Genomic DNA, 128130 nt, shown 5'->3' on the forward strand with positions numbered 1-128130 from the left:
TATAAAAAAAATAAAAAAATGTTTTTTTTATTAAAAAATGTTTTATTAAAGTTTCGAAACTTTAGTTTCAAAACCTAACTGAAATATCGGCGTTTATGCTGGAGCTGAATTCCTATATAAAAAAAATAAAAAAAAAACATTTTTTTATTATTAAAGAAGTTTCGAAACATTTAGTTTTGAAACTTAACTGGAATATCGGCGTCCACGTTGAAGCCGATTTCCTATACAAAAATAAAAAAAAATGGTTTATTAAAATGTTTTATTAAAGAAAGTTTTGAAAATTTTTTTTGAAACTTTACCTAGGGAAACGGTATCCACACCAGAACCGATTTCCTGCAAAAAATATAAAAAAGAAACGTTTTTAGCTAAAAACGTTTTTTTTTAAAAGAAAGTTTTGAAATTTTTCAAAACTTTACCTGTAATATCGGTATCCACGCTGGAACCGATTTTCTTCACTAAAAGTATAAAAAAGAAATGTTTTTTAATGTAAAAAATGTTTTTTTAAAGAAAGTTTCAAAACTTTTTTGATTTAATAAAAAGTTACTGAATTCAATGTGTACATTTACGGATGAAAAAGAAAGGCGAAAAGTTTAAAAAGTTTAAAAAGTTTAAAAAAGTTTATTTTAAAAAGACCTGTAAAATGTCGATCTGGATCATCTGATTTTTTCAGTTATTTACTAACTGATTTGCCGAATTATTGCCAATTAGTTATTGATTTTTACCGTTTGGCAAATTTGGCAAAATTGTGTTGATTTATATGACCAATCAGTATAATTTTACTGAATGATCTTAAAAGAGCAATTTTTCATATAACAATCGGTATAAGTTGATTTTTCACCAAAAGACTGAATGAGTTTTTGTTTAACAATCAGTATTAGTTGATTTGTGATTGATTTTACCGATTTTTGCTATTGGTCAAAAAATGTGATGAATCACATGACCAATCAGCAAAAATTATGCCGAAAGCTCTTAACGGTCGAAAGTTTTGATTTCGACCAGTGTACACTATAATCTGAATACCATAATATACAGTCAGATCTTGATGTACCAATATTCTATGTACCGATAATGCCTGTACCAATAAATTTTTGTTGTCCTATTTAAGGTTGCTTGCCGAAACCTAGGGGTTTAGGCAAAATGGTGTTTCACCGAAAAGTGAAATTCTGCCAAAACTATATTAAAGTTATATTAAAAAACTGGCGAAACTTTAGAGAAAGGTGAAACTGCTGAAACTTATTATAAATGCTGAAACTGTCGAAACTCTGCCGAAACTATAATAAATCTATAGTAAAATTTTGACGAAACTAATCGTAGGATTTTGAAGAGGTTTAGATAAGCAACCTTAGTCCCATTTCACAATTAATAAAAAAATCTCATTGTACCAATATCATATATAATTTTACGATGTAACAATTGTACAGTACAATGATCATTAATGAGAACTATCTACAGTCAGAATTCGATATAACAAACCCTCCAGTTTGAATAGTTTTGGTTTAATTTGAAAAAATGAGTTTTTCTTAATATACTGATTTAAATATTAGTAAATAATGTAAAAATTCACTATACAGAAAAATTATTAAAAAAAATTTCATAATGTGATAGTTCAAGTATAATAGTGAGTATGATGAATTTTTATGTTATATAAAGATAATCATTTTCCAAAGCAATATAAAAAGCTCAATAATATAATAAAAGACCATTATTCAAATCTTGTAATTGCAAAGAATCTAATAGTTGTAATTTTATTTCAATACAAGCTTTGGTTGATGAGAAAATAAAGGTTAAACTTTTTATTTCAAACTTTCATACCAAATTCAATTTTAATGTAAAAATTATCAGTAATATTTCTCTGTGATAATGTAATATAACAAAATGCAATTATAATATTTGGCAGTTAAAAGTAAGTAGTTTTTATTTAAAAAAAATTGGAATTTATTATTATGTATGATTTTGAGCATTTTAAAAAAATTCATAGCAAATTATTATTTTCCGATTTCTATTAAATTTATAATTTCTTAATTTTTTAGAAGGTAAAATTGGTGTAAAACTATTACATTTTATGATTTAAAATGAAAGTTACATATACATTGTAGCTTGCAATAATAAAAATTTATTTATTCTTCATCTAGTGCGATAATGCGGTATAGTCCTATACATTCAGATGGTTAAAGTTGTAAAAGTTTTTTTAGTCTCCTTTCTTCCTTGCCCAATTTTGGTGATTCATTATCTACGATCACACTTAGACCAAAATCAATAAAAAAATAATTGCGACTTTTTGGTTCATATAGTATATTTCTTGTAGCAATATCATTGTGCAAGACGCCAAATTTATGTATTTCCCTGAGTTGATTGACTATGAAACTTTTTTCTTCTTTTGTGAGTCTTGTAGGATCAATATGACGGGAGTCCTCAATTAATTGCATCGCTAATGCAAAAAGATATCCGTCATAGATGTAACCTTTGTAGAACAAACATGGAACAACACGACCTAATATCAATATTGCGATAGATGAGTTAATAATGTTTAAAAATATTATGAATGAAAAAAATTGTACCTTGACATTCTTTCAAAATAGAATATATTTGAGCTTCATGTATTAGCGTTTTCATCTCCTCTTTCTGCTTACATGCGTCACATGTCTTCCATGCCACAGCTTGATTATCATAATATCCAGAAAAAATTTTTCCGAAAGACCCGCCACCTATATATTCGTCTACAGTAGCAATTACCTTGGATGAACTGGCAATTGTTTTTCTACTTTTTTTACTACTAGTCTTTGCTGATGGAATCTGTTTTCTCTTCCTCTTCCCCGAAGAAGAATCATTGTCATCATAATCAGGGTCATTAGGATCATCAGCGTCATCATCATCATCATCAGAGTCGTCCTCATCATCATCATTATCAGATGAAAAATTGTCAAGCACTACACGTCCCAATCTATTGCCAACATTATCATTATTGACAAGTTGGCTGATATAGTAAAAGCATTGGCGTAAAGTTGGATTAACATCAGCGGGTTGAACAACACGAGAAACATACAGGGTGTTTGGATCTGTTTCTTCCCGTTTAAGAAAGTACGTATCGCTATAATTTGATAAAATGCCATAATGGATGCCATTACAGGCCATTTGACCAAATATCTGCGATAGGATACGTTTCTTGAATTTAAAATTTGGATTGTATCTTTGATTCTGGTTACTAAAATCTGGATTTATTATACCACGCCGGTCTTTATATCGATAAATTTGCCAGAGATGATAATCGCACAAATTAAGATTGTGACGCGTTTTCAATTCCACCGGCATCTTGGCCACTGAGAAATTATTAGTGCATAAAACATAGTCAGAAGCACCTAAAAATCCGACAGGTGTTGCAAGAAATGCTGCTCCTTGTGGTATTAATAACGCTTCGAGAGGTACTATAACATTAGAATATAAACGAGCTTTTGCCTCTTCTTTGACTCTGATAAGCACTCCACTTGTGAATCCAACCTGGTATTGTCCTGCTGGAAGGGGATTTTGCATTCTGACATTTTGCGCGAAACCGATCCATTCCCTCACGTTGACTGGAAACCGTGGATAAGCAGCTGTTGTTGTTTGATTAGCGCTATTTTGCAGGTTCCATTGGCAAACTGGAACGGCGTGACCTAGTAATTGAGCTGCTGTTTCAGTCATAATAGAAGACTAATAGAGGAGCAAGAAGAAAACTATGGTTCTTTTATGAAAAATAATCATTACATATATAAATCTAACTTTTTGATTCAAATTCTGAATCAGTGATTTTGAATAAATCATAAAATCACATCAGTTGGCGTCATACAATAGACCCTGTGCGACAGAAAAGTTTCACAACTAAGCCATCTTAATTTGCAGACGATTATCCATATGGTTGTAGACTTCGCTCATAATAATTTGTTATGCGTGATGGTAAAGAATTTTCGTGTAATTCCATATGAATAAAATTATATTCGAAAAAAATAATAACGAATTGCAAAGTATTTAAAGTTTTGAGTTTACTCAATAAGACCCAATTCTCGAAAATGCTCAGGAATAACTACATATGAGTCTTCGTAATACAATATTCAGATAGTAAAGATGAATACAAATATGAATCTACCGATAATGACTATTCGATGCAAAGTGCGATGTATGAGGACAAGAGATTTTATTTGCGAAAAAATACTGATTAGGAATAATTAAGTTCCGGATAGGGTGTCCAGGATGGGTTGTCGTGATGGTCTAAAAATCGCGTGTGATTTTCACGATTTTATCGCGAAAATCGCGATTATAATTTTGGCCGAAATTAACATAATTTCGACCAGAATTAACATTAAAAAACTTACAATTTTTATTTTTATTATTTTATTTACAATTTTTCGTCTTTACAAAAATTTCATCTATAAACTATTCCCTAACTAGCAAATTAATATCAATATTACCATTCAGATTAAAATAAAGAAAATTAAGCATTTTAATGCTTTCTTCTTTAAGTGCCACTCTTCTATCCGATAATATACTTTTGTAACTAGAAAAACTACGTTCAATATCTACACCAGATACTGGTAACCATATATATCTCAAAGCTAATGAACTAAGTTCTGGTAATAAATGTGATTTACCTCGCCAATATACATCTAAATTTTCAAATTCTTCAACAGATTCATTTAATCCACAGTAAATACCCCATTCTTGTATTAAAATATCCATAGGAAATTGAAATTCTTCAATAATTCTATAGTCTCCCATATTATGATGTGCCGTATTGGACTGAATAAATCTTGGATCAAAGCATTGTATCGCTCTAAATAATGGTAAAGCTGGATGATTAGATATATGTTTTTCACACTTTTCATAAGCCCACACAAAAGCCTTAGAAAATAATGAGATAAATGGTTCTCTATCATAATTTCTTTCATTAAAAATTTGTTCTATTTCATTTGAAACTGGAGGATTCCTTCTTCCTGATGAAAGAAAAGCTTGAAGGTTTATTATTCGTGAATAAACAAAGGGAGCTATAGCTTTGTTTCGTATTTTAAAGAATTCCAAATCATTAAACAATCTGAATAAAATTCAATAAATGATAAGTATAATAAAATTAATGAAGTTATAGCTAATAATTTATTTTCTTACCTGCCACAATTGTATGTAATAAAAAATATAAAAATTTCAACATATGAAACATGATCATGATGTTCACAAAAAGTCTGAAGATACCGGATAGCTTTTGAATAATGATTGATAGAATATTCTGTATTAATAAATGTAATTACATGAGGATATATAGGTTTGATCCAATATAAAAATGAAAACCAGGAGTTCCACCGCGTTTTCACAGGTAATGGAGCTAAAGTAGGAGATTCAACATTATTTCGCAGTAAATGCTCCTTCCAACGAATTTTTCTTTGTGAATTATAAACAAAAATTGCTTTGAAATTAGAAACCAATCTGTCAACTAATTCAAATTTTTGAAAATCAATCCAAGTTTCACCAATTAGATTAAGGATGTGTGCCAGGCAACAATTGTGTTTCATTTTTGGTAAAAAAGGAGATAAATGGGAATATGCCAATTTCATATATGAAGCATTGTCAGATATAAAAAAAATAACGTTTTGATAGGGAATATTATATAGATGAATTGTATCTATAACAAATTGAGAAATCATTGAAGCATTAACATTAGGTATAAAATTTGTTCTAGCTAATTTAGTTTGGTTATCAAAACTAAATAAAATATTAACAGCGTGACGACCACAACGGTCAGTAGTCTCATCAATTGTTAAGCAAATACTTTTGTTAACTATAACTGTCTTCAATTTTTGAAATTCTATTTCATACGATAATGGAAGATATTTTTCACGAAGCTGATTTGCTCCAGTAATTAAGCCTCCTATAAAAATAAAAATGCAAATGGAAATAATTATATAAGTAAATTATTGTAATAAAGTAAAGTTAGTTTAATTTAAAATATAAAATTCATACCGTTTTTACAATATTTTAGTAAAAATGGTTTTAATTTTTCAATCTTCTCTAAAGGAATATCTGCAGATGTGAAAGCAGCCACTACATCAGTATTAACTCTTTCTCTTTCACTTATTGTATTTTCAAATGATGGTATAGTTAACTTTTCGAATTGGCGAATTAATATCGGTAGTTTTATTCTTAAGGTGTTTTACTGTACGAAGATGTTTATTACAGTATCTTTTCTTTTATGTTCAACTCCTGTATTGCAAAATCGACACCACAGCACATTGCCTTGTACAATATAATTCTCTCGATACTCTGCACCTTTGTGACAAATGTACATGTGGAGCAACCATTTTTATAGAAAAAAAAAATTAGAACAAAAATGGTTAGGATTAGAAATTTTTTCGGCTAAAAAAAAAGATTTTATTGATCGTCCAATTGAAATCAATAAAGATTATCCAATCAAATTAAAAAGTCGTGAAAATCGCAAATTTTTGTTAAAAATCGTGACCGTGATAAAATCGCAAAAAAATTGCCAAAATCGTGATAAAATCGTGATCAACCCATCCTGAACACCCTAGTTCCGGATCGGGAATATAGTATGCAAACTCAATCTCATCACAACCATACGAAATTAAAACAAATTTATTGCAGCTTAACATGTGTTATCACTTTTTTTTCTTGTTATTGATAAAAAATAAATTGCAAAAGCAGATGCTGATTGTAATACATACTATCCTTTCTTGATATTATAAAATAGCAAATTACTTAACATATTACGGAATTCTAAATACTGTTGTAAAAATCAATTACTATACTATTCAATTTAAGTTTCTCTTCATTAAATAACCTCCAACTTTTCTTAACGTCATAATAAGAACTTGACATCCCAAAGTCAATTAAGTAAACGTCATTATTACGATTATCGAGCAATATATTTTCCCCACGAATGTCATTGTGGAGAATGCCTCTATCGTGAATTGCCTTTAGCACAAGAATACCCTTAACCTTTTGCCATTCTGTAATATGTTTATAATAACTTTAGGAGTTGTACGATAACATACACATACCATTTTCAAAGTAGCCGTAACACTCTAAATTTGGAAGATCTTGAAGGTCACTAAGAAGTTGATATATCCTAACCTCGTTCTGCATTTCTTTCAAGATATATGATGGGGATTTCCACAGATTGGCATACTTCAGCGAATTGTATTGTTGCGAAATTCACATGTAAGCGTCTTTCAACTTTGTCCCCTCGCTTAACATATCCTTAAATTTGAAGTCTGTAAAGTAAAGATTCTGATTATTTGTGCTTGTTGATGCGTCAGAAGATGAATCAGATGACTCCTTTTTTTGAGCTGATTTCCTTATATTTCTTGTTACGCGTTTACCATTATTTTCATCAGAATTATATTAGTATGGGAAAATGCATAATTCTTTAGTAACATATGCATACACCTTAAGAACAGGTGGCGAATGCGACTGTAACGGAAGAGCTTCTGATATCCAAAGCTTGTCTCTGTTTTCTTTATTATCGCCTGGTCGGTGCAAAAACCAGTGGTTGTCGTAAGTTGATAGTATACTGTACTTAACTTGATTCACCACCATATAACTATAAATCTGTCTAATTCCACTTTCATGCCTTTTTATTGCGTTTATGAAATTCTATAAATGATTCCCCAATATATTCTAAAATATGTTTTCTTTTAACCTCGATTGGTATGAGCGGTTGAAACGTAGCAAAGTGGTGGCAAATAAAATCTGGATCGCACGGGGTTATTGGTCGATTCTTTTGAAAAATCATAATCTTCCAAAAGCTAATACTTCACAAATATTTGTTTCAAAAGCGGTTTGAAAGCTCATTTCATTATGCATCTGTAAATAATTGATAAATATTGGCCTATTATGTTCAGATTTGCCTCTGAATTTAAAATTATCACATAAAAAAGCCTTGAGGAAGGAACTCCTCCACTAGGTTGATAATCACCTGAATTCGTAGTCTTTCTTTCCCTTAACAGCGTTTGGATGAAATGTAAGAAGTGGCGAAATACTCTATAACTCTTCAGATTGAGAAGCTGGAAATGAAAAAGTATTAATATTACGAAGGGAAAATGGCAAAAGAATTACAAGTATACAGACAGCTTCCAGTATGAATAGATATTTTTTAGGAGGCGAAGTGGGCCAGTAGTCTTTTATATCATTTATTGCTGACAACTTGTCACTGTCGTTGAGTTTGAGATTCTTCAACTGAACGTCCTAATCGCCATGAATTTTCACTTTCACAGCTTTTGTTTTTCCTCCTTAATAATCTTCTTGAGCTTGCTAACAGATTTATTACTACTTATTGTAACAGAAAATGCTGTATCTCCTTTGACGAGGAAGAATAATATGATAAACATAATGACTTTTATAGTAATTTTTGCAAAATGTTATTGGTTCAAAGTGCAGATAAGAGTAAAAAAAGAGAAAAATACAGCATGATGGAAGTTTGTTTTAATTTATTAACATTTGTGATCAACATTGAAATGTTACACTATGTTGAACCAATAAAAATTACAATTTTTCACGTAACTTTAAATTATTTGAGTACGGCATATATAAGATAACCTTATATTTTATGTCTTCACATAGCAATAGGCCATTTTTTTTATTATTCTTCAGAAATTTTGCAGATCATTTATTATTGTAGATCTTTAAAAATTTAATAATATAACGATAGTTAACCACTGGTTATTATAACCATCTGTCTAATAAAATTTAAATTTTAATTTTCAAAATTAAATTTTATAAATTTTTTAAAATTTACATAATTTGTCATATGATATGATTATATGACATATATTTATACTACTATGGTGGCTGTCATCTATAAACAACAATAGTCCAAAATTTTGAAATTTATTTATTTATATTGTGTAACTTATGTTTTAAAGTACTTTGTCAAAATATTAATTGCCGCGTAAGCGGCAAAATTTTTTTTTTGCCATATTACATGGAATTCTTGTGGATTTCCATGGAATTTTTGTAAAATCCATAAAAATTACATGAAAACTAGTCCGAAATTTTATATTTTTATTATTGCTACTTATTAAAATTATCCAACTTTAACCCATAATATTAATTAAAATTCTTATTAAATTTTATAAAATAATCCAATAGAAATGTTCAGTACATGTTGCTATATCATTTTATTGGTTTACTAGTTTTTTCTTTTTACTATTCAATTTACAATTTATAAAAATATGAAGTCACTTAATATTAGTGTGGTTTATAGGTGACAGCCACCATACTCTTTCTCTTTCATTTACCTCTATTTACCACATTTATTCCATTTACTTGTTTATTTCATTTATTCATTTATTTCATTTGCCCTTATAAAATTTAGAGTTCCGAATGGATCAGGTCAAGTCAGGTTAATTGACCACCTAACTTGAAAAAAAATTTCAGGTCAGGTTATATCAAATTATCTGTTTGACCTGACCTGAACTGAAACCTGAAAATTTTCAGGATTTTTATTAAAATATCAAAAAAAAAAATGGTGCAAAACATTTTTTTTGAAATATTGCGATTCACTTTTTTATATTAAAATCAATATAAAAAAGTGAATTCCGATACCGCAATTCACTTTTTACATATAAAATTGATATAAAAAAGTGAATTCTGATACCGCAATTCACTTTTTACATATAAAATTGATATAAAAAAGTGAATTCTGATACCGCAATTCACTTTTTACATATAAAATCGATATAAAAAAGTGAATTCTGATACCGCAATCCACTTTTTATATATAGAATTAATATAAAAAAGTGAGTACTGATATCGCAACTCACTTTTATTATATAAAATCAATATAAAAAAATGAATTATAATACCATAACTCACTTATTATATAAAATCATAGTTTCAGGTCAACAGGTCATTCAGGTTATATTGAATTGCAATTGCTAAACCTGACCTGATAAATTCAGATCAACCTGTTCAGAACTCTAATAAAATTGCATGAAAAGAACATATGATACACTTTTTTTCTCTCATTTTATTCATTTTTTTTTAAATATAGCTGAATTTGATCAATAAAATATACATTCATTCTAAAATTAGCTTCTTTTCTTTTTAACAAACAATTCATTAAATAATCTATCAGCCTCTTCTACTCCATAATTTAAGCTATTATCTTCATTAATATTCTCCATTCTTTTTCTTTTTCTTTTTCTTTCTTCATGTAAATCTGATGTAGTTAAAGATATATTTTTGGTGTTTTCAAAAGCTAATTGGAGTTTTGCTTGTTTTGTCTCATTTGTCATATTTGGATAACATTTTAAATCATATTTGTTGAATAATCCTTCAATTTGTTATTGATGTATAACAATATAGTAAATACGAGATTTAATAAATTCATATAATAATGGAAATTCATATATTGGTAAATTAGGTGAATATGCAAAGTTTATAAATTCTTCTTTAAATAATAGATTATTCAATGCCATATGCAAGCCAAAAATTTTTTTTTGAAATTTTATTTTAATTATATATTACTTTATTTAACTTTTTAGAAAAAAAAAATTTTGTTTATAATATATTAATAAAAAAATTTTTTATTTAAGAATTTACAAATTTTGTATTTTTCTATTATTGCATTTAACAAATAACATAGATACTCTAGAAAAAAACTAATGCTTTTAATGAATTCCTTGCAAAATTTTACCCTAGTTTGCAAAAAATTGATTTTAAAAATCTTTAAAAATGATGGAACAAATTATAATTTATTAAAATTAACCAATAATATTAAAGTTCGATTTTTTCAAAATCACGTGATTGTCCGAGCCCCACCTTTTGCTATAAGTCCGCCCATATACAGTACAAGCAATTCTGAATTCCAAGTATATTGGAATTACACTTTATAAATGCATTTATATAACTATTATACAATATCAACCAATCATTGATATTACTGTTGTTTAAAATAAATTCTTATTTCAAATTAAATAAATTTGTATTAGCTATTAATAAGTTTATTGTATTTCATAAAATATATTGATTCTTTTGATTTAAAATGCATTTTAAGTTTAAATAAATAAAAGGAAACTTCGAATTTAAAAATTTTGTTGGATTCTTAATTGTCTATTTTTCTATTGGCTGTTCTTTAAATGCACACCCGGTCCCAAGATGTGTGCACTTAAGGCTGTATAATTTCTAAAAGATTTTAGATTAACAGAGAAATTGAATTACAAACCAATATTAAAATCATTGACGTGTCGTAATAAATGTATTTAACTTAAATTTTTATTTACATTTTATTATATGTTTTTTTACTTTTTACTAAAATAATGTGAATATCAATTCCGATCATTTTAGCAATAATTTTTCATTTATTACAATTTTCAGGAGCTTAATTTCGGGCGATATTTAACCATCTGGTAGCTAGTCTTTCGCAGAATGAAAATTCACCACAAAATAAAAACGTATCATATTATTTATTTTTATAGATATTATAATAGAAATATGATTTTATTTAAAAAAAATATTAATGATTAATAATTAAAAATATAATTGAGTAAGAAATAATTAATTAAAACTAAAAAGAAACCAAGTAAAAAATATGTTAAAATGAATAAAATAAAATATAAACATTGAAATAAAAGTGATATAAACATATGAAAATGGATAAAAAAAAAATATGTTAAATGCAACAAAAAATTATTTACAATTCAAATAAAATTCAGAAATTTACAAGAAAAATTGGATACTGCGGAATGCGGATGTACAAAAAAAAAATAGCTAGTGTTTATCGATAATAGTAGCACTACCAGCATTCATATTCACAAGACTGAAATCATTTGCTTCTTCAACGATAGGATCCAAAAAAATAGAATTTCTGTTGGACCTAATAGAAGCTTTACTTCCTTTCCTTTTAACAGCACGTTGATTATTATTACTTACAACAGGAACTGAGAAAACCATTTCTCTTTGTTGTTGAACCAAGTTGTTATTGTTGGTTCCACTTCCGTCTAATGTGAAATTGTCATTATCATTATTAAATGAGGAAATTCTTTTTGGTAATAACATCGGACTTTCCATTGGACTTGAATCGGATGAAGAAGGAAGAAATGATGGAGGATAAATCTCAGTGGTGTAAACGTGTCCTGAAGATGGTGGCGATTGTGGAGAAGTCGAAAAAACTTGAGAGGCATGAGGAGGATTATTGAAAAATGCTGCGTTCATTTTGAAATAAAAAAAAAATGACGGTTGAAAAAGGGAAAAAAGGGTCAGGGGAATTTTTTTTTTTTTTTTGCAAGTGATCGTAAAAAAGAGATTTTAAGGTTCTTTTATAAAGATTGATGGTGGCAAGGTAAATGTTTATTATTGAACAAGGATTACAACTTGTATTAGCAGAACGTGGCTATTACACAGCCTTAAATCTCTTTAATAAATCAAAGCGTAAGTTTAGAAAAAAAGAATTTTTTTTTTTTTTTGTGGAAAAAAAGTTCTTTATATAGCAAATTTACAAGTCAAAAAAAACGTGGGATTTTGTAATATAAATAATAATATATAAGCTACTTTATAGAGTGATTAATTAAGGAGCGGATTTTTTTTTAACAAACAAATTTTCTGCATAAACAGTATACTTTAAAAATAAAGTATAATCGGAAAATCGATAACAAATCTCATTTCACTCTAAAAAAGTATAAAATCAGCGTAATATATCGTAATATAATAAAAATAATATCAATGATGAAAATGATTCATCATTTATCTAAAATTAGAATAATGTGATAATAATACCATAATTTTTGTGATTTTATTTGAGAAAAGAAGGCTTGGTTAAAATTTCATGAGTAATTGAAAATCAAATAAGTTTAATAGTAAAGTTAATTAATGTTTACAAACGTGATTTATTATTTATTACATGTGTGGTTAAGATAATCAAACGTAAAGATAAGCTTATATGATATTCTTAATCTTATTGGTTTCGTATTTTAATTCCACTTTGTATTCCCCTAATGTATAACAATCAATACATTCAATTAATAATATTGTTTTATTATGTGATATAAAATTGTAATATGCACGTGATTTATAATTATGTCCCGGTACTTTGCGAATTGATGGACATATCCGTCATATCCGAATTCCGGAATTATCATTCATCTAATAATATTGCAAAGGCAGTACGGATTTACCAAAGTTGCCGCGGATCTTTAAAAATATCTCTTATAATTTAAAAATATCACACTATATAAACATCACATCGTAATTTTAGTAAATCATAAGATTGTCATTTCTTTCACCAAAACAATTGCTTACTTTTCCCATTGAAGTACATTACTTTGTAAACACCATGTACCGCATGGTATTAATAATAATACTCAATAAATCGTGGCTTGAGAATTAAAGAATTAAAGAATTCTAAAGATATTCAAAGAAATTTTAATTAAAAAAAAAACTTGTTATAAATTTAGAAAAAATTCCTTGTTCAAATCTAATTGGTTCCGAGTTTATAAACAAATAAAATCATCGTTTATCAACAAATACGGGTTTTATCAAAGTAAATACTAAGTGAATTTTAAAAGTAATCTTGTTATCTAAACAAAAAAAGAAATATTCTCATGTTCCTACCATTTTATAGAAGATATAGTATTATAAACTCCGACCGTTCCGATCCTTATTAGAATAAAAAATTTTTTTATTTTAACTTTTTTTCCTTTTATTATATGATATAATCACGTTTTCTTCATGATTTATTTGTTTGTTCTTGTCATAAATATGCTGCCTTTTCTTTTTATAAATCACAAAAAAATAAGGAGATTTGTTTCTAATTTAAATTATTTAAATTCAAATCAAATAAAAATAAAAGGAAAAAAAAATCTCATAGATGCGAAAATTTTTGCTTACTAAGAGATTCATTTTATCAACATTACAAAAGATAAATCACAATAATAATAATAATACTAATTCTAATTAATTAATTTGATCAACAAAAAAAAATCCGAAAATTTCCGTAATTTTAATAACAAATATCCGATATAATTGTTCTTTCCGATTACTACCCACATGTACACACCATGCAGACAAATAATTGTTTTGATGCACTGGCCATTAAGTTTGATTCTGATATACGAACTCGATAACCCTATAACAAACTTTTTCCTAAAAAAAAACCACTTGTACAGTCAAACCTCTAAGCTGTTTTTGAAATTAGCAACTATAATGCGGGCCAAAATCTGTCATTATGATTAACTTTTGGGCTAAACATAAACCTCATATAATCATTAATTCGGCCAAATTTATGGTACTAGGCAAAATTGAATATCAGTGTAACCTAAAATGTTGGTAATTACTATAAAGGGGCAAAGAAGTTGAATAGATTTATTGGTATATACCAATTATAATCCCACCTTTTGGCTTATTCCCTTTCTTTAAATACATTTCAAATTTTTCATATAATAAATACTTCTTTTATAATCACTTTAAAATAAGTATAATTACACAAATTTTTGGTTTTAATAAATATAAGTAAAATACTCTTTATACAATTATGTGTAATAGCCAAATTTATAGTATTGATTAGAATTACAATTTTAACAAAATTTTCTTTTTTTTTAATGGTATTTAAATAAATTGAATTTTAAAATAAGTGATTTACTTAATAGTATAATACTTTAATAGAAAATTATATGAATAATATTAAAATCACAAAGTTCTTAATTACTTAAAAATATGAAGTTGCATAATCATTAAAGATGCTTAGCAAAACTATTTTTTCAAAATTTTAGTTTAGTCAAAATTTAATCTAAAACTATTTTTATATAATAAAATTAATTGTCTAAACTGTTTTTATACTTTTCTAAAACTAATTATAATTTAGAAAAGTTTTGGATTTTACCAATTTTTTTATTAAAAATAAAGTTTTTAAGTTTCAGATTTTTGAATTTTATTGTTAAATGAATGTTGAGCAGCAACACTAGTAATCATGATGATCATAATTAAATTTAAGATACAATAAAAATATGTTACTATTACAGTATTGATTGACTTTAACAGATTCTGAAATAACAAAAGAAATAGGAAAATTCTAAGTAGTCTTGATAGAAATTTCTACTTTTATTATTACTGATATATTATATTTGGCTAGCCTAATTCACTCTACCCTTGCACTTTTAAGATGCAAAGCATTTAAACTTATTTAAAATAAAAATACTTGTAAGCTGATTATATATTATAAATTGTAAGCTGATTTGAATAAAATTATTAGTATAATATTATATAAATTTATGGAAAATTAGTACAAATACTTTACTTTTAACTTAAAAATAAGAAGGAACTATCATTAAAAGGTAAAGCAAGATGATAATTCTAAGGTTGTACTAAGATTATTAGCATAATACAGTTAAATAAAAAGCAAAAGATAGCTAAACAAATTAAAAAAATTGACAAATTTTCAGATAGTATTGATAAACTTATAGTTTTAACTAAAATTCATTTGATATTAAGAAAACTTGAAGTATTTTGATAGATTTGAAAGAATATTCAGATTATCTAAGTTTTAAAAGTATAATTATTAGTAAGCTTTTTACTTTTCATTTTAATTTTATGTTTTTTTTTCTTTAATTTATTTAATATACTTTTATACTAATATATTTAAATATTTCTATTATACAGTAAAAGTAAAGGATTTTTTTTATATATAGATTATAGTTATACTTATTATATAACTAATTTTTAATAAAAATTCTGCTTATATGATTATACTTAAAAATCTAAAAAAGAAAAAAATTTTTTTTTATTTTTAATTTTATTTTTATTTAAAAAAGTAGTTTTCTTTTAATTTTGTTATTTTTTTTTTAAAAAAAAAAACTTTTTATTTTTTATTTCTTTTTAATATAAAATTTTTAAAATTTTTTAATATTAAAATTCCAAATTTTATAATTATTAATTATTATTTATATTTACAAATCTTTATATTTTCATATTATTTTTTTTTTAATTTAAAATTTTATTTTTTCATATATTTTTCTTTATATTTTTATAATTTAATACTCTTATTTTTATTTTCTTATTATAATTTTTATATATTTTTCAAATTTTCCAATTTATATTAACATTAAATTACTTTTATATTTTCCTATATATTATAATATATTTGGCTAGATAATAATAAACACTAGTATGTTTGATTATTATCAGTTTAGAGTATATAGAATAAATGCTAACTTAAGTTCAATAAAAAAATTATTTGATGTGACAGCCTTTATTTACTGATTTTCTATACACAAGTTAGTGCGACAGATAATTAATGAATATTTTATGCAAGCCACAGTTCTCAATCCAAAAAGAGTGATTCTCAAGGGTTAAAAATTTATTTTAGAATTGCGCAAAATTTCTAAAAATTAGGAAATTTTTTTAGAAAAAATATATAATTATGAATTTTGGGCAGTAACACTAATTAATATTATGCAGAATTATATATTATTATATGAATAATGTAGTAATAAATAAAGTGTGAAGAATAAGATTTTATCTACTAAAAAAAAAACTAAATTTCTTAAATAAATATAAATAATAAAAATATTGAGGGGTGTAAAAGATGTGATAATTATTTATATAGTTATATGTTTAGTGCTTTTTTTTATAATAATACTAAAAATAATCTAAAGAAATAATTTTAGCATTATTTGATTAATTTTAAAAAAATGAATTTAATGAGCTTTTTTTCATCTTTTTATAATCACTACATGATGAATTATTCCAATTTTTTTAAATTTTAAAAAAAAAATTCTGATATATGATATAACTTATCATTTATTAATTGTATAAAAATAAATTTTAATTTATTAGAATTGCTTTAATAAAATAATAAGATTATTATCTTTAATATTGATAAATACCTTTTTAATGCTAATTTTTTAAAAATATTTAGTATATATTATTTTATAATATATTAATTCTAAAAATATAATCTTATTGCTATTTAATACATTTTAATAAAATAATTCTAATATACTATAGTTGATTTCTATATAACACAGGTTGAAAAGTAAAAAATCAGGCATCAATTAGTCACCAATCAGTCACCAATCAGTCACCAATCAGTTATCAATCAGTTATCTGATTGGTAACTGATTGGTGACTAATTGATGCCTAATTTTTCACTTTTTGACCTGTGCAATCTTCAATCCTATAATAAAAAAATATTTTTTTAATTATAATTACTTTGAAAAAATGTTTTTGCAATGTTTTTTCATTAAATTAATTAAAAAATGTTGTGAAAATATTTTTTTAATTATAATTACTTTGAAAAAACATTTCATAACATTTTTTGTTAAGTTAATTAAAAAAACGTTATGTAAACATTTTTTTTAATTAAATATACTTAGAAAAAACATTTTGCAACATTTTTTTGATTTAATAATTAAACAATTGTAACAGTTTTAATATAAAACTATTGTGAAAATATTTACTTAGTCTGATCCAGTCCCAACTTGTTTAATTCAGTCCAGGTTAGATTTATAATTTAAAACTGAACTGAATCAGACTGAATATTTTGGTCTGGATTAAAACATCAACTCAGATTGGACTAATCCAAATTTTTAGTCTAAGTTATCAGATTAGGACCAACCTAATTAGAGTTTTACAATCACTTATTGTTAAATTATTCTGATTTCATATTTTTTTAAAAAATCAGGTAAAACTAAATTGAACTAAAAAGTGTAAATTTTAAAAATTAAATTTGATTTAATTTGAACGATCTTAGAAAACTCTTTCCGCTGATTGCATAGACCATTTTTTCTCATACATTAGAAAATTTATTTAGGCGTAATTTAGTGTAATATTTCGAAGGTAGTGTAAATTTCAAAATATTACACTAAAAACATAATATTACAAAAGTTTACATTCTTAAATTTGAATAATTATGTTAATTTAATAATATCTCGCTATCTACAAATCCAATCAAGACAATCTATAGTTCATTGGAATTAACTCATCAAGATGAATCAAATGGTAGTAAAATTGCATCTCTACAGTTAATAAAATGCTTTATAGTATGCAATAAAGTTTTAAATTAATGAAAGTCATCTATCAAATGTAAAGATGCAATTTTACTACCATTCAATTCGTCTTAATAAGCTGATTCCAATGAGCTATAGATCATCTTGATTGGAACAGTAGATAGTAAGATATTATTAAATTACTATAATTATTTAAATTTAGAACGTAAACTTTTGTAATATTATATTTTTAGTGTAATATTTTGAAATTTTACACCACCTCCAAAATATTACACTAAATTACGTCTAAACAAATTTCCTGATGTAGGAATTTTGAAGGAAAATTTTCTGAAACTATGGCTTTCTCGTCGACATAAAACATTAGGAAGATGACTTTGAAACAGCTATAAATAGAGCTCTTTACTTTAAACCAATTAGCCACACCTTGAAAAAATATAACTTCTTTAGTTTAACTAAAGAAAATATTGCTCAAATCATTGAAAAAAGTACTGGTGATGGTAAACTGTATATCAACTTACTTATGGAACATTAGGAGGCCCTCTCAATCTTTGGTATCAGTAACTTACAATCTTTATATCACTTTCTCTTTATTTTTTATGAGTTTTTCGACATTATCCAAGCCAGCATTAGTAAAGGAATGGAAAGTGCTTGCAAAGAGTTTATGCAATAACAGATGACGTCACCAAACAAATACCAGATACGTCTAAATCTGTAGAGAACAACTAATGGAAATAAAAATTTTAGAAACACTCAAAACACCTAAACACTAATCAAAAGCTGCAGCATAACAAGAGGAATCAATCAGTATCCTCTTAGCAAAAACCACTCCTTTTACACTTAAAGGTAAATAAAAGTGAGTTTCATATACCGATATGGTTAAATAGGACCCAAAAGAAGATGTCAACAAATCAAGCTTACCTTCACCTGCTACGAAAAAAAAGAGAAAATCTGCGCCTATTTCAAAAGCTAGTAATAGCCAAAGTCCTCTCAAGACTACCAAGAAACAACCTGTTGCAACTTCACCTAAAACAATTAGTACCGTGATGATTGAATATATACCCATGAATAAAAATCTTGTCTGAAAGATTATAGTTTATGATATCCCCTCCATCTGGTCTCAACTTGATACATTTAATTATCTTAAAGTCTGGAGTCAAGTAGTTGCGATTAAATTTAAATCTCAACAGAAATATGTTACTGTTATAGTATTGATTGAACTCAATCAAGAAACTACAAGACTTTGAAATGATGGAATATAAACTGCTTCACTTAGAAGATTACCTGTACGATAGTTTCTGGCTAACTGGAATCTCAAGCAAAAAAAAAAATGGAAATGATTTTAGGCTGTGCTTAAAGTTAAGCTTCCTGCTTGAGTAAGCTATAGCTACTTTATATTTGAATAAGCACTTGGAGGGCAGTGACATTTATTACGTAATATCCATTTACTATAAGCCCATACTCCCTTACCTCCATGTAATATGAAAAATCTTACATTACACTTATATGTTATATGACCTTTAAATACCCTCCCACCCCCTAAAATATTACGTAATAAATGTCACTACCCTTACTCTATTTTTGCACCTTTATGATGCAAAGAATTTAAACTAATTTAAGACTGGAACACCTGCAAGTTAATAACTTACTATAAATCGTGAGCTGACTTGAATAAGGTTTAAAACTCTGAACGGTTCAGGCTAAACTGGAAAACTGATTCAAAACTGGCTCAAAATTCGGTTCAGTTCAGTTTGGATATTAGAACTGAAAAACTGGCAGTTCAGTTTGGTTTAATCTGATTTTTTATAAAAATGTGAAAAATTGAATAGCTGTTTATCTAGTGATTATACAAAATTGAGCCATATATCATTGTATTCATTTTGATAAGGCGCGTTAAATGGTAGTAAGATTATGTCTCTAGTATTGATAAATCACACGTTAACCTACACAGGCTACACTAAATGATTTATAAATAATTGGAATTAGCAAGCTATCTATCAGTGCTAGAGACATGATTTTAGCATCATTCGATGCGTCTCAGTGAGACAAATCCAATGAATATAAATTTGTCCATGTATACCCACTGGATGGCAAATAATATCAAGTTTGGCATTTTTTTTAAAATTTTTGAGCATTAAAAATTAAAAATTCTGATACATGAATTAGTTCATTGTCCAGTGATTATATATGGATGAATTAATATTCATTGGATTCATCTCGATGAGACGAGTCAAATAGTAGTAAAATCACGTCTCTAGCATCGATAGATAGCTTGTTAATGCCAATTTTTTATAAATCATTTAGCATAAATTAACTTACGATCTATTAAATGATCTTACTACCATTTGACTCATCACATTAAGATGAGTCCAAAGAGTCCTAATTTATATTTGTATGACCATTGGACGATGAATAAATTCATGTATCAGAATTTTTAATTTTTAACGCTCAAAAATTTTAAAAAAAATGCTAAACTTGACATTATTCGCCATCCAGTGATCGTACACAGATGAATTAATATTTATTGGATTCATCTCACTGAAACGTGTCGAATGGTACTAAAATTATATCTCTAGCACTGATAAATAGCTTACCTGTTACTAATTCCAATTATTTATAAATCATTTAGTGTGGGTTAACATGTAATCTATTGATGCTAAAGATATGATTTTACTATCATTCGACGCATCTTATTGAGACGAATCTAATGATATATGGCTCGACTTTATATGATTACTAGATAAACGACTATTCGATTTTTTGCATTTTTATAAAAATCGGATTAAACTGAACTGAACCACCAGTTTTTCAGTTCAGTTCTTACAGATTTCAGCTCTAATCTGAACCGTCTATAATCCAGACCAAACTTACCTGTTTGGAGCTTTAATAAGATTATTGGTAAGCTTTTTAACTTGAATGAATTTACTGGTGATTGAATAAGCTACTTTACCTATAACTTGAAGTAAAAAAAGAAAAGACCTCAGAAGATGAATCAAGAAGGTGGCTCCAAGGTTTGAATAACTAACACTAACACTCAGTTAAATAAGAAGCAAAAGGTAGCCAAGAAAATTAAGAATATAGATAAAGCTTTAAGTGGTATTAACAAGTTTACTATTTTAGCAGAAATAAGGTTAATGCTTAGAAAACTGGGAGTGTCATAATATAAGTTTGAAATAATGGTCAAATAGTCTTAATTTTAGGAGTGTAGTTGTAGTAGAGTGATTTCGTTACTGACTGTTTCTTTATTTTTACACATTTGTTTTTTATTTTTGTTTTTATATACAGGTAATATTTTTTTGCTGTTTTTTTTCCTGTATCTATTTTCTTTTGATTTACAGGTGCATTTGCATTAGATTTATTAATGCATTCTTATTGCACTACAGAGTAGTTAATCTATTTGCTGTATTTTTGTGGGGTTGTAACTCCTATATTGTATAATTTTAAGTATCAAAATTAATAAACTTTAAAATTAAAAAAAAAAAATTGATTTAATTTTGATTTAATTTTTGATTTAATTTTTGATTTAAACTGAAAATTATTAGAACTTTAATATAGATTGAAAGGTAAAAAAAAAAAGAGATTGAAGGTAATAAAAATAAAAATCAAAAAATCAAAAGAAAAAAAAATCAAAAATATAGATTAAAAAATGAAAAAAAAGATTAAAGATAAAAATAAAGTTTTAAAAAAAAAACTAAAAAAAATAATAATTCTAAAATACAAAAATTATATTTTTAACTTTTATTATATTACTTTATTGATCTAATTTGTTACCAGTAGAAATTTACTTTCATATGAAATTTTACTTTAGAATTTACTTAAATTTTATTGGTTAATTAACTAAAAAGGAAAAAAATCATAACAATATAACATCATAAAATTTTCTTTTATAATAGGATCTTTAAAGAGTTTTATATGTAAATCTTACCTTAGACTAAGTCTTAATAGTAGGAAGATCCTGTTAAAATATATATGATTATATATAATAAAAATATTTTTTTTTTAACTTGCAAAAAAATATTAATATATTATTACTTTTTTATTTCCATAATTTTTCAAATATTATATATAAAAAAATTAATACTTAATATTATAAAACTTATTTTTTATTATTAATGATTAATAGCAAAATAATTTATATTTTTTTTTTATTTTAATATTTAATTTTATGCAGATTATAGTTTGGTATTTTTTTAAATGTAATTTATTTATTAGCTATTTTTTATAAATAAATAAAATTATTTTAATTTTATTAATATTGTAAAAATAAAAAAGTATTAAAAGAATACTATTTTTATTAAATATAAATAAAAAATAAAATTTTTTTTTTGTTTATTACATATTATACTTCAGTCTTTTAGGTCAAGAATAAATATTTTTGTTATACATAATTATATATATTTTGACCAAATCAAGAAAGTAATATAAAAAAAATTAAGAATATAATTTTTGCTTTTAAGATAAATGAAATAAAAATAAAACTCTTTTTGGTAGATCTTACGTCCAAAAATTTCCCAATAATAATTTTGCAAAAAAGTAACTTTATTACTGAACCACATAAGAAATATACATTTTTGCTTGCAAAAATAGAACTTGCGACTTTTAGTCTACAATATTCAGAAAAAACCTGGGGTTTTTTAAGAAAATATTGGCTTTTTTCTTTTATTTTGCTGACTGTAGTAATAGTATTAGACTAGCTACATCTTAAGTGCTTCTTCACTTTACAGTTAGGTCTGTTTCACTAATATAAACAAGTATATTGAAGAAATATATTAGAAATATAATTATTAATGACAGTTAATATCTGCTTTTATAACTTTTAGTATACAAATTTTTCAAATTTTTCTTATTTTTGGTGCTGAATTCGCTCAAAATGATCAACATGAAAAAGAGATTATCCATTAATGTTACACATCTAGGGGTAAGGTTGCTTGCCGAAATCTAGGGGTTTAGGCAAGATGGCGTTTTGCCGAAAAGCGAAATTCTGCCAAAACTATATTAAAGTTATATTAAAAAACTGGCGAAACTTTGGAGAAAGGCGAAACTGCCGAAACTTATTATAAATGCCGAAACTGCTGAAACTCTGCCGAAACTATAATAAATCTATAGTAAAATTTTGACGAAACTAATCGTAGGATTTTGAAGAGGTTTAGACAAGCAACCTTATCTAGGGGTTGAAAACCCCAAACAGGTGACTGGTGCAAATGTGTTATACAATACTTATAAAGGCACATCATATGCCTTATTAGATTTTAACTCTTTAAAGAAAGATAATATGCAGTTACAAATGTTCACGAATAATAAGAGGATTATAGAGAGATATAAATCTTCATATGAGTTTATTAGTAATAAGAAAAATGCGAACATTAAATTTTATATATTCAAATATCTAACATTCTAACTGCAGTAATGCTTGCATTACCATTATCCAAAAGGACGAGAATTAAATACTTTAATAGAATTAGATTTCTATTGCTGGAAAAATACCAATTGATATATAATTGGTTATCATCTGAATTGTCCAGAAATAATAAAACAACTACCTATATACATTTTTCAGTTAGACAGTCTACCTGGTACTTTGGATTTCATGTGCCATGTAATATATAAAGCTCTGCACAGGTCAGGTTAGGTCGAGTTATCTGGTTAACCTGAACTAAAATTTTTTTTTAGGTCAGGTCAGATTAGGTAAACCGTTCTGATTTAACCTGACCTATTTGACCCAAAAGTATTTGGGTCATTTTAGATAACTTGGGTTACCTGAAGTTTTATTATTAAATATTGTAAAAAAATGTTTTATAACATTTTTAACTTTTTGTTTTTATATATAAAATGCCAAAACTATTTGTTTTGGTATTTTTCCTTTGATTTTACATGTAAAAATACTGAAACTGATAGTTTTGGCATTTTTTTTTTGATTTTACATGTAAAAATACCGGAATTATTAGTTCTGATATTTTTCTTTTTGATTTTACATGTAAAAATACAGAAACTATTAGTTTTGGTATTTTTTTTCAATTTTACATATAAAAACGCTGGAACGATTAGTTCTGGCATTTTTTTTTCGATTTTACATGTAAAAATGCCAAAACTATTACTTCTGGCATTTTTTTCTCGATTTTACATAGTAAAACTGCTTGAATCATTAGTTCTGTATTTTTCCTTTTTCCTTCGATTTTTAATACATAAAACCGCCGAAACCGATAGTTTCAGTATTTTTTTCAATTTTACATGTAAAATGTCAGAATCATTATTAATTTTGGCATTTTTTAATTTATTTAACCCAAATATATGTTGGATTAACAGATCAGATCAAGTACTGACCAGTACTGACCTAACCCGTGTCAGGTCATGAATTTGATAATCTGATCTGAATATTTTAAGTCAACCTATTAAATTACCTGATCTGTCAGTCGGAGTTTTGCTTTGTGAATATACAGTTCGCAATTGTGTGCTATTTAAGTCATGCATTTAACCGGTTTAGCAAGATGGCGTTTTGCTAAAAAGTGAAATTCTGCCAAAACTATATTAAAGTTATATTAAAAAACTGGCAAAACTTTGGAGAAAAGCGAAACTGCTGAAACTTATTATAAATGCTGAAACTGCCGAAACTCTGCCAAAACTATAATAAATCTATAGTAAAATTTTGACAAAACTAATCGTAGAGGTTTAGACAAGCAACCTTAGTCTTATTAAAGGACAGAAGAATATATTGGAAGCATCATATGGGCTGATTTGTCTACCTTTAATTAAAATATTAATTTTATTACATTTTTATTATACAAAATACTATATAATATCTGATATAATTCGGGTCAGCACTATAAAGTTGACCCAAGTAAAAGATTTAATTTAAACTCTTTTGCGGTTTATTTTACTAAAATTTAATTATTTTGACCTATTAATCAGGTGGTATTTGTCTGCATTATGTTACTCATAATATATTCAATGTATTGATATTATTTCCAATTAGAAGCATCGGTATCAAGGTCTGACTGTTCGCTATTCTGATAATAAACGTGATTTACAATATAATATACAGTAATTGTGTACTGATAATTCAATATACCGATACTTTTTTTCTAAAATAACCTCATCAGTACATAGAGGTTTGACTGTATTTAAAAACTCACAGCTGCTATTATGACAAAATAGTATATTAGATCTAGTGACTTGGCATTTCTATATAGTAAAATAAATAGTCATAGTACTTTTAATGAATTAACTGAAAATATTTTTCTTAATTATATGTTCAATAGAGATGACTTCATAATGATATGTGCTTTTAAAGAAGATACTCTTCCAAAAAAGAAGGTTGTAACAAAAAAAAATTACGATATAATATATCATATTTTTATTAACTGTAATTTAACAGCTGCAGAAATTGCAAATCATAGATATAAATACAGTAAAAATGAATATTGTTTATGATATGAATTTTATAGATCGGATGGTATAATGAATTATTACAAGCGTTAGAAAAGTGCGAAAGATAAACAACTAATGCAGACGTGATAAACGTAATGTGGTCAAATAAATGGCGTAAATAGTATAATATGATTTATGATTAAGAGTTCGCTCTTAAAGTGTATTTAGTAGAGCTCCGAACGAGTCGAGTCGAGTCGAGTTATATGTAAACTCGATTCGACTCTAGTTAAATCGAGTCGAGTCGAGTCGAGTTAAAATTATAAAAATATAAATTCGACTCGATTCGAGTCGAGTTGGCCTGTCAAACCGAGTCGAATTAAATCACGTGATTTTATTTGGCTATGCCGATCATTTCCTTTTTTTGGTGATAGCCGTTCCACCAAAATTCCATTTTTGTAATTTTCAAAAATTTTTCGTCTCAGATTTTGTGTAACATAATTTCCAAAAAAGGAAATTCCATAAATTTGGCCGGAATTATGTTTAATTCGGCTTAACTCGGCTCGACTCGATTTTATTAAATTATTAACTCGACTCGAATCGATTTGATTTGATTGTAATTTTTCGACTCGACTCGACTCGACTCGTGAATCAACTCGACTCGTTTCGGAGTACTAGTATTTAGTATGACAAAAATTTTATTTCTTTTTTATCTTTTAAATAGAACTAACCTTATATTTTCCCTTTTCATCATTCTACACCTGATAGTATTTACGTGTAGCTAATATTCATTAGAAAGAAAAAATACAGTTTATATGAAGAAGGTTATTGGTCAAATTTTTAGATTTATTATGACGAGTCACCTTTGATCTCAAGGTGGCAGGTCAGTCTTTTCCTTCAGGAGGGGCAGTATATTGATAATATTTAAAATTAATTTAGAATACTTTATTTTATTTTACTTTTGTAAATATATTGTATTACTTTAACATAATTATCAATAAACATGATCATGCCTTTACAAAGAAAAAAAAAAAAAAAAAAAAGACAAATGAGATGTTAGAACATTAATTATTTGATAAATTTGAAAAATGTTATAAGAAAAAGGAAGAAGTTGAAAATGAAAAATTAGTATTTTGTTTTTTAAATAAGATGAAATTATGAAAAAGTAAGTAAATTTTAGTTTTATACATTATAATTAATTAATTATATTATGACAAATCAGCCATAAAATGAATATATTAATATTTGTGATTCATTTTTTTTATTAAAGAAAAACAATCTGAAAAACTGTAACAAGTAAATAATAGGATGAGTATTATTAAGATTACATTTCTATTTCTTGAAAATTGAATAAGAAATATATTTTAATTTTTTAATATTTGTTAAGTAATTCATTTTTGAAAATGGAATTTTAGTAGAATTAATAGTTTAATCTTTTTTATATAGTAAAATTATTAATACTTTCTGAATATATTTAATGTTATTATAGAAATATTTTATATATTTATATATAAAATATAGTTTTTAATAAAAAAGCTACTTTCATTAAAAAAAATATTACATATAATAAATTATTTTATCTGATAGCAGTTTGAGCAAATTAATTTTTACTATAAAATTGGTAATTATTTAATATTTTTTAACAATCCAAAAGATTAAACTTTAATTTATGTAAAATTTTACTGTATAAATTTGTAGGTATTAAGTAAATTAGATTATTTTGACAAATTGATTCTTTCTAAGTTTTTTTATTAATAAAAACTTTCAAGATTTTTATATATTAGATATTATCAATGTAGGAAATATATTGGTATCAAAAATGAATACTTATAAAGAAATTCAAGATATGGCTTGCTTTACAGGTAAAATTAATCGTTCATTTCTTTTCCAAAATTCAACTAAAGCATTGGCAGTTCTATCAGGAGCATCTTCTTGGACCATATGGCCTACATCAGGTAACACAAGAAGTTGATACTTACCTTGCATTTGTGCAATGGTCAGAGGTTTGTCTAATCTATCAGTACCCGCCAGTATAAGAAATTTTGCTGCTTTTGCTGATAAGAATTTTTCTGATAGTCCGAGAAACCATCCTATAATATATTTTCTCTTGAATATCTTTTTTAAGTAACAATAATATTTTGTTTTAATTATATTTACCTTCCCAATATGGTTGAGATGTAGCTAAATCAGTTCTCCAAACATATTTGGTAGTATCATTTTGTTTCGATTCTATTAGTATACTTGGTAAAGTTATTCTAGATGATTCTACATTTCGAATAGTAGAACTTTTTACGCTCCATTGAATTGCATTTTCTATTGACCTAAATTCAGTCGGTCTAGTTCTCAAAAATCCCAACATTCCTGAAATTGCTTCTAGAGCTGATCCTGAATATAATTCATGTATAAATTAATTTTTAAATTCTTTACAAACATAAACATGAAATTTAAAGATTTAAACATACCCTCAACAACATCTATCACAGCAATACAGGTCATAGATGGAATTAATCCTTTTGAAGCTGCATCTGCAACAACACACCCTCCCATACTAAATTTAAAATTTAAATTTTTTAAAATTGTCTAATCATCTTGAAATGAATGGCCCAGAAGTTAATTGAACATACCTATGTCCGATCAAGAATATATCTCGACTTGTTATAACATCATCTCCATAAGCAGCTTTTAACACTTTAACTAAATCTTGACTTAATATATCCAACGATAAATTATTATCATCTGATGTCTTAGTATATCCTAAAATTCATTTTAAATATTAGTCTCAACTGATAATTACAAATAAACCATAAAGTACCATAGAGTATATATAACATACCATGCCCTCTACAATCATATGCAAACATTGTACAACTACCATTCATCAATTGCTTAATATACGAACATGATAAAGCAAATGATAAAGCAGAATATGCAGCACCATGATGAAAAACAAAAAGAGGACAATTTTCCGATGTACCATGAATCTCATATGCTTTAAATACGTAAATCGATTAAAGTGAACTTGTCAAGGATCTTTAAAAAAATAAAAAATAAAATCATTTAAAAAATTTAAAGAATTTAAAAAATTTTAAAAATGATTGTGTGATTTTTTGAAAATAAAAGGATATATCTTCGGAATCTGGTATTTTAATATCTCTACAACTATCAAAACATGTATCCCAAGAAACCGGTGTATAATCTTTCTTACGACGCGGTTTTATAAAACTAAAGTATATATATATAAAAAAAATAAAGAAAATATAAGAATTATGAAAAAAAAAATAATAATTCATAAATAATGTAATGTTAACAACTCACGTAGTAGACAAACTTTCAAGGATATTATTTTCTTCTTCGTAGTCTATTTCTTCTAAAACCTCGTCTTCTTGTACAGACGCGGTATTGTGTAAATAGTTACCACTATTACCACCACTATCTCCAATACCACCTAAACCACCCTTCCCTTTAAACAATTCTTTTTGTAGTGACATTTAAAATGTTAAATTGTTTAGAATTATTCGAATTATTCGAGGAAAAAAAAATGCTCATTAATGATCTATACCGACATGGGATAGATACACGTGAATACCTTTTTTTTTTTCCAAAAATGATCAAGTAGTTAGTTCCACGTATAAAAGCAATGCATTGATCGCTTTCGTTAAATTTTCTTCTTTTAAAATATAATGAAATTATTATCGCAAACACAAGTTTCAAACTTTTGTTTTATAATTTTTTTTCTTTTGCTTTATCTCAACGTCTTAATAGTAGCAAAAGAAGAACAAGAAATTAATATAGACGCATCGTCAAAATGGGGACAAATAATGTCAAATTTACCAGCTGATGAATTTACCGATGATATTAATATTGATAGTTTAACAACACAAGAATTAACCGACTGGGCAAAGGGAATTGCACAAAAATGCTTACAGGGGAAAGCTTCATCTGTACATAGCATTGACGAATTGACACCACCGGAATCAGCAAAAAGTCTCGCTAGTCAAATGAAATATAAAAATAAACCTTCACATGCTTCATTAGAGGAACAAACATTTTATACTACAGCAGATAAACAAATAGAAATTGAGAAAACGTTATTAATTTTAGATAAAATTTATGATTCAGTTGAGGTTGTTCCTTATTTTAGGGCAGAAGAGGATTTTTCACCAAATGCACCAAATTATGCACCACTTCAAACAATTCTTAGTTCAATTGCTATAAGATCGGTTCAATCATTTGATAATTATATATTACCTTCTATTTGCTCAACTACAAATACAAGTTTTCATAGACTTGCGGATAGAACGATATTCTATAATTCATTATCAGCAGGATTATCCTCAGCAGTTATCTCACACGTTTCCAAAGGATTAAAGATTGATGTATTGATTGATATTATAAGTACATTGGCACTTCAATTACATATGGTAAAATCTATAGCTTCATTGGGCGGATTAGATATAAACGATGATGCAGTTCGGACATTGATTTATTTATGTATCGTTTCGGATGGGATTAAAAGTTCAATAACGGGAACAGCGAAAGAATTGGCAATTATAATAATGCGTAAAATGGTAGTAGATAAAATTCCCAAATCTGCTTTAAAATCTATAAATAAACGCGTTGCGATGAAATTACTTAGTAAAGAGGTTGGAGATAAAGGAATAATTAATTTTGCTTTATTAATTCCTTTTGTGGGTGAATTAGTGACATTTGTTAGTGATTCTTTGGCTACGTATAGTATTGGACAAGTTGCTAAATACGTTTTTTGTCCAATGGATGATCAAAACGAAAAGGAAAATACGGATTCTCCACCTCCTTATCCTGGTAGAATTGGACTTTAAAATCATAGAATTATTTTTGTTATTATTTTTTTTTTGTTATAATTTATAATTTACTACTAGATTTATAATTTACTACTAGAAGGTTTAACTAAAGAACCACCATCAACAGAAATAGTAGCACCATTAGTAAAAGCACCAGCTTTACTAGATAAATAAATAGCAGTGCCAGCAATATCTTCAGGTGCACCAATTCTACCCAAAGGTACATTTGACCTAATAATTTCACCATAATCGTTTAATGTTTTAGCCATCATCTTTGATTCATAGGGTCCAGGTGCAATATTATTAAATGTAATTTGACGATTTGATAAATGTCCTGCCATTACTCTAGTTAAATGATGTAATGCTGCTTTTGAAGTTGGATATGCGTAAGTCTCCAAGAATGGTGTATATATACCATCAATTGATCCAATATTAATTACTCTAGCTGGATCCTTTGATGATGCTGCTTTCTCAAGTAATGGTAAACATCTAAATTTTTAAAAATCAATCAATGAATTTATTTATATATCTTGAAATTATACGAATTTGAGTCAAAACTTACGCTTGTGTTAAACTGAAAATCCTTTTAACATTCAAGTTTATAACTTTCTAAAAAAAAAAGAAAAAAAAAATCATCCATCAAAATCAAGTTTTTTTTTAATAAAAAGAAAAAAAACTTTTTTTTTCATATAATAACCTCAAACGCTTCATCCGGATAAGAATCAAACGGAGCACCCCAATTTGCACCAGCATTATTGATTAAAACATGCAACTCTATTGTATGTAATAATATATTATTAACTTTGAAAAATATTATCATCATAATTCAATAAGTTTAATAACTTACTTCCTTCACGTTTTTCAATCTCACCAGCTAATCTTTTGACTTCACTTAAATTTTGTATATCGGCTGGTATACTAAAAGCTTTCCCTGGACCTGATATGATAAAAAAGATTAATTTATATCTTTGTAATTGATTTAAAAAATTTTGTGAATCGTACCTTTATCAGATAAGTTTTTAGCAACCTTATCACAAACATCTTTATTTCTTGAAGAAATATAAACTTTTGCTCCATTAGCAACGAATCCTGTTGCTATCATAAGTCCAATCCTAATTAAAGTTTATTTATATATATAAATATATATTTTTTTAGTTTAAAAACAAAACTAATATCATTTTTTAGTATAAATATTTCACCCTCTTGATCCTCCTGTAATCAATACAATTTTATCTTTAACGCCAAAAAGTGAATTCAAATCCATTTTTTTTTTTTCGTAAAAGTTTTAATTCTTGAATCTTGACCTAGACAAACATCCCCCCTAGACAAAATACCAGTTCTTCAACATGTTTGATGATCAGGTGATCAATAAAATAATGGCCAATCAAACCCAATTTTATTTTATTAATTATCTAAAAGAACCAATTAAATGGTTAATTACTCGAATCACGCGAAATAACGTTATAAAGTCTAAACGATTTAATTTTTTGTGGCATCCTTTGCCAAGAAATTTTGTAAATCAACGATTCCTAATTCTACTAGTTCGATCATCATTATCGAGATTAATCTGTACATATTATGGAAATATAAAGGTATAGTTTCGGAAAAGGTAATCTTGTACTATTTCTGGTAAATGGTTAACCAATCCTCAATGCTATCTTTTTAAATACGAATTTTTTAAAATTTACACGTGTCATGAACGAAGCAGTTAATAAAGTTAACTGATATATGACTGCGAACGTGACAATATGATGACCTATAAAAACAGAGTTTTGTTTCCTTGACTAGTTGACTCGGTAAAATTTGTTCATCATTTCTCAATATAGAATTTATAATAAAAGTAACGACACATAACGTCATTGTCAGTAAAAAATTTGGATGTTCTTTGGAGAATAAACTCCTATTTTTTTAACTTTTAATTCATTGAGACAATAAAAAAAATTTTTTTAACGCCACAATTTGCCACGCTGACTAAGGAACATAATTTCAGCCTAAATTTTTGAGTAACATAGGAGAAAGAAAAGGCAAAAAGAGAATTTTGTAACAAAAGACATATAAAGTATATTATGCAGTTAAATTTATTTATAATTAATTACCAACTTTAATTTTTTAAGATTAACGTACGTAACGTACGTATTAACAGTACATGCTCTAATTGCTCTATGTTGGTAAATTTTTTGATGCATATTGTAATAATCATAATGAATTGGATTTATGAATTAATAATTTTTTATCGATTCTTTTTATGGAGTTTAATTTTTTTTATTGTTTTTCTTTTTTTTATTTTCTCCGAGTAAAAAAAAAATCATATTCTAAAAAGTTTCAAAAAAAATTGGTCAATTTTGTCATACTTACTGCGCCATAATTAACATAATTAAGTCATATTAAAAACGCATGCAATCATTTAATTGGTATCAAATTTTTTTTGCCAAGAAATCTCTTTACGGGTAAATAAATAATCATTGCTTCCATTTGATGTTTAAAATTTAAAATTTTATTTTTATGTTTTTGAATATATATATAATTGTTATATATCGTACATATACTGTATATATCAATATATACTGCATATATAAAATATACTGATATGAATATATATATATATATATAATATATAATATATATATATATATATATATGAATAATAAAATAAAATACAAGTAAGTAAATAATATATTACATTTAAAATATGAAATAAATGGCATAATGAACGATATAATGTAAGAAGAAGAAAATGAACAACCAGCAATTTTCATGAATTATTTTTGAGTGTGAGGTAGGTTAAAAAAAAAAGAAAAGAAAAGAAAAGAATGTGATATTATTATTATTGTGTTATATAAATGAATGAATTATTAAAAGTTAGATACATCAGACATAAATTAGTATAATTAAAAACTTTTGTTGAAAACCGTTCAAAAAATCTATTAATTAAAAAAAAAAAAAAATTTCTATCTATAATGATAATGTCTATAATTTTTATATACAAAAAAAAAAAGTTGAAGAATTATTATTATTATTATTATTATTTTATAATGAATATACTATATTATATATCTGATGATAAAATTAACTTCTTGCACCCCATTTAAATTTTCTTCTGAAATAAGATGAATGATGATCATCTTGTTGTTCTTGATGACTCATTTGACGTTCTAATAAACGCCTATTTCTCATATTATTATCATTCATAAATTCAATTGAAATATAATCATCTTCTAATACTTCATCGAAATCGATCATCCTTTGTTTTTGCTTATTGATTGATGAAGATGGAGATTTTTTCTTATGTAAATTCCTCTTTCTTAAATGTATTATGGTCATGATTATTTTATGTGCAATTGGTTCACTAGGATAAAAGAAACTTGGACTACATTCAAAAGAAATTGGGGTTAACCAACGTTCACCACCACGAGTTTTATTCACTGAAGGAGGAGGAGTATCAGTTATTGAATAAATGAATCTATAAGGAATTCTCAAATGAGAAGTACCATGACCTATACGATAAACATGTTGAACCTTATTTATAGTCTCTTCATGTGATTTTATGTTAAGAGACAAAGGTTTTTGTAAAAGATTGACTGCAATTTTTGAGGAATTATTAGGAGAAGTTGAAGAAGGAATTATTGTTGTTAAGGGAGTCGGAGTAGGAGACGGAGTAGTTGTTGCTGTAGTTGTTACTGTAGTTGTTGCTGTTGTTGTTGACGTCATTTTAAAAGGAAGATGATTTTTATTGTTCAAACCTGAAATTGAAATTTTACTTAAAATAGGATTTCTAACCATGGGAGAATTAATAAATCTCATTGGTTGTTTTGATCTTGGTTTAAAGATAAATTTCCCAGTTTGTTCGTTATATTTACTAATTTCAAAGTGTATATAAGATTTCCATTTATATTCTTGTTCAAATGTTAACAATATTCCAACATTTGGTTCTTTGAATTTATTGAATAACATTTTTGAACTAATTTGTTGGAATCGTTTACATACATTACAAACTTTTAATAAAGTTGGTATATCTAATTCTTTAAAGATTAATAATAAAAGTTCTACTGGAAATTCATCTAAAGATGATATAGAACCTGAGATGGGGAATTTAGATCTCTTGGATTTTACCATGATTAAAAGAGAGAGAGAGAGAAGAGAAGCGAGTTTTAATTTGTATAAAATTAATTAAATAAAATATGAAAGGGGGGGAAGAAAGAAAAAAGAATTTAAGAGAAAAAAATTAAGTCTGTTATTTTTCTAGATAAAGTACGTTGAGGATTTTGAAAAAAAAAAAAAAAAAATATTTATTATTATTAAATATAAATAATTTTTTTTTAAAAAAAGTAAGAGAATATAAATAAAAATTTATATATGAAAATCTAATCCTCAACGAATTCGGATTTATTATTAATTTTTTAAAGAATATCGTGTCATCGTTTAAGAAGAAGAAAAAAAAAACTTTCGACGAAAAAAAATTGCATTTATATATAAAAAAAAAAAAATCTTTGTACTTTTTGGGCTTATTTATTTATTTATTATAATAAAAATTTTTTTTAAAGCCGTAAAAGTATTAAAAGTTAGCATATATAAAAAAAAAAAATTTTTTTTTAATAATAAATAAATAAAAAATATATATTTAGTTTATTTAATTAATTTAGTTAATTTTTAATTTTTTTTAAAAAAAAACCATTGTAAAAAAAAATTTTTTTATTTATACGAGTATTTTATTATAAATAATAAACCCTTATTAGAGAGGTTCGGTCAATTACAACCAACCCCTGAACGCATACTAATTTTCTAGAATTTTGATTGGACGAATAAAAAATCAAGATAAGATAATGTTAAACTGTTATATACATCAATTAAATACATATATATAATTTACAATAATCATTAACTGCGTATCTTATTCATAATAAGAAATGTATTCAAAGATATTTTTTGTTCTATTTTATACAATGAAGTTTTGAGTTTATACAATGAACAAATAAAAATTGCGGGGTAAACAGAGAAGGTAAAGAAAGGTAAAGAAAGGTAAAGAGACTATTGTTTAAGGCTTTACTAATGGAACTTCCTTTTTTATAAATAATCAATAACTCGCAAATTTTTTTAAGCCATAATAGAGAAAAGGCTTAATTTCCCTATTATTCTCGCTTTTTAAATTCTATTTTAGAAAAAAGAGGCTAAATTTTACCAAATATTATGATTGCATTTTGCGTTACATTCAATTATATATTAATATATTATACTAATTACGATCACAATTTTTTAAGGTTTACATTTGAATAAACTTGTCAAAAATTCAAAAATTTAAATTTTTTTAAATTGAATTCAATAATATACTATGAAAAATAGTACAAGAAATAGAGAAATATTGACTTAAATAAATTTCACATATCCAAATTCAAGACAAATTCCAGACAAATTCCAGATAAAATTCCAGACAAATTCCAGACAATTCCAGATAAATTCCAGATAAATTCCAGACAAATTCCAAATAAATTCCACAAACCCACAAATAACGCAATTTCTTCATCTTTTTTGTCGTTCCCCCACAATTAAGATATCCAATTAAAGAAAATAAATATAACCGAGTTTAAACAGTACAATAAGAAAATATTTTCCCTTCTCGAAAAGTTATTTTTATAATTTTGTAACGTAAAACAAAATGCTTTTATTTATTTTATGTGAAATGTTGCACGAAAATCTAGGTTCTTCTTGTAAATCACAATAGTAAATCAAGTTATATAATGAAGGTTATATAATGATGATCATTAATTGACGTATTAATTACACAAAGACTTGCAGTTCGCGTTCATGTTTATAAAAAAAAAAGTTAATTACGTCGATTTTAAACAAATATACGCGATTCACTCATTTAAATGATATTATTGCTATAAGTGTTACATCAAAGATAATTAATTAAATTAATTAACATTTTTAAGTATCACTTTGTAAATAACGAAGTATTTTGGCTTTTTAATTTAACTTTTTTTTATATTTTCTTATAAAGTTTCAAATTTGGTAAGTTCCCGTAATAATTCTAATGATTCTTAGAAGAAGATTCCATTGTTTTTTTTATAGAAATGCATTTACTTTACTTGTTTTACTTGTTTTAGAAGTTTGTTACTATAACCATTTATTAATTTGCCTTATATTAGAAATTTACCTTACTATTATCATTGTTATGGCTTTTAAATTGTTCTTTGCTTTTTAAGTTATCTTTGGCTTTGAAATTATTTTATGGCTTTTAACTAATGACTGTGGCTTTTTATTTTGAAGAAAATTTGGGCTTTTTCTCTGAGTTATCAACTTTGCATTATTTAAAAAGTTCGCCGTTATAATCGTTATACCCGTCGCCCGTCGGTATTATATTCTCGTTATATTCCATCGTATATATATATTATAAAGGTTTTTATTTTCAAGTCTTCTAAATAGAATGTTCAAATGTTCAAATGTTCAGATGATGATATTATTGAGATTATGATAAAATGTTACACGACGTTAAACAAAGAAACCTATTTTAAATAATATATCGGAACAATAAATTAACTAAAAAAAAAAAAATTTCGATCAAATCCGTCCTTTCCGTTTCATTCATATTGATCATTGATAATGCATATATGCATATTTCACGGATTATTCTTTTTTTAAAAAAAAAATATGAATTGAAAAAAAAAAAATTTTTTTACTAATTTAGTTATTTATTTATTTATTTATCTAACAAATTTGTACATATTTATTTCCTTTTAATTAATTCCTACTATTCATTAATTCTAATATGAAGATTGGCGTTTTTTTTTTTTTTACATATTTAAGAAAGTTTTTACATATTTAGGAAGGGTTTTACATATTTAGGAAGGAGAAAGAATTCATTTAAAAAAAAAAAATCGATAATCGGTAATTCATTTAATTTGACGAGCTCTTCTTACAAATACGGCAGATCCGTGTACTAATTTGGTTAATGATACAATAATATAAGTCAATGATTTTAATAAATTATTATTCTATTAATGGTAATATTTTACTGGAATGGAAATTCATATCTCAAATTGTAGAAGAACCTTTTCGGGAAAAACCAAAATTATTTTAAATTGTTTCGAAAAATAGAACGTATTAGATATTGTACAATACCCTTGATGATTGCTTAATCCATGGGTTGACTCAGTCCCCCAAGAGCTGTAAGTCTATTGTTGTAGATAATAGATAATTCGGAAATACTATTCATTATAAATTAATAAAGTGTATAAAATGAACTTTATTATTTCGTACTCCACTTTTTTTCCTTTTTAATGACAGCGATTGACAGCGATTAAACGGAAATAATCGATTAATTGATATAATTAATTAATTTAATTTACATTAATGATTTTCGGTGCAAGATTACCAAAAAAAGTAATGGTCATTTGTTTTTTAAATATTATAATTACTTTCACCAATATCACATTACCATCAATCCATTACCAAATTACCACATCCCAAATCCGTTAATAAAATTTTATTTTGATCGTGAAAAACTCGCGGGGCGAATATTTTAAATATTTTGAATATTTCAAAGTTCAAGGGATCCCAACCCAAATTATTTTTAGTATAAATAGTTACACAATGTATACCGGTTCAGGTATTAAAACAGGATACTATAACTTGATATTTTAGCCAATAAGCATGAGAAATATAAGGATTCACAAGTTCCCAAATTTCGGTTACAATTTATATAAATTTGGAAATTCGTGAATATTCATTCCACGTGATTTATTACGATACTCAGAGAAATGAGTATGAACCAGGGTATTTTACAGACTGGAGCATTATATGAGATATTACCATATTGACAGACTGACCGTATTACACTATTACAATATTAAACTATTATTAAACTATAACACTATTAGTTTAATTACACTTATCGCTTACACTATTACACTATTACGAAAACTATTACTGCGGTATATTCAATTTCTACCAACTAGAATTTAGTTACCGGGTCAATCGGTAATTCCCTATTTTTAGGGATTATAACCGAATTGTTTTCAGTTGTTAAAATTTCTTGGATTAACAATGCAAGTATGTAACGATTAAAACGCCATATTTTCAATTTTGATCATCATGTTACAGCTAGAATATTTCTTGGCAATTTTTTTTTTTTTTTGAACATGATATCACATTTCATTAGGTAAATCACACGCTTTGTTTCTTAATGTATGAAAGTATTATATGTAACAAAATATGCTCATTTCCGTGTGAACGATCCTTTCATAAAAAAAAACACAACAAATGAAATGATGATTATTGAACAAAGATATTTTTTTTTGTAAATCATCAATTTTTTTACACAAAGATTAACCGCGTGACTTTGAGTCACAAAATATCTCATTATGACTTAATTCACATAATACAAACATCCCGCCTTTTAGTTCAAAAAAAAAAAATAATTTACTTATGAAAAAAAACATAAACATTGGTACCTTATTAAGTAGTAATGAATGCATTTTCGGGCATATGCGAATAAAATGATCATGGAATAATAATAATTAAATTATCAGATTTTTTTTTTTTTGATCTACAAACGAGTAACAAAGACGTAATAAATGATTTTCCGAATTCCTTTTGAAACATGACCAAAATTTTTTTTTCGATGCATTATTGCATAAGCGATTTAAAATGTATTTATTGTGTAAAATGTGTAACTAAAAGATCAAAGGAAATTTATTATCTTTATTTTATCAAAAAAATCAAAAAAAGAAACTAATCTTATCTTGATTTTCGTGCATGTTTCAATATAAACATTTATTTTTAAAACATTTACTACTATAAAAGTAAATAAATCAAAGTAGTTTTTTTTTATTTATTTTCATTCAAAATGATTGATTTATAAAAATATCCATGTTTTTAATTTCTTATTTTAGTCTTATATCCTCCATAAATCATTTGATAGTACGTCATATGTCATATGGGATACTTTGAGAACAATCTTATGACCTTAAAAAATATATATTTCATTCTCGTAATATTCATTCCGATACGCGCCCAATAAATTACATTCCATTTAATTATAAATTAAATTAATTGGAATTTGAAATAATAAAACTCAGGATTGACTCAGTTACTATTAACCGATTGAAATTTCGCTCTTGTCCGTTATTATATAAGTTTATAAGTAACATTGCATTATTGTTTATTTATTTTGAAAGGATTTTTTTTTCCCACAAATATTAAATCATAATTAATGGCGCGATTTTTCCTGAAAAAAATATATTTCAGTTATATAGAAATTATTAAATGTTTAAGGTAAGAAAAGGTTTTTTTAAAAAAATAAAGAAAGGAATTCAAAAGACATTCTCTAGACATTCTCATGACCAATCATTTAGCATTCTCTTTATTATTATAAAAAAAAAAGAAAAAAATCTTACAAGATTTTCAACGAAAAAAAAATTTTTAATGGCTTAGTTTTCATTAGTTTCATTAAAATATATTTGTAAATAAATTTGTAATTTCTTTATATTTAATTATCGAATAAGAATAATTTAAAAGAGAACGTGTATTGAAAACAATAGAAAAAAAAACAAAGAATTATTTGTTCAGAAAAAAAAAAAAATTTTTTTGTTTTTTTTTTTCACAAATATTTACGCCAAAAAATCTCTACGAAAATCGGCGATAAATTTGAAATGAGTTTTCACCTTGTGTTTAAAGTTTCCGGGTAAAAAAAAAGAGGATCATAATAAATCATTTTTTCTTTTTTTTTATTTTCAAGTAATACAAAAATGGCAAAAAAGGTATAAACAGTTTCACATTTTCTATATTTTCTTCATTCCCCCACATAAAAATTTCCAAAACCTTCCAAAACTTTTTTTTTTTTTTTTTTTTTCATTCAAAGATCTAGTGAAACATTTGTTGTTATTTTCATGCATATTAATTGCATAATTTTTAAAGAATTTTTTTTTAAAAAAATTTATTTTAAATAATTATTAATTTTGTATAATGTTATTATAATGTATGTAATAATTATGCATAACTTACAATACTTACAATACTTAAAATAATATCATCGTAAAATTAGATTGATTTGATAAAAGATTAGATTCTTTTGATTCTTTTGATAATTTTATTTCTTTTATAGTAAAAAAGGGGAGAATGATGATAAATAAACTTTTTGTATCATTTAATGACCTTTTTCTCCCCCACGCCCCACATAAACAAATTACTAAATTTGTAAGAAACCTAAAAAGCTGATCTAACTATTTTATATATTTATTTAACTTGTTTCTTGCCAAGAATTCTAATTTCCTAAAAACGATTTCATTTACCTGCCAAGAAATTCTAAACTCATCATATTGGTACTCTAAGAACATGCATTCTAATTTCCATTTTCCAACGGTATTCGAATTCCAGATATTTGTAACATAAAAAATATTATATTAGTATGATTGTATTACATTTTCCTAAAAAATTTTATTAAAAAAAAAAAAAAACAATTACGTACATTATGCATATCTAAAATTCCTAAAAATTTTGCTAGAAAAAAAACTTTGTCCATAATAATTACGTACATGTACTTTATGCATATCCGGATTCCGCGCTTCAACTGTTTCAACTTGAAGTATTTTTCAAATTTTGAAATTTCTAAATAGTTCTAACTGTCGTAAATTACTCCATCACTTTCATAATTTATCAATAAATAATTTTTTACCGCCTCTCTAATTATAGGAATAAATGTTTGTTAAATATGTAAAATTATATTCAAAATTATAATGAATCATTTACAACATTTTCTTTGCTACTAGACTATCATGAAAACTATTAGAACTATTAGAAATTTTTAAAAGACCTTTCTTGGGATAAAAAAAATCTATAAAAAAAAGTTCCACTTATTACATATTCCGCCAGACGATGAAATGTATCGAATTGCCTTACGCAATAATTTGATATTACTTCAATTAATTTTCTATAAGGATGAATTTTTTTTACTACAGTAGTAAAAATCTATTCTTTAATTTATAAATATAGTTTACATAACAAAAGCATCATCTCGCACTATCTCGCACTTTAATTAGATTAAAGTAACTCATGCGTTCAGTTCATCAAAATAATCGTTTGTAGAGAGATATTTCTTTAGCGGTGCTCTTTTCTGAGACCACATACTTATGAACAATTTCCATTAGGTTCGTCTCAATCGCATATTAAAGAGGGGATGAGCACTTATAGAAAGCAAGTTATTTATAAAAAACTATATAACTTTGAAACTGAACCAGAATGTACACTTATGAAGGGTGTACGTATTGTGTGCACTTAGAGAATGTACACTCACTGATGGTATATAAAAATATCGACCTTATGAGGATCAACAATCTTAATTAGCTGGCCTAAATTAAAGGCTTTTATTAATTCTGGCCTGAATTATGTATTCACTTTTCTTCATATGTATGTCAATTTTTTACACTAAGAAATATTTGGTTTAGAATGACATTAAACCGGTGAGCATGTCCCTTGATTATCAAACATAATAATTCGTGATCCGTGAGAAGTTTATTTATAATTTCGGTGTATTTATGTTTTTTATTAATAATTTGCATTACGCCGGAAAATGTGTAAGTTTTTTATTATTAATTGGGAATCTGGCATTACGCCGGAAATATGCAATCAATAACTTGGCTTCTATTAATCTTAAATGATGCTTCTTGATGAGACAAATTCAACAAACTAAATTTCCATCTTTTTTACTCACTAAATAACGAGTTATCTTTAAAAATGTCAAATTTTTAAATTTTCATTTTTTCCAAATTCAAAATTTTCAGCTCTTAGGAAAATAGTTTTAATATTTAAAAAATTTACCGGACTTTTAACATATATTTTTTATGCCTATAATATTAGTTTTTACATTATATTTTAACAATTGGTACTTGGTAAAACTCCAGATCATCCATATATTGATGAATTTTTGCAGTCGACTCATGGATCACGAATTAATTAATTTTTAAGTTAATCCATAATTTCGTTAATAAAGAACGTATGGCTCAAGCACTAGTTAATGAAGAGATTAGGAAACAAATTTCTGATAAGGAAGACAATATCTATAGCCCAGAAAGTAAGTCTACGATAATGAAATCGGCGAAGATAAAATCTTTTTCTGCAAAACAAATTTCAGAATTAAAGTGGTGATATTGATTATCTTGTCTAAGCTATATATTAGAATGTAACAAATCGCATTAATGGGGATTGGACAAATTATGCAACAAATCACTGGGGTATTGGAAAAACTGAAAATTTGTCCCAATCATTTTAGCTGTAATGTAAACCCATGGTAGGATAAAAAATGGTTAAAAGTTTTTTTTTAATTCAAAATAAATACTAAATAATTCATTAAAATATAGGCTGATCTTAAAACTTATTAAATGATGAATTAAAAGAATAAAAATGAATATTTACAAGAGAAAAATGATAGAATAAAAGGACAAAAAAAAAAGAATACCAAACAACTCACAACGAAAAAAAAAACGAAAGTAATGAAAAGTTATATCATCCAATTAAAATATATCTCTTTAATCATATATTATGAAAAAAAAAAATATGGTTATGGAAGAATGCATATTGCATAGTGGTATTTGATTGTTTAAAAGAGTGTATAAATTAATATGTCAAATAATTCATATCATAATGTCACGATAAATATAAGCTCGAAATTAGTAATGTAAAATAAAAGGAATACTATATTAAAGTAAAAAAAAAAAATTCGAAAATATGAAATAAGCTCCATTTTTTTAATGACCCGCATCTTTTGCATATTAGAGAATTGAAAGTCATTACTTCCCTAATAAACAAATATATATAATAGATAAATTTTCATATTTCAAACCTTTCACTTCAACAAATTCCTTTATGATGATCGAATGTTTTTTTTTTACGCGCTTCTTTCTCGTAGGAGTCGTGTTTTACGTTCTTTTTTCTTCCTTAGTCGTCCAAGTTGACATCTTCCAATGACTTCATAAACATCTTTTTGCCAACTTGTTGTTTAAGCTCATCGTTTTCCTTTCGTAGTAATTGATTCTCCTTCGTGATTTGTTTGTATTGAGTCTTTTTTTAATTCCCAAACATCCAAAAAAGTGAAATGCAGCAAATGTCAATGAAAAATGAAAAAGAGTACCCACATATAAACTTCTTATGTGATCTTTAATAGAAAGCACCCGATTTACCTTTAAATCCTCATTTTCCTCCTCCAGTAACGTAAGCTCAGTCTGCAAACTCATCCTTCGTTGTGTGATCTCCAGGATCTGTTTTGTGAGCTCATGCCTATCATCTACTTTTTTTGACTGATAAAAAAAAAGGGTGAAAAATAGTTTAATCAAATTTCATAATTAAAAATTAAAACTTAAATATTTATTTACGTACTTTATCGGTAAAGAGTAATTCCAATGATGATCGACTTTCATTAGAAGAACTTGTTGACATTCTTCGATCAGAATCTGATTTTTCAGAAATTTCAATAGTTAATCTTGTGATCTCTAGATTTGCAAGACTAAGTGCATCTTCAAGCTGAGCAACTCTTTCTAAAAAGCGAGCACGTTCTTCAGCAAATTCTTCTGCTAGCGTTTCACGTTCACGATTTGTTTGTTCTGCCAACTATAAAAATAAAATAAAATTTAAATTTTTTTTTTTAACAATATTAAAAAAAAATCATCAGTTTTTTACCTTTGTTTGCCATTCCTTGAATTCTTCTTCCTTAGATACTAATTGATCTGCCATCCCCTGCATTTGGTCTGAGATCAAAAATTATAGTTTGAGTAACTAGGACAATAGAATTATGAAACAAGTTCATTTATGAAACACGTTACCCCGAAGTGATTTATTTTCATCTTCAATATCATTAAACCTTGTTTTTTCTTGAGCAATTTCGTTATTCAAAAGATCAAGTTTCGCATAAGCTGATCTGAGAGCTTTACTCTAATTGATATACAAGAGAAAAGTTAATTAAGGGTTAAGAATCGAAAGATACCAAAATAGTTCTAGTTAAAACGCAGAAATAAATCTCAAAGTTACACAACGTAGCGTAACATTGGTCAACAGTTATGCGAGAACGGAGGGAAAATATTATATTCTTTTTACGATAATCCTAGATAAAACAATCGGTTCTTTTTCATATCAACTCACCTTATCTTTAAAAGCCTTATAAAGCTTTGTAATATATTCTTTAAGTCTTTTTGGTTCATCCTTTTTTAAAAAGCGAATAAATTTTTAGAAATTAATGTAAAATAAAAAAAAAAGTTAAAAAATTATGATAAATAAAAAAAAATTATTTCTTTTCTTTTTTTTGTTACATACTTCAGTACCAATTACAGCTGCATAGTCAGCAAAATCTTCTTCACGCTTAGTAGGAGCGTTTGTAGTATTTCTTCTGAATAGACCTCCAGTTCGCATTTTTGAAAATAAGACAAAAATTTAATATGGAGAATGATAATAATAATAGGTTTTGCTAAAATGAGAAAAAAAAGAGATTGTTAATTTGAGATGTTGAATAAGTTAACAAAATATACAAAGATATCGGAGTTTTCGGTATTACTTTCTTATTTCGTTAAGATTTGTTTATAACACAAAAAAAGTCACTTGCCCAAAGACGGTTTTATTTAAAAAGGTTCGTTAAAAAAAAATTCGGTACAAACAAAAAAAAAAAGGAAAGAATAGGGAAAAAAAAATCGATTTTTCTGTTCAAAAAAAAGAAAAAGAGGATAGCCAATTTTAATCAAGATTTTTTTCGAATATAAATAAGAACGAAATAAAATTCGAAAAGAAAACAGAAAACGTAAAAAGTTAAATTTTAATAAAAAAGGACAAAAATTGAATGAAAAAATCGAAAAAAAATAAAAAAAAATTATGAAAATGGAAATTTAGTATCAAACTAATTTTCAGAATGATTTTTTTTTAAACGTTGAGAAGAAAAGAAGTTGAAAAGATTGGTGATAACAACCCCTAGTCTTTTTATGTTTGTTACATAAATATATTTTTTTGGTTAACTTAATAAAGTAATGAATCTAATGCTAATTAGTGTGTAATGTAAAAGATAATATTTACATAGCCGCAGAAATTAAAAGAAACTCCCTTGTCTTAAAAATTATATATATATTTTTTTTTTAACAAAAACTCCTTTGCATCAACCCCTATCTCATTTTCTTCAATAGATTCTTTTTTTTGTTAAGATCTTCTTTTTTTGAAATTTCTTGTAACATTTTTTCTTTATTAGACCCTTGTAAATCGGAATAGATTTACAATTAATTACTTTTAAAAATGATTAACCGCAGTTCCTCTACACGGTTTTTTTTACGCGTTCAACTCAAAAAACAATAGGAAAGAAAAAAGCTTTTTGAAAAGGACTCTTCAGCCATGGCTTGGTTCTTTTGAAAGAAATTTTGAATCGTAAGATTTTAATAATATCATATCATATAAAAAAAAAACAAACATTTCATATAAAGTTAAATTCTTGTGCGACATACATGTTCTCCTTTTGGTTGACAGTGCGTTTCTCCCTTCTATAGTATTTTCATATTACAGTATTACGTTAATTACGTTAATTACGTTAATTATACGCGACAATATCATCATATATCCCATATGCCATATGGTGATACAACTATACTAATAAATCTTTATTTCTAAAAATAATATTAAGGTGATTTTGAATAATGGCTTTGAAATTTTTTTTGTTTAAATTTAAATTACCAAAATTACACAACAAAGCATCTTTTTTATTGGTACTTACATAAAATTATAATACTTTTAATAGTTTGTATAATACATACATATAATACATATTACATATGATGTAAATTATAAATTTACTAATCCAAATATGTTGGAGATCATTTTATTTTTAGTTTATTACAAAAGGCGTTCGCATGACTAAATTATGACTTAGCTTTTACTAAAATTTAGATTGTAAACTTGTTTTTTTTTATTCCCCTCCCACTTCCCGATTCAGTTTAAAGTATTGTTTCATCGGGTCAATGCGAAATCAATCATATGAAATCAAATACGAAATTATTATTTTTAGTTTGTTTATGACATGATACATCCCGGTTTTTTTCAATAATGTCATATTCTTTTACTTACAAAGACTAAGTTTATACTTTAACTGATTCATGCATTGTCAAGCGATTTTTTGCCATTAGCGGCTCGATTGGGAGTAAATGGTATGAAATCTTATATACTGCGCTATATATAATCTAGTCCCTTATTATCAACTTTCTTTTTTCAACAATAAATATAATGTCAAAAGTTTAGTTCCATATTTCTCTAATTATGAAATATAATACATACTGTGGTTTTTTATTTTATTTCTGGTTGAATTTTAACTGGAATGATTTTGATTATGCTTGGATTGTAAATTTTTAAGAAAAGCTCAAAAAAAATCCTTTAAAAATTTTGCAATCTTAGATGTATTTCTTATTTTGCAAAAAAGGGTAACTTCTAGTTATACCTATCACTCATTTTGTTATAAAAGAGTTATTAGATTTGGCAGCTTAATATTCATTTCAAGTCTTTAATTCAGGTATCTAATCTTTATTATTAATAAAGAATTATTAGTTTTGGAAGAAAAATTATAATATCTTTTTTTTCTTTAAAAATATAAATATCATAGGATTTTAATTAAAATGTTTTTACTTTTTACTTATAAAATATATATATTTTTAAAATAAATTAAAAAAGAAATATACTTACAATTTTTATAATTCCTTTAATTTCACAAACTTTTACAATATGCCTAAAGGTTATTTTACAATAAGTGAATTTGATTAAAATAAATGCATTATATAAACTGCAAATTTATAAGTAAACAATAACAAGAGAATTTCAAAGCATTAAATAAACTTGTTATATAACCAATATTTATTATATATAATATCTTTAAAAAATAAAATCAATAATAATTATAAAGTATTAATTAATATTGATTTAATAAAAAAAGTCATCTGGATTTTTATCATAAACTGTAAATTAATAAAATTGGTATTAATTAAATTTGTTATACTATGATAAAGAAAATTTTATATTTATTACTTTTAAAAAAAATTTGAAAAAACTTTTTTTTTAAGAAAAAAAAGATGATTTATATATATGTTTTTTTTTAAAAAAAAAATTTTTACAAATATATTAAATATTAATACAAATGTTTAATTTATTATTATAATAAATATTATTAGTTTTAAAAAAAATTGATTATATATCTTTCTTTTCTTTATATATATATATTTCAATTAAAATATTTTACTTATAAACTAATTAAAAATTAAATAGAATAATTAATAGTTATTTTAAAAAATATATTAATTAAATACATATAACCATATATTATTTATATTAATTATAATTATTTATAATTAGATTGTTAAAATTTAAAATTTTAAATAAATAGCTATATAAATATAAAATTAAATAAGTGCTAATCTCAAATTTATTAATATTTTATATATTTTATTTTTGAATAAATTAGTTATAATAGCATTTCAATTAAAGATTAAAGATAATTAATTGATCAGTTATTTACTATAGTTTATAGTTAAAATTTTCTTTTACAACTCTAATAAAAAATTATTATATTAACCTTTTAAATAAATATTAAAAATATTATTTGTCTAATTTACTATCACTGGTAAAAAAATGATTTATCCTACACATATCTTACACATATTGGGTATTCAAAATGTAGAAAATCATACACAAATAATACACATATCATACACATATCGGGTACTAATATATATATCATACATATATCAGGTACCTGATAGGTATACTATATATATAAGTACCCGATATGTGTATAATATGTGTATTATTTGTGTATGATTTTCTACATTTTGAGTACCGATATATGTAAGATATGTGAGGAGTGTAGATATGTAGATATTTTTTTACCAGCTGTATAAAATTAAAATATTATTAGTTATTTAATTTTTACTTGGTTTATTAAAAACTGTTAAACTAACTTTATTTTTTTTTTACTTATTTTAATAATCAAAAATTTTAAAAAAGTAAAATTATTTTAAAATAACAGATAATTACAATTATATTAAATATTTTACTAGTAAATTTTATTATAAATTATAAATTAATTTTTTTTTTATTATTATTATTATACTCAAAAAATCAGTAATATTCAATTATAAATTATGATTTTTTTTTTTAATATTATATTTAAAAAAAGCAGTAATCTTTATTTAAAGAAGAATTTATAAAACTACATCTTAAATAAAATAAAATCATATTCTACCCATTTACAGATATATAAAGAGCAATCAGAATTATCTGACCACTCACTTTTCAAGTTGAAAAAATTTACATATATATAATATAGCAATAATAAAAATTTAAATTAAATACATTTATTATATTTTTGTTTAACTTTCTAATTCTATAAGATATACTATTGATAGATTTTTTATAATATTCTGGAAGAATATCTTTCAAGTATTAATATATCTTTAATAAAGTATATTTATTAGAAATTTAATAAAAATATGCAAGTATAATGTTGAAAAAGTATTATACTATAATATTGTATATTAAATATTAATTACAGGTATAATACTAGTTAAATAAAGAAATTTTGGGTTATCAAATTTTAGATAAGTACTAAGATAAATTAGAAATTGATATTTGCTTGAAATTTGATAAGTTATATCAGGTTATTATCATATAATTGATTGTTGTTTATATATCAAATGATATTTAGCTTATAAAATCCAATATTTATAAAGAATAATCAAGTAAGTTTTAAGTTTTTTTATAAGATTACCTGATAGATTTCTGTTATTTATACTTTTTAAAATTAAGCATCACATAATTTTAAGAAAAATTCTTAGAAATTTTTCTTAATACTATTAAATTTAAAGTTTAATTAACAATAATTAAAATTATTATAATATATTTTTGGAGATTACTGATTCTTAGTCTATTTTTCACTAGCCAAATTTAAACTTTATTAATAGTTTAACTAAAGTAGTTTTAGAATTTTTTTTTCTTTATAGTAAAATTTTGAAGTTAAATTTTAAAACAAAATTTTTTTAATTTTGAAAATATCAATATTTGGAATATTACAAATTATCTCTAATATATATTTTGCGGTTTCAGTTCTAATAATAATAAAATTATAGTTATGAATATTCTCTAATCAAATAAAGGTTATAAATTTCAGCATTACCTTTTATTTTCATTTTTAAAGTAGACAATTGAAACTTCTTTAAAAAATGAATTTCTTTTAACAAAATAACTATTAATATTTTATTTTTTTCTTTTGTAAATGGTCAGAAATTATGTATATATATATAAGAAATACTAATATTTTTAAAATAATATTTTTATAGATTTTAGATGTCATTTCAAAATAACAAGTTAAAAAAATTTTTTAATTTAAATAAAAGGTATATAGATATATATATATTAAACTTTTATTTTCTTTTATTTATAAGTTCTAAACTTATTAGATCACTCTTGATCCAGTAAGAGGTATGCCAGAAATCAGCTGATTTCTTTTAATTAGTAGCTTAACTCCACCCATCTGATTGAAATCTGATTGGCTAAAAAAATTATTATTATTAAATATTTTATATATAATAATTAGTATTATATAATTATCTTAATTCTAGTAATTCAATTTAAATAAACTTTTTTTTTATTTTGTAAATCTAGATTTTTAAGCTAAATAAGAGTTATAAAATATATTAAAATTGGATTACTAAAAGTCAAGATAATTGCATTATAATAATTATTAATATAATATAAATACTATTATCTTGGCTTCTAGTAATTCAATTTGAACAAACTTTTTTTTGTTTTATAAAACTAAATTTGTAAAATTAAATAGAAGCTATAAATTTAAAATAATTTTATTAAAATTGGATCACTAGAAGTTAAGATAATTGCATTATAGTAATTATATATAAAAATAATATTTATATTTAGATATAACCTTCTCAGTATAACCAACAAAAAATCTCAGATATGTGATATAAAATGTAGCATATTTTGATTGGTTAATCTTGTGTAATATTTAACTTTAAAAAAAGTAAAAATATTCACTAAAAAATTCAAAAACTTTTGATATTTAAGTAATTTGTAAAAAGTCAATAGAAATAAATTTTTTAAATTTTAAATAATTTTATTAGATTTTATTAAATAATACTGTAAACAATACAGAAAAATTTTTACTTTATGTATTTATGAGATAAAAAATTTTTTTTTTTCTTTGTTTTTAAAATTCTTTGTATAACTTATAAAATAATATATATCTAACTAAAAATATATAAGTTTGTGATATTTATATAAAAAACATCAAAATATATAAAATTAATATATATAAATTACTTTAATACTTATTAAAATAAACTTTAAAAATTTCAAAGAAATATAAATTATTAATATTTATTGTTTATAATATATATAATAAAAATAATAAAAAGAAATAAATAAAAAAAAATAGTATTTGTATAATATAAGTTTCTAAGGTTTTCCAAAAAATAAAATGTATAAAGAAATAGGGAAATAGGTAAACAGGCAAATTAATATTTAACATAAGAAAAAAAATATTTATTTATATTGCATCAAATGTAACTATATTATGAATTATATGCCTGAGTTTTTTTTTGTTGATTATACTGAAAAAGATTATCACTTACACAAAAGTCATATTATCAAAAATTTTTTGGTGGTATTCTTGGAGAATTGCAAGTTTCTATAAATCATGAGATAATCAGCAAGAATAGTTAATTTATTTGATAAACAGTCAATTATATAGCATTTATAAGAAAATTTTGGATAGACTTATCTACTAATTATGCAGTATCAGTATCAATTAAAAAATCTGGATATGCCTGTCTATTAATTATGCAGTGTCAGTATCAATCAAAAAATATTATAATATATAATGATTAAACTTTATTATATATATTGTCGAACACTATTTTTTGAGATCTCGTACAAAATTCTGACAGTCAAAATCTAAATGGTACGAAATTACTACTACGAGAATTATGCAGAGTCGCACGATATGTTTGACTAGCATTAGAGTTCGGGATTTCGTACCTGTCAGAATTTCGTACCAGACCCATTTTTTTACATTATAACAGATAATGCCAGATATATTTTGCAGTATATTAAATTATTCTGAAGCACTTTAGCAATTACGTATTTAATGTTATTTTTAGATAAACCTGTTAATATAGTTATTAATGAAAAAGTTTTAACTCTTCCTATCATAATCCTACTATCCATATTAATGTTACTGGAAAAGACTATAAATCTTTTGAGTTCTTTTAATTTTTTTTTGAAAAGTTTTTTCTGAAATGTTAGGAAGTTGTTTCTGCACATTATCATTAACTAAAAACTAAAATGCCAAATCTTTATGATTCAATAATCTATAATGATCATACCTTTTCTTTATTGCTTTCCTAAAATCAAAGTAATAGTAAAGAACATATTGCGTTATCTTTTTTAGTTGGTCTTCACTAATAACAATTTTTACAGGTTGAAAAGTAAAAAATCAGGTATCAATCAGTCACTAATTAGGCAGTTTACTAACTTTTAATCCAATAATCAAAAAAGGGTAAAATATAGCTTATTGGAATCGTCTCAATAAGATGAATTTAATGGTAGTAAAATTGCATTTCTAGAATTAATAGTTAATAAAAAATTAAATAAAATATAAATGATATATTTTTATTTTTATATGTTACTTAATTTCTCAACATGTATTGACCCTAAAAATGTAATTTTACTACCATTAAATTCAGCTTATTAAGACGATTTCAATGAGCTATATTTTATCTCTTTCTGATATTTATTCTATAGATTGAGAAAGATATTTGAGTCATTGTTTGATTCAGAGGTAGGTTCAGTTTGCAAAATTTCTTCATTTTTAAAATCGATAATAGTCAACTCTTTAATCAGTCTTTGCAATGTAGAGGATTAATTTCGATTAATTGGTTTCTTAGTTTTCTTTATCTTTTTACTAGAAGTAGATATAAAGCTGAAAGGCATTTTATATGATTCATTACTATCTTCCCTAGTACATTTTTACTAGTTTGTAAATTCTTTTATAAGCATTTTATTATTGTTATCTACGTTCTTAGGAGCTGTTTGATTTTGCAATCCTTTTAAAAGATTTTAAGAGAGAAAAGTTTTGATATTTTTATTATCTTACCCCTATTTAATTAATTACGTCGTATTTATTAAGCAATTAATTATTTATTTATTATAAAATTATTATGAATTAATTACAGTTGTCAAAATACATTATGTCTGTCAAAATAAATTTAATTAGTATTTTATCATTTTGATGAAAAGTATAATTTTTATTACAACTATTATAAGAATAACTCGACTCATCATCTACCAAATACTTTTTAAGACACTTTTGGTGAAAAATGTGTCTAGTACAGAAACCTAAAGTAAATTCTTTGATTATGGTAAGTTTAAGTGTATAATATCTTTTCCACATAATAGGCACAGATCTATTTTTGAAATATTAGTATTTTCACTAGGAGAAGAAAAAGCATTAACTTTACTAACAAAATATTGCAAGAGCTTCAATATGTGATTTATCTATATTGCCTATTTAATCAGCTAGAAAATAAGGTATTAGAACAGTTATGAGAAGAAAAAATGATTTCTTTTTATAACACTTGTAAATATTATAGAAGAAAATATTTTCCAGATCTTTACTAGCAATTACACATTGCATTTCGTTATTCATTAATCCTTTGCAAATTAATAAAAGTAATGAAGGATTAGCATACATATCTTCAACTTCATATGTGAAATATTGATTGCTGAAAAAAATATCTATACCTGAATATTGTTTTGTTAACATGATAGTAATATGCCTGAAGATATGATGCAAAAATAAATGCAAATCAAGTTGAAAAAAAATCATATAAATCATACGTTACATAGTAGTAAGAGTTTTTTAATATTATACTGCGCAATTTAGGTGATGTGATCTTGCTTTAAGTTTCAATATATATGTAGTAATATAGCATTAGCTAAAAGTAAGATTAGCCAAATTATTATTATATTACTTTACATATATAAAAATACATCAAAAATTGACTCCAAACCTCTTTAACATATATGCAAATATTACACTTTATTCTGTGTCTGAAATTCATACTTTTTGCTTCTTACATTTTAAAATTGAGAAAATATATAATTATATTATTGAATTATTTAACAGTGAACACTTTCAAGATGTTTTATGAGTTCATAAATATTATTGAAAGCATTATTACAATAAGGACAATTGGCTTGAACTTGAGAAAGTCTTGAAGGTGCTGGTAGTATCTAATTAATAAATCCATAAATATATTAATAATAGAGTTTATAGTATAAAAATAAAGAAATAAAGAAACAAGAAATAGCAACATACTGGATCAATAATTCTATTAATTAAAGATATATCCAATACAAAACCTGGCAAAATATTTTCACCGCTAATATCTTTCCATCCAGGATTACTACATCTTCTACCTTTCCTATATATGTAAATTTGCTTATGTTGAGGATCGATTAGCCAGCCAAGTTGGACTACCATACTTTGTGTTATGAGTTTTTCTTTAAATCTTTTATCAACTTCTCTGAATTTTGGATTATCTGTATCTACTCCGATATCAGCAACTTCAACAAGAAATATAGGGGTGAATAAAGCACTCTGGAAGGACCAAGCCTGTTCATTAGTCAGCTGAAGGACTATATATTGGAATATAAAAGTAATGTCTGATATCCTAATTATTGTTATATGATTAATAATAAAATTGAATTTACCGCAATGATATAGTAAGCTCAACGCGCCACATCGAGTTTGTATGTTCCAATTACGAAGTTGAGCAGCAATTTCTGCAACCACTTGTTCTTTACAGTACGGTATTTGTAACATGGGTATTAATTTTCTGTTTTTGTCAAGCTCAAATAGGTTAACAGGATGTCCATTAATTTTCAAAATATTATTTTTCAGCTGGTTGTTGATATACTCAAACTCTTTAGAAGTATAGAAACATTCAAGGTTTAAATTATCAAGATCTATTTCAGTATTTCTTGATTATAAACTTTAGGTGTTTCAGCCGTATTTTGTAAGTGATGTTTTATAAGTAGAGAATTTAAGGATAAAAAAAAATTTCTCATGTTAAATACAGCTCCATCATTTTATTGATTGATTCTATTGATCAAATTGTTTTTCTATCTGCCCAAAAACAGAAAATAGATCAAGAATATTTTACCTTTAATGAACTTTATTTTTTGGAGATTCTTCTATTTTTTAATACTTTTTAAACTTGAAAAAAAGTAACAGGAGTTGAAATTTATTGGAAAAGTAAGAAGAAAAGAAATATAAAAATTTTTTTTCTGTCATACCTGAACGATTGGATCATTTCAATTGAATTTCACATGACTTAGTATTAGTTATAAAATCTTATATAAATTAATGTTTTGATTTATATCAAAAGGGTATGTAGATGGACGATACTGTCACAAGAAATTAATTGTTAGATGAAAATTACATTTTACAATACTGCATGTAAAAAAAGTGCTAAAATTTAAGATCATGACCTGTAGTCAATATTCTGATATTACTACTTTTTTATATAACACTTTATTAATAAGTGATGAGTTAACATAAGTTAATTTATACTTGATTTATGTTAATTTTCTTTCATATTTTTTTTTATTTTCTGTTAAAACAATTAAGAAAATTCTAGTAGGTCAATATTTTAAATTTTAAAAAAATAAATAATTTTAAGTTCATATAAAGAAATATAAAATTTAATTTTCTTGTTTTTTAAAAAAAATCCTACAATCATTAATATTATTAATTATGAAATTCTCTTCTGTAGGCCATAATCCCATTATAATTGGCTATTTTTACATTGATTAGTCAAATACTGGTCAATTATATGACCACTTATATGACCTAAAAAACAATCAGTCTTGACAGTACAGTTTGAATGAGTTGATGGTAGAATACTTTTCAGCTTTTGCACAATCCTGTTGATTCTACAAATGCAAAGACTTATTTATAAAAAAAAATAATAAATTATTAATTTATAATTTCTTCATGAGACCAATATTACTCAAGTCTATTTAGCAATAAAGATACTTTCTTATCAGCAAGATGGAACTGTAATAATATTGTCTTAAATCTGGTACTAAATGTTCCAAACTCTTCACCAAATATACCACCTATGATAGCAATTGCTAATTTGATGCCAAGTATTACAATTTCTTTTGGATTGGCACCAGTACACCACTTAGTTTTCAACTAGCAGATTTTGTTAACAGAGGTTCATTAGCTTCCTTGGTGATATTAACAGTATTCCTTGTATAGCAGCTGGTATGCAAGACTACCAGATAACTATCCCTGCAAATTTATTTTTTATACCTGGAGGTGTTTCTACTTTTGGAGTACCAAATAATTTCAACATTGATTTATGGGCTGGCTATATGGCAACAAGCTTTGTATTATTCAGTGTGTATTGCTTTCATGCTCTTCTGATATATTATTATCAGTATTTACTAATTTTTTTACATTTTTAGTAATAATATCTAATGCTATTCCTGAAAGACAGCTCAAACATCCACTTCCTTTTGAAAAATTCAAGATCAAAGTTTATTTACCAGAAAAGTTATAGCTCAAATATCACTTTCAGTACTTTTAATAATTTAGTATTGAACTACAATAATGATAAATAAGGAGGTTGTAAAGAATTTGAAGATATCATAATTTTACATATACATTTCCTTCCTATTGTATTTGCTGATGCTTGAAAAAGCATATTTTTCAAAAAGTTAATTGTAGCCATGATTAGTGCAACAAAATGAAAATTTTCTGATTATCAAAAATTACATAGCAAATAATCCTCACTCAAAATTTATACTGCATGGCTTTTGGTATTTATCAAGTAAAGCATACTAAAATTTCATCAAATGTAGCCTTCGCATAACGTGTCCTATAAAAATTCTAATTAAACGCACTGGCCACTTCTATTTCTTTAACGAATTTCCGGTTAGCGCAGTATATCAGTGAACACGAGAATTTGCCAATTAATTTTCGTTCAGATCTGATCTCTAATAATTAATAAAGTACGTTTTGGATTTGGATACATAACTTTAAGTAATTTATTAAAAAGAGTAGAAACCAAATTTAGTGAATAATCCAAAAAAAATAAATAAATAAATTAGATAAATAATAATCTCTCTATCTATCCTATCTATTGTAATAATATTTTAGCCGGAATCACTTTTTTAATAAAGAAAGTCCAGTCATCTCTTTTGGAGTTTCCAAACCTATAACATCTAAAATAGTAGGGGCAACATCACAGAGTGCACCTTTAGTCGATTCCGCAAATGAATATTTATTTGATGCAAGTATGAAAGGAACTGTAAAAAGTAAATCTCGTTAATTATAATAATAAGAAAAAAAAAAAATAACACGCTTTATATTTTTTATTACCAGGATTGCAGGTATGAGCAGTATGAGGGTTTCCTTCTTCATCCTGCATTTGTTCAGCATTTCCATGATCAGAAGTAATGAATAAAATATATCCATTTGCTTTACATGCTTCATAAATTATTCCGATAGCTTTATCTGTAACTTCTATGGCTTTGGTAGCAGCATCATATTTTCCTGTATGTCCAACCATATCAGGATTAGCAAAGTTATTCATTACAAACGGAAATTTGCCACTTCTTATTTCCTCAGCCACTTTTTCTGCTACTTCAATAGCAGACATTTCTGGCTTAAGATCATATGTGGCTACTTTTGGGGAATCAATCAAATCACGAACTTCAAGATCAAATGGTTCTTCTACACCTCCATTGAAAAAGAATGTAACGTGTGCAAACTTTTCCGTTTCTAAATAAGTAAAATAGAAAGTAAGAATATATTTTTAAAATATTAAGTTTGTGATTTATTTACCTGCGACATGACATTGAGAAATCTTATGTTTTGCGAACCATTCAGATAAAACGTTTTCCATTGATTGTGGAGGAAAAGCTAAAGGGAATGGAAATTCAGACTTGTATCTTGTCATACATGTAATATGCTAAGGTAAAGATTATTGAATTGTTAATAGATTGGTATGCTTTTAATATTTATCATATGGAGGAATATCTTACTAAGTTTTCGGGAATTTTGGCTTCAAATGGAGGTGGTGGAACACCAAATGTTTGAACGATTTGACGCATTCGATCAGCACGAAAATCGAAAAAGAAGAGAGTATCATTTTCTATTTATAATTAAACGTAAAACATAGGTTACAGCATCAAAATTAGACTAAGAATCAAAAAACCTTAACCAGAATAATAAAGTAAGAAGTGTTATAGTTGAAACATACCTTTAATTATACCCTCCTCATCTACTATGATAGGTTTCAAGAATTCATCCGTTTCATCTTTTGAAAAACGTTCACGGATTGTCTAATAAATATAGGATTGTTATAAAAATTGACGACTATTTTAAATAGAATAGATCATGCTTACACTTAGAGGATCTTCGGATTTTTCACCGACACCTTTCGTTAAAGCTTCAAAAGCAATCTTGATTCTTTCCCATCTTTTGTCTCTATCCATAGCATAATATCTTCCAATAATAGTAGCTATTTTTCCGTAATTAAGATCATCTATGGCTTTCTGGAGTTGTTCAAGATATTTATCCGAAGAACGAGGATTGGTATCGCGACCATCACCAAAGAAATGTACATATGCTTTTGGAATACCATGATTCTTTGCAGTTTCCAAAAGATGAATTAGGTGATTGATATGGCTGTGCACTCCTCCATCTGAAACCTAATTTACGAGAAAAGTCAGATTAACTGAAGAATTGAGAATATCACTATTTCACGGTAATTTCATCTTACCAATCCAAGGAAATGTATTCTTCCATTAGTCTCCTTAGCTCGGTCGAAACATTTTACGATATTATCAACCTCGTTGAATTTCTTATTCTTTACGGCCAAGTCAATTCTTACAATATCCTGTAATACATAAAAAATTCAAACACGTTAATTGCAACTTATTTAATATAGGCATGAGTATAGTAATATAATATACTTGATATACAACGCGCCCGGCACCAATATTCAAATGACCAACTTCAGAATTACCCATAAGTCCCTCAGGCAAACCAACTGCGAGACCATGAGCTTCTAAAGTAGTATATGGATATTCTCTTTTGAGCTTATCCATAACTGGTGTTTCAGCATTACGAATTGCATCTCCAGTAGAGTCTTCTTTAAGAGAAATACCCCAGCCATCAAGACAAATAAGACAAGCTTTTTCTTTTAAAGTCATTATGAAAAGAATTAACAGAATTTTTTTTTTTTAAAAAAAAAAAGCTTACTTTGATCGTGGTTTTTTTAATTCACGCTTTGATCGAATTATGATGTAGTTAGCCGCAAAACTGATAACCTGATTGCCGATCGTTCTTAGATAAAGTTCTTTTGATATTGATAGATCACCTAAACTACTCAACTTAATTTGATTGTCAAAAAAAAATCGGTAACTTTAGATAGTGTCATCTATGAATTGTCACGTGATACAGCAAATAAATTTCACGGGATAGAAAAAAATTTTTCCTTTCAAAGATGGGTGGTACGAAGATAAACGTTTCAAAAAAGTTCTTTAATAAACTTTATTTTAGGTGCGTTTCTTTCCTTAAAATATTCTTTGAGCATTATTTTGAGAAAGTATTCTTAAATTATCATTTTTAGGTATAATCAATTTTCAAATTTAACCCAAAGAAAATATCCAACAAAACGAACAACGGCATACCCTGTTTCACAGCTTTCAGTAAAGAATGTTGATAATTTCAAGGTATGATAAAAAAATCATTAAATTATTAATTTATAATCTAATTTTTTATCATAAATTTTTAATATCTTAGGACTTGGGGATAAGGGAAGTTTTATGTAAAGCTTTACGACAAAATTTTAACATAACAAAACCAACACCATGTCAACAAAAATTAATTCCTTCAATTCTTTCCGGGAATGATGTATTAATTCGAGATTTAACAGGATCAGGAAAAACATTCGGAATAGTTTTAGCATTACTTAGCAAAACACGTATAGTACCTAAATCATTATCTCAAAACACTCGTTCATCTATACCAATAACAACAAATTTATTGGTAGTTCCAAGTAGAGAATTAGCATTTCAAATAGAATCTTGGATTCATTCTTTATTTCGAGATACAAATTTACCTATGAAATCAATAATTCAAGTTGCAGTTAAGACTGCAAAGGAAATTGAAGAAGAACAATTAGTAAATTTTAGAAAGACACCACCACTTCTACTTGTAGGTACAGCTAAAAGATTATTGGAACTAGTTGAAAATCATGGATTAAAGTTTCACGGATTGAATACTTTGGCATTGGATGAAGTTGATCATTTAATTAAATTACCTGGAAAACATGCAAATTTGAAAAAAATCATAAATCGAGAAATTCATCCAAAACCAACTGAATTATTAGCTAGACATATATTAAGTGGATTAAATAATGACAATAATGAATCATCAAGAAATGAAAAGATTTATTACAGATATAAGCCACAAGTGATTATAAGTTCAGCTACGTTAAATAGAGCACTTAGATATTATTTCAAAGATAATCAACTAGCACCAAATCCTATATTTGTTGATATGAGTCAAGGAAATTATTCTCCTCCAACAATTACTCATCATTGTCTTACTATTACATCAAATAATATTAGAAATTTAACAACTTCAAATTCAACAAGTGAAGAGGAAAGAATTCAAGATTTTGAGGAAGATGATGATCGAATGGTTGATAGTGTTGTAGGAACCATCGAACTTGAGAAACAAATGATACAAACTGGAATTATTTTTGTTAATCATAAAATCAATGTCCCAGAACTTGTAAAAAAATTTAGAGAATATGGAATTCCAGCAAAAGAATTAAGTTCATCTTATATTCCAACAATTAGTGAACAAGGATATTCTTATAATTCTCTTAGCACAATTGAGACCGATTTAAATGACATTGTAACACAGTCTACATTTTCACCTAAAACAACGATATATGTGGCGCAGGAATTCACATCACGTGGAATCGATATACCCAATATTTCGCATGTATTTATTTTGGGAGTTCCAAGCTCGGCTGCTGAGTATTTACATATGTCCGGGAGAACAGGTAGAATGGGCGGAGATGGTAAGGTTATAAGCTTTATTAAAGATGGTCAAAAAAGGGTAATGATGAACTATATCACTTTTTTAGATTTGAAACTTGATAATTATGAGCATGTTGATTAAAAAAAAAAAAATTCAAACAAGTAAAAAAAATGTAATATAAATAATCTTTTATTAAAATTAAAATAATTTCTTTATTTATAATATTTTATACATTTTATTTTTCAGTTATGAAAAAAACTTATTAAAAAATCTAAATAAGTTAAATAAAAAAAATCACGATAAAAAATAAATTAGGAAACCTCGGCCGCAATGTGCATGTGACTTGTTTAACTAGATATATAAAAGGAAATAGTGCGATAATTATAGTCCTTTTTGGGGACGATTGTGTGACGGGTGTATGTATAATTTTTTTAACGGTTTAATTCCGAAAACCATCGGAATTTCAAGATAGGATTATTCCATAGCACAAAGTCTTTATTCCATATAGCTTGAATTTCATAAAGAATTCCCTGATGAAAAAAAAGAAAAATGAAAAGAGTGTTAGGAAATTCTGAGAACGTTAAATAATAATGTTATTATAATGCTTTAATTGATTATTGTTGATGAATGGATTTATATGTATGTATCTGTAGATTGTATGGAGTTTTCAGTTTGAAAAAAATCCGAGTAAATAGCATATTCATGTGAAATATGAAATCAAATAACTTAATTTATTATAAAATATTAAAATTCACGTAAAAATCTAACTGGAATGTTAATCAAAGTTTAACACCGAAAAATACTCACGAATTTACATAAAAAGCGCGTTTCTGTTCGTAGTCAAAAAATATAATTTTTATTCAATATGTTTGAAGATAAAGACTTTAACATCATAAAATATAATCTTTCTCGCAATTTTAATAATTTTATAACAAAATTATTACAAGAATTATACATAATTCTTTTAAATATAGACATAAAACATGATATTGAAGTTCAATTAAATGAATTTATGAATAATTTCTTATTTGAATATGAATTAGACACTAAAGTTATATTTGATATTATGACTAGTAATTCTCAAAATATTTCTTATTATTCAAGTTTAATCGGGTTTTTTTATCAATATGGAATTGGATGTGAAATTGATAAAATCAAAGCATCCGAAATATTTTTTGATACTGTTAAAAATAGTTTAAATCAATTATCTTTTGAAAAGATAAACGATGAAATCACTTTCTACGATGATGACAATGTTAAAAAGTTGAATATTATAATTTCATTTTATCTTTATTCTTTATCTCTTTATAAAGATATTATCATACATAGAAAAAATAATTATAAACTACATATAAAACATGCCGAAAAAGGAAATAATATATCCCAATATTATATAGGCAATTGTTATCGTTATGGTATAAACATCAAATATGATTATAATAAGGCAATTGAATGGTATTCAAAATCATCAGAAGGAAGAAATATTATAGCAACTTATAGTTTAGGTTATTGTTATGATCATAGAGATAAGATGAAAGCATTAGAATTATATTTAAAATCTGCTGAAGGAGGTTATAAACATGCGTTACACATGGTGGGAAATTATTATTATCATGGTTATGGTATTTTAGAAGATAAAAATAAAGCTTTTGAATGGTATTTAAAGGCTGCAAAGAAAGGTCATGCTTTTAGTCAATATTTAGTAGCAAATTATTACAATGATGGAATATATATCCCTAAAAATGAAGAAAAAGGTTTTTATTGGATTAGAAAAGCTGCAATTAATGGTTATATTAATGCACAATATAATCTAGCAAAATATTATCTTGTCAATTCTATTAATAAGAATGAAAGAAAAGCATTTATATGGTATTTAATATTAGCTAATAAGAATTCATTAAGAGCAATTTATATAATTGCAAAATGTTATAGAGATGGTATTGGTGGAATTGATAAAAATTTAGAAAAAGCTATAAAATGGTTTAACCAATTTTTAAGCTTTTATAAAAATTCCCCAATTACTTTAAATGATTTTTTGAATGGTTCAAATATTAATACTTTTAAATTATCCAACCTTAAAGATTTAAAATTTTGAAATCTAATATATTATGATAATTTGTAAGTATATAACTGATAAATAATAAAAGAAATTACATGAAAATAAATATTTTTATAAATTTAAAAGTGTGAAAATTTAATTAGTTTCTCTTAAGTATATGACTAATTTGACCTGAAGTGATTGAAAATTTATTAATCAAAATGATATTATCTGACTGATTTGTGCGACAATAGATTTCATATATTATACATCCAAATCCCTATCTTTTTTTTTGCAAATTTTTTCTTTTTCTAAATTTGTACAACTTCTATTACACACTTGTCATATCACTTTTAAAAACCAATAAATCATGTCTTCTGATCCTTCATTCGAGGAAGTAAAAGAATATAATATAGAACAACTTATCACTTATTTGCGAACAAAGATCTTGAATTTTGAAGAGAATGATTTTGCTATATTTCGTAATCAGAGAATTAATGGTCAAACTATTGTTAATATGACTCAGAAGGGGTTTAGTGAACCTCCCTTTAACTTTGTTTATGGAATAGCTAAGAATCTTAGCAATTTGATCGATGAATTAAAAAGCCAAAGTAAGTTCTAAAATAAAATAGTTTAACTTTTATATGCCTTGTGTATTATTCAATAGAAGTCTTTTGTTGCAATATTTTTGTAATATTTATTAATCATTTCTATTATTTGCCTGTCATATAATAATAAATACTTACTTATTCTTATGCTTTCCTACAAATATGCTATTTGATATTATATAGGAAGTCTTTCTCTTAATGAAATTTTATCATATATTCTGCCACCTATCAAATATCCTCCTTATGCTAAGTACCTCAATTTCCTCAACAAAAGTCAATTCACATCGCCTATAAAAATCACAAGGCTTAAAGAATTTAAAAGCCAAGAATGAAGACAACTTCGTTGGACAAGAAAAATTTGAGAGGCCATACTTAATTGAAAATTTAAAAGCAATTGTTAAATCTAATGTTGAAACTGCTATGGAAGTAAATATATTTCATATATTAAACACAGTTTTAAAAAAATACAAGTTTGAGAAACAAAATGATTTGGACTTTTTAAAGGACACTTATATTAGTCCTTTTAAACCAGATTACACTTGTTATCTTAAAACAATTAATAATTTATTGAAGCAAATCTTAGCAATCGAAATTAGGAGATATATTGTTATAGAGGGTTTTGAGAATTTTGATGATGAAGACCTAAAAAGGCAAAGTTTTAGCAGACCCTTGCATGATGTAATTGAGCAATTATACAATTACATGTCAGTATTAGAACTTCAATACGGAATACTTTCAAGTTATGATTATCATTGGTTTTTTTATCGACCAAAAAATAATAATACAGAGCTTTACATTTCACATCCTCTTAAACATGACTCAACTGATCCACCAGTGCTTAAGGCATATGCATATCTAGCTCTATTAGCAGAAAGAGATCCCAAATCTCCTCATCATAATATAATTAATCATAATAAAAGGCAAAATAGTAGAATACAAAATTTACTATTACAAAATTCTGAGAATATCCAGATTTCTAGAAGTATAGGTAGTTCTTATTATAGCTCAAATGCAATATCTATGTTTTTTGGCCATTGGAAAACATGGCAACAAGATTATAATAAAATTACGGAACAGGATTTTGATTTCTCTGAATTTAAGTTTAAGAGTTTTTTAGGATGTGGACAAACTGGAGGAACTTATGCATGTGAATTCTATGGACAAATAATAGCTTTGAAGGTTTTAAATCTTTATAAGAATAGCCAATTTCTTAATCAAATGCAAAAAGAAATCGAAATATACAAACTTCTTTTTAAAATTCAAGAAATATATATTCCAAAATTGGTATGTTATGGTTATTATGAAATTGGATATGTTATGGGTATAACAATTGTTGGTACTAAGTTGAGTTTCCATAAGATAGAACAATGGCAAAAAAATAAGGCTCTCAGGGCATTAGAAATAATTCATAGTCATAATATTCTCCATAATGATATTCGAGAAGAAAATATCTTAATCAATGAAAAAAATAATATATATATTATTGATTTTGGGAAGTCAATTAAAACTGATAAAAAGAATCTATTTTGTAAAGAAAAATCTGAATTATCCCATTTATTAAATTACTATATGTAAAATTTGCTATATAAAATTTACATATATCATTAACTAGTTTAATTTTGATTGTAACTTTTTATATTACACAATTACATAATTAATGATTAATAAAATAACAAGTTATTTGCTATATTATACAAAAACAAATAAATGTAATGTTATTTAATGCACAATTTTTGAATATTGTATAATGGAAATGGATTTCATACATTATTAAAAAAAAATGAAATTATTGAATACGATGAAATATTATGCAAATAAAATATAATATTTTGGTCATAACCATTGTAATTGAAGATATGGGGTGAATTACACAGAAATTGATGTTAATTAGAGATATTCATTTATTTAGTATAAAAATTAATATTGTTACATTTTAGATAGTTTTATAGTTTAATTTATTAACATGTGATTAGTACATAACCTAATTTAATTTGTAATAATACAAATATTTTAAAATATTGTAGAATATTGTAGAACAATTTATAGTATCACAATAGTTTAGTATTACAGTAGTTTAATGGAATATTAAAATATATAAAAGGGCTGGATTTTAACTTTTGTCAAAAAGCTTTTGTTCAGTCAGTTTTGACTCAATAAATAAAAATAATAAATATTAATTATTAATAGTTATCTTGAATATGCTCATGATATGTTTGAGAATTAATTAATATTAAATTATAAATCCAGTGAATTGAAGTAAGGGAAATTATTCCAGTTTAATTATTTGATGTAAAGTTTATTTAATATAAAGGAAATTATTGAAGTTTAAAAGTTAAATTTTAAGTTTATAAAAGAAATAAAGAAATGTCAAATCTAAACCAAGTATAATATTAAACTGAGTGTTAGTCTTGTTTGCTGATATGTAGCAGATATTGGTGATACTATATCTATGCAAGAAAGAATTCAAAGCTTGCATATATTTTTTTTGCATATAATATTTCTGGTTCATGTTATTATTATACCAATAAAACAATATTCAGGTAGGATATTTTTTTTAGTAATTACTATCTACTCTTTGTGTTCATGCTTAAAAAAAATTACAAATCAGAAAATATTTAAATATTTGAATTTCACAAATGTAAGGATGCATATGCTATTTTTATTATTTGCAATTTAATGTAATAAATGTAGTGAAGAGTAATGATAGTTTTTTTTTATATGTAGTAATGTAGTAATGTAAATCATGATTATTATACTGGTATACAAAATGATAAGCTGACTGGATTCGTACAAAGAAATGATATTCCTTATACACGAGCTGGTATGTAAGATTACCAAATAATTATCCTCACAAATTTGCTTTTTTCCAGAATATTTCTGTTGGTATACCAAATAATTTCGTAATAAACCTGTAGAAGGTACAGTAAAATGCTTTGTATTATCTGGTGTATATTATTTTCATGCTTCTCCAATATATTATTATCAGTATTTACTAACATTTTTTTTTGCATTTTTAGTGATAATATCAAATCTTCTAGATATTTATTATATTCATCTAAATCTGCTTTTGCTTATATCTTTTTCAAATCGTATATTTAATAAATTTTTTTTAAATAACTATTAGAAATTTTAAAAAATTATTAAAACAAATGCACTTTTAAGTCTATAATAAATTTATATAAACAAGTTAAAAAAATACAAGTCCAATATATAGTTTTTTTTATTAATACAATAAAAAATAAATATAAAGTTTAGATTAATCTGTAAAACATGACAAATTTTCTATAGTACTATACATGCTTATTTTTTTGAATGATATCCCTCTTTCTTTTAAATTTTTTTTCAGTACATACCTTATCTTTTAATAAACCTATGATTATATCTAAAACCTCTTTCACATTATTATATAATGATGTGTAGTATGAGTTGGAGTTTAAGTTTAAGGTTTTCTTTATAAATTCGATTGAATATGCAGTGTCACTTGCCTTGGATATTTTTTTAGGGCTATATAGGAAAAAGTGCCAATCTTAACCTGTTATAGCAATACTATAAAGGTAATCAAAATTATCATTGTCTCGCTTTTTCTTTCTCTTATTTATTTCACATGCATTTTTAATAAGCTATTTGATATTTTGAATAAAGTCTACAGAGATCTTATGTTGTTTATCCTTTATGATGCAGATAAAGTCTTAAGCCTTCTACTCACATATTTACATAGTTCGTATTAATAATAAGTTAATATAATTGCAGTAATCTTAAATGGCAAAAAATTTACTTTAATTGCATAATCAACTCTTTCTTTGCCAATTATTCCATACTGAAATGCATGCTAAACTTTTTATCTATTATATTCATGATGTATAAATGGAAACATGAAGAAGTGCTACAATATATTCATTACACATGGCTTCAAACTATCTGGATGTAAAGTTTTGTAAAAGCACAATCTACCCAAAATTTCTTTTATACAATACTTGAAGACCTTATTATCATTTTAAATTTTGTAAGTTAAAGAAAAGAAAAATAGGATAGAGACTATAAGTAGTCTATGCCATTAGAGTCAAGGCCAAACTTTCAGTACTTAATATTATTTCTTTATAATCATTTTTTTCATTTATTGTAAATTTAAAACTAAATTCTTCTTGATTTAATATTCATCCAACTTTACAGAATAATCAAATTTTCTACTCCATATTCTGCTAATGCTTCATTTAAATTGAAGTATGAGGAACAGAAACACAATCTTTTATCCTTACACTTTTTAGCAAAATCAGCAAGTATTACAGCTGTTTTTATTTCAAATCCACTATCTTTAAAATCCTGTTTTTCCATTTTGAGGAAAGCCTAGCTGACTATTTTTCACTTGCAAATAATTTTCAAGTTATCATCATCAAGTTCCAGATCCTTGCAAGAAGTTGATAAGTTTAGTCAGTTTATATTTTTATTTCAATAATCTGTCATAATTTCACATTCTCATTTTTACAATTTTAGCAAACTTCAGCAATTTCAGCTAAAAGCTTGGCATTTAATTTTCTCAATGAATCAGTGGATTGTATGTTTAATGATAATTTTTTTATATAAGATGGAATAATTCAAAAATTTATTAGCATAGATAAACCATGACAAAATATCATGATTGGAATTGTGACTTTATTGGTACAGAATAAAATAAAACATAATTCAACTACAACATAAGATTTAACAAAGTAAAATGGTGTTTCTATACTAATGCCTGATTAACCCTTAAAATTTTGCAAGAAATGGCACAATTAAAAAAATTTGACTCATTATGCAGTAATAATGTGATGATCACAATACAGTCTGATCTTGATGTAACAAACTCACAATGTAACGAACTCTCGATTTACCAAACTTTTTTTTAAAAACCAGTTTCATAGTATTTAAAAACATCTTGATATACCAAATATCATATAAACTTTGTATAACGTATACCAAACTTTTATTGATTCACCGTGTATTATAAAATATAGTAAAAAAATTTTTGATACCGAACTTAGTCACATGATTTGCCAATTTCGCCTGAAATTAATTAATTTCGGCCAGAATTAGAACCACTTAATTTTTGCCTAAATTAAGACATCTTAATTCTGGCCGAAATTGGGATATTAATCACGTGATTTTCTTTATATACCGAACCTGGGTTGAGATTTGACTGTACTATAAAATCTATCACGTGATCAGATACGAAATGTCAACACTGATTAATCACTGGTTGCGTGATTATCGATTATATAAAAACCACCAAATTTTCTCAAAATGCCGTTAAGCAACATTGAAGAAAAACTTAAATTAGCAAAAAACAGACTGCTTGAACTTGATAGGAAGGAAAGTTTAATAGAAAAGAGTACACCGTCAGAGAGTACAACGACAGAAAATGCAACGACGACACAAGAGTCAGGAAAAATTGTAGTCTTTAGTGACGTGTCGCTTGAAAGATACCGCAAGTTTCATGGGGAAGGGAAACTGAAAAGGTCTAACATTTACGTCCGTCTAGTTAGGGGAGAAGTCATTGCATACGAAATGCCTAGTTCTGTTCGCGGATTCGTAGCACTAGAATTGGCTACTAAGTTAAATAATTGGAGCAACCAACTTAACGTTCTTAGTAAATTGGACATTACCATTGGTAATAACAGTGAGTATTGTGCTGATGTTGTAGCTGAGCCAAGACAAATCCCGCCACCTGCACACGGATATGAAGCGCAACCAACAATCATTATAGAAGTGGCAAAATCTGAGACTCTCAACAGTTTGAACGATCTGACGGCAGATTACTTTTCAACTTCTACACAGACAAATTCTACTCAGGTTTATTTGGCGATAAAGATATTTCCTCGTCGGCAGGACTTAACTGCAGCAATGCTTGCGATTCTCTACTTACGTAACAACCAGGTTCCAAATCCGGCAGCAAATTTTCCAAACCCTTCACCAAATATACCACCCATGATAGCAATGGCGAACACGATACCAAATATTGCAATATCATTTGGAACGGCGCCACTTAATTATCAACGAGCAGCGTTTTTTATTAACAATACTGGTATACGAAATGATAGGCTGACTGGATTCGTACAAAGAAATGATATTCCTTGTACACGAGTTGGTATGCAAGATTACCAGATAACTATCCCCGCGAACTTGCTTTTTCCCGGGGGTGTTCCCGTTGGTGTACCAAATAATTTCGTAATAGACCTGTGGGAGGTCCAGCAAAATGCTTTGTATTATCTGGTGTGTATTGCTTTCACGCTTCTCTGATATATTATTATCAGTATTTACTAACTTTTTTAGTGACCACCTGGACAGTAAGCTTGTAGGTAACTTGCATTTTTAGGGATATTAAATCTTCTAGGTATTCACCATATTCACCTCAATCTGCTTTTGCTTATATCTTTCCCAAATCGCATATTTAATAATTTTTTTTTAGATAACTATTAGAAGTTTTAGAAAATCATTAAAACAAGTGCATTTTTAAGTCTATAATAAATTCACATAAACAAGTTAAAAAATACAAGCCCAATATATGGTTTTTTTAGCTTAAAATAGGCTAAATAATAAGATAGTGTTTTTAATACTTTATAGGAATTTCACTGATTTTATAGATTTATAGTATTTTTAGCGATTTATTTTAAGTATATTATAATAAAATATCAGATTCATTTTGATTTGATTACAAGCATATCAGGAATTATATAGGGTCATATCTCAGCTATGCTAATTTTAATCAGTTTGTGGTATGATGGTATGATGTATTATAGGTATCATCCTAGCTTTCAGTCAGTTCCCAGCACTTCCTTGCAACCTTTCCGCAACAATACGAAATAATCAGTTCACACAACATATACATGAGTTAAAAATACAAGCCCTATTGGGCGAAACTTTATTAATATGCTTTTTGGTTATATAATTGTTTATCAAAGAATTTTCTTTCACTTCAATGTGTAACATACAAGTCACAGGTGCAGTAATGTGGCGCAGTAATAGTATTCTATTTATGAAGCATTTTAACAATTACATATTTAATGTCATACCAAGACAAACTCGTATAATAGTTGATAGTGAAAAAGTTTTAATTCATCCTATCATTGCCCTACCCTTATCAGCATTGATGCTACTAAAGAGGCCATAGATCTTTCGAACCCTTTTAGTTCTTTTTCAAAGAGTTTCTTCTGAAGTGTCTCTGGGAAGCTGTTTTTCTACGTCATCAGCGACTAGAGACTATTCACCATGATTTAATGATCTATAATGATTATACCGTTTCTTCAATGCTTCCCTAAAATCAAAATAATAGCAAAGAATGTCTTGTGTTGTCTTTTTAAGAAGGTCTTCACCATCAACAATTTTATTATATAGGTTGAGGAAAATATTTGAGTTACTATTCAGTTCAGAGGTGGGTTCGGTTTGTAAGATTTCTTCTTCATTTCCAGGATTATCAGTAGACAATTCTTTAATCAGTCTTTGCAATGTAGGGGAATTATCCCAGTCAACAGTCTTCTTAGACTTCTTTGACTTTTTATTAGAAGATTTTTCAGTAAAAGCAGGTTTTCTAGTACGTTTTTTCTGTGTGGTACTCAAGCTCTGAGTTTCCAAATTGTTGGTTACCATATCATCATCGTCAGTTTCCATATCATCAGTTTCTGTAGCATTAGTTGATGGACATATAGGACACAGCTTACGTGGATCATTAATGCAGTCATAATGCACAATATGTTTGCAAGTTAAGTATACGAGTGATTTCAAGGGAACTTGAGGTTGAGAAGAGAACCAAAGAAAGCCTAGAGGAGGGAGGCACGAAGAAAAATCTTCAGAGCATTTAGCACATCTCAAAATACTTTTAACCTGTTGAGTTGCTATACCCTTGATCCTTCCCATCCATATAGGTGTGAAGATAGGGCAAACATTTCACCCATTGCCTTGAATAAAGGTGAAATTCCGCTTGATTGAGAGCCCCCCCTGGGATCAGGTTCTTTTTACAGCTGGGGGCTGGACAAGTGCTTGGAGTGTCAAGAAAAGGTTTTTTTTTCGATACAAAGTTTGTGAAAAATATGTCCGCATGTGAGGTATAAGAACGCCTTAAGAGGGGACATTAAAATGTCATTGCCACATTCGGAGCATAAATCTAGTTTTGGGAAAGTAATATCTCTAACAGTTTTATCTTCGAGACTTTTGAGGATATTATATCCAAGGTTTTTAAGATTAACAAAAGAGAGTCTCTCAGATCCCGAAATACTGCTCTTTTCTCTACCGCCATAATCAACTATGCTGTATTGGAAAGGTAATAATGGATCACTATTATCTGCCATGTCACATGAGCAAAGTAATGTTCCATCTTTATACATTGCTTTCGCACAAGTCCGATGGATCATATCATCACAAACATTTAAAACGAGCAATCTAGGTGGGTCTTCTGTCAAAATGGGAATATCACATTCTCCACATGGTCCATAATCCAGGATAGTATTGTTGGATTTAATCGATGAAAAATCTGGCTCTTCACGAAGAATGTCCTCTGGAAGGTATTTCAATATATTTCTCGAACTCGAGCCCAGTTATCTTGGCCATGAGTCTGGCATTTTCTTCTCTTAGTAAGGCAAGCTCGAATTCCATAACACTTTTTATACAAGCGAAAAAAATAATGCGAGATATATACACCTTACATGTCGCACAGCCCCTATTCTTCGGCAGATATCGTATTGCGCATTTCAGGTGATCAGCAGTCTATCGACAAGTAAGAGTCATGTGAACAAGAATAAGATTTGCTGGATTCGCTTTGCTAGAGTTTATAAAAGATAGTTATTCTGGAGTGTGTATAGCAAAACATGAAATATGAAAATGATTACCAAATGCCTTTCAAACTGATCCGGAAAATTCGGAACACTAGCTAATAATTTTTATTTTTCTAGTGGCAGTTTCACATCAAAAAAAGCACAAGCTGGTATGGGTAAAACTTTATTAATTGATTGATTTCAAGATATATTAGAAGTATATTAGTTATATCATTGTTTTTTGATAGCTATACAATAGATTACAAAATGCGTTTCATAAGATAATACAAAATATATAATTTGCATATACTAATATTCACTGAGATTATTAATATGACCAAATCAACGACTTCTTTAATTATTGTTTACAATAGATAGATTTTTATCTGATGAAAAAGAAAATAGTTATAAAAAGTTAAATAAAAAAAGAGTGAATGTCACACGTACCAACTTCAAATTCAGTAATGGTTCTACACCCATGCCACCTTCTTGGGTTTATGACCAATAATGAATTAATGGAATTCCAATCAAATATACGACCGTAACAGTCAAGAAAAACACTCTGTAGTCACGTTCCCCAACAATGATGATGTGATTAAATCCAAACTCTTTAATACCCTCCAAATATTGAGTAAGTTCCAATTCAGTAAGTTCCGATTCAGTAAGTTCTGATTCTTTGCTTGAGAGATTAAGCATAACAGAAGTTGCAATATGATGACGATCACATTTATTCTGACTAACATGAATGAACTATTATATGCATGTGATGATTCATGTAGTCCATTACCTTCTGACCCCTTATACACGGAGGCTTGACGTTCAAAGTTTTGTATATGGAAATTGTTCAGAAGCACAAGATGTCATAGTGTTATCAGTTCCTCTGTTTCCTGAAGTGCACTTGGGCGATATTTCCAGTTCTTCTCCATCTTCATGATTATTCTGGCCAGGAGTTTTTGCCTTTGGAAAAGATAAGCCCGTGACATTTTCTCCGTTTGACATAGCGTCCCCACAGAAGGCAGGCCTTTTTCTGTTTTCAGACATTTTGAGCGGTCATGAATAGCCTTGGCACGTGTTGGAGCTTTTACGCACTCCGTATGACTTAACTCAATCTCCTTACATTTGTGAACAATGGTAGCGTCCCATACAGTGTTAAAGTCTAAATTAGCTACGAAACATAAATTAGTCTTTTCCTAAATTGACTTCCTATCCGTATCCTAAATGGTGCGTTATTGCAAAGCTTTCCTAACTATAATGCTGTAAGAAAATTTTGTGCTTAACATAGATCACGATCTGGATGGACGAACATTGCATGGTTGAAGTGAAAACCAATAAGACCAAAGGAAGTCCTGGTGAATACACCACAATCCCGTCTGGTCCGTATAGCATCATTATTCCTTGATATCTATGTATAACGTTTTAAAATTAGTTTTTGTCGATAAAGGTTGTTATTATCTGGTCCATGGTTCTTTAATCGCGAATTCCTCAAGCCACTGTAAATTTTATTAAATAAAGAAAAGCAAAAATGAAAATGGAACGTATGTTTATATTTAACTCTTGTAAAAGAAAAAAAGAAAAAAGATCGGTAGACTTAAAACTAGACTTAAAAAACTGTTTATTTTATGTGAGGAAATTTTTCCACAACTGTTACACTGCAGCTTACACAAATCAGATCATGTTACAGCGATCATTGCTGGAGAAATAAATATTTGACAATGCCAAAAGCCATACGATTGCTACGGAACAAATAACCGCTCCCAAATTTAGAGCCATGGATATAGTTTATGACAAAACACAAGCCACATACTGGGAAATTTTTCAGAATGATTTGTTAGAAAAACTTCCGATGTGGCAACGGATCGAAAACAAATTGCTCATGTCAAAGATAATCCTGAGGATGCTATAGTTATTATTACAGGTTCGACCATCGAAGCAGCCAAATCTAAACTCAGAAGAAATCAGGAATCAAGAATAGAAAATGGAATCAAATATCTTCGAAAACGTCTGCGGAGAAAAATACCCGTAACCTCGCTCGGTGGCTAAATTTTGCGATTAACACGGATGGTGACAAGGAGGGAGGCCATCATTTAACAAATTAAGCTCCGATCCTATTGAATGGAACGACATTGTAGACCGGTACAATAACGATTACCCTGCAGATAGAGGATACGATGTTATTTAAGCAAGCCAAACCTTTTATTTTTGGAAAAACAGCGCAAAGAAATCACTGATGCTATAGAAAAACGAATCCAGCAAATTTAAACGGAACAGTCAAAATGGATAAATAATGTGCTGGATAAACAAAAACATAACATTCCGATTTAAAACAACAGCCATCAGGAGAGATGGAATTATTGGTTGATTCAAAGGAAGTAGCTGAACATGCAGTTTCATCCTATTCACATCAGTTTAGGACTAGAAATATTAAATTCACAGGACTTCATGATATGCCCAAAATATAGCGAGCTCACTAATGAAATTTCAGAATATGAATGGGATAACATTTTAAAGGACATTAATGAAAAGTCAGCATCGGGTAATTCAGGTATTGGATACCTCGTGATCAAGAGGCTCCCGCCAAGGTTGCAAAATCTTATTAGAGAGACATATAACCTAATGCTAATTTCAGGACATGGAAATTTTCCACGATTATCCCCATTCCGAAACCAGAAAAATTTAATTACAACATGGCCAACGTTAGACCAATAGTACTGCTGGATACTTTAGAAAACTTTTAACCAAAATTATAATCTCTAGGCGGAGGACGATCTTTAGGAACAACAAGGACATTTTATGTCCGGTGGCCTTAAAGGCGATTCAACGTCATCGCCTATCCATTTAATTAACAACCTAATAGAAGACGAAAAAAAACAGTTATGGATTATGTTTCAGGACATTGCAAAGGCATTTGATTCAATCAGTATTAAGGGCTTAGAACTCGCCTTACAACGTATAGCTGTCCCACCACCTATAGTTAGGTTAATTGACAACCTTTTTCAAGGAAGAAGTGACAGTCTCTCTCCAATTTTGTGGCGAATATATTACGACCCTTTACACGCAATTACCAAAAGACAATAAAGAACTTGGATATGAAATCAGTTGCAACTGGCCCACCAACCCTTCAGACCCTAATAGCTGGGTGAAATATCGGAAAAAAGTAGCGGTTACGGCGTACATGGATGACACGGCGTTTATAGAATCGTCGAGAGAAGGAATGCAGAAGTTTTTAAACATAGCCAACTCCTTTTACAATATGATGAATATAATAATCAACGTTAAAAAATGTGATCTACTAGTTTTTAATTCACCATTGCCCAAAGAGGATAATAAGGTTTATTTGGGTAATTCAACAGATGATTCAGTGTCAGCCACCAGAGGAGATGTTCAATATGTCTAGCGGAAAAAATGCTCGTAATCTTAGCAAGCAACGTATAATTGGCATCAGGGATGTATTCTTACAGTCAATTAGTAGTCGTTTATCTGGTCAACAAGGTGCTGTATCCAAAAATTTCATATCTTAGTCAAATACTGAGTCTATCGAAAAAAGAATAGGACAACATAGAACGTCCAATCCAGCAGTTGGTTAAACACTCAATGGGTTTACCCAAAACAAGTTCAAACTCTATACTTTTCTACGAAGGAAATGTAGGATTATTTTGTCTATGGCAGTATATTGCTACAAATAACATCACGGAATTTATCAAGGCCTTGAATAAGAGAAACACAGCTTCAGAAACCATTATGATTAGGCTCAGGCAGGGACAGATTGATGCCAGATGTCCATCATCCATTTTTAGTTCGATACATAAGTACAGAGATGTTTTCAAAATCATAGCTAATCATAACTAGTGTTGATCTCCGTAATAGTTGTAAGTCCAAAAGTCAAGTAAATATAATGGTTGTAAATCAAAATTACTGTCTTTTAGCTAACTACAATAGTGTAGTATTTACAGCCAATTTACAGCTTACGTTTATAATATTACAACCGCTAAAGGTTGTAATTCGATATATAATAATCGTTACTTACGGCAACCAACCTTAATCATAACTTTGCGGTTTACTGCCTGATGTTAACTTACGACATAGGAATACAAATAAACATAGATCAGATAATAATGGACACTTTTACTATTCAAGGAAAAGGTTTGCCAATTATCGATGAATGGTTACGTCATTACTTAATAACAATGAATAGATATAAGGACAAATACCCGTTGTTTTTTACTTCACAACTGACCACTCATGATGGAACCACATGTTATCGTGAGCACAATCAAGAATGTTATCAGGATTCACCGCTAAGGGAAAAAAGGCTAAACGGTTCTGCCGTTTTGTAACATTATTTCTAAAAATTATAGATAATCGCCTGTTACGATCAGGAATAACCCATGAATCTCATAATTTCGTTGATTCTCATCTCCAAATGCCCTCAAAAGCCAAAGAATGGATTATCATACAGGGCTTCCAAGGATGGAGATTTGCCATAATTATCGAAAAATCTCATAACGTCGACACATTAACGGTAGAAATATGGAACTTATGTAAATTTGATCCTCAAAGTGGTAACGCGTACTGGTTAGAAAAATCAAATATTTGTCCAATTAAATATATTATTGAATTATTATCTAATATATTAATCACATGCAGACACTCTAGAGTTATATCGGTGATAGGTCATAATAATTAATTACATGTTAACACACGTACCAGTTAACTTTCCAATCAATACTCAACAATCATTACTTCCAAATCATATGACGTCGATGAGCCGAGGGCTTCAATCCTTTAAAGAGAATGATAGAGAAACTCTTAATATAATAATAGAGGAAAAAAGTAAATTAGACCAAGTGGAAATCCCTTGTCTTATTGAAGATAAATATCGATGGATTGATCAATGGTTCGGCTCTTCGGAGATAGGGCATAAGCTGATGAACATCAAAGATCAGCTGTCGCATTTGCAAATATTAAATTTTTACACAGATGGCAGCCTTAAGAAGCACGAATACAATAGCGTTCAAGATAGTAATGCTTGTTAACGATAAATGGAATCCGGACTCTTATGAAGTTTACAAGGAGCAGCCTTTATAGAAACCACTACAGAATTATGTATGAAAGCCAGGATCGAGAATTGGCCAGAGCAGAATTATATGCCGTTAACATATACACGGACAGTGAAGCCGCGATCAATGCTATCAATGCGACTTTGTTTAAAAAATCTCGTCAATTATAGATAATAATAATTTTTTGATTTTTGCAGAAAATAGGTAGGGTTGTGCAGGACGGTATGTTAAGGTTGGTACTTCATAAGGTTAAGGGACACAGCGGGGATTATTGTAATGATAAGGTAGATAGTTTAGCGAAAGAAGCCCTTGGTGCCCCCTTCATGGAAGATGTATAATATCGCTTTAACCAAGGAGCAGAAGATTAATCATTTATACCGAATATAGGGAATATACCAATAGAGAAGAAAATCAGGAAGTTTGTTAAAGTTTGTTAAATGATGCGCAATGGAGTCAACTAAGTTGCAACTAAGATAGCCTAATTGACAGATCCCATGATTTCGATTGGACAATCACATGGAACGCACTCAAACAAGTCAGACATTTTAAATGTACAAGTTCAAGACGCAGCCCTATGGTCAAAATTTTAAACATGTTACCAGTAGGTCAAATTCTCAAAAAACGCAAACCTCATTTGTATAATTCATTTAAATGTCCAATGTGCAACATGGAGGAAAAAATATTAACCATATCAAGGAATGCAAAGGGAAAAAAGCACTCGAGATAAAGAAAGTTATTTTCAATCAACTCAGGACATATATCAGAGACTGTTGTACAATGACTTAAAGTTAAACACCAGCATAATCAACGCCGCCTTGAATAATTTGATGGGCATCTAGTTTCGGATGAATTTGACTCGCTATACCATAACGCATTACAGGGTAAAATGGACCTGGCATTGTCCTCGCGTTTATGAAAAATCTGAAAATCACCAGGAAAAAGACAGTCACATTATGGTCCAAAATTCTTATTAAAATGGTCACTCTTATTAAAATGGAATGGTGGCTCCCTAAGTGCGAGTTGACTATACAATGGGAAGTATCTCAAGGAATTGATCGCATGAAAAGCTCAAATAATGGATCATCATCAAGCAAGAAACCCACAGCTGTCAACAACAGAAATATCCATAATTTAGACGACATCGAAGTATACGAGGGACTCACAAACGGATAGATTCAATTTCGCCTTTACGAAAATGAAAGAACAAGCGCTCCTTATTGCGAAGTTGGAATTTTAGGACTGAGGTTACTTAGGACGATAATGATCGAGTTTAGCAATATAGAATGGTTATAATGGTTATATTTAGTTTATATATGTATATTATAATTTGTTTATAAACATCTGGGATGTTATTTATTTAATATAGGTCTAGTTTATTATAATTTTACCTCTAAATAAGGGATCATAGTTCCCTTTGAGTATAATAATAATAATAATAATAAAAAGTAATATATAGCAACTTACTGCCTTGTAATATATTGATAAACTTTTAACGCTAAAAAATCTCGTAAATATTAGCAAGTTTCGCGATAAAAGAACTTTTTATATATTATAAAACGGTTTATATAAGGCAGTATGTTCATATGGAAAAAAAAATCGCGTTTTACTAAATCCAAGTGATCGACATGTGGCTTGGATTTCACATATTAAATCGTATGCCGATATGTTATAAATGGAAATGATGTTCAGTAACGTAATTATAAATAACAGGTGATTATCATAATTTTTTTTTATACGAATCTTTATAATGTTAATAAATAAATTGTTTTTTTCACTAAGGAATAAGTGTAAATTTGTATCAAATCTGGTAAGAAAAAATTTTTATATTTAAAAAACTAAAATGATATAGTTAATAAATACATATCTTTAATATCCTTTAATATTAGAGAAATTATGTGACTAGAGATAATTCTAAAAACCAAAAAAGAATAACATTTTCAGGAATTCAACCTACAGGAATACCACATTTGGGAAATTATCTTGGAGCTATAACAAGTTGGGTGTCTTTACAAAACAATCAATCATCTGAATCAGAATTGATATTATATTCAATAGTTGATTTACATGCACTCACAATTCCGAAAGATGCTGAAATGTTGCGAAAAAGTAAAATTGAGATAGCAATTATATTATTGGCTTGTGGAATTAACCCAAAAAAATGTTTAATTTTTGAACAATCAAAGGTACCTGCACATTCGGAATTATCATGGATATTGAATTGTATTATACCAATTGGATGGCTGTCAAGAATGACTCAATGGAAGACTAAAATTCAAGAACAAAAAAATATACAATCAATAGAAGACATTGATATATCAATTGGATTGGATTTAGGTCTATTTACATATCCTGTATTACAAGCTGCTGATATATTACTTTACAAATCTACTCATGTACCAGTTGGTGATGATCAAGTTCAACACTTGGAATTAACAAGAAATATAGCTGAAAAGTTTAATAAATTATACAAAAAAAATGTATTTCCATTACCACAAACTATTCTTGGTATGTAAAGCAGGTTTTTGAATAATTTTAATTAAAAGCTAAGATTTCAAATTTTTTAAATTTTTTAATTAATAATGAATTAATAGTTCCGGCCAAACGTATTTTATCACTTAAAGATCCTTCAAAAAAAATGTCAAAATCATCACCATTTGAGTATTCTAGAATAAATTTAACAGATTCACCTAAAGAAATTTCTCAAAAAATAAACCGAGCTACTACTGATTCACAAAAAGGCATTTCATATTCACCTGATATACGTCCTGGTATTTCCAACTTAATTAATATTTATTCCAGTTTTACAGGTTTGACTATTGAACAAGTTGTAAATAAATATAAAAATTATGATAATAAAATGTTTAAAGATTCAGTTACAGAAGTTGTTATACAACATTTACAGCCAATTCAAAAAGAAATTGAAAAGCTAAGAAAAGAAGAAGGATATGTAAAAAATGTACTTGAAGATGGTGCAAATAAAGCTAATGAAATTGCAAAAAGAAATTTAAATGAAATATATAAAATTATAGGATTATACCATTAAATTATTTCTTTTATATAAATATAATATAATAAAATATTTATTATTTATATAAAATTATTAATTAAAATCTTTTTATATTATAAATAATTATAAATAAATTATATAATATATATTATTTTAATACAATTTTAGTTAATCAAGTTTAAATTAATATTTAATTATAATTTAATCTTATTGGAAACAGTAACTTTATATTATTATTTTCTTTTTTTTTTAATATTCTACTTTCATGGTAATTGGTATTTTATTAACAGATAATAAGTGTAATTTTATTATTAAGAAATTAATTTACATATTATAATCACAGAAAGATTAAATTGTAGTACTTGATGATATTCTATTTAAGCTGAATTCAGTACAATTTGAAAACCCATTAAATGAAAATCTCATTTTATCAAAGTGCTATAAAGTGGAAAAAAAAGCTTATTATCAGATGTGTTTACTAATTAATAATAACTGGTGATATAGATGGGCTTATAAGAAGACAAAAAATATTATTATTAACAATGTTATAATAGACCTAGCAACAATATAACTAATATTATTCTGGTTTAAATTTATCAATTCTGAAAGGAAATAGGCAAAAAAGAAAAAAAAAAATCAAAAATCAAATTAAAATCAGTATAGTTTAAATCAATAGATATAGTATTACTTATTTTTATTTTACTTTTATTTTTATTTATATTTGTATTTTGATGATTGCATCTTAAGAGATGGCCAGAAATGATGTAATTTAAATTTTAGGATTTTTGATCCCTCCCCTCTTTATGTCATCATTCATTTTAGGAAATGTAAAATTAAAACATAATTCTGACTAGAATTATATTAACTACAAGTATCTAAAAAGGGAAGGTGTGTAACATCATCATAGTCTTAACCCCTCTCCCTCTTAGGAAATGACGTCATTTTTGGCCATTCCCTTACTAGATGGATATAATTCATAATAATTTGTTTATATGGTATATAAACTTAATATTAATAAAGTATATATAAATTATTAAGAAAAAAAAAAATTTATATATCATATTATAATAATAATTTAAAATAATAAATATTTAAATTATTATATAAGGCCACGCAAACTAATATTTTCGGTTCACGTAACATTAAAATTTAAAATTGACCTGGGGACCCGGGTTTTATTTTTTATTAATAAAAAATTTTTATTATAAGTCACGTGACTTACTAGATGAATTTCATTCCAGTTTGTTACTAAAAATGCCTATCATACATGTACGAATAAGTTACAACTCTGTAACTTTAAAAGATTGGGAAGGTTTACCAGTTGAAAAAGAGACAAAAATGAAGGATTTTTCTAATAATATATCAATTTCATGTTTGTCATCTAATTTCTGGGAAGCAGATTTTAAGATTTAACCAATAAAATCACTTGAAATCATGTGAAAAAAAATTTTAGATATAAAAATTTTTTGGTCAAATTTTGAAAAAGTGACCCAGCTGGATGAAGTGAACTGAAAATATTAGTTTGCGTGGCCTAATTTAAATAATTATAAATTAAAAACAGTAATTATAATTTTATAATAATATTACCGTATATAGCAGATTACAGTACCCCGGGTATTTTGCAAAAATTGGGGGTTTAACTCTGTACCTTCAGGTACTAAACAAAGCCTAAAAATTCCATTTTTTGCGAATATCTCACGATTTACCAGTCCAATTTAAATGATCTTTTTTTTATTTTGAAGAGCTTAATGAGAGCCATCAAACAAAAAAAGATGGCTCAAATCTAATTACTGGATCACAAGATAATTGTAAAATATCCTCCCGGGTATTATATAATTCTATAAAATTTTCCAAGGGGGTACTATGCATAGGGGGGTACTATGGAACTCGTTCACATTACCGACAATCATATTACCGACAATCATTTTACCGACACTCATATTACCAACAATCATTTTACCGACAGGTACACTTTACCGACACTCATTTTACCGACATTCATTTTACCATCAACACTTACAGTATTCATTACTATTTCACTACCCACTTCAGTTATAAAAATTAAAATACATATTTAATATAAAAGAATTTACCATAATATATAAAATAAAAAATTAATTAATATATAACAAAATGTAAAATACAATTTTATCAATTTTATTTTTTAAAAAATTTATTTCAGCTTCATAATATATTGTACTTAGAATTGTTCTTAATAATTTTCTTAATTTAGTTTATATAATTTGCTTTTTTTGTAACTTAAAAATAATTATTATTTTGTCAGTAAAATGATTGTCGGTAATATGATTATCGGTAAAACGTACCTGTCGGTAAAGGGAGTATCGGTAAAATGATTGTCGGTAATATGATTATCGGTAATGTGAACCAGACCCAGTACTATGGTCCGCAATATATGGTATATAATACTAATCAAAAGATTTTTTGATATCTTTATATAAAATACAGTCCCCTCTCGATATAACGAACCCTAGGTTCCAGCTGATTAGGGCTTCGTTATAAGCAACTTCGTTAACACTATAACGAATTATTCGGTATTGTATAATGAATTCTTCGGTATAGAAATATCGGTTATACAGATCATGTGACTTGTTGATCTGATTACTGATAATTTAACATTTTTTTTAATCTTTTTTTTATAGGGGTGCTTTCTAAACTTCAAAATAGATGCCTAGAATGAGAAGTAAGTGGGAACTGGGGGTTTTTTATATTAATTTCGTTTAAAAACATTTACTAATGTTCTTTTTTTATTTTTTTTATTGTAGGAAACTTCCTGGACTTCGAAATGGACGCCTGAGACGAGAAGTAAGTGGGGAACTCAATTTTTTTTATTTAAGAACATTTACTAATGTTCTTTTTTTATTTTTTTATTATAGGGAACTTCCTGGACTTCGAAATGGACGCTGGAGACGACAAGTAAGTGGGGAACTCGATTTTTTTCATTAATTTCGTTTAAGAACATTTACTAATGTTCTTTTTTATTTTTTTATTGTAGGGACTTCGAAATGGACGCTTGAGACGAAGTAAGTGGGGAACTCGATTTTTTTTATTAATTTCGTTTAAGAACATTTACTAATATTCTTTTTTATTTTTTTTATTGTAGGAACTTCGAAATGGACGCTTGGGACAAGAAGTAAGTGGGACAACTCAATTTTTTCTTTTAATTTCGTTTAAGAACATTTACTAATGTTCTTTTTTATTTTTTTTATTGTAGGGACTTCGAAATGGACGCTTGAGACGAAGTAAGTGGGACAACTCAATTTTTTCTTTTAATTTCGTTTAAGAACATTTACTAATATTCTTTTTTATTTTTTTTTATTGTAGGGACTTGAAATGAACGCTTGAGACAAGAAGTAAGTGGGACAACTCAATTTTTTCTTTTAATTTCGTTTAAGAACATTTACTAATGTTCTTTTTTTATTTTTTTATTATAGGGAATGCTTCCTGAAGTGTTCTATATAAAAATGTTTATTATAATTCCTTTTTTTGTAGGAATGCTGTTTAACAATAACTGACTATATAATAAATAAATTATTAATGATATATTAATTTAACTAGGAGTGTCCTTACCCCTGTGATAAATATAAATTAATAACAATTCACATCGAATCCTAATACAACCGAATTAATGTAAATTAATGTAATTCTGCCTAAATATTAAATAAAATAGCCAGAATTATTAATCCCTGATACGATCCTGATACAATCCTGATCCATAATTTAAATATAAAACACAGGGGTGATATTTAATGTCATAATGCATCAATATTTATTAATAATTACATTTAATTATAAAGAAATTCTTCGTTATAACTGAAAAAAATTGTTATAAAAAAAATCCGTTATATCGAGAGGCATTTTTATATAAGAAATTCACACACTTTACTTCGTACTACGTTATACGGTAAATAAATAGTAAACTTCGTTATATCAAGGTTTTTTTCATATTTAAAATCGGTACCACACTGTATGATCCGTTATATCATGTTATTCGCTATATCGAGGTTCGCTGTAGAGAGGGGTGACTGTATCTGTTTTATTAATATATCAAATATATAGTATATAGATTTTAAAAATATTATATTTAATAACTATTATAATTATATTTATATTAAATTCTTTTAATACTAATAAATTTTTTTTTTATTTTAAGTATAACTATAAAGTTAAATCTTTATTAAAAATTTGTCATATAAATACAACTAGATACAAAAAAGACCTTTACTACTTTTACTATGTAATAAAATATTCAGATGATATCAGTATAAAAATATACTAAAACAAAAAAAAAAATACAAAAAATAAAAAAAATAAAATATAAAGGATAATAAGCAAATTGGCACATTTTTTAAAGGCTCAAAAAATCATTTTTTGTAAATATCGCAGCATCTAGTAGTCTAATTTCAATGAATTTTTTTAAATTGTAAAACTAAATGAGGGCTATAAAATAAAAAAGTTCCTTAAAATTAAATCACTGGATATTAAGATATTTACAAAAGAATTTTTCTAATTATCACTGGAGTGATGAAGTGGTGATGATCACTGGTAACTAAAATTATGACGATCGACTAGCATTAAAAAATATAATGCTGGTAAAAATTGATAATTCTGGCCAATGGTAATGATTATTTCCAATGATTTAAAATAAAAACTTTACAAAAAATGATTTTTTGAATTTTAGCAAAAAGTGGTATTTTTGGCCAAAAGTTCATTATGATTTTTATATTAGTTTTTAGGGGTTCTTTTTAGATGATTAAGAATATTAAGTTAAAACCAAGTAGAGAGAATATTATATACAGTAATTTTTTGGACTGATATTAATCCTATTTAGCAGTTCATACTTCATATTTAGACAGTAATTCAATTAAGGTTACTGGAGAAACTAGGGGGTTTTGGCAAGTTGGTGAAATGGCGAAATGGCGAAACTTTGCCGAAACTATATAAAAGTCTTATTAAAAAGTTGTCGAAATTCTGGAGAAAAGCAAAACCTGACGAAACTTATTATAAATGCTGAAACTGCTGAAACCTTGCCAAAACTATAATAAAACTATAGTAAAATTTTGGAGAAACTAATCATAGAATTTTGGAGAGGTTTAGACAGGCAATCTTAAATTCAATTATTACTGAAAAAATACTTTTTTTTTGTTATGTAATATTTTTCTTAATAAACTTAATCTGTAAAGTAGATATAGGTTTCTTTGAAACTTTCTTTTTCTTATTTTCAGAAGGAAATGGTAAACTTAGTCTATTATTATACTATTTGGATTTCATTTGACTATTTTTATATAGTAATTTATTTATTTTTTTCTTTTGTAATAAAGGAGTAAGTATTATTGTATTCGACTATTTAATAAATGATTAATGTTTAAATTCATTTAAACTTTTTATATTTATTAATATAATCTCTCTTAAAACAGACATGTTTTCATGTTATTAGTTTATTGTGATAATATTACAGGTTCTGCATAACATCTAGAAATTCTATCAAACTTACTATTTAAATTGTTTTAAAAAAGTTTAATGCTCCTACCAGGTCAAGTCAAATCAAGCTTTAAGAATATATTTGACCTGATTTGAAGTAAAAAAGAAGGGATTTGTATATATTCAGATTACATAATTTTATAACTTGAAATCAACTTGACCTGAGTATAGTTTAATCCATATAATCTAGATTTAAACTTGAATTTTTAATTAATTAATAATAAGAAAAATTGATCTACAAAATAATGATAATAATCATTATATAGGTTGCACAACTTTTATTTATCATTGCAATATGAATTTAAAGTTATTATTCAATTACATTCAATATAAACTTTATTTAAACTTAAAGGAATTTACATTATATATAATTAACTATTTAATTAAGATCAGAATTAAAATTCAAAATTTTATTATTTTGTTTTAACTTAATAAAAGTGCAAAAAAAAGATTTGGATAATCAAATAATTATTCAGGTTGATTTGGGTTAAAATCTGAGTCAAGAAAATATATAATCTGACCTATCAAATCAGGTTATATGGGACATACAGATTACAACTTACAAGTCACTTAAAATTATAAGTATCAACTAATTTAAAAGTTAACCTGGGTTAATTCAGATTAATATACTTCTCCGCTAATTAATTATATCATATTTTGGTAAACGGACCAATTCACTATTTATTATAAAATTATTATGAATTAATTACATCTGTTAAAATATATTATGTCTGTTAAAATAAATTTAATTAATATTTTGTCATTTTGACGAAAAGTATACAGATTATTCAAAGCACTAAAAAAGCTTTACTATAGTGAAGCAAATATATAAAAAGTGTAAAGCTTATTACTATTATCAATATATGAGGTTGTTTTTATAAAATTCCAATATATCAGAAAAGTGAGTAATATTTTTTTGGCATACATTATCTTCTATTACTTGATAAAAAAGGACTTACTAATTTTTTTATATGCAATAAGAGTTCCTTCAAAATGTCCAATAAAAGGAATATTTCTGAAGTTGTCTATAAGTTTCTTGATTTCAACAGGGTCTACTAAAATGTTATTTGTAAACAAAAAGCCATATTTCCAATAAGTGTTTAACAAAAAGAAAAAGTTTTTTATGAAAAATAGTCAAATGTGATTATTGAAAAGAGTTTCCTAATACTAATAAAATAGGAATATATTTTTTAAATATAAATTAATACTTTTAATATTTAGTTAATATAGTTTAGCATAAAAAGATTTGTACATCACTAAAATAGGATAAGATTTATGCCAAAGAAAATTTTATAAGTAAATATAACAGGCTGCACTAGTCAAAATAGGATCACAGACATCTCTAAAACAACTCATACTGGTGATTTTTAAACAAACATGGCATAGTGCCTTTATTTTTATAAATATTTATATGCAGTTTACAGTAAAAATATTATTGCATAAACAAAAACTAAAATAAAATAAAATAAAATAAACACTAACTAAAAATAAAGCAAAATAGTCTCCTAAAATGATGTTAAAGTAAAATAGATAAAATCAAAAGAAATATTTTTTAATATAAATATTTTCAATAAAAAATCTTCTCCATAGTTATCTGCTGATTGTCCAATTCCTTGAATTGTTCTGTCTTCGGAAGGACTCTAAGGAGTTTCCAGCATACAGTAGTACTAAAAATAAAATAAATTAAATTCTACATAAAAAAAAAAATCAAAGAGCGAAAGATTGATAAAATTTGTAACCTTAACCAAATATCTACGCGTCCGTAAAAGTGATCAACATGAGGTCCGTTTAGAAAAATCCTTTAAATAAAATGCTGCTTTTTTATACGAATATAATCCATACTTCCAATGCTAATAGTTCTATAAAATAAATAATGCTATTTAGATTAATAACGAGTCAACATTGATATTAATCGCTATAGAACTAAGGGGAAACTTTATTACTAAAATTCTTTCAATAGTAGTTACAATTAAATTTGTACAACCGTATTGTAACATAGCACAAGAGCTCGTGATTCAATCGGCGAAATAAAATACCATTTTGTTCGGACTTCATACTCAATGCTCAGGCCTTTATTCAATATGTCTGATAATTATAATGATAATATTTTTATTCTTGAATCAAATATCGAAGAATATGAACCCTCTTCCTTCAAATTTAATGTTACAAAAAGTTCTTGTAATAATTTTATGACAGATTTTTTCAAAGAGTTATTACAAGAATTATACGTAATTCTTTTAAATATAGACATAAAATCTGATATTGAAGTTCAATTAAATGAATTTATGAATAATTTTTTATTCGAATATGATTTAGACCCTAAAGATGTACTTGATATTATGACTAATAACTCTGAAAATATTTTTTGTTATTCAAGTTTAATTGGATTTTATTATCAATATGGAATCGGATGTGAAATTAATAAAATCAAAGCATACGAAGTATTTTTTAATGCTGTTAAAAATAATCAAAAAGTGATATTAGATCAATTTTCTTTTGATCAAAAAAATGAAACTATTATTTTCTGCAATGATGATATTAAAGAATTAAATGAACTAGTTTTACCATATTTTTATTGTTTATTTCTTTATAAAGATATAATTTCACATAGGAAAAATAATTACAAATTACATATAAGGAATGCTGAAAAAGGAGATAATGTATCCCAATATTATGTAGGTAATTGTTATCGTTATGGAATAAACATCAAACGAGATTATAATAAAGCAATTGAATGGTATGTGAAATCATCAGAAGGAGGAAATATTAAAGCAATTTATAAATTGGGTAGTTTTTATTATTTTGGGCATAACTTAATAAAAGATGAAAAGATAGCATTTGAGTTGTATTTACATTCTGCTGAAGGAGGATATTATGAAGCATTAAATACGGTAGGAAATTGTTATTATAATGGTCGTGGTATTTTAAAAAGTGGAAATAAAGCTTTTAAATGTTATTTAAATGCTGCAGAAAAAGGGCATGCACCTAGTCAATTTACAATAGCAAATTATTATAAATGTGTCCCAAAAGATTTAGAAAAATGGTATTATTGGAATAGAAAAGCTGCAATAAATGGTTGTATTGATGCTCAATATAAGTTAGCAGATTATTATCTTAATAACAATAATGAGGGCAAAGCATTTAAGTGGTATATGAAATTAGCCGATAAAAAAGATAGCATAAGAGCACTTTATTTAGTTGCAAAATGTTATAGGGATGGTATTGGAATTGATAAAAATTTCAAAGAGGCTACAAATTGGTTTAATAAATGTAAGGATTTTTTGAATGATCCAAATACTAATACATCAACGTCAACATCAAACAATTTTATGTTTGGATAATGAAGTAGATATAAAACCTGCGAGTGTTTTATGTAACAATAGGAAAGGAAGTTTGAAAACGTTCCGTTTATTTTCTTTCTTTTTAAGCAAGGAGTATCTATTCCTTTTATAGGCATTTATTTCTTTAATTAAAAGAACTTACATATTAATTTTTATTATTAGCCTATATATTCCACTCTTACAAAGTTCTCAACTAGTATTTGTTTTATAGTTCACATTAATTAAGATCTTTATATTACTGGAGTAATTTAATTGGAAAAATTGAAAGATTGAAAATTGATTCTCAACAATTCCAATGCCGCCTAAGTGCAGCTCATTTTGCTAAAATTAGAAACTGTATTTGGCATTATGCTGGTTTTATTTGACAATCGATTCCTTATGTGTATTATATAAATATTAGCGAAACATTCTGTATTTAGTAAATTAATACAACAAAGTTTCATGTATAATAATTAAAGCTTATTAAAGATATATTTATATCAAAAATTTTTATAAAATAACTTAAGTAAATCTAGTATGATACGACTGATACGTGTATAATTAATTACATTTAAATTTGTAACAATGTATTGCAGTAAAACAGGAGTACGTAACACATTGTGACAAAACGATAACTAATATTCACCCTTCTGCCGAATTTCACGGCTATATAGAGAGGTTTGATGTGTAACAAATTCTCATATAATAATTGTATTAATCCAAGAATTTTTAAAAATTCTGAAAATTTTATTTTTAGATTTACCTCAATTTTGTTTTTTTAGACCAGTTTATCGTACATTTTGTACAATCGTATGAATATGGAAATAGCAAAATGTATAATAAAAAATGAATTAAGTGAATTTATAGAAATTATGATAATTTTCAAAATACAAGTGCTGCCCGTCATAACGACACTCTTCGGGCCATTAGTAAATTTTTTCTAATTGTCGTTATAATAAGATTTATAATGTTTATATAATGATATCAAAGGAATTCAAAAAATGGTATGTCGTTATATAGTAATATGTCGTTATAATGGGCGGCACTTGTATTTTTTATTGTTCAAGTTTAATCAAAATGAGATTAGATTTAAATTAAAGCAGTGTTGGCACTTGACAGGGTTGGCCATTTGACCGGTCAAACTGGCCAAAAAAATCTTTGGTCGCTCCGCGGTCAAATGCCAATTCAGCTTTAATAAATAAATAAAGTATTAATATTTTGTTATTTGGCTAAAATTTGGCCAGGGTTGGCCATTGGCCGTTTGGGCCAAAAAAATTCTTGGCCGCGGCCAAATGCCAACACTGAATTAAAGCGTTCAGTTTAATATTTTTTAAATACAGGGGCAAATATTGTTTATTAAGTAGGACGGTTATTATTATTATAAAAAAGAAATTAGGCATTTGTTATGAGTACGGATATGGGGCTATAAATGATGAAATCTGCCGAGCGAAGGTATGGACGTGCATTATCTGAATTGGGAAATTGTAATAATTACGGACTTGGCACTTTAAAAGATGAATATAAAGCTTGTGAATTGTATTTAAAAGTTATAGAAAAAGGTTGTCATTGACAATATTTAGTAGCAATATGATATTATAAATGTCCTTAAGAAATTTAGAGAAATGGTTTTATTAGATTAAAAAATCTGCAATGCATAAGAGTGCTCGTGGTCGATATGCATTAGAGATTATTATTCTAACGTTCCTGTTAATAAAAATGTACTGTAGTAAAATTACTAGTTGAAGTAGAAAAGTGTTGCAAGATGTTATAGGATAACATTAGAACTAATAAAGAATTAAAGATCTCGTAGAGATTACGAAAAAATATGAATCATCAAAGAATTAGTGTGAGACCGAAATTTTTTAAAGGTTATGATATTATGTAAACGCCGAAACCCATTTCACCGAATTCATTTCGCCGAAGGAAAGTTTCACCGAAGGATTATTTTGCCGAATGGGCGTTTCATCAATGACATCTCGCCGAATCCTTTTCTCCGAATCGTCCCTTTCGTCGAAGGACATCTCGCCAAAAATGTTAGTAATTAACATATTTCCTTAATCATAACAATTCGATACAAAGAAAGTATCGGAAATTGATGAGTACGACGAATTTATTATCTTTATTTGAACTTACTATAAGACCGAATAAATTAATTTTTCTTTAATTAAAAAAAATTAAACAAACGCGCCTTACAGTACAATGTGTAAATAATCCGTTTGTCTTCTGAAAAAGAAAGGAAAATTAATAAATTCCATATTTTCGGCGAAATGTCCCTTCGCCGAAATGGCTTCAGCGAAATGTCCTTCGGCAAAATGGCCATTTGGAGAAATGTCCATTCGGGGAAATGGCACTTCGGTGAAACATTCTCGTCGGCGAGATGAATTTCGGGATACCAATTAATACCTATACTAAAAAGCATAATTATTCAATTTAAGGTTGAAACTGAAATTGTTGATATAAGATTATTTTTTTGCAATATATCGATATGTTAAAAACGATATGTTAGGTTCCATACGAAAATCTTTGAAAAATATCGTTATATCAATTATATGTTTTCTCATATAGTAAGTAGGAAAGTAAACTTTTATTGTTATATCGAGTTTTTTTTTTATATATATCGAATAATGGTATATCGAAATACTGGGCGTTTATTATATAGGTTGTTTATTATTTGATGTTCATTACTTTTTAAATATAGATGTGTTTATTATTATTATTTTAAAGAAAATAAAGAACTAAATAAAGAAATTAATTTTTCCACTCTCGCAATATTTTAAACCAACACTTCACTTAATTGCTGGATAATTTTAGTAAAATCAATTGTTTCACTTATTAGATAAAAAGTCAAGCATTCTGTGTTTAGTAAATAATGGTTTTGATAGTCACTTTTTTTTTATAAATTTAAAATGAGAATGAAAGAAAGGGAATTTATATAAGTAAATTTTTACATATTTATCATATTATCATATTTATGATATTTAAAGTTTCCTAAAAATCATCATGTATTAGGATAAATTGATAAATTGTTTTTTTATAACGATAATCAAATTTTTACTTGCCGAATTTAAATTCGTACAACCGTATCTCCAAAATTTTGTTTCATCACCATCATCATGAATGTCCTTTTGATCTCACTTTTTCACTCAAATCAATCATCGTACTTCTTCCTTTAACTTTAATGTATAGGAAATCCTTCTTTGATTATTAATAGTTGTTGTTATTATGATGGTTAAATGATCACAAGAAAATTTACCTAAAACTTCCATACATTAACCTCTGAACGTAAAAATAAATATATTTTCACAAGTTGACACAACCATGAACACTTCCAAATAGTATCCTGGCCGTTGATGGCTGAAGACATACTGGAGCCCGCCGATAAGCCATACTTTACCTGCTGTATTTGTTAATAAATACATGATTATGCAGAAAAGCCGGTATAAGATTTTGTGATAAATGCTTTTCCTGTTAATATTGAGGCTAATAAGACCATTGAATGTCTTAAAAGCGATATTAGGTTGATCAATGGGACACCCTTTGAAGTATGGCCGAGTCTCCCTCCCACGAATAATAATGATATTTTAAATAAAGAAGAATATCGAAAATTTCTTGTCAAACATTTATCTGAGATCAGCAGTACGGATGAATTTTTTCAAGTAATGTTGAATTCGTGCCCATTGAACCTTCTTCTAGAAGAGCATCCTTAAGCATTATTTTGAATGATGAAAAAGAAGAAACCGGTGATCAAGGAACTCATTTGGCCGATCACCAAATAAGTATAAACCTGAAAGTGTGATGTGAAAGTGTGATGTGGGCAAAAGACATTGAACTGTGAAAATTTAACATTCTGTTTGAGAAAATTTCGTACACTTGATAACGTTGAAATTAAACAGAAATTGGTAATTCCCAAATTAATAGCGTCTTTGATGATAAAATTCCTGAAATTAACATTCATTTTATTGTCAAGTATTTTTCAAATATTACAAAATCAAATTTTCAAATCAAATTTTCAAACAAAATCAATTTTTTTTTCAAATATTACTAAAATCTTCAAAAATGTCTTATCAAATATGCCCAAATTTTATCAATACTTCTTTTAATAATATTTCTCTTAATAAATACTATCCTTACCATCTCCAATCTGAACCATTTACTACCACAGTTAATATTGAAGCTATATAATAAAAAAAAAGACATTTCCAGAATTTTCAAGATAAATTTCATGATCAAATGGATTTTGATGAATAATGAAATTCTGATATTGAAATTCGATAATAATAAAATCTAGCGGTGTTTGATAAATAAAATTTTGTTGTTATAAGTTTAACTTATCCTGTGGAATTTAAAATAGAAGACTAGAGTCCAATGATGTTGACTTCAAATGCCAAAGAATACTTCATGGTTTGTATATAATATTTGGTTTTTTTATAAAATTTTCTGTTGTATATTTGTTTATATACGTCTATTTTGCACATCGCAGAATAAGTCGAAAACGTTAATGGAATATGTAAATGCTCTGCCCTTCAACCTCTGCATGTCAAAAAATGGGAAGAGTGCAATAAGAACCCACTGAAAATTCATAATCTGCAATCTCTGAAGTGCCGTGGATCACCAGTTACTCTTTTCCATCCCGTCGTATTCAGCCCGGCCATCACAATGGTGAATTAATCGTTCAGAAAAGTGATACGAAGAGATTCTTAAATTAAATAAAATTATGGGTCAAATTGGGTCAAATTTACAAAGACAGCCCTTTGCAACAAAAAGCACTTCGATCCTTTTTCACCTCATTATTTGATGGAATTCAGCCGATACTTATTTCGACGACGATGAGAATAGTTCTATTTATATGAGAATATAAAAACGAGATAGAAACAGGAGGCAAAGTTTCTTCAATCCAGAGGTGCGAATATGCGAAATACTGGACTCGAATGGATGTACGTTTTATAACTATAAATATTAATGGTAATATGCTCATCTTCAATAGTTAACGCCTTATCTAATTATTCATGTACAGGCCATCAAGAACCACAAGATTTCTTGCTGTCCATCTATTATTCACTATTGCAGAGCAGTGTACCCTGAAAAGCCTAACATTAAACCGCTCACCGACTTATTCAATGGATCAGCCTAAAGATGATGGAAGAGTATTAATGAGCTTTCTATGTTTTATTGAAACTTTGTGCTTCGCCTATCGAACCCTGGAGTGGATGAATCATCAAAGGTTCTTAGAAAATCACTGAATCACTGACATCCCGTTTTCTATGTAATCACGTTTAGTTGAATTTCATCGGTAAATTATTTAATCAATAGTAATTTACTAAATTTTTATTTCATAAAGTTTGTATATTACAAATATTATAATTACTAGATAATGAGCCTGCAATTAATTAATAAATTATTACACTATATTCCAAAAATATATCTTAAATATATAATTCTTTATAGTTACAATATAGTATTTTAAAGATCACGAAGATCACGATGATGCGTGGCAATCCTTCTTGGTCAAAAGACCATCACTGATCAGCGTACCAACAGTAAGCAGTACTGGCTTCTGTTTCATAACTCAATTTAAAATGAATATAAAACCGTGTTGAAATCTCATTTCTTATATTCAGGATGCAATTGTGCGATGACTTATTATTTTTCTGCTTCTTTGATTTATTAAACACAAAATGGATCGATCAACCAAGCTTTGCGGTGACTAATCGGTTTTCATAAAAAAAAAATTTCTACTAAAAAAAAAAGTAAAAGGAATTTTTTCCAAAATTATTCTGATAAAAAACTTTTCCAAAATAGACAATGAGAACTTTGTAGTAGTCTTATGATCGTTGTTGCTGCATCACACTTGATAAATCTTTTATAGTTCGTGTTTGACCCTGGGATAGTTCAACTACGCCTTTTGACATTTCTTTGATGGCATCAAAGTGTATCTTATGATAATTTGTTTGATTTTGGATCGTATTCAATTATTGATACGACACCGGCAGCATTATCACGCAACATCATCGATAAATAAATTATATTCATCTGATGGAGTCGAAATTTTGGACCAAGAACGTGTTTTTGGACTCATATATAATTCTTCGTTTACTACTTCCATAATTGGATTGATACTGTATGTATGATAATGTAAACTCCGTTTCAAGCTTTGCGGTGACTGATCGACTTCGTCTTCTGCTTCCATGATTAAAATGGATCGATATGAATCCGGGTGGTAAGAAGCAATAACGCTTTAAGTAACTAAACATTCAATTTATATTAATGATATCAAACTTCACTATGCAATCTGCTTCCATAAACCAATTTAAAATGGGTTGAATATGCTCATCATTATACAACCAGGGTGTAATCAACGTCTATTCTACTTCATAAATGAATTAATATATGTATGGCTGTTCTATAAATTCGTCCAAGAAGCAATAAAGCTTTAAGTAGCTAATCAATCAATTTAAAATTGATGATATGTTGTAATCTCTTTTATAAACTTCATCATGCAGTAAGTTATCCTTCGTATTTTAAAGGTAATAAACCTAGATAACCTCCATCATCTGCTCCCATAAACCAATTTAAAATGGATTGATATGCTCATCATTATACAACCAGGAATCATTACCGTCTGTTCTACTTTATAAAATGAATTAATATGTATGGTTGTTCTATAAATTCGTCCCAAGAAGCAAATAAAGCTTTAGGTAGCTAATCAATCAATTTAAAATTGATGATATGTCGTAATCTCTCACCATGCAGTAACTTATTCATCTGCTTCCATAAACCAATTTAAGATGGATTGATATGCTCATCGTTATACAACCAGGGTGTAATCAATGTCTATTCTACTTCATAAAATAAATAATATGTATGGCATAAGTTCATCCCATAATCGCTTTTCGTGCTTGTTGACTTATTCTCATCGGTAGAGGGATAATAAGTAAATAATTAAACACGAAATCTAATAGTGAGAATGTTTTGGCAACTAAAAATAAAAAGGAAAACAATATTAGTAAATAAAATATTCAAAAAAAGTAAATCATTTATATGGTTCATGTGATTTAGCTGACCAGCCCAACACGTTATGAAATTACTTTGACGTCACGTTCACATTACAATTGTTATATTAGACGTGAGGGTGAATTTAGATTCAGGTTAAGCCGAAATATTAACAATTCGACATTACACTATTATTCATTAGGTGCAATATTACATAGCCTTAATACCTAATTAATGTCTAATTATTTCTCCATATATCGATAGTCCGACTTTCAAAATAAGAAAAGGATAGAATCCGTTAACTTTAAAAGGTAATAAAATATTTGAGATCTTCTAATAATGTATTTTCATTGATAATTCGAATATTTTGTAAATATCGAAATATCGTGAATATCGTAAATATCACAAATATCACAAATGTTGCAAACTAATATCGCAAATATCGCAAATATTGGCAAATGTCACAAATGTCGAATGTCGAAATGTCGGAATGTAGGAATGTCGGAATGTCGAAATTTCGCAAATGTTGAAATGTCGCAAATGTTGCAAATGTTGAATGCGGTTTTTACTTTTTATACTCGAAAAAAAAAAAAGATTGATAATATGTTTGTGGATGATCTGTTGAATTGTCAGACTATCAGATGGTAATACATGCATAAAAATACAGATCATAATAATATTTGAAATTCTTTTTTTCAATAAATAATAATAAATAACTTGATGAGAAAATACAATTAATCAATCTTTCGTTTATTAAATTCAAAATTTGTTTCAGAAAAATTTTTATTATCACATATTTCACATTTTTTTTTTTTTTTTTCCGATTATAAAAGTTCATAAAGTCAATCATTTCTTTTTAAAGTAAAAAAAGTAAAAAAATAATTATTTTCATACTAAACCGAATTAAGGATATATACTCCAGTTCATTCATTTTAACGGGATTTTCAAGATTTTTTTTTATTCTTTTTATCATACGATTCCGTGTACTTTCACTTTTTGCCAAAAATGGTTTGTTTTAAAAAAAAAAAATTTTTTTTTGTTCTTTTGAAATTTAAAATTTTCTTTCTAGAATATTCATATTATCTGGAATAACTCTTTTTTTTTTTGGGTTGATTTAATTTATCATTAAAAGGAGGTATGAATTAAAAATTTCCTATATTCCTATATTCCTTATGTTTTGAAATATTTTTTCCATGTTTCAAGGAGTGAATGAAACGTGAAAGAAGGGGGGAGGGAATTTTTTTTAAAATATCTAAAAAAAATTATTAAATATATTATAAAAAAAAACTTGTCAAAAAAAAATAAACTTGAAAAACTTGAAATTCAAAAAAAAAATAAAAAATTCTAAAAAATAATTTTCTCAAAAAGAAAAAAAAACGATGTAATGTTTTGTAAATGTTTATTTAAATAATCATATTACATTCATGCCAATTTTGTTGATAAAGTTAAGTAAAAAAATTTCCGGTATTTTTCATATAATATTAATAATAATAATAATAAAAGAAAATGCGCAGTCAATCCTTTTTTTTCTTTTTAATTTAACCGTAGAATTTACATTGTAAATCCGTAGATATTACACCGCAGAATACATAAATAGGGATTACAATATTTCTCCACAGAAAAAAATAATATAATAAAATAAAGTTTCATCTCCGCAATTGATTATTATAAATAATAGATAACCTATCAAAACTTGAAAATTTTTACCCCATATTTTTTTATATTTTGTCAATAGTTTCAAAAATTGACTTGTAATTACTTGCTTTATTAGGTTTATACATGCAAAAAAGTGAAAATGCTTTTACCTTATAAGGAAAAGTACTTGAGTGACATTTTTTTATTTTGTGATAATTTTGGTGATTATTAATAAATCAAATTTCAGGAGTTCTTCTTATATAATAACAGATAATAATATTGTAAATAAATAAAATTACTTGGTAACGTATTGGTACGCAGTATAGTACAGCAGATACAAGCATTTTTTTCGAATTCCATAATTCCACATTACTTCACATTATTCTTCCTTTTTCGTTCGATATATGTGATGTATGTATATATTGAATATATTATATATATAATACATATATATATATTTATTTATATTTATTATATATGTATTATATATCTACTTATATCCTGTATAATATATTAAAAATATATATATCATATATTCATTTTTTTTTCGAAAAATTTTTTATAATAATCAAAATGATCGAACAAGTGAAAATCTGCGGGTTAATAGTTTAATAAAACAATTATTTAAGAACAATAAGAAAAGAAATTCTCTCCTGAACCTTCTTTTTTCTTTTGCATGATAAAAACAATAGAATTTCGATTCAACTTTGTTTTAAAATAAAAAAAAAACGAGTATAACTTTAAAGAATGTTTTTCTCTTAAAAATTTGATCAGGAGAACAAAACAAGGCGTATGTAATGTATGTGTAAATCGATCAAAACCTACCATATGCGACAAGTATATATATATATATATACGGTATGTTTTCTTTTTCATCATTTCGTTTAGAAAATAACGTTCAAATGAAATGATTCGATGATGATCTCATGACATCTCATGACTCATACAAAGCATACAAAGCATACAAACTTACAAAGTTTAAATGGTTTATGACGAAACACTATTTTTAAGATATCAAAAAAAGATATCAAAAAGATTGAACAATGAATTATATTTTTGGGGTTCCCATAAGATTTTTTACCTTTAAAGGAAAATAGGTTCCAATAATGGATCAGATTCTCCGAACTTTTTCAACCAATTAAAATTTAAATTAATTATAAATGTTCACATGATTAAAGGATAAATTACAAATACATTCAAGTATAGTACAACTTTTTTATTATTACTATTCATTTATATTTTTCCGAAGGTTTATGTAAAAAAAAAAAACTTGTTTAAATTTAATTGGAAGAAATGATAAAAGTAAATGAAAACACAAAAAAAAACAATATTATAATTATTTTTGTTAAAACGGCTGAGGTTTAAAATAAGTGAAACCATTAGATACGAAAAAAAAACAAATATGAAGATTATTTTTATATTTGTTGTTTTTTGTTGTTGTTGTTGTTGTTGTTGTTATGGGTTGTTATGGTTGTGACTTGTTATGCTATTATTACTTTAATTAGTAAGTAATAGTATTTTTGGACGAAAGGAATATTTAGGAATACTTTTAAAGGAGGACAAACAATTCTTTTTTTTTTGTGGTCGTTCTTTTTTTCTTATAAAAAGAATTGTTTATTTTGTCTGTGCACATTATAAGTATTCAATTTAAACTAAAAATGGTGGTCAAGTAGGATACTGCGGATGAAAAACTCTGGGCTGAAACAAAGTCAAATCACAATATATATTTATAATATATAATATATATCGGAAAGAATATATCCGGTCTTTATAATTTGTAAAGTTTTCATTTTTTCCATTTAATCCATTTAATCCATTTAATAATCCATTTAATCCATTTGTCATGTTTCTTCTTTATTTCCATCCCAAACGTATCAGAATGAAAAATAATATCAATAATAATAATAATATCAGTTTATAAATCCTGTATTATTTATTGTCACAAAATGTTCCAATGTTCCTATTTTTAAAAATGTTGATCCAAAAGACTTTGCCACATCTTGTGTTGTCTGAAAAAAAAAAAATCTAAAATATTCATTTTATTAAAAATAGAAAACTCTATATATAAAAGAGAAGAAAAGAATGAATAAAATAAAATGTATAAAATGTTCAAGTAATCTAATTGATGGGGGGCACAGCATGATATCAAAATTATACGGGCTTTACGGATGTGATAATAAAATTTGGTGAAATTTAATTTAGAAAATGGGGTAAAATACCTCATGAAAATATCACAAGAATCACAAGAATCGCGCCAATTTCCCCAATTTCCCTCATTTATTTCACATATACTTTATGCGGTAATACCAGCATAATATGAATAAAAAAAGTATTCTAATATATCTAATATAAATAAATAATTCTTATTATTAATAATAATGTTGACACATTAAAAATATATCGGCAGATAATTTCCTAATTTATATTGACAACAACAACAACACATTTTTATATTATTATTTATATTGTTTATTTTATTTTTCGTTTTATTCGTTTTATAATAATATATTAAATATATATAATTGATAATATATATTTTATATTTATTATGGGCGTAATTTTTTTTTGGTTTATATATAACGTTTCTCGATTTTATTTGAATTTTTTCAGTTTAAAAAAAATATTCTCTTTTCCTTTCTCTCTCTCTCTCTCTTTTTTTTTTTTCGTCCGTATTTTTTTTTCTCTATATTTTTTTAAAATTTTCTTTTTGAAGATTTCTCTTTGAAAAAAAAAAAGAAAAGAAAAGAAAGAAAGAGAAGAATAGTTTTCCTTCAAAAGACACTTTATTATTTTTATTTGAAAAAATGGTTTCAAAAATGATACGAATGAAAAATTCAAGTAAAAAATTTCCGATAACAAAATTACCTTATGATATTATAGAACTTATCATAAAAACAGCCATAAAAAATACATCATCAACATTAACCGGTTCTCAATTAATTTTCGTTAATCGATTATTTGCAAAAATATCAATTCCTTATATATGGAGACATTTATATTTAATAGAACCTGAGGAAAGAATAATCTTCAATATATTATCAACATCACCGGATAAATTAATGTTTGATTATAAATCATTCGTAAGAAGGATTACTATATGTCCTATATCAATGTCAAATATGAATTCTGGTGGTTTATTAAAAACTTTGGAAATCGTACAAAATTTATTTTCATCACAACCTTTAATCGGAATTTCAATTGAAGATAAATTGAATTTTTGTCATATTTGTCATGTAGGAAAAGAGATTACTTATAAACAAGTTGCAAAGAATTTAATGACATGGAAAGGTTTAAAAGAACTTAAATTAGATTCAAGTCATTCATCTTTTAATGATGATTTATTAGGGGAACTTTTACCACATTTTTCTTTATTGGTCGATAAACGTAAAGGAATTTATGGTGGATTACAAAAATTATCTTTAAGTGGATCAAATTTTACCGACCAAGGTATATTACAACATGTTATTCCTCACGTTAAAGATACTTTAATCGAATTTAATGCCGGTTATGGTGGAATGAATCCTACCGAAAATATTACTGGATTTTCAATTCTTGAATTATTAAAAAATTGTAAAAAACTTGAAAGAATTTATTTAGAAGGGGTTGATTTAAATGATTCTGATTTTAATATGATGAATGATAATAATGATGAAGATGATGAAGCTTATTGTGATGAATTATTAGATGATAATTTATCCGATTTTGATATTGATAGTGATTTATCACCAAATAATTCTTTAATTATACCACATCCTTCTCAAATTTCTTTTAATCAAATTATATCAGCAGAGATAAAACATATTTATATTGGTAAAACGAGTCAATCAACTTTTACTCATAATGGTCTTTTATCCCTTTTATCACTTTGTCATAAAACACTTCAGACCTTGTCGGTAGATTTGGATTATATATCACAACCTGTTTTATTGGATGTTTTTATACCTTTATTTTCTTGTACAAAATTACAAGAAATTCATTTAGTTTCAGAAAGTTGGTCTGAATGGGCTTTACATTATCCACAACCTCGTTATGAATATGAGATTCAAGCAAAAGAAGCCATGTGGAGATGGAAATTAAAGAGTTATTGGGGTTTGAGTAAAGATTTGATTGAAGAAATTGGTGAGAAGATTGAAAGTTTACGAGCATTTAATATACTTGGTGAAAATTATCTTAAAAAGTGATGCGATGTTGCGCTCATTTAAAATTTTTTTTTTATTTTTCGATTTTTTCGATTTTAAATTTTTTTTATTTTCATTTGGATTTTATTTTCGTTTCAATTTTTTTATTTTATTATATTAAATACTTATTTTTTTCTTATTTTTTGCATATTCAAAAAAATTATTATTATTTTTTGTACATATTTTTTATTCAAAAAATCAAAAATTTTTTTTTCTTTTTTTATTTATTCTTTTTTCTATTTCAAAAGTATTTTCATTAATTATTTTATTTTATATTACATTTTATCAAAAAAGTATTTTTTATTATTTTATATTTCATTTTTATAATCATTCACATATTTATATAGTATAGATGGGGTTTCATTTAAAAAAAAAAATATCTCATAAAAATCCATATCAAATATATTATATTCATAGAAAAAAAAAATATTCGTTTTTTTTAAATTTTTTTTCAAAGTTCCCAAAAAGTTCAAAAATATATTTTTTTTATCAAATAAAAATTTAAAAGAAAAAAAAGTGCGTATATCAAATTCAAAAAAAAATTGTCTCGTGGCGCATCAGTTTTTTTTTTTGATTATCTATGAAATTTTTTGTTCCTACCTTTTTAGCGTTCAAAAGTATAGAAAAATTTACGATGATTTGCACAAAAAAAGGGGGAGAGAAGGGGTAATAATATGCAAAACATTTAAGTAATTAAAGGGAATACAACATGAAACATATTGCATTTTACATAAAACTATCTTTTAGGTTTATAAATTACTAGATTGCTAGTTACCTAATTTAAATTACGATAGGAAATGAATATACTAAAATGGTTAAGTTAAATAATATTAGTGTAAGTGTCAGTTGTCAAAAAGATTTAGGTAATTTTTTACTACGGATTGTGTGAAAATTACTCTTCTTTTATTTTTGATTTTGATTATTTTTTGATTTTGATTATTGGTTTATAAGAAATTTTATTAATAATTATAATTATATAATATATTAAAGGAATTGATCTCCTTGAAAAAATCTAGAAACAAAATCCAGAAACAAAAAAAAAAATCCAAAAATAAAAATAAAAATAAAAAAAAAATAAAATGAAAAAATAAAATTCGTTTTTTTTTAAAAAAATATTCTAATTATTCTAATTATGCATAAGAAGGTTTTTCACTATAATATTTTTATCCGTTTTATCCGTTTTTTTTTTTTTTACAAATCCGTTACAGAATCCGTTTTAAAAATATTATTACAAAGGAGTTAAATTTAACTACTAATATCCGTCAAAAAAAAAAAAAAAAAAAATTTCACATTTTTTTTTTTCACCATTTCCTAAACGTTATAACTAAATGAACTAAATGATATAAAAAAATTAATTCTTAATAATTATTGGTTCTTAAAAAACCTGTACTTAAACTTGTTACAATTTACTTGTACGTTTTACTTTTTCAAGTTGTGCTTTTTTACTTGTACATAATTATTTTACTTTTGTACATATCTGATATTTTACTCTTTCCTTATCTACAGTATAAAAAAAAAAATAATGACGAATTTTAATATATTTATGATGATTTTTATTTTTCCACTACATTTTTTTTGTACTAAAGTAATATCACACAATAATAACAGATAAATAAATTTTATAAAAAGATGATACAAATATTTATTATAAATAAAATAGGGATGAGTAGTCACCTTGTAAAACCATGCTAAAAAAGAAGTGACTAAAATAAATTAACAAATTGATCATCGTAGTCACTATGGAAGAATATAAAATATGGAACATAAAATATAGAATATAGAGTAACTAACACATTTATACACAACAACTGACATACACAAAGTATGATTTTCGTGTAACAAATATTTAATTGGCTATAATTTAGATTATAATCCGCCAAATTGCATAAATTTTCAGATGCACGAAAATGAACAATTTTTGTTCTTTTTTGACAATGAAAAATTAGTAAGAATCTGATAAAGTTTTTTTCTTAAAAAAAAAAAAATAGAATTCAGGGTTCAAATGACATAAAATGAAATTTCTGGTAAATAATTGAATACTTTTTTTTTTATAAATCTTTTTTTTTTTTCTGGCAAATTCCATAATTCCATGCACGAACCTGCATTTCAAATAATTTATCATGTGATGAAATCATCATAGGTTTCAATTCCCTCTAACCGTAATTGTATAATCCGTTATTTTTTCATACTTTCTTTTTTTTTCAAGGGTAACTTTTTAATTCTTTTAAAATATGACAATGGAAAATACCGAAATGTATTAAATAATACACTACCGAGGAAATGGTTGACTTGTAAATTGTTTTTCCGAATCAGACAGTCAGTAGGTCGGTTATTAATCAATCATATTTTAATGCAACGCAGCAGGATTTTTTTGTTTACTTTTTGTAGGTCCATGTGGTGAGAATTGAGTGACGTTATTTGAAGGTGTGATAATATTTGAGGTGGCCCTTGCATTTCTTGTGTAAATGTGATCTTCTAGGTAGTGCAACAACTCTTTTGAAAATATAATGATATACAACCTGTGCTTATATTATTATCATTTAGCAATAAATTCTACAAAGAATTTCAATTTAATTAATTGATTAATTAAAAGGTAATCAAATTTGGTTACCCTATAAACGAATTAGTTAAAAATTCGTAGTAAGGATATACCGCAGTATCCTACCAGATTCCGATATATTCCGATAGAAATGCCGCAGTAGCCAAAGTAGGAAGAGTCCGATATTAGGGACTCCGTTATTAAGTATTCAATATTAGGAAATGGCGTAGCAATTTTGCATTTTTTTTAATACAATATTAGAAATGCCGCAGCAACTTTGAATTCGATATTGGGAAATGGCGCAGCAACATTGCAATCAAAAAGTACTTTATAATATATAACTAATAATAAGAAATCTCTAATAAAAATATTTTAGGTTATGGCGCAGAACCTGTTCAATTTTATTTTTTTAAAGGTCAAAATATACAGTCAAAATATACAGTATTAATTTATGATATTCACGTTTGCATATTTTAAAATATTATTCGTTCCCTCCGATCTCTTTAATTGCATTAAGACTTTATATTGTTTTACAAAAAGTCTTTACAAGGTTAAAAGGCTTTCTTACATTGTTATATTGAAAAAAGATGAATTTTTTTTTTCGATTAGTTATTGGTTACAAATTATGAATAATCAAAATCTCATTCCGGCGATTTCAATAAAAAGAGTTCCGATCGGTTACGATTATAATGTGAAAATTATAAAGTGAATAAAATGAATAAAGCGAATATAAAAAAATTTAAAAAATTGAAATTTGAATTTCATAAGCTTGCTTGTGATTATAAATGTACGCCTTACATTCATTATTATCATTATTTAAAATTTTTTTTTTTTTAAATAAAAAAAATAAAAAAAGAATGAATGAAGATTGAAGATTATGAGGATTTTTTTAAAAAAATTTTTTTATTCGTTTAAAAAAAAAAAAAAGGTTTTTTTTTTGTTTTTTTTTATTTCTTTTTTTTATTCTTTCTTTCAAACAATTCTTTAATAAGAAATTTATTATTATTTTTTTTTTTATAAAAAAAAAAAAATAATGCAATTAAGGTATATAATAATTTGAATGAATTAATTTAAAGAAATGATCTGATCAAGTAAAAAAAAAAAATTGATAAAATTTTTTTTGTTTTATCAGTTATTGGTAAGTGTTACATTGAAATTAACTTATAACTTAAAAAAAGCAGATTATAAATTCTGAATGGTTAATTGGTTTATGCATAGTTTATTGTACATTATATATATATATATATATATTTTCAATAGAGATTTGAATTTAATCCTTTAAAAGATAATTGTTTTCAATAAATAAATTTTACTTAATATATTACTTTATTTTATTTTTTTTTTTGAAATCTAAAAAAAAATCTAAAAAAGAATTCTATTCAATAATCAATCAAACTAAATATGATAAGAAACCCTCCTCACTTTCCAAAAAGAAATTCAAATCCCGGTGTTGGTCACATTTTTTTTTTTTTATCGCCTTACAAATGCAGTGACGCCAATTCCATTGCATTATGTAACAATACTTTTACAATCCAATAGAATTCAAACATTATGAAAACGAACCCCAAAAAAAAAGAACGCGTATAAGAAAAAAAAAAATTTTTTTTTGATCAAAAATTTTTTTTTATTTTATTTTATTTTTTTTAACGTTATTACCAAAAAGTACTTTTTTCCATGTGAAGTATGTGAAATAAACGGCTTTTTATTTATTTGTTTGTTTATTTTCAAAATGAATGAACCATTAATGACTCTTTTATGCGTTAATGAATACTCAAATGATAAAATCCGTTTAAAAATAATAATAATGAAACTTTTTTTTTATCATGAGATTTCCATATAATACATACATACAATATTAATATACATTATATATACATTATATATACATTATATAACAATTATATAACAAGTATATATACCATTTATACCATAAATAAAAGTATATGTCATGCGTGTGAATTATCAAAACTTTAAATTATGTCACACGCTCAACCCGTTTTTTTTTAAAGTGATGTATCATATTATCTTATATAATATATATTTTACCGTTTATATACTGTATATATACTAGTATATATATAAACGCGAAATGAATTTTTCATCACAAATTTCATATCACATTTATTATATAATAAAACAAACACTAGATTTTATGATTTATTTTTATCGTTTACAAAGATTAAATTTTTTAATAAAGTTACACACTTACACATTTTGTTTCCATCTTTAACCGATAAAGGTAATATTGATCATTGACAAAAGATAACAAGGTGACACGTCCCCCACTCCTTAATTTAGTAAATCTTGACATGAAAGAGATAAGATTATTTAGCATATTTTTTTTTTCCCCCTGATCTTATTTATTTAAGGTAAAAAGTTAACAAATTGTTTTATTTTTAATACTATATTTTTCTCATAATCTCATGTACATTAATAATGACATAATTTTTCATCTTAGATTTATTATTTTACTCGGAGAAAAAAAAAAATTTTTTTGTCGTTTCTGTGGGAATTTTTGAAACTAAAAAAAATAAAGGGTCTTTTTAAGTAGATCAAAAAATTATCTACGCCCAAAATAAAAAACGCACACACCAATCGTTAATCTTTTTTTTTTTCTTTTTGACTTTATATTGAATTTTTTTTTTCCTTTTTTCTCGACATTTTTTTTTTTTTTTTTTACTCAAAAACACAGGTTAATAATCCTGTCTTTTCTCGGTTAGATTTCAAATGATTTCATGTGATTATTTGTGGATTATTTGTGAAAAGGGGATTTTCTTTCTACAAAATTATTTCTTCCGTATCATTCCGATTTTAGATTCACGAGAAAATCATGTGATGTGAAACTGTTCCCAACAAATTTTTTTTTGATTTCATACCCATTGAAGGTTGTCTTACGAAGATCGTGATGAATGGATGATGAATATTAGTGGATCGTGGATCGAAAATAGATTGATTATTTGGTCCAACTAACTAAGTTTTTTGAATTGTTTAGTATAGCATTTATGTAACATATATACGTCAAATAAATACTTTCAATATTAATTATGAATAATAATTTGAATGATCTAATGAATCTATTCCCAAGTTATGTCAAGTTATTTCTAATTTTAAATAACAGTACCACTTAAATGCTTTGCTCTCATACCTACCAGTCTACCACTCAATGGATGCGACTAACGTACTCATTTATTAGGAACGGGTTAGTTAGACATTATTGAAACTCAAACTAACACAGTAACACTCCCTCTCGCTGATATATAGAGATAAAGGAACCATTATAAAAAAAAGCTCTTATAATTCAATACTTCATACTTTATTAATTAGGTTATTTTTATTGGAAAATTTTAAATACTATTTAAATGCTATGCTCAATGGATGTATATGGAGACTATTCTAAATGTCTCAAATTTTTTTTAGTTATATAAAATATAAATGTCCGCTTATAGATAACGTACTCATTTATTAGAAACGGGTTAATTAGACATTATTGAAACTCAAACTTCAAAGCCACTAACACTCCTTCTCGCTGATATATAGAGATATCAAAAGGAGCTCTTATAATTCAATACCTCAAAAATTCAGACATATCTTAGATTATTTTTAAATACCATTTAAATGCTTTACTCTCATTCTAATATTCTATCTACTATTCAATGAATGCGTCCTAAATAAAAGAATACAGTATTCATTTATTAGGAACGGATTGAAATTCAAACTTAAAGCCACTTACGCTCAGATCGTAATTTTCGATAGGGATGTATAGGATAAAGGAACCATCATTATAAAAAGAGCTCTTGTAATTCAATACTTCAATAATACAGAAATTTTACTCTTAGGTGGCTAATTTTAAATGGTTTACGGTACATTTCGCCGAAAGGTTTCGCCGAAAAATAGGGCCAACATTATGCAGAATTATAAATAACTCAGGCCAGAGATTATTTTTCAGCGAAATGAGCGAAATGTCCCGATACCGTCCTAAATAAGTTCCAAAATTCGAAAACATCACGACTAATCTTATCATGGTCAAAGCCAAGTCCTTCTTTCATTAAATGATATGCTTCACAAATAAGTTGCATGTCACCATATTCAAGACCATTGTGGACCATTTTAACATAATGCCCAGCGCCAGTTTCACCAACTCAATCGCAACATTGGTTCATTACCAACTTTTGCAGTAACGGATTGGAAGATCGGTTTTAATTTTTTCAACTAAGGGAGTACCATCTTCATCTTTATATCTCACAATATCTTTAGTAATATCAATCAACCAAGAAGGAGTCTAATTCACAAAAGTATACACTAACGTATTCATTTATTAGGAACGGGATAGATGAAATTCCAGGATAGATACTATTTTTGCTCTCATTCTAATATTCTGTCTATTTCTCAATGGATACGTTCTAAATAAGAATATGCTGACGTACTCATTTGTTACCAGGAACGGGTTAGACGCTATTGAAACTCAAACTTCAAAGCCATTAAAGTTCAGATCTTCTCCTTCTCGCTGATGTATAGAGATAAAGGAGCCATCATAAAAAGAGCTCTTGTAATTCAATACTTCAAATTAAATACAGATATATTACTTTTTAGATTATTTTATTGGCTAATTTTAAATACTACTTAAATACTACTTAAATGTTTTGCTCTCATTTTAATATTCTACCTAATACTCAATGGATGCGACCTAAATAAGAATACGCTAACGTACTCATTCATTAGGAACGGGTTAGGCATTATTGAAACTCAAATTTCAAGCCACTACCAGGTTCCATTGAATTAGCTTTTAGCTTAGATAGGTAGAGTTTTATAAGGTATTTTTTTTTGTATTTCAATGACCTATCCTCTTTTCTGTGTCTTCTTTCCTGGTTTAAAATAAAAATAAAATTATATTCCACACTTGTTTCGTCAGTATTACCGCCTCTTTCTTCGCCCATATGACGCTCAAATCTTTTCCTCCTCGCTGATATACAAAGATAGAGGAACCATCATAAAAAGAGCTCTTGTAATTCAATATCTTAAACTTTTTTAAATATGATATACTGTATAGTAAACATAATTCCATATCGATATATAAACTAATTATATATTATTGGATACTATAAATCAATGAATTTGTTTTATATTAAAATATAAAACTTAATGAAGGTCGATATCATTAAGGAGCATTTAATACATGTAAATTTAATCATATAATAATCTGATGCGTCGCCATCCCTATAAAAAATATTGTCCAAACATTGTTCAGTTTTTTGTTCTGAAAATCGACTCCGTTCCTTGGACATTCATTATGATATTGTACGTTTTTTATGTGGTTAAAAATTCTCAATCTCCGTATCTTGTATTTAATAGCGTGCGAGTGTCCGGAAAATTGATCCATTCCGAATATTTATCGGACAAACATTTTAACATTTTTTATAGGGCATTAGAACCATTTATTAAACAAGTCAAATATTATTAAGCGCAGCAAATATACCAAGAAAGTATATTTAGTAATCTTATATAAGACATTTTATAGTTTAACTAATTATATGTTGTAGTATGTATAGTATGTATAGTATCTCTATAAAAAAAGAATGTCCGGAAATTGATATAGAAAATGTCCGGAAAATGAAAAATGACCGGAAAATTGCAATATTCCGGCTGAGCCTGAGCCCTCCTGGACATTTTCCAGACATTTTCCGGCCATTTTCGATGACAATTTCCGGACATTCTTTTCATAGGGATATATATTATATTTATTATTAAATTTTGTAAATTATTAAACAAAAAGTATTAAATCAAAGATTAAATAATTGACTTATAAATCTGTAACGGAGTACTTATTTGGTTTAAATGATCCAATCGGTTTGACGGATCCGCTCATACAATTTTTATAATAAACTCCCGCTACTATCCATTATTATGCTAATACATAATAATATGAGATAATCGATCAAAATAACAATTATGTTAAATCTGTAACTGATAATCATAAATTCTAATATGATATCGTTATTAATATCACAAATTCACAATTCATTTAAACTCTTCGGCTCACTGAAAAAAATCGCCGTATCGAAATTTATAAGTTTAATATAACTATTTATATATTTATATAGAAAAATCTTAAAAAATCGCTTTATCATGAAATTCGTTATATTGCATACTCGTTATATCGAGTTCTGTATATATAATCCTCGTAATAAGATTCTATTAATTATCGAAGAAGAAAAGATAAATTTAAGTTTAAAAGTACGGCATACATCTTACAGTCAGTTTCTGTGTACGACCTTTAAAGCTTTAATTATAAAATCATAAACTAATTTCATTAGATAAATTTCACTATCAAAATTCTTGTCCGAGTGTCTCAGTCTGCCTTTAATTTAATATAGCGAATATAACGAATCATATTGTATTCGTAATTATTTAAATTATTGTAGTTAAAACTCTGTAAAGGTTAATATAAAGTTTTAAATCTCCTTTTATTTAATAAGCTTTTCTTACTATAATCTTAAAAATCACAATAAAAATTAAGAAATAATATTATCGTTATAAAAGTTATTAATTTATAATGAGTAATACCCTGAACAATTCAAAAAATCATTTAAGGCAAATGAATCTTTTTCACCAATATATTTTTTAAACCATATTGCAGATAATTCTAAATTTTTATCAATTCCAATACCATCCCTGTAACATTTTGCAACTGAATAAATTGCTCTATATTCATAATTATTGGCTAATCTCAAATACCATTTAAATGCTTTTTTTTCATCCTTGTTAATAGAATTATTAAGATAATATTCTGCTAGTTCAAATTGTGCATCAATATTACCATTTATCGCAGCTTTTCTAACCCAATAAAATGCTATTTCTTCATCAAGATAAAAATAATGATTTGCTACAAAATATTGACTAGTACTATGTCCTTTTTTTGCAGCTCTTAAATGCCATTCAAAAGCTTTATTTTCATCTTTTAAAGTGCCTTGTCCATTAAAGTAACGAACCCCCACATTTTTTATTGCATGTTTATATCCTCCTTCAGCAGATTTTAAATATAATTCAAACGCTTTCTTCTCATCCTTTGTCACACCACATCCGTGATCACAACAATAACCTAATTTATACATTGCTTTAATATTTCCTCCTTCTGATGATTTTAAATACCACTCAATTGCCATATTATAATCTTGTTTGATGTTAAAACCACCATTATGATAACAATTACCCAAATGATATTGTGATACATTATCACCATTTTCTGCATCTTTTATATGTAATTTGTAATTTTTTTTTCTATATAAAATAACATCTTCATAAAGAAATATAATGTAAAAATATTGTAAAATTACTTCATTTAATTTTCTTATATCTTCATTATAACAGAAAATAGTGCTGTCATTCTCTTGTTCAAGATTTGATTTTTGATTATTTTTAACACAATCAGAAAATATTTCAAGTGCTTTATTACCATCAATTTCACATCCAATTCCATGTTGATAAAAATATCCAATTAAACTTGAATAATATGAAATATTTTCTGAATAACTTGCCATAAAATCAAGTACATCATTGGCATTTAAATCATATTCAAATAAAAAATTATTTATAAATTCACACAAATGATTAATATCATCCTCAGATTCTAAATTTAAAAGAAGTGTATACAATTCTTGTAATAATTCTTGTAATAACTCATTAAGATATTCCGTAGAAGGAATTGTTAAAGGATATACAAAAATTACTGAATCTTCTTCATATACAAAAACTTCTGAATCTGATGATGAATTATTCTTTTGTTTATCATTTGATTCAATATTATTATGATTCTTATTATTGTTTTCTTCTAAGTTATCAGACATATTGAATAGTAATTAAAAAGAAAATTTAACAATGTAATGGAAAAGAATGGCTTTTTATTATTGCTTCTTGTGTGATGTTGCACATGCATGTACAAATTTATACAAATTTTTATTTGTTTATGTAATGATCTTCAAAATTTTATCTAATAAAGAACTTTAGTAAATAAAATATTACGATAAATTTTATGATATAAAGAAAGAATATTTAATTTTGTTTAAAGATTCGTACATTTAAGAAGTCAAAAATTATCGAATATGAGTTATATGTACGTTTTATATAAGCATTAATTTATTAAATACAGTATGATGTTAATAATATTTTACGTGAAGCCGTTAAAAATTTACTGTGACTTAGCCTAAAACTTCATAAGAAATGAACGTGATTATAATTTGGTAAAAAAATATTTATAATTTATGAATCATAATCACTTTAAAACTGTTCAAATATATATTGAATTTGTTGTAAAATTATATTTGACTGTGGAATTACGCATGGAAACGGAAATTTAATAACGTGTCACGCCTTTCAATGTCAACATTTGAGCGTGGGCTGTCCATAGCAGTGTTCGGCAAATGACTTGAAATGACCAAATGATTCAAATGACAAATGACAAATGACATGTCATTCCAATGCTTAAATGACAAATGACCTTTGGTCATTTGAATGTAATTTTGGTCAGCATTATAATTTTTGCCTACATTACATTCATTATTTTTTAATTATAGTCACATGATTATTTATGTGATCAAATGATTGAAATGACCAAATGACAAATGATTATGAATAATGACAAATGATTTCATAAATCATTTAAAAGGTCAAATGACCAGGTCATTTCCGAACACTGGTCCATAGTCAAATGTGAAGAATTATTGACGTTTGAATGTGGGCCACCCATACTTAAATGTGGATTAGTGTTCATATTAAAGTGCGAACTAGTGATACTTGATGTGGGTTATGTGGATGGGTGACACTTGAATAAGGATCATTATTGACACCGACGGACACATTTGCATTTCGTGTAAGTAATTAAATCATAATTCATAATATTTTGTTTGTGATTTAATCAAGTATTATTTTTGTCTAAATAGTAATTAATTGTACATTAATTACTCTGTACTTCGCACAATTTACTCGCTAATGACAAACATGTAATAGATTATTATTATTCACGGTATTTTTTCACAAACTGTTGGATCGCTATTTCTTGGAGTTCAAACGTCCATTAAAAAGTAAGTTCGAAGTATGTTATTCTAATGTTTGAATGTATTATGTTATTCTTATATTTGAAAATAAAAAAATTCACATAAAGTTTGAGTTCTTTAATCCTTATTTAACACATTTATGATAATATTGTGACCTTTAATTCTTATTTGATACATAGATATTTTAGTTTATTACCACTTACATAAAAAAATTTTTATGTAACCTAGAGATTTTTCTTTTAAAGGACCTTTTTTATTTGTAATACTGTATAAAATAAAATAAATAGTTACAATTTATTATAACAATTTAAAGATAAAATAACTTATTGATATTGAAAAAGCATATATACACACCATTAAAAAATTGGTTTTGAATTTACAATTAATATTATCATTTTGATGCTTTATATTTTATAAACCACCTTGTAGCTTCTTCTAAATTTTTATTAGTTCCAATGCCATCTCTATAACATTTTGCAACTGAATCCATTGCTCTTTCAATACCATTATTGGCTAATTTCAAATACCATTCAGCTTTTCTATTCTAATAAAATCCTTTTTCTTCATTTTTTGGAATATGTTTTCTATCATTATAGTAATTTGCTACTTTATATTGACTGTAAGAATGACATTTTTCTGCAGTTTTTAAATAAAATTCAAAAGCTTTGTCTTCATCTTTAAAAGTACAAATCCTGAAATAACAACACCTTCCCAATTCATTTAATGCAAGCTTATATTCTCCTTCAGCAGATTTTAAATACAATTCAAATGCTTTCTTCATATCTTATATAACATCATATCCATACTGATAACAAATACCTAATTCAAATTTAATATTTCCTCCTTCTGATGATTTTGAATACAATTCAATTGCCTTACTATAATCAATTTTCGTACTAAATATATCATAACAATCATAATAACCTATATAATATTGTGATACACTATCTCCTTCTTCAGCATTTTTAATGTGTAATTTGTAGTTATTTCTTATATATAAAATAATTTCTCTATAAAGGAATATGAAATAAAAATATTGTGCAGTTATTCCATTTAGTTCTTTAATATTCATCATGAAATTTTTAGGTAGATCGATCCATGTAATTCCACATGGATTAGTTCATACATTCCCATATAACCTACATCGAATTTTGTGGACCTACGCATAGGGTATTTGGAAAATATTAGAACTATTCGGATTTCCACATATTTCCACAATATTCGATGTGGATTTCTATGTGGATTTTTATCGCTATTGCAGAAAGTAATGGTCTCATTTTTTGACTAAAAAAACTTTTCTAATATTTCTCTTTGATTATTTTTGACAGCATCAGAAAATATTTCAAGCGGTTTAATTTCATCAACTTTACTTCCAATTCCATGTTGAATCTTATTGTTTTCTTCAAAACTATCACAATCATATTAGTAATGAAAAAGTGGCTTTTTTTGTGTGATGTTGCACATTGTTATACAAATTTCTTTTTTATATGTCGTTATTGTTCAAATTTTATCCGAAGAAATTTCGTAAAATATTACGTGTATCATAAAGAATAATTAATTCTGTTAATTTCGGAAAAATTCGTACAATTTAACATCAGAAAATTTTTTCCACTAAAAAATCCACATAGAAATCTACATCGAAATATGTGGAAATCCGAATAGTTCTAATATTTTCCAAATACCCTGTGACAAAACACGTGATATTTTATGCGTAGATCCACAAAATTCGCGAAGGTCATATCAGATATGGGAATGTGTGAAATTCCACATATTTCCGAACTAATTAATGTGGATCGATCTACCTAAAAATTTAAGTCATCGAATTTATGTAATAATTTATTAAATAATAATATTTTACGCGAACGTGATTTTAAATAATAATTATTATTTTTAGTAAAAATATTTATACTGTAATCTATGATCGCGCGTCACATGGACATATTTAAACCTGTTCAAGGATTAAAAAATATAGTAAATTCTTATGTGAGAATTTATTGTTACGCATTGGAATTACGCATGGCAACGGAAATTTAATAATGTGACACGCATTTCAATGTTTCTTTTTGTCCATTCTGAAAACAATTCTTCATTTCATCATTATTTGACACTACCACTTTTGCATTTCGCAAAATTCCTTCTTACATAACTAAATAACAAAATAGATCTTATAGTTCCTAGTAAATCATAATTCATTATGTTTTATTGTGAATTTGTGATTTAATCATTCAATTTTTTATAATTCTAGTATATTTCACATATTAATATAAGTCACTCGCTCATCTAATAGATTTTTTCACAACATGCTCTGGGTCGCTATCTCTTGGGAGTTCAAATGCCCATTTAAAAGTATGTTGTTAAGTTTGAATTATATTATTCTTATCAGTTTAATTTTGATATTTGAAATAAAAAAAAAATATAAATAAAATTTGAGTCCCTTATTCCCTATTTATATATCTTTAGGCTTGTTATCACTTACACATAAAAATAAAATTAAAGCTCAAAGAGTTGCTGGAATTCTTTTTATTCTACAAGTTAATTAACTGAAGTATTAAAAGCAAGCGAATTTACGTAACCTAGCAATCAATAAAAAATTTGGTTTAAATGCCATTTTATTATTTTATTTATTTGTATATGAAAATAAAACAATCTCTTAATATAATGAAATAAAAAAAATTCCTAATAGTAATTTATTAAAGATAATTATATTGAAAAAGCATCAATATATATTTACACCATCATAGTATAGAAAACTATCTACTTCAAATAATATATCATCATATTGTTTATTCCACTTTGTAGCTTCTTCTAAATTTATATTAGTTCCAATGCCATCTCTATAACATTTTGCAACTGAATCCATTGCTCTTTCAAACCCATCATTGGCTAATTTCAAATACCATTTAAATGCTTTTTCTTCATTCTTGTTAATAGAATTATTAAGATAACATTCTGCTAATTTAAATTGAGCATCAGTATTACCATTTATTGCAGCTTTTCTATTCCAATAAAATCCTTTTTCTTCATTTTTTGGAACATGTCTTCCATAATTATAATAATTTGCTACTTCATATTGACTAAAATTATGACCTTTTTCTGCAGCTTTTAAATAAGATTCAAAAGCTTTGTCTTCATCTTTAAAAGTACAACGACCATAATGATAACAATTCCCTAACTCATATAATGCACGTCTATACCCTCCTTCAGCAGATTTTAAGTACAGATTAAATGCTTTTTTCTCATCTCTTATATCCTCATCCCCATATTCATAACAAATACCTAATTCAAACATTGCTTTAATATTTCCTCCTTCTGATGATTTTGAATACCATTCAACTGCCTTACTATAATCAAGTTTAGTACTAAATATATCATAACAATAATAATAACCTATATAATATTGTGATACATTATCTCCTATTTCAGCATTTTTAATGTGAAATTTGTAGTTAGCTCCTATATATAAAATAACATCTTTATAAAGGAATATGGAATAAAAATATTGTGCAATTATTCCATTTAGTTCTTTAATATCATCATTGTGGAAAATAATGGATTCATTTTTTTGATCAAATGAAAATTGATCAAATAATGTTTTTTGATTATTTTTAACAGCGTTGGAATATATTTCAAATGCTCTAATTTCATCAATTTTACATCCAATTCCATGTTGATAAAAATATCCAATTAAACTTGAATAACATGAAGTATATTGTGAATTACTTATAATTTCAAATACATTATCAGAATCTAAATCATATTCAAATAAAAAATTTTTCACAAGATTGTATAAATTATCAATTTCAACTTGAGAATCCATATTTAAAAGAAATGCATGCAATTCTTGTAATAATTCATTAATATATTTTATAGTAAGATTATTAGGAAAAAGTGCATTATTATTAATTAAAGGAGGATTTATTGTAGTATTAAATGAGGATTCGTCTGAAAAATTACTCTTTTGTATATCAATAGATTCAGTAACATTAGTATCATTATTAATTTTATGATTATTTTCTTCAATGTTATCGGACATATTGAATAATAATTACAAACAGAGAAAAAAATAAAAAGCATGGAAGTAACGAATGGCTGGGTTTTTATTTTATTTATGTTTATTGTGTGATGTTGCACATCAACATACATAAATTATTTTGAGAAATTTTTTAGTGATTTTAATTCATATTGATGTTTTATTATGAGATATAGATTAACCTTTCCATGGGAAGTCTGGAATGTAGCCACTTTTCACTTATAAAAGGTTTTTTAAGTGAAAATTATTGTAAAAAAAAAAATGACCTATTTTTTGTTTAACCGATCATACGAAATGATGATCTGATGATCTCTTAAATATCTGATGATCTCCTAAATATAAATATTTTAAGTATTTTATAAAATATTTATTATATACATTGAAGATTTATAATGAAAATCTAGTATAAGAAAAGATTTTTTTTGTTAAATTTAAATTTATTGGAATTAATAAATTGGTAAATTATTAATTTAATAGAGACGAAATATAATATTTATGAAACCAAGCAGAGTAGAAATTTTTGGAGTACAAATATAATTTATTGTTTAGCTTATTGTATTTATTTTTAATCGTAGTAATTACCTCAATAACCAAAGGATATTACGCCAGTTCTTTTATGCTTAAATGAAATAAGCAGTGTACTAGTATGTAAATAGAAGGGTTATTAATACGTTATTTATAAATGCATTCAATCTGTCATGAATAGAAATAAAATTACATTAAATTTATCAATTATAATGCGCATATACAATACTATATTTTATATATATGTTAAATAAACAAAAATTCTCATAAAAAAGTAAAAAAATTAACAATACCGTAATACAGCTAAGTAAAGTAAAAAAACTAAACATATAAAAGTATACGATTAATAAACTTTCAGGATTTTTTTATTTCAAAATTTTGTAATACGAGATTATGAATTGTCGGGATTTTGACATTTGGGATTATGATCTTTGGGATTATGAAATTCTGGGATTGGTATTACGAGTTTTGGGATTATACATTTCGGTATTTTGTTTTTTCAGGATTTTGAGCGTTGGGACTCGAGATATATACAAATTAGTTATATTAGATAATAATTTAATCTATTTGATACGTCAAATGTCAAACATTCGCAACATAAATTGTCAGTCAGCTTCATCACGTGACAAGAAGGATAGTAATATTAATCTAATGCAAATAAAAAAATTTATATACAGTATAATTGAAAGAAATTTTACTAGTTATCTGTTATCGGTTATTTACTATTTTTTTGTAGTTTGTTATATAATATTATTTTGATTTATTTTAACATTTTATATTTAAATCAAATTTTTACCACCATAAACTGCCACTACATATAACACAACTATAATTCGATCGCTTTTATATTTAAAAAAGTGTTTTTATGTAGCATCATTATTATGTTATATAAAATTAACGATGTGCTGTACTAAAATAACCATAATTTCTTGGATTTTATTTTAGTGATTATATATGATATAATGAGAAATTTGAAAAATGATCCTCTAATTTTAAAACTGAAGGTGATAGTAATAATGAATTATAGATTTAGTACGGAAATCGATTTCGAATAAAATTGTTATTATTTATAATTTTTTTTATTTAAATTCAACAAGTAATAATACTTTATTTAAAAGGAATTTTTTTTATTTATTTTTAAAACAAGACGGATAAAATATATTTGGTACATGCAATTACATCATGAAATTTTTAGGTAGATCGATTCATGTAATTCCACATGGATTAGTTCGGAATCCCATATAACCTACGCGGATTCACATCAAATTTCGCCGAAATACCACGTGTTTTGTCACAGGGTATTTGGAAATATTAGAACTATTCGGATTTCCACAATATTCAATGTAGATTTTATGTGGATTTTTAGTGGAAAAAATTTCCTGATGTAATTGCGTGTTGATGCTCTAATACATTTGAAATTTTTAGGTAGATTATGAACCGGAGTTACCCTGGATGCAGTGTTGGGCAATTGGACAAGTTTTGGACAGGGTTTTGGACAGGGTTTTAGACAATTCTCTTATGTCCAAAACCTTGTCCAAAACCTTTAAAGTTAAAAATTGTGTCCAAAACTCATCACTGCCTGGATGCATCCAGGATAGTACCCGGGATTTTTGACCAATTACCCTGGATGTTATTCTGGATGTATCTAGGGATGTACTGTATCCAGGGTAAACTAGGGATCCATCCGCCAGGGTAACTGCTCGGGATTTTTGATTAGTACGGCGCTTCATAGTAGATCGGTCTAATTCCATATGGATTCATTAAATTTAAAAAATCTTTTTAAACTTTTTTAGCATATACTGTGATATGGATAGATAAATATAAGATTCTAGGTTGATATTATATACATTATAATGACAAAATAATAATGACTCCGTGGGCGGAATAGGTTTTTTTTTTCTTTTATAAAATAAAAAAATAATTAGTTTTGCGAAGTGCATCGTCACGTGCCGAAGACAACGTGTTTTGGACTAATTAGAGTGTGACCAATTAAATTATAATATTAGATCACATGATTTTATTACTCCTAAAAATCCATAACTATATAAAAAATAATTATAAAACATTGTTATTTAAACTATCATAGTATCAAACAAACTTTAATCTATTTTAACGATGAAAATAATGAAAATTATAAAAACATATTTACAATCTAATTTTTTTACGTGTATCATAAATCTTTGTTATTAAAATAAATTTATCACATTAAAAGATTTTTTCCTTGTGTCATATACTGTAACGCATAAAAAAATTAAAAAAGTCGCGATAATAAAGAATTTCGTCCCCAAATTTTAATCAGCGTTAAATTTTTTTAGACTGAAACTTGCTGTATGGAGCAAGCCAAAAATTTTAACGTCAAATTATTTGTTCTTTGCTTAAATAAAAAGTCTACTCATTTGCTATTGAAGCATTACTTTTAAGCATGGCCAATCAGTGATTTTGTACCATTTTAGTAATTATGACGAATTATGGCTCAAGCTGAGGTATTTACTGTCAGCACTTTTGTACTTTAAATATTATAATGATGTTCTCGCTATTCCGTCACGTTACAAAGTTTCCTCGATCTTCTTTTCCTAATTTACTTTTCACAGGAACTAAAGAAACTAAAGGAACTAAGAGAACTATGAGAACTCAACCTAAATATGAACAAGATGAACAAGATGATGCTCAACTACTGAGAGTGAGCTTCCAGCCTGCTTCTTTCAAAGATGTTATTCCCGCCCTACAGGGCTCTGGTACGTCGTTTCAAACAATTGTCTTAGCGAAACACTAACATTTCAAATATCGTGCAATCACAGTTCCGGAAGAATATCTTCTTCCTGAAATCAATCGCCATAAAGTCGGAAACCCAGATTTTCAAGTTGACAAGCTCGATAAGGTTTCGAATCGAGTTAAAACGTTCATTGATAAAATGCGTATCGTTGTGGAGAATGAAAAGGATACAACAGGCACAGACTCTAATATTGACACATTGGTGGACGATTTGCTTCGTATTGCCGATTTGAATTGCTGGCCCTTAAAGATACTGTGAGTAATGAGGAAAGTACTTTTTGTGAGTGACTTAGTTTGTTAAAAGTTTGTTCTATCAATATCCAGAAATCATCCGCTACGCAGAATAATCATTAAAGGAAAGCCTTTCGCTTCAGCAGACCTCGACTTTGTGGTTACTAATCAAAACCTAAATATGGTGGTTATAGAGGTCTGAACATTTCGCTAATATTTTGATTATTTTGCAAACCCATATTCAAGCTAAAAAAAATCTTTTAAACAGGATAAACATATTAAAAACGTCCATTCATCAAATGGTTTTGGAGAAACACTAATTGCCGCAAATATTATTGCTTGTGGAGATGAGGATATACGTGACACTGATAATGAGAAACCTATTGATAAGACCATATTTGCCATGCGCGTTATTTCAACGTATGTGACATTTTACAAGGCAGAGATCCCTGCAAAATATTGGTCCGAACTTAGTCATGGTTTACCAAAATCGGAAGTTATTATTAAAAGATGGCCAGGAGAAAATGCTAAGCGGAAAGGTCTGGATTTAGTAGAACCAGATGGGAGATGAAAAGTGCTAGAAGCGTTAGCTAACATCCGACAATTTCTTCTGCGCCACGAAAAACCAGTAAGTGACATCCGTCAATTTCTTCTGCGCCACGAAAAACCAGTAAGTGATTTATACATGACTCCAATAACTAGAGTACCTAACAGTCCTAACTGGTGGGTGTAATCACATGATTATATTATTTGACTGTGCATTATGTTATATTTGAATATGAATACAAATTATTATAACTTTCAATTTTTTCGCCAAGAACTTTATTTTTACAATTACATAAATCATGCCCAGTTTCTTGGCACCCTTTACATCGCCTTTGTTTCTTATTATTATCCGTTTCTTTATTTTCTAATAAGTTACCCTCATGATCGACCTTCACTTTCTTTTCCAATTTCGCCTTCACTTAAATATCTATTTGGGAGTCGTCCATGACGGACGACGCCTGGATTAAAGCATTTAATTTCATTTTCTTTTTCATTAACATCTTTATCAATTATCTCTTGTTGCTTTTGTAATAAACTCTTGTTGTTTATTATCAATGAAATTTTGAAACATTCCATTTACTTCATTAAAACAATCTAATTTTTGTGATATGATATGATCACACAGCCGGTGATGATCACCTATGGTTATACTTTTATTTAATATGATAAAGTAAAATATTTTTAAATTAGAAAATTATTTTTTCTAACTAATAAACTCAGAATAAATACTTTTAAACATTACTAGTAATAAAAATTCTTTAATTTTTGCGAAATTATAAATATTAATAAGAATGTTAATGTTAGAACAAAACCATTAATATTTGGGAAGTATTTTTAAAAATCTTTACATGCATATATATTAATAAAATATTAATTGTTACAAAATTACTACATCAATAAAAAAAAGTTATAATGTAAAATTAAAAGATAATAAGTGTCGGAGGAACAGGATTTTGAATTTCAGGTCAATGATTTTTGTATTATAACGGGTTCTTGATCGTCAGGATTCGTAAATCCCTTTAGGGGAAAAAAAAGTACCATCCCCCATCATTAGCAAAAACAGATACAGTATATTTCATATGAACACAGCAGAGTATTAATATTCGAATTTTAATAAAATAAAATGAATTATTTCAATCATTCTATTGAAGAAATATTTAAGTAGTAATGAGGATAACCAATAATGAAATATTTTATTTTTTATCAATAAAAGGCTGTTAAAACGACTTAATTACAGTTCACCCTCACTATAGTGAATCCCATGGGCTGGAGATTAAAATTCGTTATAGTAAGAAATTCACTATACTGAGGGTCATTTTATTATATATAAAAATAAATCTGTACCCGAACTTTTCTTCATTATAGCAAGTTATTCACAATATAAAAATTCACTATAGAGAGGGTGAACTGCTGTAGTTCTTTATCAACTCCAGTATTAATTCCTATTGGTCACCTCAATAACTATTTAATATAAATTTTTCATTTAAAATAAACATTAACCGGTTGAAAACCGGTTAAAAATATTTTAAATTTTTTTTTTTTTTGACCGCAGATTGTACATACAGTATGTATTAAAGCTTTAAGCTGGTGAGCACGTGATTGCAATCACATGCCTTTGGGCCGTATTATATTCTATGGTCAAATGTTCAAAATCGGTTAAGATGCATTAACTCGTCTTAACCGCTAATATACTTGATAATACAAAAAAATAAAGGATTTTACGGCTAAAGAAGGTTAGAAAATTTATTGGAATTTTTGTTTTCATTATTGAATTTTAAATTTCTTATTTTTTTTTTAATTCAGACTTTATCTTTCAGCGTGAATTATCAAAGGCAATGATATTTGACGATCTTTAAATGCGGAAGAATAATTTACGCAACCATTACAAGAAATAATAACTTACTTAGAAATCACTATGAACACAAATAATTTGGTTAAGTTGATAAATAATGGAACTTTAAACTATGTTAATTTGAAATTTTTATTACTATATTTACTATTATCTCAATATTGTACAATGATTAGCTATTGATAAAAGTACTTAATAGTGTATATGTTCTATGTAAATACTGGACATTTTTCACGAATTTTATTGATCACTTTATAATAGTGATACACAAATTTTGGTCAACTTGATATACAAAATTTTGATTACTTAATAAATAAGATACACGAAAAAGGTCTCAGTTGCTTACGTCAGTCATACATATCCAATAACTTTATTATCAGTTATCATCTACAACATGGCCGATAACAATTACGAATATGATCTTATGGGATACCGGATATACAGTAATACAATAAATACAATATCATATATCGTATGGGATCTTGCCATAAATTTACTTAACGTGAAATAATCTTCTTATATTATTATACTGATTCCACTTAATTCTGGCCCGCGCTATGTTTACCAAATAAATCCAATTTTGTTAAATTAGGCTTACCAAGATCGTCTTCTGTAAAAATTTGTGCAGCACTATGTAACATTGCACGAAGCAATAAATAAAAAGCCACTTTACTCATTTCTCTCGTACCTTTTTTTTTATTTCGTTCATATTATTCGATATGTCTTATAACCTTGATATTAATAAAAACGAAAGTAACAATAAAATTATTAATAAAGTTTTCAAAGAATTGTTACAAGAATTATATGTTGTTTTTTTAGATATAGAAGATCATAATACTCTTCGATTAAATGAATTTATACATAATACTTTACTTGAATATGACTTAGACCCTAAAAACGTATTTGAAACTATGAAAATTAATTCTCAACCAGATTTTAGTTATTCAAGTTTAATTGGAATTTTTTATCAATATGGAATTGGGTGTGAGCCAGATGAAATTAAGGCATTTGAAATATTTTCTAATGCCGTTAAAAATAATAAAAAAGAAATAATAAAAAAATTTTCTTTTGATCAAAAAAATGAACCAATTACTTTTTGTGACGATAATATTAAAGAGTTAAATGAAATAATTACACAATATTTTTATTCTTTATTTCTTTATAAAGATATTATTTTAAATAAAGCGAAAAACTACAAACTTTATGTTAAAAATGCTGAAAATGGAGATTCAATATCACAATATTATTTAGGTAATTATTATTATAACAAAATAGATTATAATAAAGCAATTGAATGGTATTCAAAATCATCGGAAGGAGGAAATATTAGAGCGATATATAAATTGGGTAATTGTTATTATTATGGATATGGGGTTATGAAAGATGAAAAGAAAGCACTTGAATTATATTTAAAGTCTGCAAAAGGAGGATTAAGTTATGCATTACGTAGCGTGGGAGATTGTTATTATTATGGACGAATTATGAAAGATAGAAGTAAAGCTTTTAAATGGTATTTAAAAGCGGCAAAAAAAGGTGATTTTCAATGTCAATATTTAGTAGCAAAGTGGTATCATAATGATGGAATACATGATCCAAAAAACGAAGAAAATTGGTTTTATTGGAATAGAAAAGTTGCAATTAATGGTAATATTCATGCTCAATTTGAATTAGCGGAATATTATCTTAACAGCAATTCTATTAATAAGAATGAAAAGAAAGCATTTAGGTGGTATATGAAATTAGCTAACGATAATGAACCAAGAGCACTTTATATAGTTGCTAAGTGTTATAGAGATGGTGTTGGAACTGACAAAGATTTAAAGGAAGCTATAAAATGGAGTGTAAGATATGAGGAATCAAAGGTCTTTTGAAGATTAATGCATAAATTAATTTTATGAAATTATACCTTTGAATTTGAAAATATTATTGGGAGTTTTTTTTTATTTCATTACTATAGGATTTGTAGAAACAGGCATTTATTTATATATATTAATAAATAAAGGATATTTAAATTTTCAACAAGACTTCTCGCGTATTAAACTATAAATATATATTTTATAATTTTATAATTTATAACCGTCTAACATCGTTTTTTGTTTACAGATAGGTGTCACGAGCGAGTTATTTGTAACATAAATTATGTATAAATGAAATATTATTTAGATATAATTGTAAAGAAAAAACTTTTTTTTTTATCGCTTAAAACAGGGCATTTCACTCGCACAAAATGCAAGATTGTATATTAGATGATGACAAACAACATTTATTTTAAAATTAGGCATAAAAGATGGAGCTCTATAGATTACATTTTAATCCTAAACTCCATTTCCAGACGTAACTTATACAGCAAAACAGAAGGGTACATTTTATGCAGGATGCATGGACGCTCATTAATAAGAAATGTATATTTTCTAGAAAATATAACCAATAGGATGTTAAAAGTTTTCGTAGTGGCGAATCTAATAAATCACCCCGATTATGGCTTTTGATGGTCCTTTAAAATTTTTGCTATTATTCGTTTCACTCCTGCGGAATTTGAACTAAAGGAGTTCATAATAAAACTATTAGTATGCTATGAGTATCATTTTATGAGATTTCTTTATTAGATAAACATCCATTCTTTTAATAGTTAAAAATTCAATAAAAAAAAAAATATTAATATTTCTCGATTTCATTATTTTTTCTTAACCGGTATTTTGTTGAACCGGCATAAGAAATTTGTACAACCATAATGTACTGTTACATCACGCATAAAAAAAATCACGTTTAACATAGTTACTTTTTGTTGAACAAACAAAAGAAATTTGTGCAACCATATGTAACATCACACAAAAATAAACTAATAAGAAAATCTTTTGTTTCATACTTTGTTTTTCATCCTATTATTCTATTATTCAACATGACTTATAACTTTGATGATAACGATACCGAAAATAATGATTCTACTTCCATTATTGAACCTATTGATTCACAAAATAGTATTTTTTCACTCAAATCAAATATTGTTAAATATGAATCCCCTTCCTTCAAATTTAATATTACGACGAGTCCTTCTTTAATAATTAATAATATACTGTTCTTTAACAATTTTATTACAAAATTTTTTAAAGAGTTATTAAAAGAATTATATACACTTCTTTTAGATATAGAATTTAAAGATGATACTGATATATTAAATATATTTATAAATAATTTTTTATTTGATTATGATTTAGACCCTAAAAATGTACTCGAAATCATGACCAGTAATTCTCAAAATATTTTTTATTATTCAAGTTTAATCGGATTTTTTTATCAAAATGGAATCGGATGTGAGGTTGATGAAATTAAAGCATTTGAAATATTTTCTAATTCAGTTAAAAATAATCAAAAAGCGTTATTAAACCACTTCACTTTTGATCAAAAAAATGAAAGCATTAGTTTTTGCAATGATGATATTAAAGAGTTGAATGAAATAATTACACAATATTTTTATTCTTTATTTCTTTATAAAGATATTATTTTAAATAGAAGAAATAATTATAAATTTTATATTAAAAATGCTGAAAAGGGAGATTCAGCATCACAATATTATATAGGAAATTATCATTATATCAAAAAAGATTATGATAAGGCGATTGAATGGTATACAAAATCATCAGAAGGGGAAAACATTAAAGCAACATATAGTCTGGGTGTTTGTTATAATTTCGGACTTGGTATTAAAAAAGAGGAAAAGAAAGCATTTGAATTATTTTTAAAATCTGCGGAAGGAGGATATAAATATGCATTAAATGTAGTGGGATATTGTTATTATAATGGATATGGTATTTTAAAAGATGAAAATAAAGCCTTTGAATTTTATTTAAAAGCTGCAAAAAAAGGTCATGGTACAAGTCAATATTTAGTAGCAAATTGGTATAATGATGGAAAACATGTTTTAAGAAATGAAGAAAAAGGATTTTATTGGAATAGAAAAGCTGCAATAAATGGTAATGTTAATGCACAATTTGAATTAGCAGAATATTATATTGATAGTTCTATTAATAAAAATGAAAGAAAAGCATTTAAGTGGTATTATAAATTAGCCAATGAAAATAAAGTAAGAGCAATTTATTTAGTTGCAAAATGTTATAGAGATGGAATTGGAATTGATAAAAATTTAAAAGAGGCTACAACATGGATTAAGAAATACGAATTATCAAAGTTTTTTGGAAAACCACAAATTACCTTAAATGATTTTTTGAATGGCTCAGACATTGATGCTTTTTCGATATCACCGTTTACAAGAATGTGTTATTAAAAAAAAAAATGTTGATCTGTCAAGATCTTTTTTCGGTAAATATATAGTAAATTCATGGAGATTATTTAGGGTACTAGCAAATTCACAAAGTTTTTTAGAAAAATATGGATACTATATAATGTAAATATACAAATAATATTTGAACTTTTTCTTATTTCATTATATAGAAAGAATTTATAAAAAAAAACTTTTTCTTTTACTATTTTATTTTTTCATAGTATATTAATAAACAAAAGGATATTTAAAAATTCTGCAATTTATAAAAATTTCGATACTATAAATAATATTTTACTAGACACTATTTTAGGCTAACCTGCACAAAATAAATTTCTCTGTTCGTCTCAATAATAATAATAATTCTTCATAATTACACATTATGAATTATAATTTATGAAATTGTTTAATGAAGCATATTTTTAATTATCTACAATTCCTGCTGCATACCGTAAAAGGGGGACCATAGTACTCCAGATATGATATAAATTTCAGAGACCTTAAACCCGTGAGTTTTTATTATAAGTAGGTAATATATAAAACTTATATAATGATTGGGTATTATCATGCGTAATTCCTAGGGGTTCTTTTTTGTAGGGTACTGTGCATGGGGTACTGTGGCCCACAAATACGGTAGTTTCCAACAGAGTTACGGTAATTTTAACTAAAAAATTAACGGCTTCGCATATTGGATAAAAATATTATCAGATTAGGAAGCATAACTGTAATTGAAAATTATTAAATTGAACAAACTTTATACTGTATCCTTCGATTTTAAGCACACCACCACGACTTTTAGCGAAAAGAAAAAAAAATATATTTTCAGACTTACAGATTTATTATAATAATCATATTAAAAGACTTCCGAATTTAAACACCATCCAGAATTTCAATGTAATTT

General features: G+C 26.3%; 28 protein-coding genes across 28 annotated transcripts; 16 read left to right on the top strand and 12 right to left on the bottom strand.

The window, feature by feature from the left end:
* Positions 1–10067: 10067 nt before the first annotated feature.
* OCT59_008765 (uncharacterized protein) lies at positions 10068–10274 on the bottom strand (the record flags this gene model as incomplete). The annotated part of the gene is made up of 1 exon (XM_066133121.1): positions 10068–10274. The coding sequence occupies one exon, from the start codon at positions 10272–10274 to the stop codon at positions 10068–10070; it is 207 nt and encodes a 68-aa protein (XP_065999600.1).
* A 1169-nt stretch (positions 10275–11443) lies between these two features.
* Positions 11444–12409, bottom strand: OCT59_008766 (uncharacterized protein). Its single transcript, XM_025316208.2, has one exon. The coding sequence runs from the start codon at positions 12190–12192 to the stop codon at positions 11749–11751; it is 444 nt and encodes a 147-aa protein (XP_025181026.1). The 5' UTR covers positions 12193–12409; the 3' UTR covers positions 11444–11748.
* Positions 12410–27047: 14638 nt separating this feature from the next.
* On the bottom strand, positions 27048–28886 carry OCT59_008767 (uncharacterized protein). The gene is made up of 7 exons (XM_025316209.2): positions 28653–28886; positions 28463–28559; positions 28171–28336; positions 27962–28091; positions 27800–27885; positions 27495–27722; positions 27048–27427 (listed from the first exon to the last, which is right to left on the bottom strand). Exons 1-7 carry the CDS (start codon positions 28823–28825, stop codon positions 27177–27179), a joined length of 1131 nt encoding a protein of 376 aa, XP_025181027.1. The 5' UTR covers positions 28826–28886; the 3' UTR covers positions 27048–27176.
* A 131-nt stretch (positions 28887–29017) lies between these two features.
* Positions 29018–30175, top strand: OCT59_008768 (uncharacterized protein; the record flags this gene model as incomplete). Its single annotated transcript, XM_025316210.2, has 1 exon — positions 29018–30175. The coding sequence occupies one exon, from the start codon at positions 29018–29020 to the stop codon at positions 30173–30175; it is 1158 nt and encodes a 385-aa protein (XP_025181028.2).
* On the bottom strand, positions 29968–31430 carry OCT59_008769 (uncharacterized protein). The gene is made up of 6 exons (XM_025316211.2): positions 31357–31430; positions 31160–31269; positions 31005–31094; positions 30855–30931; positions 30720–30766; positions 29968–30646 (listed from the first exon to the last, which is right to left on the bottom strand). The coding sequence occupies exons 1-6, from the start codon at positions 31419–31421 to the stop codon at positions 30238–30240; spliced, it is 798 nt and encodes a 265-aa protein (XP_025181029.1). The 5' UTR covers positions 31422–31430; the 3' UTR covers positions 29968–30237.
* A 1793-nt stretch (positions 31431–33223) lies between these two features.
* OCT59_008770 (uncharacterized protein) lies at positions 33224–34270 on the bottom strand (the record flags this gene model as incomplete). The annotated part of the gene is made up of 1 exon (XM_025316212.2): positions 33224–34270. The coding sequence occupies one exon, from the start codon at positions 34268–34270 to the stop codon at positions 33224–33226; it is 1047 nt and encodes a 348-aa protein (XP_025181030.2).
* An 8377-nt stretch (positions 34271–42647) lies between these two features.
* OCT59_008771 (uncharacterized protein) lies at positions 42648–45074 on the bottom strand. The gene is made up of 8 exons (XM_066133122.1): positions 44691–45074; positions 44453–44603; positions 44282–44341; positions 43966–44074; positions 43823–43890; positions 43523–43753; positions 43327–43443; positions 42648–43207 (listed from the first exon to the last, which is right to left on the bottom strand). Exons 2-8 carry the CDS (start codon positions 44546–44548, stop codon positions 43085–43087), a joined length of 804 nt encoding a protein of 267 aa, XP_065999601.1. The 5' UTR covers positions 44549–44603; positions 44691–45074; the 3' UTR covers positions 42648–43084.
* Positions 45075–55504: 10430 nt separating this feature from the next.
* OCT59_008772 (uncharacterized protein) lies at positions 55505–55800 on the top strand (the record flags this gene model as incomplete). Its single annotated transcript, XM_066133123.1, has 2 exons — positions 55505–55637; positions 55706–55800. 2 exons carry the CDS (start codon positions 55505–55507, stop codon positions 55798–55800), a joined length of 228 nt encoding a protein of 75 aa, XP_065999602.1.
* Positions 55801–56260: 460 nt separating this feature from the next.
* Positions 56261–58487, bottom strand: OCT59_008773 (uncharacterized protein). Its single transcript, XM_025316214.2, has 8 exons — positions 58220–58487; positions 58027–58143; positions 57650–57955; positions 57505–57586; positions 57287–57396; positions 57087–57213; positions 56622–57023; positions 56261–56548 (listed from the first exon to the last, which is right to left on the bottom strand). Exons 1-8 carry the CDS (start codon positions 58457–58459, stop codon positions 56406–56408), a joined length of 1527 nt encoding a protein of 508 aa, XP_025181033.1. The 5' UTR covers positions 58460–58487; the 3' UTR covers positions 56261–56405.
* Positions 58488–58748: 261 nt separating this feature from the next.
* Positions 58749–60443, top strand: OCT59_008774 (uncharacterized protein; the record flags this gene model as incomplete). The annotated part of the gene is made up of 3 exons (XM_066133124.1): positions 58749–58808; positions 58879–58981; positions 59052–60443. Exons 1-3 carry the CDS (start codon positions 58753–58755, stop codon positions 60441–60443), a joined length of 1551 nt encoding a protein of 516 aa, XP_065999603.1. The 5' UTR covers positions 58749–58752.
* A 724-nt stretch (positions 60444–61167) lies between these two features.
* On the top strand, positions 61168–62456 carry OCT59_008775 (uncharacterized protein; the record flags this gene model as incomplete). The annotated part of the gene is made up of 1 exon (XM_025308602.2): positions 61168–62456. The coding sequence occupies one exon, from the start codon at positions 61168–61170 to the stop codon at positions 62395–62397; it is 1230 nt and encodes a 409-aa protein (XP_025181035.2). The 3' UTR covers positions 62398–62456.
* Positions 62457–62710: 254 nt separating this feature from the next.
* OCT59_008776 (uncharacterized protein) lies at positions 62711–64523 on the top strand (the record flags this gene model as incomplete). Its single annotated transcript, XM_066133125.1, has 2 exons — positions 62711–62951; positions 63253–64523. The coding sequence occupies 2 exons, from the start codon at positions 62711–62713 to the stop codon at positions 64521–64523; spliced, it is 1512 nt and encodes a 503-aa protein (XP_065999604.1).
* A 3702-nt stretch (positions 64524–68225) lies between these two features.
* OCT59_008777 (uncharacterized protein) lies at positions 68226–69483 on the top strand (the record flags this gene model as incomplete). The annotated part of the gene is made up of 2 exons (XM_066133126.1): positions 68226–69315; positions 69391–69483. One exon carries the CDS (start codon positions 68226–68228, stop codon positions 69219–69221), a length of 996 nt encoding a protein of 331 aa, XP_065999605.1. The 3' UTR covers positions 69222–69315; positions 69391–69483.
* A 454-nt stretch (positions 69484–69937) lies between these two features.
* Positions 69938–70835, bottom strand: OCT59_008778 (uncharacterized protein; the record flags this gene model as incomplete). The annotated part of the gene is made up of 1 exon (XM_066133127.1): positions 69938–70835. The coding sequence occupies one exon, from the start codon at positions 70833–70835 to the stop codon at positions 70182–70184; it is 654 nt and encodes a 217-aa protein (XP_065999606.1). The 3' UTR covers positions 69938–70181.
* A 1712-nt stretch (positions 70836–72547) lies between these two features.
* On the bottom strand, positions 72548–72769 carry OCT59_008779 (uncharacterized protein; the record flags this gene model as incomplete). The annotated part of the gene is made up of 1 exon (XM_025325463.2): positions 72548–72769. The coding sequence occupies one exon, from the start codon at positions 72767–72769 to the stop codon at positions 72548–72550; it is 222 nt and encodes a 73-aa protein (XP_025181039.2).
* A 711-nt stretch (positions 72770–73480) lies between these two features.
* On the top strand, positions 73481–74565 carry OCT59_008780 (uncharacterized protein). Its single transcript, XM_066133129.1, has one exon. The coding sequence runs from the start codon at positions 74108–74110 to the stop codon at positions 74432–74434; it is 327 nt and encodes a 108-aa protein (XP_065999607.1). The 5' UTR covers positions 73481–74107; the 3' UTR covers positions 74435–74565.
* Positions 74566–76004: 1439 nt separating this feature from the next.
* OCT59_008781 (uncharacterized protein) lies at positions 76005–76761 on the top strand (the record flags this gene model as incomplete). Its single annotated transcript, XM_066133130.1, has 2 exons — positions 76005–76287; positions 76436–76761. 2 exons carry the CDS (start codon positions 76005–76007, stop codon positions 76759–76761), a joined length of 609 nt encoding a protein of 202 aa, XP_065999608.1.
* Positions 76762–77697: 936 nt separating this feature from the next.
* On the top strand, positions 77698–77958 carry OCT59_008782 (uncharacterized protein; the record flags this gene model as incomplete). The annotated part of the gene is made up of 1 exon (XM_066133131.1): positions 77698–77958. The coding sequence occupies one exon, from the start codon at positions 77698–77700 to the stop codon at positions 77956–77958; it is 261 nt and encodes an 86-aa protein (XP_065999609.1).
* A 574-nt stretch (positions 77959–78532) lies between these two features.
* On the top strand, positions 78533–79887 carry OCT59_008783 (uncharacterized protein; the record flags this gene model as incomplete). The annotated part of the gene is made up of 3 exons (XM_066133132.1): positions 78533–78592; positions 78672–79290; positions 79377–79887. The coding sequence occupies 3 exons, from the start codon at positions 78533–78535 to the stop codon at positions 79826–79828; spliced, it is 1131 nt and encodes a 376-aa protein (XP_065999610.1). The 3' UTR covers positions 79829–79887.
* A 7485-nt stretch (positions 79888–87372) lies between these two features.
* OCT59_008784 (uncharacterized protein) lies at positions 87373–88632 on the top strand (the record flags this gene model as incomplete). The annotated part of the gene is made up of 1 exon (XM_066133133.1): positions 87373–88632. One exon carries the CDS (start codon positions 87373–87375, stop codon positions 88630–88632), a length of 1260 nt encoding a protein of 419 aa, XP_065999611.1.
* Positions 88633–92976: 4344 nt separating this feature from the next.
* On the top strand, positions 92977–93851 carry OCT59_008785 (uncharacterized protein; the record flags this gene model as incomplete). Its single annotated transcript, XM_025316217.2, has 4 exons — positions 92977–93012; positions 93092–93118; positions 93481–93545; positions 93626–93851. 4 exons carry the CDS (start codon positions 92977–92979, stop codon positions 93849–93851), a joined length of 354 nt encoding a protein of 117 aa, XP_025181044.2.
* A 6094-nt stretch (positions 93852–99945) lies between these two features.
* Positions 99946–101947, top strand: OCT59_008786 (uncharacterized protein). The gene has a single exon (XM_025316219.2). The coding sequence runs from the start codon at positions 100041–100043 to the stop codon at positions 101415–101417; it is 1377 nt and encodes a 458-aa protein (XP_025181046.1). The 5' UTR covers positions 99946–100040; the 3' UTR covers positions 101418–101947.
* An 8551-nt stretch (positions 101948–110498) lies between these two features.
* OCT59_008787 (uncharacterized protein) lies at positions 110499–111794 on the bottom strand (the record flags this gene model as incomplete). The annotated part of the gene is made up of 1 exon (XM_025316220.2): positions 110499–111794. The coding sequence occupies one exon, from the start codon at positions 111792–111794 to the stop codon at positions 110499–110501; it is 1296 nt and encodes a 431-aa protein (XP_025181047.2).
* Positions 111795–113391: 1597 nt separating this feature from the next.
* On the bottom strand, positions 113392–114072 carry OCT59_008788 (uncharacterized protein; the record flags this gene model as incomplete). The annotated part of the gene is made up of 3 exons (XM_025331858.2): positions 113392–113544; positions 113608–113741; positions 113820–114072. The coding sequence occupies 3 exons, from the start codon at positions 114070–114072 to the stop codon at positions 113392–113394; spliced, it is 540 nt and encodes a 179-aa protein (XP_025181048.2).
* A 1644-nt stretch (positions 114073–115716) lies between these two features.
* OCT59_008789 (uncharacterized protein) lies at positions 115717–117033 on the bottom strand (the record flags this gene model as incomplete). Its single annotated transcript, XM_066133136.1, has 1 exon — positions 115717–117033. One exon carries the CDS (start codon positions 117031–117033, stop codon positions 115717–115719), a length of 1317 nt encoding a protein of 438 aa, XP_065999612.1.
* Positions 117034–120023: 2990 nt separating this feature from the next.
* Positions 120024–121129, top strand: OCT59_008790 (uncharacterized protein; the record flags this gene model as incomplete). Its single annotated transcript, XM_025325466.1, has 5 exons — positions 120024–120038; positions 120110–120290; positions 120354–120582; positions 120652–120754; positions 120827–121129. 5 exons carry the CDS (start codon positions 120024–120026, stop codon positions 121127–121129), a joined length of 831 nt encoding a protein of 276 aa, XP_025181049.1.
* Positions 121130–123672: 2543 nt separating this feature from the next.
* On the top strand, positions 123673–124824 carry OCT59_008791 (uncharacterized protein; the record flags this gene model as incomplete). Its single annotated transcript, XM_025316221.2, has 1 exon — positions 123673–124824. One exon carries the CDS (start codon positions 123673–123675, stop codon positions 124822–124824), a length of 1152 nt encoding a protein of 383 aa, XP_025181050.2.
* Positions 124825–125852: 1028 nt separating this feature from the next.
* Positions 125853–127235, top strand: OCT59_008792 (uncharacterized protein; the record flags this gene model as incomplete). The annotated part of the gene is made up of 1 exon (XM_025325467.1): positions 125853–127235. The coding sequence occupies one exon, from the start codon at positions 125853–125855 to the stop codon at positions 127233–127235; it is 1383 nt and encodes a 460-aa protein (XP_025181051.1).
* Between the last annotated feature and the right edge of the window lie 895 nt (positions 127236–128130).

This window comes from Rhizophagus irregularis, chromosome 17, assembly GCF_026210795.1.
Source record: "Rhizophagus irregularis chromosome 17, complete sequence".
Classification (NCBI taxonomy): Eukaryota; Fungi; Glomeromycota; class Glomeromycetes; order Glomerales; family Glomeraceae; genus Rhizophagus; species Rhizophagus irregularis.

Coding starts and splice junctions, on each gene's coding strand:
- OCT59_008766 (XM_025316208.2), bottom strand. CDS start 12,192: ATGAACGCAGCATTTTTCAATAATCCTCCTCATGCCTCTCAAGTTTTT.
- OCT59_008767 (XM_025316209.2), bottom strand. CDS start 28,825: ATGTCACTACAAAAAGAATTGTTTAAAGGGAAGGGTGGTTTAGGTGGT. Junction 28,337..28,462: donor AAATACCAGATTCCGAAGAT/ATATCCTTTTAT, acceptor TAATCGATTTAC/GTATTTAAAGCATATGAGAT. Junction 27,723..27,799: donor TGTGATAGATGTTGTTGAGG/GTATGTTTAAAT, acceptor AATTATATTCAG/GATCAGCTCTAGAAGCAATT.
- OCT59_008769 (XM_025316211.2), bottom strand. CDS start 31,421: ATGGATTTGAATTCACTTTTTGGCGTTAAAGATAAAATTGTATTGATT. Junction 30,932..31,004: donor GATTGAAAAACGTGAAGGAA/GTAAGTTATTAA, acceptor TACATACAATAG/AGTTGCATGTTTTAATCAAT. Junction 30,767..30,854: donor ATCCGGATGAAGCGTTTGAG/GTTATTATATGA, acceptor TTTTTTTTTTAG/AAAGTTATAAACTTGAATGT.
- OCT59_008771 (XM_066133122.1), bottom strand. CDS start 44,548: ATGCGAACTGGAGGTCTATTCAGAAGAAATACTACAAACGCTCCTACT. Junction 44,075..44,281: donor ATAAGGCTTTTAAAGATAAG/GTGAGTTGATAT, acceptor TATATCAATTAG/AGTAAAGCTCTCAGATCAGC. Junction 43,891..43,965: donor TGAAAATAAATCACTTCGGG/GTAACGTGTTTC, acceptor TTTTGATCTCAG/ACCAAATGCAGGGGATGGCA.
- OCT59_008773 (XM_025316214.2), bottom strand. CDS start 58,459: ATGACTTTAAAAGAAAAAGCTTGTCTTATTTGTCTTGATGGCTGGGGT. Junction 57,587..57,649: donor AATCCGAAGATCCTCTAAGT/GTAAGCATGATC, acceptor TATATTTATTAG/ACAATCCGTGAACGTTTTTC. Junction 57,397..57,504: donor TGAGGAGGGTATAATTAAAG/GTATGTTTCAAC, acceptor AATTATAAATAG/AAAATGATACTCTCTTCTTT.
- OCT59_008780 (XM_066133129.1), top strand. CDS start 74,108: ATGCAGTTTCATCCTATTCACATCAGTTTAGGACTAGAAATATTAAAT.
- OCT59_008786 (XM_025316219.2), top strand. CDS start 100,041: ATGGTTTCAAAAATGATACGAATGAAAAATTCAAGTAAAAAATTTCCG.